At 49.3% G+C, this 141,700-nt stretch overlaps 3 protein-coding genes and 1 non-coding gene across 7 annotated transcripts; 3 read left to right on the plus strand and 1 right to left on the minus strand.

Annotated features, from left to right (window-relative positions):
• Positions 1-2,806: 2,806 nt before the first annotated feature.
• HMGCS2 (3-hydroxy-3-methylglutaryl-CoA synthase 2) lies at positions 2,807-19,631 on the plus strand. The gene is made up of 10 exons (XM_045816783.1): positions 2,807-3,007; positions 7,044-7,498; positions 10,537-10,662; positions 11,245-11,409; positions 12,780-12,945; positions 14,601-14,771; positions 15,799-15,905; positions 16,459-16,584; positions 17,430-17,541; positions 19,259-19,631. Exons 1-9 carry the CDS (start codon positions 2,904-2,906, stop codon positions 17,534-17,536), a joined length of 1,527 nt encoding a protein of 508 aa, XP_045672739.1. The 5' UTR covers positions 2,807-2,903; the 3' UTR covers positions 17,537-17,541; positions 19,259-19,631.
• Positions 19,632-23,567: 3,936 nt separating this feature from the next.
• On the minus strand, positions 23,568-57,747 carry PHGDH (phosphoglycerate dehydrogenase). The gene is made up of 12 exons (XM_045817194.1): positions 57,467-57,747; positions 49,182-49,333; positions 47,000-47,065; positions 43,378-43,432; positions 43,187-43,285; positions 31,799-31,931; positions 31,242-31,390; positions 29,613-29,765; positions 26,994-27,126; positions 25,794-25,924; positions 24,652-24,889; positions 23,568-23,859 (listed from the first exon to the last, which is right to left on the minus strand). Exons 1-12 carry the CDS (start codon positions 57,602-57,604, stop codon positions 23,705-23,707), a joined length of 1,602 nt encoding a protein of 533 aa, XP_045673150.1. The 5' UTR covers positions 57,605-57,747; the 3' UTR covers positions 23,568-23,704.
• LOC123804880 lies at positions 46,031-46,115 on the plus strand. The gene has a single exon (XR_006783230.1). It is a non-coding gene; the product is annotated as a small nucleolar RNA SNORD62 (small nucleolar RNA).
• A 44,724-nt stretch (positions 57,748-102,471) lies between the features above and the next one.
• ZNF697 (zinc finger protein 697) lies at positions 102,472-131,581 on the plus strand. 4 transcript variants are annotated; one of them, XM_045816776.1, is made up of 3 exons: positions 102,472-102,599; positions 125,208-125,488; positions 126,865-131,581. In XM_045816776.1, exons 2-3 carry the CDS (start codon positions 125,245-125,247, stop codon positions 128,259-128,261), a joined length of 1,641 nt encoding a protein of 546 aa, XP_045672732.1. In that variant the 5' UTR covers positions 102,472-102,599; positions 125,208-125,244; the 3' UTR covers positions 128,262-131,581. The 4 variants fall into 4 exon arrangements, with proteins under 4 accessions (XP_045672732.1, XP_045672729.1, XP_045672730.1 ...); XM_045816773.1 differs by lacking the exon at positions 102,472-102,599 and adding an exon at positions 116,689-118,302; XM_045816774.1 differs by lacking the exon at positions 102,472-102,599 and adding an exon at positions 116,689-117,073.
• Positions 131,582-141,700: the final 10,119 nt, after the last annotated feature.

Raw genomic sequence — 141,700 nt, forward strand, 5'->3', positions numbered from 1 at the left:
CCCTCACAGAACTCCGGATCTGAATGTCACCCCAGGTAGTAACAAAAGGCAAGACCTGCCGGAGGAGAGACGGGTTAACCAGTAACAAAATCACCCGCAGCCTTGGCTCTTCCTCTCCCACAGCAGAATCCACGTGTGGTTGTGGGGAAGAGCCTTAGCTACGGAGGGACAGCCGGGACAGCCAGGCCGTGCTGCAGGCCCACCTGGGACGTGTGGCTGTGAATGTCGACGGTGCCCTGGGCCAGCCCGACAGAGTGAGTGCGTGGCCAGGGGTGTGCAAAGGATCCTTTATGGTGCTGCACCGTGAATAATCTGAATTAAGTAAAGAGAGAAAAGAAGTCATGGGTGTGATAAATGGTGACGATGTAGAGGACTCAGTGGTGGTCCCAGTGGGAGAAAAAGGTGGGGGTGCTTTAAAAGCGAGCTGGGAAGGTAGAGGTTGTTAGAAAATGGGCTGATGCGATGAAAATGTGGGAGACGGTGTAGATACTGTGACGGTAAGGCTGAGAGTGTGAATTCGGAACAGGAGGCTAACGTCGCGCAGACAGGTCATGCAGAAGTGGGAGCATGGGCGAGAGGCCCGGTGGGGGTTGAATTACCTATGGGAACAATGATATCTCCAAGATCGCGGAGAGGGTTGATGGTAGAGAGGAAGGTAGTGACCCATGTGCTTTGATCTTCATGACGAGGGTGTGGAGCAAGACTGTTAGGTGACGGAAAGAGCGAAGGGCACAGGGTGGCCCAGACCGATTGCCTGTGCTTGAGGAGAGGGGTTTTCGAGAGGAGGGAGATGAGTGCAGACTTCTGCGTATACGTTACACTGATTCTCTCTCTGCTTTTATCCTTGGAGACTGGGAGACACCCGCAAAAGTAAATGCTATCAAGAGTAGAACTTTCGCCCTGGCTGGTATGGCTCAGTGATTGAGCGCTGGCTTGCGAACCAGAGGGTTGCTGGTTCACTTCCCAGTCAGAGCACATGCCTGGGTTGCAGGCCAGGTCCCCAGTGGGGGTGTGCAAAAGACAACCACACATTGACATTTCTTTCCCACTGTTTCTCCTTCCCTTCCCCCTATAAAAATAAATAAATAAATAATCTTAAAAAAAAGAACTTTGTAGCTGTAGATTAGTTATGTTTAAAATGCCTACTGGCAAGTCTTGCTTCTTTGGGATACCAAAATGTATTTTGTGATGTACTAAGGATACTGGTCCTGAAGTCTACCAAATATCATAGTGCATTTTAGTCTAAGTCATTATCTGGATGAAGCTATAAGGGTAGCTGTAGATGACTAGGAATTATGTCCTTTGTATTAAACCCAGATCTATGTCTGAGTATGTGGTTAATGCTGTTGTGAAAAACATTTTACCTTTTACCTTTGTCGGTTTGTAATGAGAGGATTTCCTTTTACCCTTTATAGCTCAGAGAGCACCTAATGTATCATCTCAAACACAATAAACATGCTCCTGGAGGGGAAAAAAAACACGGAAGTAATTTGTGTCAACACATAGCAAGTATCAATGCTGAGCAGAGGACTCGCCTCGTTCTGAGCACTGACCTACTTCGTACTTCGGGGATTGGTGACCGGGGGTGGCTATTGCCTGAGAGGCAAAGGGCACAGCTGCCATTTGGAAGCTGCAGTTGGAGACAGAGCATTTTCCAGAGAAAAGGTGGCAAGTAAAGGATTTTAAATGCATGACAGAAGGCACAAAAGGCTCTGTGGAAAAGCATGGGGTGCCAGAGCGAGGTGGGGGCCTGGGTGACAGAGTACAGTACAAGATGGGTAGAGGCACGAACCTGAAGGCAAAGGAATACCTAGAAGACTTGGACTTCTGGGGGCACCTGTGTTCAGGAAAACAAAGTCACCTCTGTCTCCCCTCAAACAGCAGTCACTCAGGCTCTTCTCCACACCCCCCCCCACAGGGCCGTATGGGACGGGGGTTAACTGAATGAACTAATGAATGAACACAAGACTCTCATGAAAGACCGAGGTACCAGGAGAGAAGGGCGAAGGCAGAGATTCATTGGAAGATCAGATAACAGGAACCTTTTTATTGAGAAGAGTGAAGTGGAAAGACCAGAATCTGTAGTCAAAAGACACAGGTGCGTCTGCAACCTTTCACCTACTGGGCGCAGGTGCGTCTTTGGGAAAGTCTTGTCTCCAGTCTGCTTACCTCCGGCCTCGCCTGTAAAGCTGATCTTTCCTCTGTCCCTAGGAGGCTTTGAGCTTCAAGTGACAGTCACCTCTTTGGAGCCCCTGCACTTCTATTGTCACACTGACTGCGCTCCACTTGGAAATTGTGTAGAACTGGACAAATACAACGATGACCACAAGAACAGGAGAAATAGGGCGGGCTCCATGCCCTTTCTGGTACCAGCCCTTTGCCCATCTTCCAATACTCCCAACTTCTTAAAGGGCTGCTATCATTCCTTTGGTTTTGAAAGATTCTTCTTATTATGCATTATACATTAAAATTATAAGAGCTGACTCCACAGAGAGCATTCTGGACCTCCACGTGAGAGTCACTCAGGCGAGCAGCTGGGGCCCAAGACAGGCCCAGGCGAGCTCCCCTCGGACATGTTGCCAAGAACGTCATAGCCACCAGTGGGGGCTGGACACGACTAAGGCAGCCGCGGGAGCCCGAGAAAGGAGGAACCAGAGCTGCACGTCCTGCACACGTCCAGGGGCAGGACGACTACGTACACGTCGGAGAGATGTTTCTGTTTGACTTGCCGGTGTTCTGAGCGAGACCTTTGGCCCAGTTTGGCAGCCAACTGAGCTTTGATACACTGGGGCATGACTCGGAGGGCAGGTGTCTCCGGGCTCTATAAAGACTGACTGAACACTGCCAGGCACCTCTCCCGAGGACCGTGTGTAAACTCTGGCTGTCTGCTTGCTCCTCGGAAAATGCAGCGGCTGCTGAGTCCAGCAAAGCGACTTCTACAGGTGAAGAGTGGGATGCAAAAAGCACCTGCCGAGGCTGCTAGCCTTCTCTCAGCTGCCCTCCAAAGGTAAGTCACGCTGTTCCCAGGGACCGTACGGTCACTCTTAGAGAAGTGTCATGGAACCAGTAAAAGACAGGCAGCAGACCTGCTGTAAGGAAAAACTCACTAGAATCCAAGTCACATTGGCAAGGCTTGTGCACAGCTTTAGATAAGCGCATTAACCTCTCGTGGCCTGAGCTACTTCATCTATAAGTGGACAGCCCCTCACAGCCACAGAGTTGCAGGATCTCAAACTCCAACACCTGCTGTCTGTACGTGAGGACGTCTGTCACTCCCCTGGCTGCATGAAGCCGTGGGAATATCAGTACCGGGACCCGCAGACTTCTCCTCTCCACTGCCACCCCCTCTGCCCACAGCCTCTGCTAAGACCCACCAGGTCTGTGCCAATGGCAATGTTAGTAAAACCAGCAGCTTCGGGTCACACAGCAGTTAACAAATGACTAAGGATAAAAAGTGTCTTTCTCTGCCCTCCGATTTCATGAAAGGGTAAGATGAGATCTAAAGATGTGTGTGAGTGAGTGTGTGTGTGTGTGCATGCATATGTGTGCAATCTGCTTGTGCACAGAACTGCCTGTGCTCTCCTTTCTGTGTAAACACGTCCCCAGTCTGCCCCACGCACTTGTGGTCTGCAGTGTGGACGGTAACCCAGCTACAGCTGGTCCCCCAGGGCCCCTCAGCCACCCGCTGCACGCTACAACCAGCCCTTTCCTTCCTGCCATTTCTACACAGCATTCCGTGAACGCTTGGAAAAATGGCTTTGATCTTGTGTTTTAGAGTCTTCCCTTGCCTGGCACGTAGAGAGCCTGGGCGTGTGAATAAGTGGAGTAGGTGACACTCTCCAGCCTTCCTGTTCTCCTGCAGGACGCCCCACCATCGTCCACACTCTCCCTCACCCCGTGTACTGATCAAACGTCCCAGCTCGGAATCCCCTCTGTTTTCGTGTTTGTGAGGAAGGGGATGATGTGGGTTTGCGTGTTTCGATAAGCAACATCTGGCTGCCCGCCAAGAACCGAACCTCGGTCCTCACTGACCTGCCCCTTCTTCTGGCGTTCTTGGTTGAAGCTCTGGGAATCGTCATCCACATCTCCTTTGTTGGTGTATGCACAGCTGATCCCATGCTCTGGGGTCTGAATAGGTATTCCGAATCTTCTTTGTGGGTCTTTTTTTTTCTCTATTTGTCTATCCCCTCCTAATCCAGCCTGCATCGACTCGAAAGCCATCCTCAGAGCTGGTCCCATCTCAGCACGGGATTCACTGCCCTTAAAATGAAGGGACACTTGTGCCTCCCACCTCGTGGTCCCCACCTGCTTTCCTCATGTGCCTCCTCCCTTCCTTCTCCACTCCAGGTGTCCTCACCTGTTCAGTCACCCCCACTGTGGGCACTGCCTCTTCCAGCCCCCTCCAGTTCTTCACCAGCAGGAGCTCCACTCATCTGTCAAGGTCAATCTCAAATGTCCCCTCTTCGATGAAGCCCCTCCCGAGCCTCCTCCCTGCAGGGAATCTGCTGCCTCTGAAGTCATGTGGGATGTTGCCCATCTCTCTCTCTGTCTCTCTCTCTCTCTCTGTCTCTCTCTCTGTCTCTCTCTGTCTCTCTCTCTGTCTCTCTCTGTCTCTCTCTCTGTCTCTCTCTCTGTCTCTCTGTCTCTCTCTCTCTGTCTCTCTCTGTCTCTCTCTGTCTCTCTCTCTGTCTCTCTCTCTGTCTCTCTCTCTCTCTCTCTCTCTCTCTCTCTCTCTCTCTCTCTCTCTCTCTCGGCCCGGACCACACTCTGCCTCCCGGGTGGGGGATGTGCCCCTGTGCCTGTCGCATTCCTCCCTCCGTCACAGAGGTCCTTGACCTCCTCTTTTCTTCGCCCACTCCCTTCAGCCCACAGCCCCTCCCCAGCACAGTGCCTGGCATCTAAGAGTTAATTTTGAAACACAAGGGAAGGAGATGAGAGGAAGGAAAGAACATAAAACTCATTGTTCTTGAACCAAACAACTCTGGAACAAGACCAATTTAAAAATAAATAAAGTGATTATTCCATAAAGAAAGTACAAGACGTGAAAGACACTCTTAGTTCCAGTGGCCTGGTATTTCTGGAAACCTCTACATGTTAACTTTTCTTCAAGGCTTTGGAATCCATTTCTAGAAATAGCCCCCTGTTCCGATACAAAAGTTACCAAGTGACCGATTCCTGGAACCCCTTAGATTTCTAGCTGGGAGGAGAGGGAGGGAGGCAGCTCAGAGAAGGCAGAGTGAGCCTGAGGCTGAGGGGATGGCCAGCCAAGCACAGGCAGGACCGCGTGCTGGCTGACCGTTAGCTCCTAGGTGGTGGGGAGGAAGCTCCTCCACAAATATTCGAGAGCACTGACTCCAATTATTGGGGGGCACCAAGTAGATAAGGAGGAAAACTGACCTCCGAACCCCTCTGGTCAGATGTGAGTGGACTTTTATCACTTTGCCCCACTATCTTGCGATCACAGGATCTGCTTGCCTCGCAGCAGTCCTTCCGAGTAACCGTCCTGATGGAGGAATGGCGTTATCAGAAGCCCAGCGTCCTCAGGATGACTGACAGACACATTCTGTCAGAGCTGCAGTGTCTGTAGCAAAGGGCTAAATGTACAAGTCTGTGGCGCCATCCTGTCCCTCCTCCACGGTCAGGAAGTCTGTAGCCAGACGCACTCAGGAGAGTCACACACACCGAACGGTGAAGGGACGGAACATTTCCAGCACGTGACCAGCTGGGAGGTTGCTCTGAGTGCAACGCCTCACTTGTGGGTCCCTCGATCTCACTATCTGCAGAGTGAAGGCAGAGTCCTTTCTCGTGGGGGCAGGCGGGAGGTGGGCTGGGTGAGCTCCATACTTGCAGACGGAGGGAGTTAGGGCATTAGGGGTCAGGGTCGGAGAGAGGTGGGTGGGCCCAGGAAAGAAACAGTCTCTGTCTTCTTCACTGAACCCTTCCTCGTTTTTCTCTGCCGCCACTTAGAACTGCTGTCTGCCCTCTGCATTCTCGCAGCCTGTGCTTGTTCCACTGTGTGTTTATCTGTAGAAATATCTGCCCTTCCCATTAGACTGTGCCCTCCTGGTGGGCACAGAGCAGGTCTTCCTCGCTCCTGTGCGTCGGGAACCCAGCACTGTGTAGAGTGTGCTCACTAATGTGGGGAGGGAGGCCCCATCAAAAAAAAAAAAAAAAACAGAGAGGATGAAATCACGCAGAAAACTTTTTTAGAAAGTAGAAAAGCAGTAAGTATGCTCTTGTGTAGAAAAAAAAGGAAGAAAAAGAGAAAGGGGAATGATAGGGACACATTAAAAATGAATGAATGTTTTAAAATTATGTCCTATGGGTTTTATAACATGTAGCAGAGAAACTACACGCCAGTAATAGCTCAAAGGGGTGGAGAGGACAAAGGAAGTTAAAGTAAGGTTTTGTACTGTTCAGAAAGTAGTAGAGGTATTAAGTTATAAGTCGCATATGTATATTGTAATCACTAATTTCTTTACTAAAAGAAAAAGAGGAGGTCAATACTTGCTTAATCCAGAAGAATGCAGGAAGAGAGAAATAAAAAATGAGTGAGGCCAATGGAAACAAATAGTGACATGGAAGACGTAATTCCAACTATATCAGTAACTGCAATAAATATCATTGGATTAATTACTCCAATTACAGCACCAGTATTGCCAGGTTTGTTCAAAATTTAAAAAGCCCCCACTATGTGCTGTTTAGAACAGATGCATGTAAAACACAAAAACCATAAGAGGTCAAAAGAATAGAAGAACAGGGAAGGGTATGCCAGGCAAACAGTAATCAAAAAACCAAGGCAGCTTTATTAACACCAGGAAAAGGAGACGGTGTGGTGAGAATATCACACGATAAAGAGGGACATTTAATAAGGAATAAAACGATCAATTCAAAAGAGATAGATAACAATTCTAAATTTGTATTCTTCTTATAACATAGCTTCAAAATACATTTTCAAGTTGAGCGAAACGATTGCCATGTTGCTTTTTGAGGAGACTGGCTAGCAACCATTCGTGGGATTTTGGTTCTTATTTCCACCGCAGGTTTTCTACAGTCCCTGCTGTCCCCTTGGCCAGAACGAACACTTGGCCAAAGGATGTGGGCATCCTGGCCATGGAGGTGTATTTCCCCGCCCAGTACGTGGACCAGACAGACCTGGAGAAATACAACAACGTAGAAGCCGGGAGGTACACGGTGGGCTTGGGCCAAACCCACATGGGCTTCTGCTCAGTCCAGGAGGACATCAACTCCCTGTGCCTGACGGTGGTGCAGCGGCTGATGGAGCGCACGAAGCTCCCGTGGGACTCTGTGGGCCGGCTGGAAGTGGGCACCGAGACCATCATCGACAAGTCCAAGGCTGTTAAAACGGTGCTCATGGAGCTCTTCCAGAACTCAGGCAACACTGACATCGAGGGCATAGATACCACCAATGCCTGCTACGGCGGCACTGCCTCCCTCTTCAACGCGGCCAACTGGATGGAGTCCAGCTACTGGGATGGTATGTGCAGCTAGAGGTCTTACGTAAGAAAGGAGCTGGGGTTGCGGACTGAACCCTTGCTTTTGCTTCTGTTTCCCCAGGCGGTTTCATCCAGGGAGGGAGGGAGGGACAACTTACTGACACAACCATCGTGATAATAACCGTTTAGACTTGTACAGGCTTGTTCACATAGCCATTCATTTACCTGTACCCCATCTCAGGAAGTGGGCATTATCCCTGATCTATAGAGGAGAAAGTGGAAGATCTGACACCTTATGTATCGTGTGTGGCCAGGGTAATACACCAAACCAAATCCAATGTCTTTCCCATTTCACTGCCCCTGTTTCTCTACAGCTTCTCTTTAGCGTCTGAGAGTGAGAGATTGGTAATGTCAAAAGATTTAAACAAGTTAGGTGTTAAGGTGGAGACACCCTGGTAAAAACAGGCCCGAAGAATCATAGGATAGACTAATTACACAGAATATTTCTACTCTTTCTCCCTTGTCTGATTCTTAGGAATTTGTGTTTGCATATTAACATTACCCTATACCTTACTTATGCCTTTCTCCTATTGCAAGAAAGAACCCCTGTTGTAATAGCGTGAAAGGTCCAAGGGAAACAGTTCAAGTTGAGAGTTAGAAACCTAGTTCTGTCAGTAACTGTTGACAAATCCCTTAACCTCTTTGAGCTCCATAGTTCTTACTTGCCTACTTGCTTGCAGGGCTGGTCAGAATTGAGTAACGTACGCACGCAGGTGAGGAATAACAGTGCCTAGGCAGTCAAGGCGCCCGATGTTTAACGAGGTGGAAACTGGAATTAAAGCCTTGTAAACCATAATGAACATTAATTATAAAATTAATTCTGAGGCCTTAACGTTGGCAGGGCCCTTAGGGACAATCTCACCCAATGTGCTTTACTTTAAAAAGAGGACAACAAGTGTGAACCGTGTGTCTCCGGTCGCACAGCAGAGCATTGTGATTCCACACGCCCACTCGGTGTTTCTTCAGTTGCCCCGTGTAGCTTCCCCGCCCGTCGACGCGGTGTGTTCCAGCCTCTGCATCATCAAGTCTGTCCATACAGTGCTTCTCCCACTTGGCACTTACGTGATTACCTCTCCAGCAGCCCTATTACCTTCATGGCCAGCGTGTCCAGCCAAGCGTTTCATTGGAGTGTAGAAATAAAAGGCAAGGGGCGCTCGCCAGCCTGTGAGCAGCACTCAGAGCCTAGACTGGGAACACCATCAGCTTGAAGCACAATCGCTGCAAATAAGAAAATTCTGCTGAGTGCCTGGGCATTCCCCAGGGGCAGGCTGCAAATGCATCCTTCTTGAATATGAGGCTATTGAGATGGGAATTGTCACTCTGTATAAAAACATAAAGCGTATTTAAGCTGGAGCCTAATGGCGCCTGCCAAGCCCAGATGAGGCCAGTGTTGATGAGATAGATCTCCGTTCTGACCCGGCCAGCCATCCACCTAGGGGGCCTCCAATGGGGAGGGGGGTGGACCCCTGAGAAACAGCAGGTACCAGCTCCGATGACCTGGGAGTCCTCATGCTTTTTTGTCTTTTTTAATGAAAGCAATAGAAATTTATGCTTAAAAAACATATATACAAATACAAAAGGGTGTAAAGTGAAGAAAAAGTTCCCTTTGACACCTTATTACCACTTTCCAGAATTTAACACTAACAATTTCTTCCAGATTTTTTTCTACGTACCAGCAAGGAGACACATATCTGTTCAGTTTTAGTTTTTAACGTTATACTCTAAGGTGTGCTGGAGGTTATTTTACATCACTATACATGAGGTCTGCTTTGTTATTTTAAAAGCTACATAACAGTCTATTCGTTGATATGCCAAACTTAATTAGCCCCATATTGATGGATATTTAGACTGTTACAAGTTTTTTTTGCAATTACAAATAATGTTTTAATGCCCATTGTATGAGCTTGGTTTGCTCATTGGACTGTGTCGTAGGAATGGATTTCCAGAAGGGGAATTGCAGGTCTGTCGTGTTGGTTTAAGAGTTTGATACAATGGGACCAATTGTTCTTCAAAATGCTACACTAAAGTGTATTTCTACAGTTCATGTTATCAAACTTTCTAAATAACAGTGTCATCCCTTTGTCTTTCTTTCATTAAGAGAGCTTCAGTAATTTTTATGATGTTTGTTGGCCATTTTCCTATTTCATACTTTGTCCTTTTTCATATGAGACTTTTATAAAAGAAAGAAAATGGCTTTTTGTTGAGTATCAATACTTCCCCACTTTTTTTGAGTTTGTGTCTGATAGGTTTTAATTTTTAAGTAGTTAAATTTACTGATTTTTTTCTTAATGACTTCTAAGTACACACACAAAGATGGATATAGACATAAATATATAGATATACATACTTGGAAAAAATACTTTTTTGTGGGGGATAGGGTTGTTATAGTTCTTAAAAGAAAGATCTTGAGTATCAATGAATTAAATTAGAATCCCAACTGAGTTCTTATGGTGCCATCTATTAGCCGTGCGGCTCTGGACAAGTGGCTTAAGTTCTTTGGGCCTCGATTTGTCTAGAAAAAGGGGATAATGATATCTGATTTATAGGCTTATCATGAGAATTAAATTATGCACAGATATGGCTCCCAGCACAGCACTGCCTCACTGGCTGGCGTGAGACCCGTTTGGGGGTAACTAGTGTCCAGCTAGTTTTTCAAATGTTAGTTTCCCTCCCTACCTCTTGGCCTTCTGTGGGAAGGAATTTCAGCCACAGGGTAGCTAAAGGTGATGGGTATAAACCTAAATTACATCCTAAAGTGCCGATTAGCACATTTTTTCATTGAATTCTGAGTAAATGAGCATGTTACAGCTAGAGTAATGGGACACTGAGTTTTGACTTTGTGTTTCAAATGTGCTGTGATGCGTGCGTTTCACTAGAATGTAAGCTCCATGGGGCGGGGATCTTGGGTCTTGTTCGCTAGTCTGTTTTCAGTACCTGAAACCGAGGCTCACATGTAAGGGGCCCCCAGTCGACTCGAGATTTGATGGTGAGGATAACTGTTTCTTCTTTGTCATTACAGGTCGCTATGCAATGGTGGTCTGTGGGGACATTGCAGTGTACGCCAGAGGAAATGCTCGCCCCACGGGCGGGGCCGGGGCCGTGGCAATGCTGGTTGGGCCCGAGGCTCCCCTGGTCCTTGACAGAGGTCTGTAGCAACCTGCCGGTGCACGGTGCTGAGAGACTGCGCGCAGTGCAGCCGAATGCGTAGCTCCTGGTCCTAAATCCGCATACCCACTATGCAGGGCAGAAGGCTGGATTTGAGGATACTGCTTGCTTTCAAAAGGCTGGACGGGGGACTGGGGAGCAGAGGGCAGGGAGAACAATCGGGGAGGTTTCCTCTTCTGCGCTGTCACACGTTGGGTTAGAGACGTGTGGAATTAATGGTGCAGACGCTGTCAGCATGGGCCTTAGGGAGCTAAACCGGCGATTAGAGATGAACGATGATGGTATTGGACATAAAGTAAAAGCCTTTCCTTTCAGACTTTCGGCACCTATGCCAGATTTTGTTAAGCCTATATAGGTGTGGACAGAGAAACGTCAGTCTCATTTATGTAAGCACAATAGTCTATTGAACTTCCTCTGTGCACGTGAGGGAGGTCGAGTGGGCTCAGGCTTGGGCATGCGGCAGACAGGGAGCAGGAGCCTGCGCAGTTGCTGGTCTCCCATCCCCTCTGCTCTGCGCGGGCTGCACTGCGCAGTCCCTGAATCCCGACGTGTGCCTTGCCAGGGCTTCGGGCAACCCACATGGAGAACGTCTACGATTTCTACAAACCAGACCAGTCCACGGAATACCCAATGGTGGACGGGAAGCTCTCCATCCAGTGCTACTTACGGGCCTTGGACCGATGTTACGCAGTATACCGTCAAAAAATCCAGAACCAGTGGAAGCAAGGTATGGGGCTCAGAGGGCAGAGAGTGGGGGGCTCTGTGTACATGGGGCCCAGTGTTTGTCATAAACGCTTAAGACCAGGTCTCTTCACTCCTCTGAAAATGATCTCATGAGAACTGTTTCATGACCCCTTCCTCTTGCACCCGTCCCTGGGTCTGTGCTCAAGTGTACTTGGATGTCATCCAAGTTCAAGGATGAAAGTGCCTCTAACTTGAGCTAAATAAAGAAAAAAAGTCATCTAGACCAAAGCCACCAGTGTGACAACAGTGAATGTCAGCCCCCCGGGAGGGGTCCTCTGGTCAGTCAGAGCAGCCACATCCTGCTGGGCTGAGGGTTTCCTTCCGCTGAAGGCAACAGCAAACTGACTCCTGGTGTATAGTTTGCCACCCTTTAGGTCTGGTTGATGTTGAAAAGTCTTACCTGTGTTTTCGGTATGCTATTATCAATGATTTTTCTCCAGATGGTGGTGTTACAAGTTGATTTTATTTTCACCTTCAGTTTTTAAATTTTCCTGCTTAAAAATATGTACTGCTTTCATAATCAGAAGAGAAACAAATTTTATTTTAAAAATATTGAGAAACCTATTTTTGAAATATAAAAAGAGTTTTTACCTGCTCAGCCACGCCCAGACGGGCACCCACAAAAGGCAGGTGTCGGTGAGGGAAAAGGCAAGTGCGAAAGCGCCAGAGCATGACGCTGCAGGGGTGGCGTGAGGAGCCGCTTCTTGCCCCTTTGTCTGCAGTGGGTGACGTGCCAGCTGCCACAGCCGCCCCCAGGGGTGCGGAGCCAACCCGGGCCTCCCTGCCTCAGCCCACCCGCTGTAAAGCTGCTATTGGCTAACAGCTTTCGCCTCCTCTAAATTCTTACGGCATTCTGATTTCACTCCATTTTCTCATGTGGAGTTTGAACGGTGCTGCTTCAGAGTCAGCACTAAATTGTACACTTTCTAAAGACAGAGGGTGTGTTGCTCTCCTCTTCGAAGTGAGAAAAACGGTCTGGAACATCGAGTCGGAGACTTGGAACCTGAATCCAAAGACAGCCGTTTTCAGGCTGGGTGACCTTGGACAGATAACTGAGCTCCACATTTTGTGGGCATTGTTTCCTCCTCTGGACAACAGAGAAAATAATAGAACACAAGGTTGACTTGGGGGAATCGTCTGTCATAAAGGTTGGCAACAGTAGGGAGGGAGAACATATTTATTCCCTTCCCTTCTTTCTTTATGAGTAGGGTCTTAGTGAAGTGCTTGTACCTTATGAGTGCTTGCTGGAGGCAGGACCCAGCATCCCTCTGCACAGTTAGATCTGGGAGCGAAGGTCTAAGTGGCCTATCTAACCATCATGCCACATCCTTGTTTTCGTACTTCTTCCTCCAGCTGGCATCGACCGACCTTTCACTCTCGATGATTTACAGTTCGTCATCTTCCACACGCCCTTTTGCAAGCTGACACAGAAATCCTTGGCTCGCCTGATGTTCAATGACTTCCTGTCCGCCAGTAACGACACACAGATCAGCCACTACAAGGGGCTGGAGGCCTTCAGGTGAGTCCTCTCTGTGGGGACCATAGAGGCTCATCAGCGGTGAGGAAGGAGGGGGCTTCCTCACGCCTTGAGTCTGGCCACCAGCCACTCCTGTGGGGAAAAAAACACTCCTCCAACACAATAGAAATGACACTGAGCTGGGTTATTAGGTTATTGTCTATGTAGGGTCCCCCACCTTTTATTAGGTTACCTGGGTTATTAGGTTATTGTCTATGTAGGGTCCCCCACCTTTTATCTCAGGGATACAGAGGGGCTGCCAGCACCTCTGGGTCAAGTGGCTGTGAGACGCTTCAGAGAATAAGAAGAAGGAGAGAGAGAGAGTGTGGCTCTGTCATTCAGTCAATAAACATCCCATGGACATCAGCTATGTGTCAGGAGGCATCATTCACACTCAAGGGACACAGGAACGAATGTGACTCCATGATCTCTGCCTAGAAGCTCTCACAGTCTATATGGACAGAAACACCTAGAAACAAATCATCTCAGTACAGGATAGCAACTCAGGGAGTGTCTAGTCCATTCTCACTCACCATTGACCTCATTAATGTCTGGCTTATTGCCTCAATTTACCCATCTATGAAATCAAGACAGACAGCCTAGCTCTCCCTCTGAGAGGTCAATACAGCAGGAAGAGTGGCATTTATTGATGCATTACTCCAAGGTATTTGAAAAAGAAGACTCTCCAATACAGAGAGTTCCTACTAAGAGGAGAATGTTTCCCCCTTTCTTTTTGGTATCTATTCAAGTTTTGTAATATGCTGAAACATCTGCTCTTATTACACACTACCACTACTACTACTACTAACCAAAACACTGAAATTAGCACAAACATTGCTTATGAAACCTGCTCCATGAAAAACATATTCTAATATATACTAAAGATAATAGCCTGATATCTTTAATATAAGAAAATCTTGTCGATAATTAAGTAAACGCTTCAGCAGAAAACTGAGCATAAGATATGAATAAGAAATTTCCTCAAAGAAGAAATACACACAATCATATTTTTCAATGTGCATGTGCATTATAACAAAGTTAAACAAGTTACCATGTTCTTCATGCAGCCTTTTTAAAATTTGAATACCCAGAACCAACGAGGCTGTGGGAACATGGGAGATGATGGGTGTATAAATCGATACAAGGATTTTGGGGAGCAATAGGAAATCATGAAACAAAAGGCTTAACCGTGTGCATGCCTTTTAGCTCAACAATTTCAGATGTTTAAAAGAACATGTAATTTTTCATTGTAGTGTTTTAACTGGTGAGGACAGGAATGGGCAGATGGGCCAAAGCAGGGCCAATTCCATCATGGCCCATTCTTGCAGCCTTTAAAAATAATATTATAAAAGCAATTTAATGTACAGAGGAAACCGTGAAAGAGGCACGCTAAACAGAATGCAAGCATGATTTTATTTCCCAATAAACTGTGTGAAAGTAGTGATAGATTCCACAAGAAAAACATCACTTCAGTGCTCTCTCTGAATGGCAGGAATGTTAGTGAGATTTTCTTCTTTGCGCTTTTCCGTATTTCTAAATATTCTACAATAAAAACACATGCCCAAGGGTCTTCTCTCCAGAAGCGTCTCTTTTCTCCTCGCTGCCACCCTCCCCTCCTGTGGTCACTCACCTGGCCTGTTGCTCTGGCTGCCTCACAGGGGGCTAAAGCTGGAAGACACCTACGACCACAAGGAGCTTGAAAAAGCTTTGCAAAAGGCCTCCCTGGACATGTTCAACAGGAAAACCAAGGCCTCCCTTTACTTCTCCACGCACAACGGGAACACGTACACCTCGTCCCTGTATGGGTGTCTGGCCTCACTTCTGTCCCAGTGAGTACTGCATCTGGTCTGAGGGGTCAGCCAAGTTTGGTTCCTCTGCTGGTTCAGGTTTTTTTTTCAGGAAGGAAGAGAGGAAGGGAGGGAGAGGGAGGGAGAGAGGGAAAGATGAAAGAAACTTGTGTTAAAGGTAGGTATTGGAGGTTTACCGTCAGTATTAAATAGTCATCTCCAAAGTGAAGTTCATGTATCTTCAGGGGACATGCAAGATCTACCTGATGTGGCAAGAAAATAGAAGAAATTTTGTGTATATTTTTATCTCATCCATTTAAACTGCTATACCTCATAAAATATAGTGGTTAAGAGAGTCCAGCTTTAGATCCTACAACCTAGGTTCAAATCTCTTTATCACTCATTAGCTTTGACCTTGGGAAAATACTCAACCTCTGTGTGCCTCACTTTCCCCATCCATAAAATATGTACAGCAGCAATATGTACCTTCCAGGGTCTTGATGAGGATGAGTGTTAAATGTCTAAAGCAATTAAGACTGCTGTGCTCAGCAGATGCTCAAATGTTACTTGTTTGACATTCTATTTTACAGGTTTTTGAAGAAAATACTTGTATTATAGTACATGCATACACTATAGGAGAGATATATATACACACACATACACACTGACAAAACTATTACTAATGAGGGGATGGTAAAAGAGGTGCAAGGGCTGAAGCATCACCAGTCACCATGGAGGCCTGACAGTGGCCCAGGTTCCTGTGGGCCCATCTCCACCTGGAGATGCCTTCAGAGTTCGCTGGCCTCCACTTGTTCTCGTGGGGGGGTGGAACTTTTCCTTTTCCAGCTTGAAATGTTGTTAGGTTCACTGTGTCTTGGATTTTATCTGCTCTCTTCTCGGCACATTTTTCTCCTTCTGGGCTTCTCCCCAGGGTCCAAAAGCCCCTCTCTGTTGGGAGCTCTTCCAGCTTCGAGAGGCAAACTGCATTGGGCTGATGGGTTGGTTGTTCATTAGAAGCACAGAATGTGACGCCAATGTGTTTTCTAGCTTTTGATTTGTTTCCCTGCAGGCACTCTGCCCAGGACCTGGCTGGCTCCAGGATTGGTGCCTTTTCCTATGGCTCTGGCTTGGCAGCCAGTTTCTTTTCACTTCAAGTGTCCCAGGATGCTTCTCCAGGTGGGTCTCATCTTTCTAGCAGGCACTTCTGGCAAAACGCATCTGGTAAGAGGAACGAGTTTCTGCCTCACCAGCACTGAGGCTCCCAGTGTGATTAAGAGCAAAGGAAACCCGTAAAGGGGTGTGAGCAATGGAGTGAGTGTGTCTGATTTATGCAATCGAAGCACTTCCCGGACTGCTGCTGAGAGACTAGACTGAAGAGGAGCGAAGGCAGAAATGGGAAACCAATCCAGGCAAGAGTAACGATGGCTTGGTTGCAGCTGGTTAAAGAGAAATAGTGGGTCTGAGATATCCAGTCAATAGTTGTTGATTATTTTAGCACAAATGCAACAAAAGGAACACATCTACTTCAACTAAATGAGCATGTCTGCCCTTACCTCCTGCTAGCGTCGTGTTTGCTGACCTTTTTCGTTCCTTGGCATTCTAAGCTGCACACTAATCAGAGTACTTTCCTGCAGGGTTTGCGCTCCCACAAAACCTGTGCTAGATTGGTGACTGGTAGTGGTGATAATGACAATGAAGCAGGTTTTCCAATCTTGCTTTTGCTTTCCAGGCTCCCCCCTAGAAAAGCTGGTATCTAGTATGTCAGACCTGCCAAAACGCCTTGCCTCCAGGAAGCGCATGTCTGCTGAGGAGTTCACGGCAATAATGGACCAAAGAGAACAATACTACCACAAGGGTAAGACAAAGGCAGGAAGAGAGAAGGAGAAGGCAATTTTCCCCAGATTCTGTGCCAGCAGCTGACAGTCAGGGATGCATCAGAAGCCTAGAATACGGTGAGCCGAGGTGAAGCAGTCTCTGCGATACGACTGGGAGCAGATATGTTAGGTGTCAAGGGGCAGGGACTGGGTAGGGAAGCAGATGACAGAGTTGGGAAGAGGTAGCAGGCAACACATGGCTCCTTGGTATGGACTGTGGCTAACCACCCAAAACAGGGTACTGGCCCATGTGGTCCCATGGAAGCCAGGGGTATGGTCTTGGAAAGTGCCATCTAGCTAACACTGAAAGAGCCCAGACTTTGGAGCTAGATATCCAAAGGTACACTGATCTGTGACACTCATAAGCTCTTTATCTTTGGGGAAATTACTTCTCAGTTGTCTCATTTCTAAAATCATACCAACTTTACCCTGGCTGGTGTGGTTCAGTAGATTGAGCGCTAGCATGAGAATCGAAGGGTCACTGGTTCGATTCCCAGTCAGGGCACATGCTTGGGTTGCAGGCTGCTCCTGGTTGGACGTGAGAGAGGCAATACACTGATGTGGGCAACCAACTGATGTTTCCTGTAGGGAAATGTCATAGTGCTATAATAAAGTTTCTAATAGCCAAGCCCGAAGTGCTAGATCCAAGATGACTGCCTCTGGTCCTTCTGCTGGTCCGGAGCTCTGCTGGGTGTGTAGCCGATGACCTCACGCCCCTTGCCGCACAGCCAGGAGAGCATCACCATAAGCTATAGGCGTCTCTATTTTTCCCTCCCCAGCCGCATCTAGCTTTTTTTGAGTGCTGCCTCTTCTCCTTATTCTGCAGTGGATTTCTCACCCCCTGGAGACACAAAGAACCTTTTCCCAGGCACCTGGTACCTGGAGAGAGTGGACGAGCTGTATCGCCGGAAGTACGCCCGCTGTCCGGTCTAAAGGTGGTGAGTGGAATGTTGCAGGGCTGGTGGCAAGAAACCCTTTCCTCGGAGAGGAAGGTGCAGTTCAGACAGCGTGACTACACCCGGGAAGGGGTGTGGCTCCCCAAATGACCAGAGGTGGGGAGTGCGCACTATGAGGACCGAGGAAAACGCTTAGGACTCGTGGCCCTGGAAAGCCAAAAGCACAGGGAACAAGCATATTCTTAAATCCTGAATGGAAAATAAAAAGAGTCTACTTGTTTATCTGATTGCTCATGATAGGAAGCTCCCCTAGAAGCTGGATAAAATAAAATCAGCAGCCATAAGGGGGAGCAGACTGTGATCATGAACCCACGGAACTCGTTACCCCAAAGGGGTAAGGTCAGGAGGGGCACACACCAGTGTGGTGGGGAGATTCACAGAGAAACGGGGTCTTCAGGAGAGAAGAGTTTAATGGAGGATTGAGGCCAGAGGAGGGATGGGAGAATTCTTTAAAATACTTTTTAAAGGAAAACTGAGTTTTTGGAATTAGAGTCTTGTAGTTCATGGACCCGGCTATCGGCCTTCCATTTATCTTCCGAGTTGGTAAGGTAAGCAAAAAAGTGAGAAGCAATTTCTTCTACAAACCTTACATCTCCATAAATACAGTCCCCTGCCCAAATACTTCCTCCATAGTTTTCTGGTGTTTTTCTTGTTTCGCTCCTTTGGTGGATGAAGGGGGAAGAATAGAAAGGTTTGCCAAGGGCAAGGTGTGCAGCAGGAGACCAAGAGGGGGGAGTCCACAGATAAAGGAGGTGCTGAGGTGAAGCAGGGAAACCACCGGCTGAGGGGGCCCCTCCGCTCACTCCCCGCCACGGCGGGCCTGTCGGTGCTGGGCTGTCAGACCTTTGAGGCTGGGCTGCTGAACAGCTGGGCTGGCAGGGGCCAGGCCTGCGGACGGGGGGGCTGCAGGGCCGACTGGGGGCTGCAGGGCACGCTGGGAAGGCAGGTTCAGCAAAGCAGATTCACCAGATTCTGATCTGCCACAGAGTCGTTTGTTTGCTTGCTCGTTTGTTTGAAATACAGTTCTTAAGGGAGAGTCAATGGCAAAGAGGGAGCTGTTAAATGTGTCAAGCTAGTTTAATCATCATCGAGGGAGCAGGGGAGGAAGAGAGAAGCAGGGGGGAGTGGTAGGGAGGGGGAAAGAGAAAAATCTGTGTTTTTTGAGGTGTGTTTTGGAGAAAGAGGGGGAACAAAATGTGGGATTTCAAAAAGAGAGTTTCAAGGTCCAGCTCCTTCCTCTCCTGGCCAGCAAACCTCTTAGGCAGCATGGTCCCCGTGAAGGCAAAAGCCGCAGCTCGTGGACTGGTCTCGTGACGATCACTCGCACGGGAACAAACCTGCACCAGCGAGGTGTTAGCTGAAACAGGACTTTGAGTCCCAGCAGAGCTCTGCAGAGCTCTAGCGGTCTCTGCACTGCCCAGCCTGCCTGGCCTGCTCTCCGCCCAGACAGACCGCGTACTGGGGAGTCTGCCAGCCTCCGGGCCAGGGCTCCCCAGCACTGGTCATAGGCCCTGCAGGAGTCAGGGCTCGAAGCTGGGGGTGGGGGAGGGTGGAAACCCCAGACCTCAGGACGAGTTTAGGGGAGCCCCTGCGCATAGCCCCACCTCCGCAAGAAGCAGGTATGGGGGTGGGGGTGGGGGGCTGCCATGGATGAGATTCACCATTCAATGCCCTTTTATTGTTTCTTTAAATTCTACAGCTCCGTGGAGCGGTCCCTGGGAAAAGTCCACTAGCAGAGCTTTTGCCCGAGAATCAGGTAAAGAAAAACAAACAACAGCCCACTCGGAGCTGGTACACAGATCGGATTAGACACACCAGCCCTGTAAGCCCTGGCGAGTGACAGCCACCCTCCGTGAGGCCTTCGTGCCTTTTCCTGCTGTAGTCACTGTCATGGGCTTGTGACTCTGTGGGTCAGGGGCCCTTTGTGAAAAAGAGGGCTGGGGAAAAGGCCTGGCCTTGCCCTCCAGAAATGCGGCAGATCAGTTGTCTCCAGGATCCGGATACCTTGCTTATCGTCCATTGTAGCTTTGCTTTTATTATTATTACTAAATCTCTGTGCTGTTCTGTCTTTATTCTTTCTTCCAGTTTTCTGTGAATTTATAAATTTTATACCTGGTACTAAGCTAATATAACACCATTAAAAAGACAGAGAAGTGAGGGGGAAGGAGGTGAAGGGCGTCCACTGCACGGCATGAGATGAGAACTAGACTCTGGCCCCGGCCAGCATGGCTCAATTGGCTGGACTGCCGTCCTGTAACCAAAAATTTGCGGGTTCGATTCCTGATCAGGGCAACATGCCCAGGTTTGCGTTCACTCCGTGGTCTGGGCCTGTACGGGAGGCAAACAATCGACACTTCTCTCTCGCATGGATGTTTGTCTCTCTCTCCCTTCCTGTCTCTCTAAAAAGGGATGAAAAATATGTCCCTGGGTGGAGATAAAATAAATAAACAACTAGACTTAGGGAGGCGATGACTTTGTAGTGTGTACAGATGTCGAATTATAATGCATGCTGTACACCTGAAATTTATATAATAAAGAAATAAAAGTAAAAGGGAAGAGAGGCAACCAAGCCCCAACTGTGCATAGAACAAAAATCACAAGCAAGAAAACGAAATGAGATACTCAAGAGAAAAGGAGGAACAGTTCTTCTATTTCCTGGAAACCAGAACATAGAAAAATTCACACTGGCTGCCCTGCAGAGAAGCCTGCCCCGCCCCCTGGCCCCCGGCTGGGAGGGCCCCCTCCTGACCTTGCGACTTCCCCACCACAATAGGAATGCTGAGCAAGCACCGCCCAGGCCCCCGCTCCCCATCCCCCACTCCCCATCCACTCTGTTCTCTGAGAGGCTCTGGGGCAACATGGGCGGGAAGACGCACAGCTTGGACCCCAGCTTCCCTCCCTGATCTAAAGATGCCCCACAGAGCACAGCCAGCGACAGGGGCCACAAGTGACTGCCCAGCGCTTGTAGATCAAAGCTCCTTCTCATTACCAGTGTTATCTGAACAAATAAACACAGGGCAGAGGTTAATAGGTCAACTCTGGCTCCTCCAGCCAAAAAAAAAAAAAACATTGTGGATACCTAGCGAGGAATTTCTCCATGAGAAGGTTGTTTGTACCCCTTGGGCTGTGGCACTGCTTGTTCCAAGATTCTTTTACAAAATTGCCATGGCTCGGGGAGGTGGGGGCTGAGCTGAGGAGGGGCCCAGAAGGAGGGAGAGGACGCAAAATTCTTGTCGTTTGTTTCCTTTTAAAAAGTTTCTTCAGCCTCCCTAACGAGTAAGTGCACTTTGGAGGAGAGACTGTTCCCATCAGTGGGGGGCAGGGCTGGCTGGGGGTGCCAGGGACAATGGGGCAATAGACACGGGGGAACGAGGTGCTGGGCCCGCCTACTCTGCTCTTTGCCCGAGGCTGTTCATGTCCCAACAAGCACCAGAAAATCTGAGATAAACCACAGTTGGAGCAGCTAATCCAGCATCAGCTGACTCCGTCCCAAGCTCTCCCCCAGGTGCTTGCTCAGTTCCGGCTCTAGGACACGGGCTGTGGCTGCCCCTTAGCAGCCCTTTGCTAACCCCTACTGCCTGTTCCCCCGGCAAGCTGTTTGGGAGCCCTCAGTCTCGTCGACATGCCTGGTAGGACAATACATGCCTTTCCTGAGATACTCCAAGTAGTGTCAGTGTCCACGGGAGAAAGCCCACATTCACCTGCCCTCTTGAGGTTAGAGACTTGCCTTTGTAGTTCACTGGGGGCTCTTGGTGCTGGAACTGCCCCCATCAGCCCCAGCAACTGAGACCTTCCATAGTACCTGCTGCTGGGGCCAGACCAGCCTCCGCTCAGCAGTCATTTGGACGAAGCACGGGGCTGATGTCAACAATATTTAACAATGAGGCTCTCAGGGTGCTGGCCGGTTTGAATGGATGCTGCCTGTGCCCCTGCACGCCTGCTGGGGGTCAGCTCTGGCTCAGCTCGGGGCACTCAGGATGACACTCTGGTCATTGCCACCCTGACAGAGAGGTTCCCACTGCCTTCAGTGCTCCTTCTTCACTGACTTTGACCCTGAGCCCTAGGTCTCCCTCTGGCCACTCTGGGGCCCATGTCGTTAAAACAGGCTCCTGCCAGCTCCCAACAGAGCCCTCTCCCCCCGTGTAGGGCCAACTAGGAGGGAATGATTCTCCAGTCGCCCCGTCGCCCTTTCACTCTAAGGACAGCTCCCATCATGCAGAGGAAGAACTTCCCAGTGTGGGCAAAACATCAGCCAGGGGGACGGACCCAGAGCAGGAAAGAAGAGGAAGTGATTCCTAGACTAGGACATGGAGCCACGTTACACTCATCCCAAGCCAGAGCACTTGACACGTGACGGTCAAACAGATGTGGAGAGCTGCCCACCCAGCCCGCTGACCACCACCGAGGGCCTCCAGGCATCACAGTGAGCACACACACACATTTCTAAATCTCAGCGTCCCGGGATTCTGAGGCCAGGTCCCCCTTTCCAGCATTTGCTGCCTCCATCACTGGGCTCATGAGAACCTTCTGGCTGTGGGTCTTCCACTCCAAGGTCAGGCGGTACAGAGGTGCCACAAATAGCAGAGGAGCACAGAGGAGCACAGAGCACCTCCTGTGCAGCGCTAGCTGGGTTTTTAATAATCATGCCTTTTTAAATTTGGGGGCGTTTACGTGGGCAGTCACTAAACAGGACAATGCAGTAAAATTGCCCCATGCCTGGGTGTGCCACTCACATCTAGCAAGGGACTGTGGGATGCTCATGTAATTTGGGTTTTCAGAACTGTCCTGGCCACTTTAGCACAGAATATGGTCTGTCTAGGGAGTTTTGAGGGAAGAGCCTGAGAGGCTGAAAATTGAGCTCGATGTTTCATTTCATTAATCCCTGCCTGTTTTTTCCAAGTGACCCCTCGCCAGAAGTCACGTGGTGCACGAATCTCTCTTCAATAGGAGGGGGTAGGTGATCTGAGAGTCAGGACACCCCCTCCAGACGTGGCTGACAGTCACGACCAGGTCAAGGGGAAGGCTCTTTAGTGTAAGGAGTTCCCTGTAAAAGACTGAGACCTGCTTATCTCAAAGGCACAGGTATGAAAGTACAGGCTTCACCAACTGCCTCTGTTATTCCCCTAAAACACTGCAGTGAAAAAACCAGAGGCGCTCAAAGCCAACCTTGCTGGTCTCATCCTGGCCTGTCCCCTTCTGGGTCCCCTGCAGCAAGGTGACATGCCAGTCCTGAGCTCACTGCCGACGCTAGCACAGCGGTTCCCGGTGGCCCTCCTGCCACCCTTCAGCCCATCACAGCACGGAGGAGGCCCAGGTGGAGAGTTTGCTCCTGTTCATGCCCATCGATGCCCTGTGCCAAGCTTTAAACCTGGGCCGCAGTCTCAGAGAGAAGCTGCCGGGCACGAGGTAGAGATGCATCATCCCCTACTAACGGAAAAACCTCAAAAAGTGAAACCCTTAGGATCGGGAGCTCCATTCTGTCATCTTCCTTGAAAATCATCTTTAAAAACACATCAACTGATATACTCTCCAACCCATACGGAGCTGGCTTTGTAAACTCGCTTGACCTTCTCATGCCCCACACCTTGCTCACACGGTCTTCCCTCCATGAAATCCTCTCAAACGTCTCAGAGAAACCATCTTCGGCTGGACTGCTTCCTCCCCTGGGCTCCGCAGAGGCCACGTGCCCCTGCTGTGGCGCCTCGCTTGGCGCTCCCAGCGACCTGTGCGTGCCCGGTCCCTCCGCCAAGTGCAGACTTCTGCAGGAGGCTGTGGTGCCGTGCTCCTCCAAAGCACATCACCTGTTTGTTCTGTGTGTGTCTAGTCCCCGATGGAAGGGATCTGAAACCTGGGAAGCAGGGGGAGATCCCTTCCGGGCACCTGCACCCATGCCTGCAGTTGGCCCGTCCACAGGCCCACGCCCCAGCCTCCTGCGGCCAAAGCCAGCCCGTGGCTGCCCGGGGGCGCCTTCTAGTGGCTCTTGTGAGTAATGACAACACAACAACAAGGAGACGGGTGGGCTCTTTACTAGGTGGTTATTGCTGTGCTACAGGGGTCTGATCACACAGGCCGCGTCAGCTCCAGGCACGTGCTCTCCTGCTGGTGGTCGCAAAGCCCCCGAGGCTGGGCCTGGTGAGTCCCAAAGTTAGAAGTGGAACTGGAAGGCCTCGGTCACGTGCTGCTTCCAGGCGTCCAGGCTGGGCAGCGGGGAGGAGATGCCCATGACGTGCCAGGTCTCCCCGTCTGACACCACCGAGGTCTGGTAGGACACCAGCTGCACGCCTGCCTCTGCCAGGAGCCCTGGGAAGAAAAACCCCTGGTCGGCCCTGGGCACGGGGAAGGAGAAGCGAGGGGCTGGGGGTCTCGGACTGCTGTGATCCAAGCCGCAACAGGGGTGACGGTGTCGGATGCAGAGAGCTGAGGGAAGGAACACCCTTGCAGCTTCCCTCGCTGTCCCGGAGGCTCCAGAATCCCCTGACCACGAGGCAAGGCCGGAAGGCACACACTAGTGCAACGGCCTGACCTGCAGGCTGCCCGCTTCCCCCAGACCAACAGGGAGAGAAAAGCAGGGGAAAGTTCCTCTGGGCGACTGGCAAGATGGGGAAATGAGGCCCTCTGAGGACACGCTCTGCCAGGAAGTGTGCTCTACAGCTCCCAGAAGCTGGGGCGCCAGGGCACTGGGGCAGGTGGGGATGCCCGGCAGGCTGGCTGTGGTCAGAAGGAAACCCGCCCTCCACGGCTGAGCTCCTGGGATGTGGCTCCGTGAGCAGGTCCCCGCCGTGCGCTTCACACGGTGAGCAGCCCAGTTAATGGGGGCTCTGAAGCCCAGCCCCTGCCGCGCTGCCCTGTGGCCGCGCTGCCCGGCAACCTCAGGCGAGGCACTTCCCTCTGAACTCCGTATCTGCTTCCCAGTGTCCTGGCAACCACCATGACAGACCCTCTGTCATTTGCAGATCCAGAGATGCCCCGAGGCCGGAGAGGAGCTGAAGAATGCTGAAGTCTATGGAACCCAATCCCAGGCCAGGACAACCCCTCCCCCAACCAACGACTCCTGCCTCAGGACACCGGCCAGCCCTGTGGGCCCCTCCTCACCAACCACTGTGGGCAGCAGGGCAGGGTTGGAGGGCTGAGCCCGGAACAGCAGCAGGGGCAGGCCCCTGCGGAGAGGCACTTCCGGTCTGAAGACGGCGCCGTTGAGTGCCTGCAGCACAGGTGTGGTGCCCTGCACCAAACCCACAGCCTGGTAGGGGGCACCCGCCAGGGCCACGGTCAGGAGGCACTCCCCACAGCCTTGCTCTCCTGGCGCCGCAGGGTTGTGGGAGGTGATCACCTGCAGAGAGAAGGCAGGAGACAAGAGGCAGTTGTGTCTGCAGTCTGCATTGCACCCGCCCTCCCCCTCGGTCCCATGGTGGATTTGTAGGTCAGCCTGGCCAACCTGGCCAGCAATTCAGGGCTGGGGGAGAGGGCCAATGGGCTAAGCCCTGAGCCCCTGAACAACAGGTTCCTGGGACAGTCCAGTCAGTGGCCCCCACAAGGTACAGGTAACTGCTTGGAGAAGAGGGGTAGGAGCGAGGGAGGAGGGGCTGTGAGGACCTAGCAGGTCTGCCCAGAGGGTGACCCAGTCTAGCCCCTCCTGTTCACTGCTTCCTACACACAACCAGTGGCCTGATGGGAATGCAGGGGTGGAGAGGGGGGCTATGAGAGCTCCACTTCCCACTGCTTCTGCCAGCTCCCACTGGCTGAGAAACACGGACTTTGATCTACAAAGGGAACCAGAGGGAAAGATGCCAAAGAAAAGCCACGGGGGTGGCAGAGGCTAAGAGGGTGTACTGGTTCCCGCGGAGTCTGCAAGCTAAGCAAGAAACCGGTTCTGCGGTGAACGGAGCACTGGGTGGAGTCAGAGGCTGAGCGCGCTGGGCTCACTCCCAGCCTCCGGCCAGAGGCAGCCCGGCTCCTCCGTTTCCTCGGCTGTGAAATGAGGTGCTGTCACAGCACGTACTCGCACAGCACTTTCACACGTATTAGTCACACACAGCAACGCTCGGAGTCAGGTACTATCCCCGCTTTACAGACGGAGACTTAACCTACGCCACCTCTCACGGGCACACAGTGTCAAAGGCAGGACTGCACCCAGGGCCCTGCCCACGGAGCAGGGCCGGGAGCCCGCTCTGCAGATGGAAGGGGAGGAGAACGGCAGTGCTGACGGGGTGGAGGGAGGGCGGGTGGGCACCCACATTGAGGCCAGCCTCCTTCACCAGCAGCTTGGCGTTCACCAAGTTCACGTCCGCTTGCTGGGAAGCGTCTTTCAGGAGGCCGACGATGACTGCAGGGCTTAGGCAGTTCCCGGCATTCTTCAGGGATGTTCCTGGAGACCAAAAAGATGCCCCTGTAAGGTCACTGTTTACGGAGCAACATGGGAGGGGCAGGGGCCCCCAGCACCCAGCGTTGGGTCACCAGGCCTGGCCCTGTCCAGGTCAGGACTCTGGGACACTCTCAACCCGTCTAAAAACTCCTCTCAAAATCCCCACCCAAATCCAGTGCCCTCACACACCTGTTGTGGCCTGGCCACCCTGGCATCCTCCGAAAGGACACTTGAAAAACACATTGCTCCCACCCCTTCCTGGCACTCACACCCCTGGCTGGCCTCAGGAAAGGGAGGAAGAAAGGGGTGACTGAAACAGCTGTGGTCCAGTTCCCTCTGGGGCTTTGCCCAGGACCCACAATGCTCTGGGCCTTCCCGCCCCAACTCCAGTCTCTCCCCAAGAGAGTCCGCACCCAACCCTCAATGGGGAGGGCCAGCCTCTGCAAGATTTAGGGGACTGGGCACCTCTCTGGTCTCTCAAGCACATCTGCAGAGGGCTGGACCCACCGCCAAGGTGGCTGGAGCCTGCTCAGTTGTGGATGGGCCGACAGGAGGCGCTGTTCTGTCCCCAAGCCACAGCTGAACAAATGCCCAAGGCCATCATCAGCCAGTCTGTCGTTGAGCACAGAATGTCCCCACCACCTCGCCTGGCACACCCACCCTGGCTCTCACTTCACACATGGAGGAGCCCACAGCTCAGAGATGGAAAATCACACGGCAGGCACGTGACAGGTTAAAACCAGAAGGACACCCAGGACTCCCGCCACCCATCCCACCGCGCCTCGCAGGAAACTGTCTCTATGGAGGTTTCTCTTGCACCCCAAACACGCACCCCTTTAAAATACTGCACAAACATGATTTGCGGAAATTAAGTCTATTTCCCAATGACGTTTGGTTCCCTCCTCTCCTGTCTCGACTCAGTAGCAGGTAAGTCACACCCAGGATGTGAGACATGGGGTCCCAAGACCAGGGCCACCACCGAGTCCCTCACCGTCTGATCCGCAGCAGGCAGAGCGAGCGGAGTGCAGAGCCCACGCCCCCACCCCCACCCTCTGCAGGGTCCCCAGCTCACCCTGCGTTACCACCTGGATGGTCCCCTTGGGGGACCCAGCCCAGGCTCGCATCAGTGTCCCCAGAGCCTCTGCCAGGCCAATCCAAGGCTTGGTGTGCGGAGAGAAGGCGCTGGTAAGGGCCTGGGCATTCACCTGCAGAGACAGGAGGTAGGGCTGAGGATAGCAGCGGCGGGACAGGCACACCTGTCCAAACAAGGTCCGCTGCTGGCTTTTGGCGCCTAGGGTCTAACACCTGCCATCAGCCAACAGCAGGATCACCAGTCGCTGCCACAGCTGAGGAGAGCTACAGAAAAGGGCGTCAAAGGCTAAGGTCACTCCAAATTGCCAGAAGGGGGTGGGGATTCGGGGGGCATTTCCCCCTCCTGGAACAGAGCCAGCCCCACCCCCCCCGTCACTTGGACACGGAGGGGCAGGTGTCTCTGGGTGGCGTTCCTAATATGCCTTCCTCTTTTTCACTTTCAATCTTGATTTTTTTTGTAAAAAAGGAAGTATTTACATTGTCATTCAACACTTCGACCAAATTAACACAATTTATAAAGCTGGATGGATTCATATACTTCTGACAATTCCATCATTCTTCAAACTCAGACCCCTGTGAAGCCCACCGCAGGCACTCGGGGCAGTTGAAGGAGGAGGAAGCCACATACCCTCCTACAGTGGTAAGTCGGGGGGGGGGGGGCGCCGGCCCCCTGGACCCCCCCCCCGAGGGGGGTGGGTAACAAAGCAGCTTACCCTGGGTCAACACCTCTACCCCATTCTGTGGCTCCAGAGGCTCTGGCTCCGAGTTACGCACAGGCCACTTCCGTGAGACAACTTGTGAAAAGAACCACCGAAGAGGAATTGAACTAGAAACCTTGGGTTCGGCAGAAACCGACAGGCTGCTATAAGACGTGGGGAACAGAAAACACGGATGCGTGCATTCCCGTTCTCATAACAATGTAACTAGCAGGGAATTAGAAGGCAGCGTCAGGATGTCGGAAATGACCAAGAAGACGGGGCATCGCCCCAGACTCTGCCGTGTGGGCGCCCCCCTGCTCCTCTCCAGGGGACCCAGCGAAGAGCAGCGGTGAGCTGGGAGGTGGGACAAGAGAAGGCCGGCTGCTGGGAGCAGAGCCCAAGTGTCACAGAACAGCTGGGTGGCCTGGGAGCCTGCGGCAGGTGAAGGAAGGTGTGCAACTAAGAAGCTTCTAGAAGCAGGCCCCCTACCTGGATTCTGACCTCTGTGCAGCACCCGCAGAGCCCAACTCTGGGGGTGCTCAGGGCAGGTCTGCCCAGTACAAGGAGGCTCAGTCTTTTCTAGAAGGCGAGCAGGAAGGCTCCAGGAAGCCGGGTGCCTCTGGGGTCCAGCCAAACCCTAATGTCAGTCAGTGTCCAGGGTTGGAACAGACCCGAACTGAGGAGGACACGGTGAAGAATCAGGGAGACACAGTTTCTAGATGACCAAAATATCTTTGTTTCCAAATGCCTACCCTGAGATCATCAGCTGCTTTGGGTGGAGAGTTAAATTTGCCCACTTTTAACTATTTTGACCAAGGGATTTTCACCTCTAAAGACGGGGACATTTTGTGGTTCCATGTGCTGGAGCTGGTGTTAAAGAGTCAGTCCCTTCACAAAAAAGGCCTGAAATGCCACTGCCACCTAACGACAGCGTGCCTGTCTCCCGGGGCCGCGACGCGCGGGTGGGAACCTGCCTGAGAGACGGCTGAAGGGGAGCAGCCAGGCCCACGATGGCTGCCAGAGGTCGCAGCCCCAACCTCAGCCTGGGCTCCGAACAGCGTCCCACAGGGGGTACGGGCCTGCTCAGAGGCCTCGGCTGTGCACAAGTAGTGAGAAAGCGTGCCCTGTCCTGAGGAGCCAACAGACACAGACAGGACAAGTGTCCTGGGGCAGCCACCAGCTGGCCCTGAAGGGTCCTCCTGCAGGGCAGCAGCTGGTTCCCTTACTGTCACAGGACGTGGAGGACAGGGTGGCCCTCAGGGCTAGGCTGTCCACGCAGGGCTGGAGGGGCCGAGCCAAGTCGCCTGTGTCTCTCCTGCCACAGTTTTGTCCCATCACTGAAAATCCCTGCGTGGAGGGTCAGCCAGTAGGGTCAGGGTGGCCCCGCCCCGCCCCACCCTCACTCACTCTAATCATAGAGCACTGAGTAAACTCAGGGGGGAGGAAGGGGCAGGTCGTCTGGGCAGGGCAGCCCCCACCCAGGGGCCTATGACGACACAGCAGAAGGAGTGCTCAGGGCTCCGAGGTGAGAGCGGCCACCCCCCTCACGGGGCTTTCTCCTCGAGCCACTGTGCGCCCCGCCCCCACCCCAGCCGCACTCCCTCACTCCCAGGCGCGTGGAGAACAAAGGGGCCTTTCTCTGGACGCTGGGCCCCGGGAAGAGCTGCCATCTCCACTCGGGGCTACAGTCCATCAGGAGGACCTGATGCCAGGCCTGGGGTGCAGGGGCCAGGGGCAGGCCAGCCCCAGCCACCCCACCCAGAGGCTGGCCCCAGTGGAATCCCTTACCTGCAGCTCCCAGAGCACCACACTGTGGCTCGTCCCCACTGTCCCCATCCCCATCCCCAAGACGCGAGCTCCCTCCTCGGACCACCGGCCCCTCCCCACCCGCAGATACTTACAACCCCCATCAGGGACTTCCCCTTCACCATGTCCACGAATTGGACGGCGATTTCCTCCCCGCAGCGGCTCTGGGCCTCCCTGGTGCTGGCGCCCAGGTGGGGACAGCTGATGACGTTCTCGTGGTCCACCAAGGCTCGGTCCCGCGGCGGCTCCTGCCCAGGAAGAGACACCCCTGCTTGGCTGCCATGGACTGCCCCAGGCGTGCGGGAAGTTGGGGGGCGGGGAGCAAGGCAGGAGGAATGTTGCCCCTTCCATTATTGTACTTCTATTTTGCCAGGGCGGTCACTGGACGCCATAACTGGCTTCCTCATGGACACCCCATCACAGCAAAGTTGTGGACAGAGCCGGGGACCACATCTGCATGTGCCTTTGGGCAAATCTCCGTCTCTGTGAGCCTCAGTTTCCCTGTCTACAAAGTGGGTTAGTGCCACCTACCTCATTAACAGCGTCATGGATGTAACGCTAGAGGTTCTGAAGCAGCGGTAGCTGTTGTTGTTGCTGTTCTTTCCTGAACCCTCCCTTCACTGCATCCTTATGACCCTTGCCAGCATGCTCCTTGCAGGCGCGCCACACAGTGGTTCTCACGAGGGCAGGCAGGCAGGCAGCCCGCCCGGTGCCTCCACCCCACCCTCCGGTGTCCCTACACCCTTCTGCTCACTGAGCACTAAGTATTGCCCTTGGGAATGTAACTTAGGCCTCGTCCGGCCACTCAGGCGAGGGCTCCGTGGGCTCCCACGTCACCTCGTGAGTCCCAGGGCCTGGCAGCGAGTGCTCTGTGGAGGCCGAGGAGAGCAGGGAAGGCGAGGTGCTGTGCTAGGGAGAGGGTCGGGCACACCCACTGTCAGGGACCCCACAGTCTAGCTGAGAAAGGTCACCAAGGACAAAAACCCAGTGCACTGCGCACCCCGGGCAGGGAGCAGACACCAAGCGCTGTGGGGCTCAGGGTGGGCCGGGGACTCGCCAAGGCCATTCGGCTGTTACACGTGCAGCAAACGCCCGCTGTCTCACCCAGAGACCACGCTGGATCTCTGATGTTTAAGAGAGGCCACCAGGTTCAAGTAGAAATGCACCCTTCATCACTCCCTCTGCCGTGAGGGCAGGGTGGGCGGGGAGTGGATGAGGGAGACCTAGGGGGAGCAGCCCCGCCCCCCCCCCCCCGCCCCGGCACTGGAGGACCCATCTAACCACTGTCCTGGGGCTTCCTTTCCCCCCGCCCCCCCACAACACAGAGGAAGGAAAGGAAAACCAGCGGACACTGGATGGGCCAAGCGTGGGGTTCACTTCATCAGAGACCTGAACCACGCAGGAAACCCTCTCTCTCTCTGCCCTGCATCCTCCACCTCGGAACGGACTTCCTGCTGTCTTTGAAGTTATCCACCCGGCCGCAGCTGAGCACAGACCACGGGTCCTGTTTAAAACTCCAGTTTTGCAGAGGACAACATGGCTGTCGCTGGACCAGACCCTGCAAGGGCTCCGCCAAGCACAAAGGTGTCATTTTTGACACATATATGTCCATTTCTCCCCTTTACCGCGGCCCCCGAGACCGTGACCAGAAAGGCCTTCCGTACCACCCTGAGCCCCCGGGCTCCTGCCTCTCCCCTCCCCCCACCCGCGGGCGCCAGACTTACATCCGTGAACACGTCCAGCGCGGCCCCGGCGCAATGGCCGGACTGCAGGGCCCGGAGCAGGGCGCCTTCGTCCACGATCCCTCCGCGGGCACAGTTCACCACGCGTACTCCCTTCTTGCACTGCGCGAAGGTGCCGTCGTTCAGCAGGCCTGGGAGGGAGGGGAGAGCTTGCTTGCAGCGATGGTGCCGTGAGGGTGCAGGACCCCACTGCCGGGATCCGGCTCCAGACCCCCTTCCCCGCCCAGCTGTTCCGCACAGGCCTCCGTCCCCGGGACAAGAGCCTCTCTGGTCTCAGCTCTCCCTTGTCAGGGACTCCGGGCCAGGCTCAGTTTAGAAACACGCTGGAAGTAAGTCCCTCAGCTATTGTTGCTTCCTGTGGGGCCAGCACCAGAATGGCCTGCAGTGGCCCCGGCTAGTGTCCACGGGGCACTGGTCACACACGTTGCCCCAGCTCACCCAGACACCCGAGAACTCCCTGCGGGCTCACCCCTCCCGTCTGATGCCGGGGGACCAGCGTCTGGTCTGCGGCTTTTGTGGCCAGGTAGGGCCACGCCTACCTGTGGTGGAGGGCAGGAGAGGGGTGTGCACAGTGATGAAGTCACAGAGAGGCCAGATCTCCTCCAGGGGCAGCTGCTGAACGCCGAAGGAGGCCGAGACCTCTGGCGAAATGATGGGATCGTACCCTACAGTCTGGTCAAACGTGAGAGAGGGAGTGCCATTGCTGATTACTGGTATATGTAGTATTAATCACCGCAACCGCTGCTCAAGTACCCTACACCAAGCACTACGCTAAGCCTTTGGCAGACACCAGTTTACTTCTCACAACAAGACAATGGGGTTGGTGCTACCCTCCTTTCTGCTTCAGAGCCGGAGGCAGCGGGGCTTACTCGCTGGGAGGGGGCAGGGCCAGAGCTGAAAGGGAGCTGTGTCTGCCCGCACGTTCTCAACCAGACGCAGAGCGGCTCTGTGCAGACCAGGTGGAACTCAGAAGCCCTTAGAAAGCAGGGGGGGGCCCACGTGAGGGGACGGTCACGTGGGGGACCAGGACAGGGAGGGGAGAGAGGCTGGCTGCAGCTGGAGAACCGACGGGGCCGAACACAGGCAGGGGCGCTGGCTAGTTGAACAGAGTGCGGAAGAAGGGGGTGCGGGGATGGGGGGGCGGCGAGGACTCTCATCAGGGAAGGGGGTGAAGTCCCCGTGCTGACACCAACAGGGAGACGATGGTCCCCTCTGCTGAAGGTACTTTTAGTAAGGCTTAAGATGTGGCTAGTCTTGGGTAGCATAACGTAGCGATTAACCACAGGAGGGTATAAACGACTAACAGAGATGCTTTCGACAAGGCAGGGCTGATGGGCGTGGGGAGCAAGGACATCAGAGGAAAAAAGTGAGACACTGAAGCATCATGGGTGAGGAAGAGCGCAGCAAGGACCTCGGTCTGGGGAGGGGGGCCCCCAAAGCAGAGGGGCCTCCCGGAGGCTGCAGAGAAGGAAGGAAGGTGGACTCCTGGGAGACGGGGACAGGCGGGCAACTTGGGGTGTAAGCTCCATCAACCTCCTGAAATCAGCCGAAGGTCATCGCATATAGTGATGGGGAGAAGGAAGTGAAGATGGAGGAGACAGAGCTCAGAGGAAAGAAGAAAGGACGTGCAGTGACAGGTAATAATGGCAAAGATTTAGGTAGCATTTACTGTGGGTCACGTGCACGCATCTAACTCCTACCTGGTGGGCCAGGTACTATTGTTCCCCCATTTGACAGACGAGGAAACCAAGGCAGAGACGTTAAGTGATTTGGCCAAGTCACAAGAACAGCGAGAGGCACGGCTGGGACACAAGCCGGTGCTGACTCCAGTGCCTGCACTCCCAGTGCCCACCCGCTGACCTGGAGGGGAGAGTGAGGTGGCCCGAGGCCCCACTGCGAAAACGGGGCTCGGGTGAAAACCCCTCTCCTCCATCAGAAACAGCGTGGCCGCCAGATAGGCGTCTCTGAGCAGGGGCAAGGCTAAAGGCGACCAAGGCAGCACGAGCAGCAGGGAGCATGTGCAACCAGGTGCAAAGCATCTACCTGTTACAACAGCGAAGACCTACCCAGGTGTCCACCCAGAGCTCTCTCCGTGAGCTCGGTGCCTGTCAGCAGCACTGACTGGAGGGGAAAAGGTGATGGAGCTCTAAGAATCTCAAAGGCATCAGTGTCCTCAAGAAGGCAGGCCTGCAGGACCCAAGAGACACGGGACTCGGAACCAGGAGAAGACCCGGACCTGGGCCCTTGACCCTAAGTAAAGAAGCCGGCTGGGTGGTTTCAAAGTCACCTCCTGCTCTAACTTTCAGCGGTTCAATGTTCCTTGAAAAGAAAGTTTCCTTAACCCCAAGAGGAGAATGTTCAGAGCTGGCCCAGGGTTAAACAAAAACAAACAGAAAGAACAGAAAGCAAAGTAACACTTAAACGGTGGTTATCTCTGGATGGTGGAATTCATTCTCTTCTCTTTTGTGTTTTCCTGTGCTTTTTAGCTCTTCCCTACTGATTATGAATTTCTTTTGAAATCAGAGAAATAAAGTTATATTTTAGAAAATAATGCCAAAGAAGATGGCTGTCTGGAATCCAGAGCTTCTGGGGAGGAAACTGAAAATGGTTATGGATGAGTGTAGCTTTGGGTCACGTTTTCCTTGTGGAAGAAGGGAAGCCACGTGGGCCCCCGCCCAGCCACCGGCAGAGCTTTTGGGGAAGGAGGTGGCCTCCTGGTGCCCTGTGGGACCACCAGCTGGTGACCACCACAGGTGCACGGCCGACCCCTCAGTGAGAAGCTCACTTCTTGTGGGGAGAGTGGACTGTCCAGGCAGGAGAGAGGAGTCTGCACATATTCTCACAAGTCTCCGTTGTCCTCGGGCTCAGAGGCTGGCTGGAACAATGGCCCCTTCATCTCTAAACCAGATGTAGTTTTTCATGTTGAAAGGGGAGAAGACCCACCGACAGAGATCACAAAGCCAAGCCTGAGGGAGCAGGTTCACACAGCTCTCAGAAGGCAAGAAGCTGGGAGGGGAGGCTGCCTGGAGGAAGGGACTCAGGCAGAGGCTGGCCCAGTGCCCCTGCCCAGCTCGCCTGGGGCTGAGGGGAGGGGGATGGGGACAGGAGGAGATTAGCACCCCCACCCCCTCAGCCCTGACTCTGCTTTTTCTCAGGCAGAGACTGACAGTTTCTGCTTCGCCTGCACACACACTGCAGGGAGAGGACTGGAAAGAAAACCCATTCTTCTTTCTAGCTGGAGACGCCCAGGGCAGACAGGAGCTGAGCTCACCTAAGACCTGGGGACCTTATACCCAGAGACTGTGTGTGTGTGTGTGTTGGGGGGGGGGCAGGAAGGTGATACCAGGCTCAAAGAACAGTGCCTCAGTGGGGGCCTGCTGTGTCCTGGAAAGGGTCAGATGTCCGAATGTGCAAAAGTTGGGGCAATTTTGGATACATTATTCCAGAGGAGCCTTGGGGAGATGCATAGAGAACCCCCCACCTCGCCCTGGCTGGTGCGGCTCAGTGGGCTGAGTGCCAGCCTGTGAACCAAGGGTCGCTGTTTGGATTCCCAGTCAGGGCACATGCCTGGGTTGCAGGCCAGATCCCCAGTAGGGGGCACACAAGAGGCAACCACACATTGATGTTTCTCTCCCTCTATTTCTCCCTCCCTTCTCGGCTCTCTAAAAATAAATAATAAAGTAAAATCTTTAAAAAAAAACCCCAAAACTCCCCACCTTAATCGCAGCCCCCGGACAGACCCCCTGAGGTTGGAGGAACAGAAGAGCTCCTGCTTCTCTTCTTTTTTAATTTACCATATTTCTCAGACCATAAGACACTCCTAGGTTTTAGAGGAAAATAGGAAAAAAAAAATTAAACAAAATGTGCTAAAATATTTAATAACATAAATAGTATAACATTTCACCAATGTAAATGTAAACAACTCAACAGCACCATTAACAACCATTACTCCTCCAAAATGGGGGGAGGGGTGCATCTTATAGCCTGAAAAATACGGTATTTATTTTTAAAGAGACAGGAAGGGAGGAACAAAGAGAGAGAGAGAAACACTGGTAAGTTGCCTCTAGCACGCCCCCAGCTGGGGACCTGGCCCACAACCCAGCCATGTGCCCGGACCAGGAATCAAACTGGGTTCACAGCCCAGTGCTCAACCCGCTGAGCCACACCGGCCAGGGCAAGAACCCCAGCTTTTCAAGTGGAACTCTAAGGGGACCTCCTAGCGGGCCTCACAAAGGCAGCCCCGGGGGCAGATCCTGCCGGCCCCAGGCCCCGGGTCTACCCAGGATGGAGGAGGGCAAAGGCTCCAATAGCCACACCCACTCTCTACCCTGCAGCCAACTTTTCTGGCTTAGCCTTGGAACTCTCCCCCCACCACGAAATCTTAAACAGTAGCCAGCCCAATGGTAAAATCAGATTAATTCAAAGCTGCAGAGGTGCTGGCCCAGCGCCCTGCCAACCCCTCAATCCCCTCCCATGTCCCTAAGGCACCGTTCTCAGGCCTGAGGCTCTGGGAAGAATTTGCAAACCGCTGCTCTGGGGCGGCAGGAATTCCAGCTACCGCAGTGAGACAGGAGAGCTTCTGTCGCAGAAGGGACTCCAGGCAGGGACTGCGTCACTCACACGGGTCTGGAACGAAGACCACGGTGACAAGGCCAACACACCAGATCAGAGGTCAGGAGACCCAGAGTCTGAGCCGGACTCCACCACTGACTAGTCTGATTTTCTTGAGCATGTCATGTAACCTTCCTGGGCCTCAGTTTCCTTATCTGCAACTGGGATAATAATATTAACTCCACAGGGTCGCTGGAGCACAGTATCAGACACAGCAGCCCTCAGTACACATTAGCTGGACGCAAAAGCATCAGTGACAACTGGTGCCTCAAGTTCAATGTCCGTTCCTCTGGGCTAAGTCAAATTCACCACAACACTGGCCACAAAGCAACTTTAGATGCTGGTTTGCTCCTCACAGAAAACCATGAAAACAAGGGCCAGACTCAGCTCTTGGCTGACTTGGGTCTTGTAACACATTCTAGAGGACAGACTGAGGCGGGAGATGGCACAGGAAGAACTCTGAGGCTGCTGTTACTGGCCTGTGTCTTGTGTCCTGGTTGCCAGGAAACGGCTGTATCACTCAGGTAGAATGGATGGTACACCAAGGCAGCGAGGAGGAGGGAGACCTGTCTCACCCACTAACTCAGCAGGCCCGAGCCTGGTCCGGTGATGTCGCCAGGTGTTCCGACATCACAGGAAACACCATGTTAGCACGGGAGGAGGGCGGTCCTTGAAATTCTATGTATCGTTCCCACTGTCTGGGAAGGAAGCCTTGAAACTGTGCTTTCATCCCAAGGCCTGGAATGTGGGAGAGGGTCCCCGGTGCCCAAGGAAGCAGCGCAGAAAACAGCTTTGGTTCATTGCCTGCCTCTGGTCACTGTTTTACAAGGGAGTTCCTAATGCTTACAGAGAGAGCCCATAAATAACTTTGGGTAACTGCCCCAACTCTAATTAACTGCTTCCTGTCACGTATCTGTTTTACAAGATGAACAAATGGGGTCTGGAGCAAGATAAGGATTTGGGCTGACAGACCCCCACACATACCTACATTTGGGTAGTCATGTCCCGCAGGAAAGCGGGCACCCCCTTTACCCATCGATCAACACGTAACTTCTTCACCCATCCCGCCAACTACATAGCCCTCGGAACAAAGGACCCGACACTCTTGCCACCTCTGCCTTGCTTTGTCCTGAACCTGAGCTCCTCTCCCCTCACCTCGGCGAGGCCCACCCTCCTTCCTGAGAATGTGTCCCCAGTGAACCCTGCTTAAGCGCTAACACTCTTGCAGATCTGTTATTCTGTACTGCGTCGGCCAGAAGAGCCAGGGTTTCCCTGTAACATAAATGGTGCCGGAACCCGGGATCCTGACTCGGGTCCCACCCGTGTCTCCTCCCGTTAACAATACCAGCGTGACTGAGTTACATCTCCAAAGTTAACGCCTGTGATTCTCAAACTTTTGAGAAAAGGCTTTAAGAAAATGTTACAGAGTAAGACCCGGACGACTGAGACCGTCAGCAGGCTGCCAGCTGCCAGAATTATCCTGAAACCCACATCTGCACCGCGTGGCCTCGAGCACGTCAGCAGCGGCTCTACGGCGACTGGACGAGGCTCCTCCTAGGCCCGCACCTGTTGGGAAGGGCAGTGTAGGTGGGCTCTCCCCCCTCAGCCACAACACGCGCGGGCGCGCGCACGTGCTCACGCACACCAGGTGGTAGCAGGAAGACACCTGGCCAAGCTCCCACCATCAGAGTTCAGGTCTAGGACCTCCTTCCCTACGTGACCAGAGAGTCACAAAGAAAGGCGGGGAAAGGGGACAGTGCATCCCTAACCTCTGAGCAAGACAGTCTTTCCCTGCAACTCCTGTGACAGGAAGGGGTGCGACGTTAGCCATTCATTAACAGCCTCGTTAGTGATTAACAGCCTGGGTGACAGATCAGGGCACGAGACAAGACCCCTGGTGCCAGCGAGAGAAGGGGATGATAAAAATAACCTTCCCGTGCTTTGCAGTTCTGCCCGAGCCGGCCCGGCCAGAACGACTCCGGGTGTCCCCTGCGCCTCCTGGTCTCCTCCAGTCTCCAGTTCCGGTGTTCTCCCGAGTTACCAAACCAGAGCCCTCAACGCCTTTACATCACCTCCCGGGACAGCACAGTGACCGCACTGCCCAGGACTACTTCACAGGGTGGCGGATGTCCAGACGTATCAGGGCGTATCCCTTCTGCCAGTGCAATGCTCACGCCCCCTCTTCAGCCAGCGGCTAGCCAGTCTCGTGTGTGCACCTGCAGTGACGGGAGGGACTCCCTCTCTCCCGAGACCACCCACGCCACTCGGGGCCAGCTCTGTCTGCAGCTCTGTCCCCCACCCTGCCTTGCACCTGTTGGTCTGCCCAGGAGCATGATTCTTCCACATGGTTGCCCTTTAGCTATTTGAAGGGCCTCCCTTGTGACTCTCAAGTCTTGTCTGGGCTCAGTGACCCCAGTACCTTCAACCCTTCCTTAGGAAGTACAGCCCTGAGACCCTCACCATCTCCTCTGTCCCCAGAGCTATCAGTCTCGCAGAGCACTGGGCCTTGACTGCTCACAGTGCTCGCAGAAAGTCTGGCCAGTCGAGACCGTGAGGAATGTCACCTCCCTTGCTCTGGAAGGCATACTTCTTTTAATGTTGCCAAAAGTCACATCACATTTTTCTATCGGCCACGCCACTGTTAGCCACACCACACTCTTATCGATCAAAGGCCTCCTCCCCTAGAAAAGCTTTTTATAAACATCTCTACACTCCAACACGTGTCTAGTTGTTTGGGGCCCGTATGTAGGACACTGATATGTATTCTAGCTAAATTTTCCACTCAGGTGCCATTCTAGCTTTCCTATGTCTTTATGGGCATGAGTCTGCATGCTTAAGTGCTAACTACCTCTCTCGAGTCCCCAGCACCCACACAGGACATGTTATCCAGGCTACGGACGAGAAGGGCGGGTGAGGCGGAACCCTGCACCGCCCCCTGCACAACGTCCCTCCAGGCTGGAAAGGACCCACCCTGCGACCAGCCACTAACCCCTCAGCACCAAGCCCAGTCTCCCCAGGGGCATCACAAAAGACCCGAAGAAGGTCTTGCCAAAGTCCATGTTTACAGACACTCTAAATATCCATCTCTAAGGGAATGGCCCAGTTAAAAAAAGCCATTTACCCACAGAACAGAATTCCACACGACAGCTTAAAAATGTGGTATATCCACGCGCACTTCTCTCTCTGGAGAATGTACCCATCCTGTAAAAACAAATGGGACAACGTCTGAGACGGCACAGGCCAAACTGGCGTTACCTGAAGACGCTGGAGTTGGGATGGCTGACCAAGGAGATCCTGTCTATACACACTTTAATGTTTATGACAGTGCCTTCACTTACTACATGATTAAAATACAATTTTAATTAGCCCAGGAATGTGACGTCTAGGAACTGCCGATCTACCAGTAACACACCAGTCTCCAAAGAGTCCGGCAGCCCTGACTGGTGTGGCTCAGTTGGCTGGGTGTCATGCCACAAGGCAAAAGGTCGCTGGTTCGATTCCAGGCTCAGGCACGTGGCTGGGTTGTGGGTTCAGACCCCAGTCGGAGCCCAAGGCACGTGCCGGAGGGAATTGATCCGTGTTTCTCTCTCACATCAGTGTTTTTTTCCCTCTCTTTCTCCCTCTCTTCCCTTCTCTCTAAAAATAAATAAAATCTCCAAAGACAGAACAAGGCCAGTTTAAAGTAACTTGCGTTTTTCTTCTCAGAGAAAAACAGCAAACGGCAGAAGGCGCTGGTGCTGCGGGAGGCAGCACGCAAGGCCAAGGCCACGGAGCTCACGGACGCAAGGCCAAGGACAAGGAGTGGGTCCACGTGACCAAGATGAGCTGCCCGGTCAAGGGCATGAGGATCAAGTCCCTGGAGGAGATCTCTTTTCGCTGCCCCTCAGAATCTGAGCTCATCAACTTTTTCCTGGGGGCCACCCTCAAGGACAAGATTTTGAAGATTATGCCCATGCAAAAGCAGACCTGCTTTGGCCAGAGGACCCAGTTCAAGGCATTTGTTGCCATTGGGGACCACAATGGGCACGCTGGTCTGCGCATTAAGTGCTCAAAGGCAGTAGCCATTGCCACCCACACAGCCATCATCCCGGGCAAGCTCTCTATTGTCTCAGTGCAGCGAGGCCGCAGGGAGAACAAGATCGGGAAGCTCCACAATGTTTCTTTCGAGCTGCTGCTGTGGCTCTTGCTGCTGCGCCTCATCCTCACCCCAGGGGGCACTGGTATGGAAACAGAGAAATCTGATCAGATTACTGCGGAGGAGACGGGAGGGGCTGTAGCATGAGGTGGCCCAAGGAAATAATAAACAGTCTAGGACTGGATTGGCTGAGAAGCTGAATGCCTCCATTGTGCCCAGAGCTATGGGACAGATTTAAATAGAAGGAAGGCAGAGACTGGCTCTCTTCCTATTCCTCGGAGATTCCTGGATGGTCATGCTGCAGCCACCAGTGTTTTCCGAAGGACGGTATTTCAAATCGGAGAAGGGATTCTAGGCACAGCTGGGGATTGGTCTGGCCTGTCAGAAGGTGCAAGGGTTATTTTTCCTTGGGTGTCCTAGAGGGGACAGGCTCTGAGGCAGAAGCCTGCCATTCTTCCAAGATTGTGTAGCTTTTGAATCTTGTATTGTTTCAGTTTGCAAACTAACCTTACAGAAATAAGATAATTAAAAACTAACAGGGGAAATGACAGGAGAACTCAAGAGTTAAAGATTTTAGCCTTAATTGATAGGCTTAAGTGATTAAAGCTGGAACTCAAGAGCTAAAGATAGGCTTTAGTTGATAGGCTTAAGTGACTAACTGAGTGTTGAAAGTTGTTAATCCAAAATTGGGAAGCTTTTGAATAAAGACTCCTTTCCCGTATCACCAAACCTCTGCCTCTGGAATTTTGCCTGGGGGCGCGGCGGGTAGCAGGACCCCACCCGCTGTGGGAAGACAGTATCATCTCAGCCCCTGTGCCCCAGAAGGAGCCGGCAATGGCCTGTACTGGTTGCTGCTACACCTCAGCCGGGCACTGCACTGCCACCCTGGGCAACTCGGCCAAGGCCACCTCTGCTGCCATCTCCAAGTCATGCAGCTGTCTCACCCGGGGCCTCTGGAGAGACTGTGTTCACCAGGTCTCCCATCAGGAGCTCAGTGACCATCCTGTAAAGACCCGCCCCAGAGTTTCTGTGCAGAGGACTCCGGCTCCAGCTCTGGCCACCATGTAATTTTACAGTTTACTAAATAGGTGAATAAAATATCTTGTGTTTAGCAAACACTGAGCATTGTTTCTTATCTGGAAGCTGATACACCATCTCTTTTACAATTCATTCAAGAATCTTCCTTCCTTGCCCTCGAGGAAAGCTTGCTCTCCACGAGGGGCCCCTCAAACATCAACCAAAACTTGCAGGTCAATAATCTCTCTGCCCTGAGACAAAAATCCATCTGGACCCAAACCGTGGTAGGGAGCTCCATCCAAGTGAGCGGCTGAACGTGAGGAGAGGCCCCCTGAGTTACCCCAGAGCGACCCGGGCCAGGGAGCTCTTGAGGGCTTGGAGTGGGGGAGACCGCATCCAAGGCATGTTTCAGGGGTTTACAACAGCATGTCTCAAAAGCGGGGCAGCCTAGGGTAACCCCCTAGACACAGCTTGACAGAACCCCGAAAGGGAGGCAGCCACACCAAACGTGGGCATATCGTGCAGGATGTGCCCGGGAACACAGATTAACATTGACGAGCAGGGTCTAGCCATCTCTCTGAGTCAAACACAAGTCTGGGGGTGGCAGCCACTTCCACTGCTGATGCTCAAGGTCCTCCCTCCCCCGGGGCCCCCCAGAAGCAGCTCCCGCAGGAGTGGAGCAACCAGGTGTTGCCAGATGAACAGACAGCTGACAGATCACATCCATTACTGAGGACATGAGGTGAGGCCTTCTGTCTGGGTTAAGTCACTGCCAAGGTCTGAAGTCCTGGACAACAGACGTCCCTGAATTAAAGGAATCCGATGTGCTACGGCACCAGGCGCGGGGAGTGACAGTACCAGTAACAGAACGGCTGTTGGGCCTGGAACTCGTTCCCTCCAAAGCTACTGCATCAGCAATGAAACCCGGGCCCACCTGTTTGGCAACGTGTACTCTTGAGTTTACCTGACCCCTGACCCCTGCTCTTAGATGACCAGAACACCCTGTGAGCTAAACTTTTGCCTTGATCCCTCGAAAAAAAGGCAGGAGGAGAAAGTGCCCTTTGTGGGGACTGGGGACGGCCCCAGGCCTCCCCGGCACAGAAGGAGGTGGGGCTGGTGTGTTTGCAGGATCAGTGGGTGCTGCTGGGCTACATCCTCGGCTCTCAGAGATTTAGGAAGTGTCATCCACTCGCCATGAGCCCTTAGGAAAAACGTAAGCTCCAGAGGCCAATATAAAATTAAGGGTTCATCCATAAGGTGCCTCTAACTCTGGGTGGCAGGGACAGACAGAAAGGGAGGGAGCAAGGGAGAAATGGGAAATTCTGTAACAGCGTTATATAATTTTCTAGATCTGATTTTCAAAGCTCTTTTCTTTAATGTTTAACTACAGTGTCCCTGGTGGCAATTTGAACCCACACCCCCCTCACAGCCACTGTAAACAGGGAGAGGCCCGCCTGCGGCCCCCCAGGCGCCTGTCACTGTGGCTGACACCGCCACCCCTGCGAATCCCTCTCCCTCTCTCGTCTGCGTGTCCTCCTCCCTCGCCATGTCCCCGGGGGTGGCACTGCTATGGATAACAACCCTCCCTCAACCAGAAGCCTCCCAGGACAGGATAAGACAGGGCCCTATGGGGGCGCAGAGGTCAGAGATGACTTCCGAGAAACGTATGGGGTCTTCCAGCCACCGCTGGCTCTGCACTCATATCAGCGCACAGACAAGCGCCTGGCGATCTCTTCTGCAGTGTGGAGGGGGGCCAGAGGGACGGAATCGCTCTGCTCTAAGGCTATCGAATTGTTTGTGTTTTCTGAATTATCACAGGTGACAGACACAGCCAAGAAGGAGGCCCTCACGGCAGGGGAGGAAAGGCTGGCAGGATCGGACCCCTCTCTGCTCTGCTGGGACTCAGGCCCGTTCCTCTCCCAGCCCAGGGCTGAGGCACCTCCACCAAGTACTTCTCAATTTTGCAGATTCTGAGTTCAAGAGTCCACACAGCAGGAAACCCTCCCTCCTTCCCTGGCTTTACCGCCTGTTTGAGTCAGGGTTCTAAAGGTGGGGGTGGCGGGGGTGGGGCGGGGAGGTCAGACCCTTCAGACAAAGCCTCCAGCTTCTCTCAAACAAAGCTGCCTCTTCCAAGCTTCCTACGGGAAGCCCACCGACCCCTTACCTTCATCCCAAAGGACTGCATCCGGGTGGCCACCTCTCTGCCAATTCTGCCCAGGCCAAGAATTCCCAGGGTCTTTCCATTCAGCTCGGTTCCCATGAACTACAGCCAAACAGGCAAAGAAGCCAAAGTCAGCATCAGGAGTGAGCCTCAGGCGCTGAGCTGGGGGCGGGGAGGCAAGGCCGGCTGCTCACCTTCTTCCGCTCCCATTTGCCATTCTTCATGGAAGCCGTCGCCTGGGGAATCTGCCTGCAAGGGTAGACACAGGTTCGGCCAGCCCACGCAGACCCCCGCCAGCTCAGGAAGGAGGCGTGACGTGCCGTGTGCACAGCCACCACCTCTGCCTGGGTCTGGGGGCCTCGGGTTCAGAAACACGGAGGGTCGAGGTGGCGCAGCAGAGCGGAACCCTTACAAACTTGACTTGGAGTCTGGGGTCTGGGGATCTGGAATCTGGGCACATAACAGCAACAGCCAATCCTCCAGGGTTTGTAGGGACAACAAAATGTGGTGTCACAGAACTCTGATGGCCTCAAGTGCTCCAGAAATTCAAGGATTTTCATTTTCCTAGTCCCTCCTGGGCAACAACCTACATCTATTGTATCAGGGACAACTGGTTATTTATTCTTCTCAAGGAGTTTCTTAAGCCCCAAGGCCTCAGGCTAGATTTCAATGGGTGGGTGTGACAGTCCAGACACCCCGAACTTCTACCCCACCTCCAGTCCCGCCCTGCACGCACACTCACACCCAGGCCACACCCCACACAGCCTCTCCCCTTCTGCTGGTTAACCTGCAGGTCTGCGGCTCCTAGTGGTTTCTAGAGGAGACAAAGGGAGTAAGGTCAAAGTTAGAGGCCACAGGGTAAGATGTCACAAGGGACAAGGTCATTCAAGCTTCTCTGGAAACGAAAAAGGAAGAGATGAGAAACAATGTTTGGAATATCTCCTCTATTTTAGACACTCTTATAAGGAAACGTTTGTACACGCATTAGCTTTTTTTAACACTCAACGGCGTAATGCGCGGCACTGGGGGTTAAACACCTCACCCAGCACCACCCAACTGGAGTCAGCCGAACTGGTTCAAAGCCAAGGGAGATCCCAGCAGGTAGCCTCCGAAGTATTTAAATGCACGCTTTCCTGCCGGCCACAAAATTCAGTGGTGTGTGGTGTGTGTGCACGCACAAAAAGGGGATTCCAAGATATTGTTCCTGTGTTTTCTTCACTGACTTTTTATTAAAAAAAAAAAAAAAAATTCTGCCCTGGCTGGTGTGGCTCAGTGGATTGCGTGCCAGTCTGTGAACCAAAGGGTCACCAGTTCAATTCCCAGTCAGGGCACATGCCTGGTTGTGGGCCAGGTTCCCCGGTAGGGGGCAGGTGTGAGGGAATCGCACACTGATGTTTCTCTCCCTCATTTCCCTCTCTAAAAATATATAAATAAGATATTTTAAAAAGAGAAGTTTAAAACAAATTCCTTCATGTCTACATGTTATTGTGACTTGCCCCCGAGGGTAGAGCTGCTCTCCGGTGATGAGAGCCCCATGGACTTGTGGGTAACTTCGGTCAAACAAGCTTCAGGGGGAGAAGCTCCATCTCCCTGCCCTTGCCCCTCCTGCCTCATTTCAGGACAGTAATTACAGAGAGTGACTTGCGTTGAAGAAGCGCTCTCTTGTCAGCGAAGCCATCCTGACAAACGCCTCATCTGGCATGACGGAGCCCACACCCCTCCACCTGCCTCGTCTCCATTCCCTCACCTCCTGCTCTCTGCCCACCTGACGGCACAGTGCTGTCTAAGATGCACCACGGACCACGAGAGATCCCCAGACCCTCCCTCTAGCTGCCGTCCCCAGCTGGTCATAGGGCCAGGTCAGGTCCTCACCAGGCCAGACTCGGGGACCAAGAAGTGGGCGAGGGGCCTCCCGAGGGGCCTGACTTACAAGAGGAGGAGGTAGAGCAGGCAAAATGGGGAAACCTGCATTTGTTGCGTTCTCCTGTCTTTCTACGTCGCTGTTCTTCTCCGGCACCTGAGGAGCCCCTGTCATCTGTTCAAAGTGCCCCTCTCCAGGGCCCCTGTACCCACAGGGCCCAGCGCTCTTGACCCGCCTGTTCACAGCTCCCATTCCCGCGTGTTACTGCCCTGCCGGGACAGCAGTCTGATTAAACATACAAGGTATGCGAGCCGGCAATTCCTTCTTAATGGGTACTTATTTCCTAGTTTTGAGGCATCTTTGATGGGTGAGGTCAAGGATGAGGGACTGGGCCGGGGTGCCCCCTTTAAATCATTCCATTTTCCCGACTCCTGGACAGGGGAAAAATGATCCCTGCTTCCCAAGCCTTTCTTTCCACCTCCAGGGGGAAAAAAAGTGAGAGAATGAATTAGAGAGAAAGGAGATCCTTCCCTCCCTCCTCCCCCACACAAACAAACAAACAAAACAAGAAAACTCAAAAACCAGCAATGAATTTAACAGCACAGGTGACACCTGGGCTCAGGCCTCCCCACTTGTCTGGGGGGCAGTTCCATGCAGCCCACAGGGTCTGGAAGATCCAGACAGCCGGCTCAGCGACCCTTCCAGGCTGGGTCCCTTCTGCTGTGGCAGCTGTCCCTGTGCCTCTTTCTCCAACCTCCTCCCCTCTTCACTGGCCAGTGAACACCAGTGAGTACATAAGAGGACTTATTGCAGGTAGAAATCTCGGGGAGAGTGAGACACCGGGGAGCCCCTCTGGGTCCTCCCCAGCAGGAGGGAGAGCAGTCTTGGGAGAGGGAAAGAGTAACATCTCGGCCCCAGAAGATTTCAGGCCTGAGCAGAGAAGCAAGGAGCCCCGGCTGCCTGGCTGCTGGTTTAAGGATCCAAGGTCTCAGAGATTCAATTCCAGTAGAGCCTCTGACCCTCCCCTGTGGACTCAGCGCCAGGGAGATGAAAAGGAAAGTGCCCCAGAGATCAAGGAAAAAGAATCCAAGGTTCTGCCAAGGGACCTAGGGCAGCTCCCTCCCCTTACCTGGCTCCACGCCCTTCCCCTTGGTCACAGAAATGCCTGTTCAACATAGTCATGTTACTGCCCAACACGTGTGAGTCCATCACACATATTGTGTGTGCATCCAAAGGGTCCTAGGCTGTCCCCTCTACTCAAGAGGCCCCCACCCCCAGAATTCTGGCGAAAAAAGCAAAAGATTTAACCATTTGTGTTCCCTGGTGTTAGGAGCCCACAAGGAGGCACAGGGATCTGAGGGCAGCTTTTTATTCTACTCTATTACAACACAGCTCTGTGAGGACGGTGACAGAGAGGTTAGGCCCTGTCACCAGGCCAGGGACAAGGCTCAGCTGAGGCATCCAGACAGCTTCTTGGAATGAATTAACACTGGAGCTTAATCCTAAAGAGTGAGCAGTTCCCCAGGCAAAGACGAAGACCTTGGGGAAGGTGCTCCAGGCAGCAGGAACGGCATCTGCAAGGCTCCGAGGATACAAGGAGATGTGTGGAAACCGACCGCCAGGACCGGCACAGAGGAGGGATGTGGAGGGTGGGAAGTGAGAAAGGAGAAATGAGAGATCGTGCACAATTCCTCTCTCCACGACCCTGCCCTGGGCGATGAGCGGCAGCCCAATAGCTACTCCTGCCCATTTGCAAGCGCTCAGAACCGACCTTGGTGCTCCAGAGCCAGTGCACTGAGTATTCGGCAGACAACTGAGAGCCTTGAAGGCTCTGGGCACTCTGCACGTCATGAAACCAAAGTGTTCCTAAGGTTCTGTGGGTCACTCTGCCTGGGGAATCATACTAACTGACATACCAGAGGGACTGGCTCTGCTGTGAGAAGTCAGCCACTTACCTGGCCAGACACAGGATCATCCCACAGGTGAGCTCCGCGGCACTGAGACTGTTCCCGTTGGGGGTGCTGAGGAGCCAAGGGGAGAGGGGACATCAGCGGGCCCAGACCCAGCACTCCCACCCCCGGCCCAGCAGGAAGCCTGAGGACCCGCTGTGCTTCCTCTCCTGCTTCGCAGCCCACCCACCCTCGATGCGAACCCCACACCACCGCCCCTGGCTTCACTGGTGTGGCGCTGCTGCACCCCGGGGTGGGGAGGAAACGCTGGCTCTATGTTCCCACGCGGAGGGACCCCCAGTAGAGAAACACACCTGGTCTCTCCACCGAAACTGACTTCTTGGAGGCACGGAAGTGTCTCCTCGACTGGGAAAGGTGTGTGTGGCCCAGACCTTGTCTGTCTCCTCTCATTTCAGAATCTACCTGCCTGCAGGACGCACAGATCCGCCGCGGCTCCGAGGCAGCCATCGGCCAGGCTCTGTGCTCACGACGGGCGATGCGTCCATCAGACGCAGAGGTCAGCCCTTGCCCAGAGACCTCCACAAAGGTGCCCACCCTGGCTTTTATTAGTAACAAAGTGAACAGTTTTATCTCCACCTGTGGGGCTTCTCCTCCCATCCTTCAGCCAGTTCTAAGGTGAGAAAGCTCCCTTACACCTTTACACTCAGAGCAATGCTGACTCGGCCCATGTTACGGAAAGGAGAAGAGATGGCAGCCTGTGCAACTATTTTTCTTTTTCCAGGCCTTTTTTGGTTTTGGGAGAGTTTATTAATGTACATGTGCACCCTCCTTCTTCCCCTGGGTCTTTTCTTCTCTGGAAATGAAGGTTACAAGGAGAGAAAAGGTCCAGAGATTCCTTATTTTAAAAAAGATCAACACGAAGGGATTCTCAGACATCCTGGTGGCTGCGCTTGGTTGGGGGTGGTCTGGCACCTAAGACGGGAAGACGATGGCCACAAAGAGGACACTGAAGTCGATCAACTCAAGGCTCCAGCTTTTGCTATGAAAGGTGGGAAGTACGTGCTGGGGTACAAGTAGCCTCTGAGAAGGACCAGAAGTCCTCGCCAACAGCTGCGTGGCCTGAGAAGGACTGACGTGGAGGACTGACGTGGAGGACTGGGCCACGCTGGCCGAGACTGGTGCCCAGTGCCGTCCACGATGGCACTGAATCCGGCACGGCTGTGGGGAGCACCAGAGCACGCACACTGGTGGCGTCATTGACCCAGGTGACCCTGGTATCATTAGAGGCATGTCAGGTCAGACCGGTGAGAAGTAAATCATGCAAAATCTTTCTTTAATAAAACTGGTTTTTTGACTTGGTTAAAAAAAAAAAGGGATTCTCAAAGCCCGTCTTTGCAGCAGACCCTGGCTCCCCGTTCCCCAGCCAACAGGCCCGACGGGCTGCTGCCCCTGGGGCCAGGGCCGGAATGTTGCAGGGGCTGCTGGTTAACATTCCTACTGCTGGATATTGCCCTCAGCCAGGTGACAGGCCAACTCAGCCCTACCCTACAGGGGGGTGGAGGAAAGGACTGGAGGACTATGAGGTTCCCAAGGGAAGAAAAAAGGACTCTAAGGGACAGAGGAGTGGACTGGGGATCGTCTTGCCTCACCGGGAGCCAGAAAGGAGTGTCTCTTTGCACTGGCGTGCTGACAATGACGTTTCCCCTGAATTTCTGCAAAAACAGCTCCAGCGGGGACACTTTTCCTATTGGCCCTGGGGCGTGAAAGAGAAACTGTGCTCTTGGCTCCAGTGGGTGCAGGGAAGTGAGGAAGATGAAGAGTGCAGAGTCACCCTAGTAGCAAAGGCTGTGCATTTGCATTTGTTTAGAGTAGGAGCCAAGCTAACAATATCTGGCTCCAGACAGAACAAGGGAGGAGGAGGGGCAGAGCTGCTTCAGAGGAGACAGACCAATTCACTAACTTTCCTCGGCCTCCTGAACCAGGCGGCCTCCTGAACCAGGCGACAGACTACAAACAACTGTAGGGTGGGTTTGTGAGGCACTGAGTTTACAAAGAGAGCCTCAAGGTCAAACCCTTGGGCGCCACTAAGCTGGAAGCACTGACCACCCTAGACCAGGCCTCCTCCTCCTGGAAGCCCTCCGACTCCAACCCGGCTTTCTCCAAAGTAAGGTTTCTCCTCCCTCCTTGAGGACTGTCTCCACACCCTCCCCCGGCCTCCACGACTCACTTCATGACCAGGACGCCCTTCCTCGTTGCGGCCTCCAGATCCACGTTGTCCACGCCCGTGCCGGCCCGACCCACCACCTGGAGCTTCTCGGCTGCGTTGATGACATCAGCGGTCACCTTGGTGGCCGAGCGGACAATGAGGCCTTCGCAGTCCTGCGGCAGAAGGAGAAACACCTGGGTGCACAGAGCTGGTCTGAAGACCTCCTAGAGCTTCTCCGCCCCAAGTGGGGGCTGCCACACGCTGGTGGACTCAGAATGTTCTCGAGGAAAGGGAAGCAAGGGCACCCATGTACTGTTCACACACCCGAGAGGCTCCACTAGTCAGGTCTGGGTTCGAACCCAAGCCCCATCCCTTAGGAGCTAAGAATCTGAGCTTCAGCCTCCGAAACTGTGGGGGAAGAGGCAATGGGACAGGACAGGCACAGCGCCTGGCACCACAGCGGGCCCCGGCCCAGGGACGCCACTCCTGCATGGGCCCTGAGCAACGACAGGAGGGGGGGCCGAATCCCACTCTGGAAGCCCCCGTGCTGGAACATGGAAGGCACTCCGTGAGTGTTCTGGTTGGCTGAATGAGAAGGTGAAGTGCGTAAAGGGCAAAATGGTTGAAAGCAAAGCATTTCCTAAAATAGAGACCAAAGTAAGGGGAAAGGGGAGAACAATGAAACTGGTCCACAATTGCTCAGAAATCCAGGCAGCATTAGATTAAAAATAATGCATATGTGGAAAAAAAAAGGATTCTAGTCATCACAGCCACTTACTTTACTTGGGCTTAGCTAGACCCCAAGACTGTCTTCAGAGGCTCATCCAGACCACCCCAGGGCACCTTCCCACACTAAGGATATTGTTGCTGAAACACCCAATGAGCACCCCTAAGAAACACCCCAAGAGCACACATCTGCCCCAAACTGGCTGTCCCAGGTGGGTGAGGAAGCAGCAAGAGTCGTCGCACGAGCAGCAGGCTGGGAGTCGAGTGGGGAGTCTGGGTTCTAGACGGAGGCCAGCCACGTCACCCCTAGTCTGGTCTCCACCTGCACGAGGGTTGGAGCAGATGGCCCCTTGAGTCCCTCCCACATCTGACCTGACTCCCATGAGTAAAGTCTCTGGATTTTCCTCAGTGAAGCTGTGGCCTGGATCCCACGAAACTTTCTTTCCTCCCTTTGAGGCCTGTCCGGAAAAAGTCCGGCCATTGTTAATGTAACCAGAGTGGTGTGCATGACCTCGATGTAACCTGGCAGCCCAGGAGGGTGGACTGGAATGCCCATGCGTGAACAATGATGACCTCACTGTACTAGCGGGTGGGGGCGGTAGGTGCCCTTGAGTGAGGATGTGTACTGTGTGACCGTCGCATTCAAAATGACTGAGAGACTACAGCAATGAACCTGCATCAGACTTTGCATTAAGCTTGAACAATCCTCTGTGGAAACTACTGGGGTGATTCAGAAGGCTGCAGCTATGGGCAACTGGTGACTGGCAGCTTCATCACAACAAGGTGCCTGCTCATGCCTCATGTCTCCTGCAGAGTTTTTGGTGAAACATCAAATCACCCAAGTGACTCAGCCCCCTCACAGCCCAGATTTGGGGCCCTGTGGCTTCTGACTTTTCCCCAAACTAAAATCACCTTTGAAGGGGAAGAAATTTGAGACCATTGATAAGATTCAGCAAAATATAACAGGGCACATGATGGCAATTAGAACTGTGTGAGGTCTCACGGTGTCTACTGTGAGGGGACTGAGGTGTCAGTGTCCCATGTACAATGTTTCTTTTATCTTGTATCTTCAATAATGTGTCTGTTCTTCATATCACATGGCCGGACAGCTTCTGGACAGACCTCGATCTGGCATCATGCTAGGTCCTGTCAACACGAGGTGAACTCACAGCTCCGCCCTCGAGCTCACGGTGGCACACACAGGAGAGCTCCCCATCGCACGTGAGTGGTGTGATCTCCCTGTGTCCAAGGCAAGGAGAGCTTAGAGGAAGCAGACAGCAGCCACCGTGTCCGGGCTGCCGGCCAACACCAGGTACTCTGAATACCTCCCTAGTTGAACATCAGCCAATGCCCGGGCAGAAAGGGGACACTGCTGTCTGTCCCACATTCAAGTCCACTGCACTTGGCTCCAAAGGAAAGGATCCCCCTGCCTGGCCGAATACTGCCAGTTTTTCAAGACACAATCAATTTCCCTTCCATGAAAGCTTTGAAAAAAAGCCTGGACCCCCTCACTGCACCTCCTCTATTTTCTTATCATCTGTTTCACATCTAGACGTCCTCTCTCTGACCGCAGTTTGCTTTCCTCCTCTGTATTTTAGGTCTCTAAGGCACTTTAATAGGTGACACTCAGTAAAACACTCCGCTGAAAAAATGAATCCCATGATCAGAGAGGCCCATGGCAGCCTAACCTCACCATTCTCCCCACCCCCACCGTCCTTCCCAAATATCTGAACTGGTCACATGATTGAAAACCCAGCCTCAGAAATCCCATCTCCAGACTAGGTAAAGAAGAGGATTAAGATCTCTATATACGTGAACACTCAAGAGATTTCTGAAAAGGGAGAACAAGCTGGGAGAGAGAGAAAAAAGTTCAGAAACTGCCAAATCAATGAACAAAACTCAACAGGCACTGGACAAACAGACCCACGTACGTGCGGGAACTTAGGAAACAAAGGTGGGCTTCAAACTCATGGGTGAAGGAAGATCTGTACAATAATGGCACCAGGAAAAGGTGATGAACAAGATATTTAATTGCTACCTCGCTACAGATTTTTTTAAATGTAGATGAATTAAAGAACTTGTTAAAATACAAGCATTACAAGAAAATGCAAGGGGACACATTTATGATCTCGGGACGGGACAGTTTCACAAGCGAGGCACAAGTGCCAGAAATCACCGAAGAAAATACGCACAAATTTGATTGCATGTGAAATTTGAACTTCCGTACAGAAAAGACCCCATACACAGAGTTAAAGCCAAGCTTGCAGGGGAGAAACTCCTCGGAACGTGTGTGACAGAACAAACATTCATCCTCCAAAATAATCAAGACTTCCTACACATCAATTTCTTACATGAAACAAAACACAGTTAAAAAAAAAAGAAGCAAAGCTGTAGTAAGTAGGCACTGTATAGAAGAACTAACAAAGTGGCCAGTAATTTATAAAAAACTTGTAAACACTAGATATCAAAGAAATGTGAATTTTAAACTGTTGTATCTTTGTAGTTACGTGGGGTTGTCAAGCACAGCAGAGGGAATGTACAGGGCGGGCACACGCAGGTTCACAGTTGTGAGTACGAGAAGCAGAATTCATTCTTGTACTATTAAGTATTAATTAGTGTATTATCTTCCAGGCAAACAACTGTAAACCTATGTCTGCCCCACCCTCTAGTCAGTAATACTGTACTAACTCTGAGTGGTGCCAGGCGGGCACTAGAATTACCAGGGGGATCACTCGGTAAATTATTTAAATGTCTGATCACTATGCTGTATGCCGGACACTAATGTAAAATAATATTGAATATCAACTGTAATTGAGTAAAGCAAAAAAAAAAAAAGAAGCTAACTTAATGGTAGTTTAACATACCCTTTTTAGTTGACCTCGTTTTCACATCAGAGTATTACCATGTTTGCCATTTTCTCATGAACCAGTGATACACACAGAATTCTTAAATTACTTTCAGATTATTAAGATGTTCCTTGCTACACATCTCTGTGAACTGATTTTTAAAATCAAATCAAATTGGGAAACTTCCTAATTCGCCACAGGATGGTAGTAAGGCGAAGTCGTGTATTAGGTTCAGATGATCAAAACATGGTGCTTTATCTTACTGTTTATTTTTATGTTTTTATCCTCACCAGTGACCTTTTATGTTCACCAGTCAGTGCTCCATGTGGTAATTTCAGGTATCACATTGGCAAAAAGAAAGTTGATAATACTCAGTGTTGGTGCAAAGGTAGGGAAGTAGGCGTGTAAATTACATCACCTCCTTGGAGGGCAATTTTGCAGCCCGGGAGCACACTTTTAAGGCTTATTCCTTTACCACCAGCAAGGGCACCTTAGGTACCTGGCAACACAGAGGAAACAGAACCTCCTGTGAAGTGGTCAGCCCAGCACCAGGGGTCAGAGTTCAACTAACAAGAAGTGGACAGGGACCACCCAAAGAGTCGCAATCTTATTACCACTTTGCCTCTTCATTTTCTGGGCCCACATCTCAGGCCCAGTCCTGCTCTGCACATGCTAGTCCAATCACCCCCCAGTCACCCCCAAGGGTCTGGCCTCCTTGAATTCTCTCTCCAAAGCTGCCACCACCCTCCCCACACCTTGGGCGTCTGCCTCTCACAGAACAGAACAGGGGGGCTGTGGGGGAGGACAAAGGCTCCCCAGCCATCCACCCCATTCTTGTAGGCCCTGCCGACAAGTTCAGGACGAGCACTTGTTTTTCTTCAATCAGCCCAGCCTCTCTCTATGGAAGGATCTCCCTTAGGGAGATTTACCTGCAGCCTCTCTCTACTTTTCCCAAGGGGTAGTACCCCTCAAACCAGCTTTCTTCGGAGCCAGGAAGTCTGAAAAGGCTCCATTCAACCCAGTACGGATGTGCACTCAGGGCTTGCCTGAACCAAGAGGACAATCTGCCCTTCGAGACTCCCATTCAGCAAACCCTGGGCCCACCCCTGTTGGCCTGCGTTCACTAGCTTCCAAGGCCTCTTCCACCCTCCACAACCACAGCTGCGTTCAACTGCATCATCAGCTGCTTCAATCAGCACGTATTTAATGAGAGACGATGTGCCCACCTATCTCCTGCTCATCCCACAACGCACTGGGCACTGGGCACTCTCGGGCACCATCCTCTCCTCAGGCCGCATGTCATCCCTCCCAAGCTTTGGCTCCATGCAGCCTGCTCCTCTCCTCTCCTCCTGCAGAAAACTACAGCCTTTTGCAAATCCTCTGTAATGGGATTCATCCTCAGTTTGCTGTGATTCTACCTTTTCTCCCCAGCATCCCCAAGGTCCTCTTTGGCACTCCCAGGGTGGAGTACACCTCTCTCGCCACTGTTCTCTGCTCTTTACGTGCGTTATCAGTGTTAGGAGCATCTGCTGGCGCTGGCGCAGGCGCACCTCCTCCCAGGCCCCATCCCCAACCCCATCCCCCAGCTGCCTCCGCGCTGGAGAACAGCAGGCCCCTGTTCTGCTGGAGTGATGGCTGCTCCGCACAAACTGCCAACTCAGCAGTGGAAACCCATTCACGTTCCCCAAGTTCATACATACTTTCTTTCCCAACAAGGACAGGCTTGGCCTTGGGGGTTGATGCTAGCCTAGCATTGCTCATGCCTCTGGTTTAAATCATGCAAGAAGCCCAAGAGAATTCCCAGGTCAGTTCCGGAGCCACAGAGGATGCAGGTAGGCACTGTTCTGTACAACAGGAGTGATCCCAGTTAAGTTGGGGACGATTTAACTTTTGCAAACTAAATCCTGGTGTACCATCTGGAAATCCCTATTTTAAAGGAGCCTTTCAAAAGACCCTTGCATGGAAATTTATTCCCTTCTTTATCTTTCTTAAAATTCTGAGATAAAGGTGTCGATGTGCTTCCCTAAGTTATTACCAGCATGCAGTCTAACTGGATTCTGACCAGCACTGCTATTTAAAGGGACAGGAGAAAACATGGCAACACATCACATACAGTGAAGTTATTATTTCATGAAACTCTAGTGTGTGCATGTACACATATGTGTGTGTATACTGAGTTGTGATGTAAAGTGAATTTCGGATAGTGGGTCCCGGTCAAAGTTTAAAAGCCACTGGTCTGTGCTAAGAGTTAAATGTTCCTTGCATATTTAAGACGTGGCACCTGCAGACAGAGGAGGAGTACAGTCTGTCTTGTGAGTTCCAAACAAGATGCTTTAGCTTGCCAAATCAGTGTTTTCTAAACATTTTGAATTAAGACCCACAGTTAAGAAACACAAGATTAAATTGTGATTTTAAACTCACATACCCCACACCCCCCCCAACTACACACATAATTGAAACAAATTTCATGACATAAGATTAGCCCTAGTATCTCCACTGCTCTCTGATATTTCTTACTTTGTTGTTTTTTTTTTAAATGCTAATCATGACCCATTAAACCGACTTCATTACCCAGTAATGGACTAGCTGTGACTTGCTTCAAGTCTGAAAAGGACCGTCCCGGGGTAAGTGAGAGAGAGCAAGCCGTGCCTGCCCAGAATACCAAGTGGGAGCGAGACCACGCCTGGTTCAGGCCACGTGCTGGAGCTTCCTTCAGTGTTAACAAAGATTTAAATGGGGGGCGGAAGGCGGGGGGGAAGGGGAGGGCCACTAACGCAGAGGCCTCTGCGTGCAGAATAAAATGGCACAGAGCAGAGAGGGACCCTCCCGTGGGCTGCCAAGGAGACTAACCAGCTCTCCCAACTGAATGCTTTACAGAAACAGACAGGATGGCTGGGCACTCGCTCCCACACAGCCCAAGGATGCCTGGCAGTCTAGCCAAGAAAACACCCCTTCTGTCCTGCAAGTTCGCAGGGCCCTAACAAAGGCCTCCGGACTGCAGCTCCACACTCCCAGCATCCACCTGGCCGAACTCCCAACTTCACCGAAGCCTCCACTTCTGCGGAGGCCTCCTGTTCTTTCCAATTCTGTACTTACCCCTCCCCGGTTCTTCTCAATGCCGAATTTACCCTCCGTAGTCCATCTCCCCCACCCCCAGTCCCCGTAAGATCTCAAACTTCCGTAAGTAAGCTACAAAGCCGCCAAGGGAAGGCCACTCTCCCACTCCAGTGATCTGGTGGAGGTCGTTGATACCATCCATTCAGAAGAGAAGGTGAAGAATGTTAGGTGCTCTTTCTCATCTAGACCTACCCTGCTCCTTACTTAGGTCAGAACCTGGGCCCTCGCCCCCCACCCCGCCCGGGCTGATCGCCCCTTCTCTCCGCTTTTTCAGCGGGCAGACCAAGCAGAGGCTGAGCTGCTGCTGCCTGGTCTCATTTTCCACTCATCTGGTCAATCGTCTCAATCGCCGTTTGGCCAGGCTCCCTGACTCGCCTACAAGCTTCCCAAAGGCAAAGACCGGCCAGACACTTCTCTGAGTGGAGGACAGGGTGGATATGGGGCTGGGGAGCAGGGCGGGGGGAGGCGGGGTGCGGGGAAGAGCCCCTGGAGAAACACAGCAGCAGACACAACGGCAGAGAAAGCTGCACAGACAGTGCTGAGGACCATGCGGTAGCGGAGCTGCCTCTTTAGGGGGAGCGAAGGGTGGAAGGGGCGGAACCATCTTGAGACTGGTTGAGGCTGGGGGGTGGGGGGTAGACACCCAGGTGCTGGGAGTATAGAAGTGCAAGAGCTGGAGTGAAGAGTTCACAAATCAAGTGACATTCACTGGATGAAGCCTCCAAATCTCACAGGGCCATTACAACCAAGGTAGATTAAGACTGGAAGGGCTGAGCTAATTCCATATCACGACAGAGATACGTTCCTTAGAAAGATTTGCTAAGAAACAGTATATCAATTTCCTGGAGGCGCCTGGGATGGATTCTAGTTCAGTCTTGTCATTCCTGACCAGAGATGAGGCCAAGGAGAGGCCATCTGCCAGGGCCACGTGCGGAGACCAAGCCTGGACCTCCGCGGCAGCGGTGGCGGCCGCGTGGGCGGCCCGGAAAACTCGGGCGCCCCCAGCCCGCGCGTTTCCTACGAGCTACCAGGAGGCGGAGGGGCGGTGAAAACTCGCAGCAGTCTTGCGTCAGACGAAAAGCGGGTACGTTTACTGCCTTTTCTGCAGCTTCTCCAGCTGCCACGAGACAGGCTGGGACTCGGCCAGCGCTGCCCCCACCCCCCACCCCCTGGGAAGTCAGGACTCCGCAGGGCGAGCCAGGGCTTAGTCCGGGTAGAATCGCGGGCCCCTGCGCCGGAAGCCACTTTGGCGCGCCTCCCCCAGTGCCCCCGTGCGCGGGGCCCAGCTGCCAGGGCCACTGCGCACCGAGGCGCTGGGGAGCCGCGCTGGCATCCAGCGGGTAGCCTGCAGGATCCGCTGGAGCAGCCTACACATCCCACTGCTCGCGGTGGCAAGCCAACATGAAAAGCGCGGTTGCAAACTCAACGGAAAGTTTACATCCTGCAGCTCGCTGCCGTTGTTCCTCCCTCCGTCTCCCCCTCCCCCAACCCCCAAATCAGGAGGCCCCAGGACCAACTGATACCCGGGACGGTGTGTGGGGGTGGGGCGCGCTGGCCGGACCGCAGCTGCCAGCCTGCCTCCGCGGAGGATGCTTGTCGTCTTCCCTCTCGCCTTACCTGCAGCTCGGCAATTAGCTCCTCTTTGCTCATGTTCTGCTTTTCCACCACCTGCAGCCCTCCATCTTGCAGGATCTTCCGGCAGCAGGGGTCCAGGCTATCACTGATGAGCACTTTCCGTAGATTTGCAAAGGCCATTACTGGAGCCAGCCTCAGAATCGACCGCTCTCCCAGCGCAGAAACACCTAAACCCAGAAGATACTGTCGCGACCGCCCGGGCTAGAGTAACTGGGCGGGACTCACGATCTCCCGCTCCCCCTTTATCTCCCCCTTCTGTTCCTACCGTCTCCTTTTGATTGGACAGAAATGCTCCAACTCGCGATGGCTCCGCCTTCTCCTCGAGGTTCTCAGCCTTCAGTTCCCCTCCCATTTTATTATTCCCCCGGCATTGAATTTCTCAATCTCAGCCAAAACCCTTGCCTGCACCTGGTGAGCGTATAGAAGCACGTTTTACGCTGACTGGCTGATTTATATCTGAAATGAACCGAGAAAGATTCCTTCTCACTGTGAGAGCAATGTTTCATCTTCACCTCTTTCCTCCTAAGGACTCATTCATGAATTTCTGAATAGCGTTTATAGAACACGCGCCCATTATGTGCAAGGCACTGTGCTGGGTGTTGAAGAGGGCTGGAACATTAAAGAGACATAGCCCCTTTCCTCCGGTGGCCAAACATCTGAGAGCACTAAGGACACAGACACGGAAGGTTAAATAAAAAGCAATAGGAAACTGTTTCTAAGAACTCACAAAGCAGCAATTAATTCCAACTGCATGATGCAATAAGAATCCGGAGTTTAAAAAACGCAAGGACCCGATAAATTTAGATAAAATGTTTATTCAAGTTCGTTATTCTCCTCCTCCTCCACTTTCTCTTGGATAATAAAAATGAAGAAAAGGAAAATCATGTGTGCTGACGAAGGAGGCACTTCCCAGCTCTTGACTTTCTGTCTAAACTCCACAACGAGCATGCTCTCCCATGCCCCATATTATAGAAGTATTGGAGAATTCCATTTTTGGATTATTTCTCTTTTTCATAATGTATTTCAATTATAATGGACATACAGTATTATGTCAGTTTCAGGTGTACAACATAATGATTCAACATTTATGTATTGCACCTTGCAAAGTGATCACCACGATAAGTCTAGTAACCATCTGTCACCCTAATTATTATGTTTTTGATTCTATTTCCTATGCTGTACATTACATCCTGATATCTTGTTTTATAACTGTAAGTTTGTACTTCTTAATCCCCTTCCCCTTTTCTACCCCTCCTCTCTGGGGACCATGAATTTGTTCAGTCTGGGGTTATGTAAGGCCCTCTAGGATGAGAAGCAGAATCGGGGGAGCTCTCGAACGTCTGGCCCAGTTAGCTGCCATGGGCCGTTGTTCTGCACCATTCAAACTCAGGTGCAGATCCTTACCCTAGAGCAGTACGCCACATCGATACTATAAAGGAATAAAAGTTTTGGACTGCCAGTTCCTAGGCACAAATCAGATTCTCGACCAAAGGCTCGCCATGGGAAAGAAGATCATTTGTTATCCTGTTTACTTGTTTGATGATTTCTTGTTCCCGCATCCCAGCACCCAGGAGTATTCCACTTCCCTTCCTCTCAGGAGGTGGCCAGCAGCCCTGGGCGTGCTGGGGACACACAGTGGAACCAGAGCTGGAGGCCAAGGAAGGGACTTGGGAAGCACCCATTTCTGTTACTACTTTCCTTCAACCCCTCCCACAACTCACCTCCTGCTTCCATTCAAGGTGGAGTCTAAACCCAGCTCTCTCTAAGGTGTAACTTAACCCCTTTACCCTAAGTCAGACGTCTTGAATACTATTGAAGTCACATCCCAGCGCTTCCATGCCTGTCATCTGGGCATTATTTTTTTTCTTTTTAAAATGTATTTATTTTTAGAGACAGGGGAAGGGAGGGAGAAAGAGAGAGAAACATGGATGTGTAAGAGATACATCAGTCCGGTTGCCTCTCACACTCTCCCAAACTGGGGACCTGGCCTGCAACCCAGGCGTGTACCCTGAACCGGTGACCCTTTGGTTCACAGGCCGGCACTCAATCCACTGAGCCACACCAGCCAGGACTGTTTCTTTATTATTTATGCCACAGGATGAAGGACACTTCTAAACCCATTAAGAAAAATAGTTAACAGATAAGAGTCAACTTCCAGGTGGAAAGGAGGGCGTGTGATAATTTTTACCATCAATAAGTCAGAAATGTTCTCAAATTTCTGTGGCATTGTCTTCAAGCTATTTCACGGTGCCTTGTATAACCTATAAGTGAACAGTTCGTGTCCTGTTCCCCCGCCCCACTGAATCAGAGATACAGCTTTGTAACCCTTTAATAGTGCCCAGCACGGTGGTTTCCACGTTGTGGAGATTCAGAAGAGATTTCATTCACAAATCAATGTACTGAACGTGTATTATGTGCCAGGTACTATGTCTTAATACTGGGGATGTAGTGAAGCATGAGACACATATCTTTCTTCAGAAAGAAAGAAAAACAACATTTAACGTATAGCATTAGAACTATAAGGACGGATGTGCTGAAGTGCTTTGGGAGGAAGGAGGAGAGCCCCCCACCCCCCCACACCCCTACCCCAGCACAGCTTAGGGGCACCAGGCAGGCTCCTTCTGGCAAAGCTGCCTCTGAGCTGCCACTTGGGTGCTCCTGGAAGACAGCCACTGAGAGGCTAGAGGATGTGGAGATAAGTAACACTTAATCTGCCTTCAAACTGCTCTTCAAATTGCCTGGCCTTGAGAGCTGAAGAGGAAATAGCCAAGTGGAGAAGAAGTGACATTTACGAAGGCCCAGAAATGTAAAGAATTGCAAAGTAGATGCCAAGGGGAGCAGATGAGACTGCAGAGGGGCCAGGGGCTTCCCTTGAAGGGCCTGGCCCTGAGAGGGAGTTTAAACTTGACTCTAAACTTGGATCAGAGGTGCTGAGTAAGTTTTTAGAAGTGATAGGATTAAATTGGCTGGCTGAGCTGAGCCCTGATATTGCTAATGTAGATTGAATCCCTCCCCGCACATAAACCCCCAACAATCACCTCTATTTCCGACACCTATTGCAAGGTGAGGGTTTTACTTTTATAATCGAGGGTTGGAGCAGGGGGGATATTCTCCCTGTCCCTGTGTTGTTGTCTCCTTCCATAAAACAGGACGTTTGGCCCCCTTGGAAGTGTTAGGAACATAGTCCTTTTTTCTCCAGACTCCTCACTCCTTCCCCTCCCCCGGCTCCAGCCCCTTGGGAACTGTTCCGATGAGTGAGTTTGGGGGAAAGGTCCCCGTAGGAGCCCAGGCCAGCCTCTTCTTGGCTCTCTTTTGGAGCAGGAAGCCCACAAACAATACGCACACTCCTGCTTCCAGGAGTGTGGTGACCCCACCGGGGCAGGCCAGCTGCTCGCCCCATAGAGGAGACGGTTAGTGGGGGAGGGAGGAGCATGAGAAGCAGGAATCTCATCCAAACCCACATCGAGAGGAACAAAACAGATCTCGAGAGGTAGATGAATTGTTATCTGTAGAATAGGCACATGCGGATTTGAATCCCAGCTTCTCAAGTTACTAATAACGTGACCTTGGGCAAATCACATTGGCTGTCAAGACATAGTTTTCTTTTCTAATATGGGACTAATAGTAGGACAGTGCTGACTTCGTATGGCAGTCGTGAGGATGATGAAATCAGGCAAAGCGCACCGGTGAGGGCTGTCTGTAGTTGCTTGGCTTTCCCTCGCCCCTTCGTTTGTTCAGTCAGTCCGTCCGGCAGGCAACACACGTGCATCGAGAGCTGGTCATCGCCGGGCACCGCTCGGGGTGCTGGGAAAGCAGCCTTGGACCAGAAAAGACGGTCGGTGACAGAAAGTGACTGTCACCAATCCCGGTTGGTGACAGAATATACCTAAATAAATGGAAAGTGGAACAAGGTAATCTCAGGGTGTGGTAAGTATAATGAAGAATATAAAACAAAGTGATGTAATGGAGGATGGGGGCAGGGAAGTGAATTTTAGACTTTATCACCAGGGAAAACCTTCCCAAGAAGAAGATTACTTGTGTTGAGGCCGAAACAAGGAGCCAGTTTTGTAAAAACACTAAAGCAAGAGAATTCTAGGCAAAGGGAAAAGCAGAACAGGTCTGGCACTTTCAAGGACCTTGCCCACGAATATTTCTGTAACACCTTCTATGTTCCAGGCACAGGTCAGGCCCCGGGATGAAGATGCTGAACAAGTCACAGGAGGTCCCTGGGTTGGCAGCGCCAGTGTCGCTCCTCCAAGACAAGGGGTTTAGATTTTATTCTAAGGAGGTTGGGAAACCACTGAGGGGCCAAGGAGGGGCAAGTATTACCGAAGTTTTAAAATGATCACTTTACATTAACACACAAAGCTCCTTTCACAGTTTGTTTTTATTATCGCTATGATAAAGATGACAATGATAATGATGAGCAGAGTTGGGTCTCTTGTTTGGCACCTGAAGCAACTCAGTGAGGTACACTCTGGACCTGACAAGGCAGCTCTGAGTGTGCAACTAATACAAACCAATGAGCCCTGCCTGGTGCAGCTCAGTGGATTGGGTGTCGTTCTGCAAATGGAAAGGTGGTCGGTTCAAATCCAGATTAGAGCACAAGCCTGGGTTGGGGTTTCAGTCCCCAGTCAGGGTGCTTACGAGAGGCAACTGATTGATGTTTTTCTCCCTCTCTTTCTCCCTCCCTTTCTCTCTCTCCAAAAATAAATAAATAAAATCTTTTTAAAAACCAGTGAATAATGGATAAAGTTAACCACCTAAGAAAATAACCTGTCCTGAGGGAAGGTAAATGCCTGATGAAGGAGTTTGGGGCACCAGCAGATCAAATTAAGGGGAGCAGAATATTGTTTTCATCCAAATGCATTGAATGTCAAAAATAAAAATAATTGATATAATCGATTGTATTCTGATTTCTCTGCAGGAAGAATATATTAATAGAAAGGCTGGGCTGCATGTTCAAGAAGTCGATCCAGGCGAGCCCTGGCTTTCACGCAGCGCTGTTCCGGCAGAAAGGGAGGAAGACAGCGCAGGTGAAGGACAGACAGGTCATTGGCAAGTTGTGCTTTGATGTGGTGCAGGGAGAATTCACCAGATTTTACCATGTCTGTGCCAAACATACCCCTTCGGGTTGTGCAACTCCCTTCCATTGCCATTCTTCTCGGGAATTTACTTCCAGAAACTCTGATACCCGGGAGGGGCTGCCGGGTGGACCTGTTCTCTCCAGGCCTCGTCCTCTTTGAGTCCTAGGGCAGAAGGAGACACAGGCAGAAGTGGGAAGGCTGTTTCTGAAGGGCCCCTGTCCACAGGGACATGCCGTCCAGCGACACGGGGAGAGGGGAGTGAATATCGATGTCACCAACACTAGACAGGCAATGCCTCCTGGTCATGAAGGGAGCACTGAGGTCTGTACCCTGGGCTCCTGTGAGTGAGGCTGATGGTAGACTCTGAAACTCGGATCCACACCAGGACCCTGATAAAATTGCACTGTGAACTTACCGACCTGGGAATGGTGCCTGGGCTACTGTCTTGGGAGTCCGGTCTTCAGAGAGCTTCCCTCTGCGATCTCCAGCTAGCTCTCCTCACCTTACCTTCAGCTGCAATATCTCAAGAGCTGTGGAAGTCCTGAACTCTGTAAGAATCTGACAAAAGCTACAAGCCCTCTCAGCTCCACTGTGCGGTTTTGGGGGTTCATGCACCTCCTGAAGCCTATTCATGGGTCTCCTAGGATCCATGAACCCCTTGTTAGAAACCCATATTTACATGGATCGGTATAGCAACAAAACACAAAATAGCCACAATAATAATACAAAGGTTACTGAACATTTTTAAGTGCTAGATAAGTATAATTTGGTAAATCCTGTGATACCAGGGAGGGGCTGGTACCACAACTTTATGGGGTAGGTAGCACTATTATTCTCCTTTTACAAATGACCTATCTGAGACACGTGGTTATATTTATCCCAGCGTCACAATTTAGAGGAATAAAATGATTTACCAAAGGTTACCTGACAAGAGGTGGTAAATGTAGGATCAGAGCATTTCTTTAAATGTCTAGTTAAACTTCTAATTGTGCTGCCCTTGAATCTTTCAAAATGAACTTGAAGGTCCTTCCATGGATAAAATAACACATTTAACTCAGAAACAACAGAAAAGGCCTGAGTGTTATAACTATTGATGACAGGCAGAGATGAGGGGTTCTATTGCCCAAGAATCTGTCTAATGTTGACATTTACTAAGAAATGTGAGTCTTGGTGCGGTAGGCAGAATAATGTCCCCCAACAATGTGCACCCCTAAGGGCCCTGAACCTGTGAATACATCACCTTACACGACCAGCAAAAGGGCTTTGCAGTGTGATGATGTTCAGACGTTGGAGATGGGGAGATGACCCGGGGGCTGGGAGGGGTGGTCACCAGAGCCCCTGGAAGGAGGACGCAGGGGTCGGAGCGGGAGAGAAGGCCACGTGACGATGAAGTGGGGAGTGGAGTGATGTGCTTTGAAAACGGAGGAAGGGCCCGCAAGCCAGGAACGCAGGTGGCCTCTAGCTACTGGGAAAGGCAAGAAGACGGATCTCCCCCAGAGCCTCCAGAAGGACACCTGGGCTTCCCAGCCCCGTGACACTGGCCTCGGATTTCTGAACTCCGGAGCTCAAAGGGGATAAACGTGTGTTGGCTTCAGCTGCCATATTGTGACACTTTGGTATTACAGTGACAGAAATTTAATATACTTGGAAACCATGCAAAATAGAAAGAACAAAATTTTATCCAGGACAGAGAGATTGAGTAGCAGTGGAACAGAAAACTGTAAGGGACAGGAACGGTAGAAAGAACAGGAATGGACCCACTCCCCACCTTGCCTCTAATTAACCATGGAGTTTACATTAAAACAAACAAACAAAACCCTGGGTAGTCCTGGTTAAGAACTGTTAAAAAAAAATTAACTGAGTTAATTTGAAGATCTAATTGGCTCTGTTAAGTGATTCACGAATAGGGCAGCATCCCATTTAACCGTTAGGAGCATGTGTGGAGAAACTATACAAACGGAAGGTTTTTATAGGAAGAAGAGCGAGGCAAGGAGGCTGTTAACAAAAGAAAAGAAAGGATCATTTTTAGACCAGGACATCTTTGGGGGGAAGAGACCAGGGAAGGGTTTTTGTGAAGCAGCTTGCTTTTCTTCCGTGGGGAACAGAGAAGGCCCACGTGACTCATGGTCTCACTGGTGCTTGACCAGAGAATTCCAGACTGGTCGATTAAAATTTTGTTTCTGCAAGAAACTGAAACAGCAGTTAGGTCAGATATTAAATCTAGGCTTGGTACCATGGGCTTTGTCACAGGTGATGCTATTTTGGGCCTGTGGTTTTCTCTATGACAGTGCCAACTGAAAAAAAATCAACTAGCTGTTTCACCACCAAAAAGAATGTATTCAGAAAAAAATAAACGTTTGCAGCCCAATGCATGCAGATATGGCGAGCCGTGTGCATGCTCTGCCTGCGTGCCAAGACGGAGTGTATTGACAGAAGGGAAAAGGAAGTTAAGGGAAGGGGAATTTAGAACCATAGACCTTTATTGCAAACATAGAGTTCTTCCGGTAGGGTTCTCACATGTACAGTTTGTGCCATTACACAGAGTTCAAGAACTTCCACAAGCCCTAGCTCCTCCCACAAGGCCTCCCAACTGATTGTTTGCTTGAAGTCCCCCTCGCCTTTATCAATAAATAGCCTAAAGTGAGAGACAGGATAGATGGGACCAGAAATTGCTCCCACCGTCTCCTCCCTGCTTACTCCTCAAGCATCTCTTTCCTGGAGTGATGATTGATTACGGATGCCTGAGAGATGAGAGACGGAAAGTGAGGGCTGATAAGCTGCCCACCCCCAACCGCTTCAAAGGGCTGGATTTTGAGCCAGGGAGCGTGGCACTATAGGCAAAATATTAAAGAGGCACTTGAGGGAGGTGACCCTGGGTCACAAGGATTGCTGTCCCAGCGCACTCAGGGGGTAGAGGCACGGGGTGAGAGGGATGCGTTGTCCTTACTCCTCATTCATTCTTTCCATAGACACTAGATCATTGAGCAACTGTGATGTGCCGGGAGGTGCTGGGGTCCCGATTTCAGGGAGTCTACTGCTAGTGGAGGGAACAAGACTTAATCAAATAAGCACACATGAGGGTATAACTGAAACTAGCACAATTGTTATAGAGAATTGGTTCTTTGAGATTCTTGAATGAGAACTTAATCAAGACCCGGGGGCTGGGGGAGGAAGGGGAGCAAGAAGGATTCTCTGAGGGAGTGAAGCTCCAGAGGGTATCTGAAGAAAGAATAGATGTGAACTTGGCCCTTAGAGCCTCTCAGGGGAGAGAGACTGAATGAAAAGGGAAAGAATGCTCCACACAGGAAACAGCGAGTGCAGATCCTTCAGGGGTGTTGGCGGGTAGAGGGGACAGCATGGCCTGTTGATGAAGCTGAGTGAAGAAGGCCACCCACGAGCACCGTTCTAGTGCCTGCAGGGCCTTTGGCGGCATCACTGGCAGGGACTGTGTTGGCATCACGGTGAGCACCAGCAGAGCCGCAGGAGGGAGGCAAAAGCATGCAGCCATGTGGGCAAGTGGGGCAAGAGCCAAGGATTCAGCCTTTCACTGTTAATGTCATGTAAGAACATGGAAGGTAGGTCTAAATAAAAGGATCTTCTGTGGCTTGAGGTGCAGTCCCCTGACACACCTTTGAAGACTGAAGCACGATGATCCATGCCTGGGGGAGGTGGAGCCGGGTCTCTCCATGCCACCTGGGTCTTGGGCAGGACTGAGCGGGGAGAGGACCCTGGCGCTGTCGCTCCTTCGTGATTGCCATGTACACAGGAAGTGGAACTCAGGACAAAATGGGCATCTCTAGAAAGACACCAGACAGAACGTTTCAACCCATTTCATCTCCCCTCATTACCAAAACAAATCAGAGAGACCTGTAGAAGACAGGGGTCCTTTCCTACAAAAGCCTTAGCTCGAGCTGCTATAACAAAATACCATAGACTGGGTGCTGGAAGTCCAAGATCACGGTGCCGGCATGCCGAGTTTTTGGTGAGGGCCTCCTTCCTGGTTTGCAAATGGTTTCTTGCTGGTCCTCATATGGCAGAGAGAGAGAGAGAGAGAGAGAGAGAGAGAGAGAGGGAGGGAGCGAGGGAGAGAGAGAGAGAGAGAGGGAACTCTCTGGTCCCTTCATCCCCTTCTAAGGATACCAAACTTATCATGGGGGCTGCATCTCCATGGCCTCACTAAAACCTAATCAATCCCCTCCAAAGGTCCAGTCTCCAAATACCATCACTCTGAGGATTAGGGCTTCAACATATAAATTTGGGGGCAACATAAACATCTGGTTTGTGGCACTCTCCAAAATTTTAACATTCCTCCCCCACCCCCTGCCAACAAACATATAGGTTCCAAGATCAGGCTTCCTCAACATACATGAAACCCGACTCCATACTTCCATAGCCCAGGGCACAGGGGATTTCAGAATACAAATGCATGTGAATGAAATGAGTTACAAATTCAAAGTCTCTGTTTGCTCAGTTTGTGCTGGCTGTACTTTATTGCATTAATCTTTCTTTTTTCCAGGCTCTTCTAATTTGATTGCTTTTCCAGGCAGCAAACTCCTCACTCCTGATCCTGACCCTGGAATTGTGTGCTCCCTTCTTAGGTCACCTTCTCCCACTCTCAGGGCAGCGCCGCCCTCACCTCAAGCCCCCGTGTCCTCGAAGGGGTGATGTCCTCTTCCACCCGGGCTCTGGGGTAGAACCAGTAACTCTTGGCAGGAACATATAACATGATATTTTAGGACAGTCTGGAATAATCCCTTGGATAATTTACTCTTATCTAGGCTCGCTCTTCTGTATTGGACCCTAAGCTCTGTCTTGTGTCATGACGAGTGAGGAGGCTTGGAGCAAAAACGGGTTGCTGTCTACAATCCTGGTGTCGACTCTAGATCCGTCTTATAAAAGCTCTGATTAATTCATTCTCACTAGTGAGCAAATGACTGATACAATCTTAATATAACTTTCTTTCACAGTTATCTGTATACACCTTTCATCTATTTAAATAAGATCTTTTATTTACGTGGGAGTTGTATAGCTCATCATACGATGATGACCCAGTAAAGTAGAACAGACTGATATCATCAATACCATTTCAAAGATGAGAGAAACTGAGGCTCAGAGAAGCTACATGGGACATCTGCTTTTGGCCAAGATAAAGTAATAGGGTCTGGGTTTACTCTTGTATCTCAAACAATGGACAAAGTACATGAAACAATGGTTTTCAGTACAAGGACGTCAGAACAACAGACAGTGATATCTGAGAGATAAGAAACAAATGAGGTAAGTGCTGTGATCGCCCCAGCTCAGGGTCTGAAGAGAGTTCAGAGGTCACAGGGCAGAGAGGGGGAAGCTAGGTGGAGGAGCTCAGCGGTGTCCTTGAATTAAGGAGACGAATGTACTGTTATTATTATCAATATTAGTAATTATTGTGTTTTGCTGCGTGTAATGCTCACTTTTTGCCCAGTTATGAGGGAAAAATAAGGATGTACATTATACATGGGTAGTACTAATCCCGTATCTATATAAATGTTTTTAATTTATTTATGTTTATGCATTAAAAGTGTAACTCTGAAAAGCAATAACAATATCCATCTGCAAAATAATGCCCTGGAATACAATAATTGGTTTAATGTATAAATAAAATATTGAATTAAAAAATTAAAATGAAAGATATTTTTCCTGAAAGTTTGGGCTAAAAACATGGGTGTGCATTATACACAGGAGTCCATGATACATGGCAAAAATATGGCACCCAGAACACAGAATGGACCCAATGTTTGGTGGCTGGCTCAGAGGAAAGCTAGATCATCGAGGAACAACATTTCGAAACAGCTGCAGGGAATGGCTGGGACTGGGTAGGGTAGTCAGTAAAGAACAGTGAGCCTTCCCAGAGGGTTGTAAGCACAGATGCGGAGGCAGCCCTGTGCCAGGGAGGGTGGCGGAGGTGACGGAGGAGGAGGAGCCTGGTCTGGCTATGGCAGACGTTTCTCGTTCAGGGAGAAAGGAAATAAAGTGTAGAAAAGCAGGTTATGGAAAAACCTTTTATGTCATGAAGACATTTTTAATTTAGATTGACACAGAACCTGGGCTGTTAATAACGGGAAAAAAGACAAGTTAACTGGTAAATTCTCAAATAAAAACCATGATTGTATCTTTGTTAGTAACTTGTTCCAACTAGGTATACAGCCAGTTGTTAGAAGATATAATATATGCAGATCAGCAATATGGTTCTGTATTCCCAAGGAGGTACAGAGAGACTCGCTGGGAATTACATAGACAAATAAAGTATAAATTGGCAATCCAATAACCAGAAGCTGTCCCAATGGCCCCATATTGAGTTAAAGGCCTGAGCTGATAGACATTCAGTTTGGCTACATGATCTGTGAGAAATACCCATCCTCTATGGAGCTCATTGTCCTCATCTAAAAAAACAGAGTCGGTATGAACATGCCTTGAAAAAATGGATGTGAAAATGACGGAACATGTATCTTAATTTGTTATTGCTGCCCAGTGGTGAGAAAAAAGGTGCTGTTGTTCTGGAGATGATTTAAGAGTACCCACTTGACCCCCAAAAAGCAAGTGTGTTCAAAGATGACCACTTCTTTTCTGCTATGCTGTAACCATTTTCACTGGACTCCTTTTTCTTGTAACCGTTTTATTTACTGATCTTTCCTCTGCTCCAGTGTCTCTTCCTGCTTCGCCCATCTGTTCAAAACTATCAAAGGTACCTCAAAGACAAGTCAAACATACAAAAAGACTTGAAGCTCTGCTGTGAATCTTCAAGTATTTGTTTATGCATTTGTTTATTCACATTATGGTCCCATTTAAATATGCCAGGAGCTATGTAAAAAAGAAAAAGTCTCCATCCTTAAGGAGCTTACAGTGTGTGGGTCACACAGGCAGGTAGATCAGCAAAACTATTACAAAACAGAGTGAAGAGTGCTCGGATGAGGGTGTTCTCAGAGGCTCTGTTAGAAACGAGATTGGCTGAAGATATGGAAGCAACTCAAGTGCCCATAAATAGGCAATTAGATGAAAAAGCTGTGGCACGTACCTGTAAGGGAATATTACTCAGCCGTAAAAAGAACAGAATCTTACCATTTGCACAGCATGGATGGACCTAGAAAGTATTACACTAAGTGAAATAAGCCAGACAGAGAAAGACAAAATGCCGTATGACTTCACTTATATGTGGAATCTAATGAACAAAATAAACAAACAAACAAAATAGAAACAGACTCATACATATAGAAAACAGACTGATGGATGCCAAAGGGGAGGAATTTGGGGGGGACTGGGCGAAAAAGATGAAGGGATTAAGAAGTACAGATTGGTAGCTACAAAATAGTCACAGGGATGTAAAGTACATCATAGGAAACAGTCAATAATGTTGTAATAACTATGTTTGGTGCCACGTGGGTACTTGAAATACCGGGGTAACACCTTATAAAATATATGACTGTCTAACCACTATGCTGTACACCTGAAACTAATACAAAATGATGTTGAATGTAAACTGTAACTGAAATATAAAATTTTAAAAAGAAGAAATTGATTGACTGGTAGAGCTGCAAGGCTGGCCTGATGAAACTCCTAACGCTGAGGACATGAGCTGAATACTGAGAGACCACTGGCGCGATCTGGGAAGTAAGTCATACTCTGTGCAGAGGGCATGGGAGGCCTGGAAGCATCCATGCAAGAGAAACTATGACGTAGGAAGGCGAAGGCAGGTCGGTAAGATCGGAGTATAGGATGTGAGGGGGGACTGGCGAGTAATGACACAGGAGAATGGACACTGGCCAGGTCAGGGAGGACCGTGCAATCAGAGGAGTGTGCACGTCATTGACAAAGAGATAGCAAAGCTTTGAAGGGCCAGAGTGTTGATCAGATGGTAGGGTTTTATCTGGAATGTGTAAGAGATTCTGGGTGTGGATGTGTTGACAGCATTCAATTACAAAACACTGTGAACACTTAGATTGCTTCTATATCTTGGCTATTGTGATAATGCTGCCATGAACATAGAGAAGCATATATCTTCTCTAATTAGTGTTTCACATTTTTTCAGATAAATACCAACAAGTGGAATTACTGAGTCATATTGTAGTTCTATTTTTTAAAAGATTTTATTTATTTAATTTTAGAGAGAAGGGAAGGGAGGAAGAGAGGGAGAGAAACGTTAATATGTTGTTGCCTCTCGAGCGCCCCCAACTGGGAAGCTGGCCTGCAACCCAAGCATGTGCCCTGACTGGGAATCAAACCAGCGACCTTTTGGTTTGCAGGCCTGCACTCAATCCACTGAGCTGCACCAGCCAGGGCTAGAATAGATCTTTACAAAATAAAATACACAAATAGTCAATAAGCACATGAAAAGATGCTCAGCATCACTACTTGTTAGGACCATGCAAATGAAAAGCAAGGTTCTACTACACATCTACTAGAATGGTTAAAATAAAAAACACTGACAATTCCTAGTATAGATGAGGATGTGGAACAACTAGGGCTCTCAGACATTACTGGTAAGAATGCACGATGGTCCGGGCATTTTAGGAAACTATGGTAATATCAAGTTTAAGCGTACATTTGGAAATGGCACTTAATAGCTGTGAGGACTAGTTCCTGAGGACTCAAGGACTAGTTAGGAGGACCGGAATTAAAGTTAGAGGACTGCCCTGACAGGGATGGCTCGGTTGGTTGGGCGCCCTACCACAAGGCGAAAGGCCACTGGCTCGATTCCTGAGTTGCAGGTTCAGTCTGCAACTGGGGTACATACGAGAGGCAGACGATGGATGTTTCTCTCTCACATGGATGTTTCTCTCTCACAGCGATGTTTCTCTCCCTCTCTTTCTTCCTCCAGTCTCCTCTCTGTATAAATACATCTAAATAAATAAATAAATAAAATCTTTTAAAGAATAAAATAAAATTTCTGCAGAATGAGAGGAGAGAATCAGAGAAATGTGATCTGAATGTCGTTAGTGTGACCTGACGTTCACCCCGGGCTGGTCTAGCCTGTGGGCATGAGGTTTGTCTTGTGTATTTGTGCCTGTGAGTGTGTGTGTTTTTCCTGCACCTCTGTCGAAGAAGTAGACAAACCTATGAGTAAAGTGTGAAACAGAACACATCAATTAAAACCTAAATGGTAGTATTGTAGATCATTTTTCTTTTGTTTTGATTCTGTTCAGTGTATTATTATCTTCTCAGAACCCAATGTGTTACACAATGCAATCCTCCAATTGTCCTTCAATTTCTCAATAATTGATTCTCTCTTAGTCTCACAGTAAAAACATTAGAAGAACAGAAAGAATAAGGCAGCAAGATCTTCTCTGACCAGGGTATATTCTAAAACAAACATACTTCTACTATAAAGGATATTTTGGAGTTAAATTTTTTTCCTAATTTTAACTTTCTGCTTCCTGTCTATCAACTCTGAGCAAGTTTGCCATTCTCTCGGATCTGATCATGGCCCTTTTTATAGGAAGAAATCGGAGGCAGCAAACAAAGAGAACATTCCCTGAGCCAGCAGTGGGGAGGTGAGTCAGCAAAGCTTGCAATTTATTGCCTGGCATATCCAGTCTGTCCTGAAGCCCCGGCTCACCAGTGACTTACTCTGATGAATGACAAACGTGAGTCTCAGAGCTTAAAATGGATTAAAGGCTCTCCTGACACCTGGAGGTCCCAGGTGTTTTCCAATCCTATCTAATCTTAGAAAGGAATTCATTCATTCATTCATTGATTCATTGGGTATTTATTTACTTATTCATCCATCCCCTGTTTACAGGCTTGGCCTTGGGTTAGATGTTGGTGATGAACTATCCCATTAAGCAAATATTCTCGAGAGAACAGATATACGGAAATTAGGTATCGAAACTATTTCCTATTAATGATGTGTGTTGTGAAGCACAGTCGAGAGAAATGCTCACTTTTCTCTAGGAGAAGAGAGGGGAGACCGGTCTGCCTGCCACAGGGCTCGCCAGCTTTCTGAGCCCGATATCGCTCGCTGCCCACCCCTGACTGCTAAGCTGATGCTTCATATTGAAGATCTGTTTGTGGCAGCATCCATGTTCCAGTGCTTATATTTAGTAGGGGAAGTTAAGCCGCTGTAAGAAAGGCTCCAACACACAGTACTTAAAACCACTGAAGTTCATATTTCTCACCCATAACGACCTACGGGGTGCAGTCCCAGTTGGTTGGCGTCTCTCCACAGTGAGGTCACTCGGGGACTCATGTTCCTCCTACCTTGTGGCCGTGCCATCTCCTCTGGTGCTTTTTCTGTTGTCATCATCAAAGTTGCTTTCATTGCAAGAACTTACCCTTCTTTTCCAAACAATATCCAAAAGTTTCCTATACAAGAGTGCTTGTCCTTGTACACTTGTAAAGTATGTGTTAGAAAAGAAGAGTAGAAACACAGTAAAAGTGTGAATTCTCTTTTACAGGTGATTTGAGGTTTTGGAGGGAGCTTAGAGACTGTGGCAATTTTATGTGTCAGCTTGGAGGATGTTTCTGGAGGAGATTATCATCTAAATGGGTGAACTCTGAGTAAGCAGATTGCCCTCCCTCGTGTGGGTGGGCTTCATTCAATCCGGTGAAGGCCTGAATAGAACAAAAAGACCAGCCCCCCCCTCCCCCCCGAGCAGCAGGGAGTCCTCCCGCAGACGCAGACGGCCTTCGGACTCCATCTGCACCATCGCCCCTCCTGTCTCCAGCCTGCGGGCCCACCCTATAGATTTTGGATGAAACATAATTGCATGAAACAATTCCTCATCAGAAACCTCTTTTGATATGCATGTATACACATCCTATTAATTTTGGCTTTTTGGAGAACCCTGTCTAATATAGAACTCAGTGCTACTATTCTGTTCAACGACATGGTCTTTATTTATTTATTTTGTTAAATGACTCTCTCTTTAACACAGAGATATTGAATCAGAATCCTTTTTTTGTTGACCTCCTTTTTCTTCATTTTATTCTTTCTTTCTTTCCCCACTTTCCTCTTTTTCTGAGGAAATTCCTATTTCACCTATATTTGGTGCTCACTCTTTCCAAACTTCTTAAAACCTAGACACAGTCCTGGCTGGCGTAGCTCAGTGGATTGGGCATGGGCTGCGAACCAAAGCATCGCAGGTTCGATTCCCAGTCAGGGCACATGCCTGGGTTGCAGACCACGGCCCCCAGCAACCACACATTGATGTTTCTCTCTCTCTCTCTTTCTGCCTCCCTTCCCTCTCTAAAAATAAATAAATAAAATCTTTAAAAAAACCCTAGACACAAAGTGAGTACTAAACACCTTTGCTTTATGTGAGGTGCTTGATTCAGCAGATACTCCCTGAACCCTCACGCGGTGAGGGACCTCTACCGTGAACAGGGAATACAAACAAGAATTGAACATGGTTCTTGACCTTGAGAACCTCAAATTAACTGGCATTAAATAATATTTGAATAAACCATGTGTTTCTTTTTTATGTCCTTAAAATTTGGCAAGTTCGAGGGGACTGCCTTGTGTGAGACAGCATTTAATTCCATTACCTTATGAATTTTACCAGACAGTTGCTTCTCCCTGTCAAAGTATTGACGCTTATTCTTCATTCGTAAGCAGGCACTTTGGATTCCAGAAACCAAGACCCAAATACATTAGGGTCAATCTCAACAGGCTCTTGGAGCACTGTGGTCGTCTCCTCATGCCACCCCCATTCTGTCATCATTATGGACCATTTCTTCAGCACCTCCTTGCCCAAGAGATTTCACTTGAGATTCTGGATTCCTGCTGAGGTGTCTAGAGTCATAGAATGTTTTCAGTTGCTTTATTTATATGCCAACATGTTCAGTGTTTATTATGTGCCAGGCATTGTTATAAACACTTTTGTATACATGTATTCATTCATTATTCGTAAGAACACCACGAAATGGGTTATCTTCCATGATATGAGCTGATATTACCCTCTCTATGAGGAATAGAGAAATCTTAAAACATGCCAGTGTCGTGCAGCTCACCTGATGACACAGTTGAGATTTGAACTCAGAGTCTGGTTCCAAAGTTCATACTTACAACCACACACTGCTATTTTTCTCCTGGTGTCTCGAAAACAAATACATAAATAGAATGAAGAAAATACCCCTAGACTACCTGCCTCTGGCCTGGGGTATGTTCAGTGCCGACTTTCCACCCTGATGGCCATGCAGTATGCCAAGAAGCATGGGCACGCAGTGACATTTATGTTGGTTCCTGCCAGGCTCTCTAACCCTCGAGAGCCCCCAAACCCCCTAGTAGACGTATTTGGTCCCTGCTTGCAAGTCCAGCTCCATCTCTGACTCAGAGTTGGATTGACACCCAGGAGGAATATAAGGAATTCCAGAGCCAAAGCTCTTTGAGTCAGAATCAGGTCAGTCTCACTGCTAGTCCTGCTGGGAGCTTATTCTTTCATTTGTGGAGTGTGCCCTTATTTCAAATACACCACTTCCTACTGCAACATTAGTGACTGGATGGCTGTTTCATTCCCTGTAGCTCATTTCTTACTTTGACCCCTGGTTAAGAACTCTAGTTCTTGTATTGCTTCTTCCAATCCTAGCGATTAAGGCCCTGGCCCTGACCCTCAGTTCCCTGGCGAGGCCCCTGATGCTACTACCTGATATCTTGCCAGGCGTTCCTGGGGCTCTGCAATGCCTACCTGCCTAGTTGTTTAGATGCTGCGACTCCCTGAACATCCTCATGTTACCCGCTACTGAAGTCTAGCCTAACCCGGACAATGGTTAGGGCTGGGGGTCTTAGCCTTCTCCCAGTTAGCCCAACATGAGTGCTGTCAGAACCTCAGTTCTGACCCTAAACTCAACCCTAATCAAAGTGAAGGGAGAGAGATAAGGATAGTTGGAGGAGACCCAACCCAAGCAAAAGTTAGAGGTGGGAATGGTTGGTGGACTGATACGATGTTATTAGGCCTTCATGGCACAGGGAAGCTTGCATGGCACCCTGGCCCTGAGGTCCTAAAGGAGCATAAGAAAGGCCTTGGAATCTTGGTTCAGTTCTGCTGAGAGGTGTGATGCACTGAAGGAGAGTTTGTGGTCTACAGGCCAAGTTCAAATCCAATTAGATTTACAGGTTCTGTGCAGTTGCCTTGCCCCTCATGTATGTAGCGGGGGTTCTTAAGCTAGAGTCCATGTATTCCTCGGGGTCTCTGTGCAGGCTTTGGGAACTGGCATGCCTACGAGTGTTTTTCTTGAGAGAAGGCTCCATTGCCAAGATCAGGGTCTCATATGGGCTTGTGACTGACAACCCCAGAAATTTTCCCACAACTATCAGCAAGGCTGAGTTAGAGGATCAGACATTTTTCATCGACTCTTTCTTCCCACACTGAGTTTTCTAGAACTTTGAAGTCATGAATAAAGTGAAGATACGTGTTTTGATTATGACAAATAATTACATATACATGTACCTACAAAATTAATATATGTTTATATTCAACCTTGCTCTTTTAAAAGACCAACTGGCAAGTGATTCAAAACTTTAGCATGGTGGCGCTTGATTAAAATTAGTTTAATATGTTTTAACAGTTGGGAAGCCTTCTTTTTTTATGCTTTTTTAATTTTTATTTTTAAAAATATTGTATTGATTATGCTATTACAGTTGTCCCATTTTTTCTCCCCTTTATTCCCCTTTGCCCTGTACTCCCCCTCCCACCATGATTCCCCCACCTTAGTTTATGTCCGTGGATCATACATATAAGTTCTTTGGCTTCTTCATTTCTCAAACTATTCTTAACCTCCCCCTGTCTATTTTCTACCTACAATTTATGATTCTTATTCCCTGTACCTTTTCTCCCTCTCTCCCTCCTCCCCCTCCCTGATGAAAACCCTCCATGTGATCTTCATTTCTGTGAATCTGTTCCTGTTCTAGTTGTTCGCTTAGTTTGCTTTTGTTTTTGTTTTAGGTTCAGTTGTTAGGTAGTTGTTGGTAGTTATTGTCATTTTACTGCTCATATTTTTGATCTTCTTTTTCTTAGATAAGCCCCTTTAACACTTCATATAATAAGGGCTTGGTGATGATGAACTCCTTCAACTTGACCTTATCTGGGAAGCACTTTATCTACCCTTCCATTCTAAATGATAGCTTTGCTGGATAGAGCAATTTTGGATGTAGGTCCTTGCCTTTCACGACTTTGAATACTTCTTTCCAGCCCCTTCTTGCCTGCAAGATTTCTTTTGAGAAATCAGCCAACAGTCTTATGTGAACTCCTTTGTAGGTAACCGTCTCCTTTTCTCTTGTTGCTTTTAAGATTCTCTCCTTATCTTTAATCTTGGCTAATGTAATTATGATGCGCCTTGGTGTGTTCCTACCTGGGTCCAACTTCTTTGGGACTCTCTGAGCTTCCTGGACTTCCTGGAAGTCCGTTTCCTTTGCCAGACTGGGGCAGTTCTCCTTCATTATTTTTTCAAATAAGTTTTTCATTTCTTAGTCTCTTCATTTCTTCATCTCTTCTCCTGGCACCCCTACAATTTGGATGTTGGAATGTTTAGAGTTGCCCCGGAGGTTCCTAAGCCTCTCCTCATTTTTGAATTCTTGTTTCTTCATTCTGTTCCGATTGAAAGTTTATATCTTCCTTCTGCTCCAAATTGTTCATCTGAGGCCTGGTTTCCTTCCCTTCACTGTTGGTTTCCTGTACATTTTCCTTTATTTCACTTTTCATAGCCTTTGCTTTTTCCTCTATTTTGTGACCATACTCAACCAACTCTGTGAGCATCCTGATTACCAGTGCTTTGAACTGTGCAGCTGATAGATTGGCTATCCTCTTCATTGCTTAGTTGTATTTTTTCTGGAGCTTTGATCTGTTCTTTCATTTGGGCCATATTTTGTGTCTCAGTGCCAAAATTAGTTTAATTAGTTTGATAGCATCATAGGCTTCTAAGTAAATGAAGAGAGAAAGTTTATAAAGGACCTGTCCCTGGGGAAAGAATGCAGAGGCTTGATCTAGTTCACATGCATGGAACACAAGTTGTTTTGTGCGTCTGCAGCAGAAAGAAGCGCAGGAGACAGCTGTATTTTGGTGTGGTGGTACTGGGGGCGTCTGGACAGGGGGCTGCTCTGGAAGATATTTGACCTAAAGAAAAACATCTTGGTCTTTTTCCTAAAAAGAAGCTGATTGTCCTGAAAATTAAAGAAAGAACACTGCTGATCTTCTGGTTCACACTGAGCTAGGATTATCACTTGACCTCATTTAGAAACTAGCCATGCATGCATGTGGGCAGAGGTCAGAAGAGTGGAAAGAAGTGTAGAGATCCTCTTATTGGTGGATGGCTAACTGTTGGCCGTAAACCCATGTGTTTTTGGCTTGTTAAGTGTTTCAGAAGTAATCCAAACCAATATTTGAAAATTCACATGATAATCAAGATGTGCATTTCTCCTGAGAAGTCTGAAGACATTGCAACACTGGTCTGAGTATCCACTGGGCCGCTCATTGGCAGCTGTTCCCATGGAAAGGGGAAGCTGTTGCTATTCCCCTAAGGCCTTCTCTGAAGGCTGGGAGTTGTGTGATTGGAGAATTAAGAGGGGCAGAGCTGCAATGACAGGGACGAGTTACATTCTGTATCAGAGCATTTAGGCCTCTCATGGGCTGACAGCCATGCGGTGCACAAGTCCACTCTCTCAGCAGTCGCCTCCGAAGCCCCAGGAGAATTCTATGGGCTTCCTGTGTTCCTCCCTCTGGGAGCCTCTTGGGGTCTCAGAAGGTCTTTGGCCTGGAGGCGGTTTTGTTCCTTAGTTCCAGGCATTGCCCTCGCCCTTCACGACCCTGATAATAGGATTAGGATTCCTGGTTTTCAACTCCCTCTCCCAACACCAGTTCAGATTTGACTCCAATACCCACTCCCAGTTTTTAATGGGTCAATATTTATTGTTTCGACAATTTCTGGTTGTCTATAATCTATCAACTGCACAAAGTGCTAAAGAATCGAAAACAAGATACAATTGTACCAGAAAGAGAACTTAAAAGGTAAACAGTGGGGAAGATGTGACCCAATCTGACTGGGTAATAAAATTCTGTCCACTGGTCCACCAGATGGCGCTCAAGAGATTCCAGTTTAACAAAACAATTACATGGGGATGGGGATGGGGAGGGGTGGGTGTGGGTGGGGGGAATTTACCCCGGGGAAGAACATGTAGCATTATGACTCCTATTTTACATGCACTTTGATGTTCTGTCTAGCTTCTAACTGTTACATTCCCCAACCCCAGGACTCTGGGTGTGATGTTTGAGGGAGGAACACCCATTCCCACAGCATCCCTGCCTAGCCAACACTCGCTGTGAGATTAAGAAAGAACTGGCCATCGGTGGGGGGAGCTCTCGGGGAATATCTTTCTTTTGGACTGAGGGCTGATTCTGACCTGAATTCAATGCCCAGCTCGGCGTCCTTAGGGACAAGGCCACCTTTCTCGTCTCATACCTGCTCTGATCTTGCCTTCTCCCTGTCTGCTCATATGCTGCATAATTTGATTAAATCAGTTGATTTTTTAATGTGCCATCTCTTCCAACTGTTTGTCGTTTTACAAAACATTTTCTCTGTATGACTATAATAAGCTCATTAAAAGTAATGCAAACAGAAATTAATGACTTCCAACTCTTGGGGATGCTGTGAAGAGTTTGACATAGCCCTCACTGGTGTGGCTCGGAGGATTGGGTATTGCCCTGAGGACCAAAAGGTCACCAGGTTTGATTTCCGGTCAGGGCACATGTCTCGTTTGTGGGTTAGGTCCTTGGCTGGTGTCTCTTGCAAGGGGCAACCTAGCTTTGTTTCTCTCTCACACATCGGTATTTATCGCCCTCTCTTTGTCCCACCCTTCCCTCTCTCAAAAAATAAATAAGTAAAATGTCTTTTAAAAGAGAGAAATAAAAGAGTTTGGCATATGTGCATCTAGAACAAGTTCTCTTAACCTCCACACTGCGGGTATTTGGGGCGGGAAAATTCTTCGGATGACTGCCCAGTGCATTGGAGGGTGTTGGGCAGCATCCCTGCCTTCAGCCACTAGATGTCAGTAGTAGCCACCATTACCACACACCCCTACCCCGCCCCACCTCACCGCGCCAACCCCCATCACCACCACTCAGTGTGACAACGAAAATATATTCCAAGACATTGACAAACGACTTCACACTGTTCATGCTTTCCTGCAATGTGATTCTTTTTCTTTCTTTCTTTTTAATCTTAATAACACTCCTTGGTCATTTTTCCATTTCAAAACATCAATCTATTACATTTTTTATTGTTTCACAATTTCTTTAACTTGATATCTTTTATTGATGATCATTTGGGTCATTTTAAAATTTTCTGACTAATATTAAATGTATCTGGGTGAAAAAAAAACACACATTATTTAAAACCCAAATTATCTGTAGCCATTTCTTCCTTTTAAGGAGAGAGGAAAGGCATATTTCATATCAAACGGAAAACAAACATCTATACCGCTTCCCTTTTATTTTATGGGTAAAAGAGGAAAAGGCTGAGATGTGAAAACTTCTACCCATTTCTGTGTTGCCAGAGCTTGAGGCCAAATTAACGGGCCTGCGACTAGTCTAGCCTGTTACGGAAGCTTTCTCCCTGCACAGAGATGCTCAGGACTGACCCCGTGGGAAGCAAAGCTGCTCTGCCTCTCGAGTTACGTGGCCTTGCCCGGGGGCCGTGGAGCACAGTTCTGCCGTATGCCTGGGAGGCAGACCTGGGATTCCTGGCCCCCAGCAGCAATGACCACCTCACTGTCGTAACTCCAGCATTTCTTCAAAACCCCAGCGTGCCCTTGGACACCGGGCCCAGACGCCTCTGGGTGGCCTCCCTTTCCCCATCTCCTGCCCACTGCTGCCAGAGCGCTGACCAACAAGGCAGCACAACCAGGTGAGAATGTCAAGAACTGTCATAGGGAGAGAGGTCTGGTTAAAGCCAATTTACACAATGTTTATCCCTGAGCCCTCGGAGGAGTTGGTCGGCTGTTCCTGCTGCCCCACTGTGTGCCACACACATACGGGCTGAGGCCTCTGGAACATTTTCTTACACGTGTATTTGTTCGCATACCTGTGTTTTCCTTAGCAATCTAATGACTGTAAACATGTCTGGGCCCTGACCGGTGTGGCTCAGTTGGTTGGGCATCGTCTCGCAAAGCGAAAGGTCTCTGGGTGGATTCCCAGTCAGGGCACAGGCCTAGGTTGAAGGTTCGGTCCCTGGTCAGGGCACAGACAAGAGGCAGCCGATCGATGGTTCTCTCTCACATCAATGTTTCTTTCCCTCTTATTCTCCCTCTCTTCCCATCTCGCTCCAAAAAAATAGGAAAAAATTGTTTGTGTCCACTGTACCTGGCATATAGCACTTGGAACTAAGTAGAAACTCAATAAACATTGTAGCATGAAAGCATCTATGAATAAAGGGACATGGTCCAGAAAAAAGTCAGATGTGGCGGCCTGGAAGGGTCTAGAACCTTTAAGTAGCTACATCAGTGGAGGGGGCCACTGGAAACATGGCCAGCAGAAAGGTCTGCGAGGGAGAACAGGGTCCAGGCAAATGGCAGGTGTCAGCCCAGAGAAATGACTGGCACCATGAAGGCTCAGCAAAGAGCACAGGTGTCTCCAGAGTTCCCGGGCGCCTGAGAGCAGGCCCTGGTCAGGGAGTCACGTATGGAGCTGACAGTGGGGGGGCCTGGCGGCAGGGGGCGGTGCCCTACCATTCCCAGCTCCGGGCAGGTGCTGACTGAATATTTTGAGCGAATCAATAGTCACTGCCCTGCAGAGGTTTGTACTCTGGGTGGGGAACGAGGCTATCATACGCAGTCTGTGAAATCGGGAGCTGTTACGAGGCAGTTTCTCAGAGAACCAGCCGACTGTGTCTTTAGTTCTCTCCTTGCAGCCAAACCCAAAGCTTCCTACGAGGCTTTATGGCACCTACATGATTTTGAGGAAACTACGAATAATAACATAATTCTTCGCAGTCAACAGACTCTGAAAACCTTTTCCCTGTTTCATTTCGTGTACTTCCTCATTAACATGGTCATTTTTTTTCTTACACTTTTTTAGTGTGCTAGTTACTAGCACGGGGAGAATGAAGCCTATTTTGCACAAATGCATACATCTGGTTGCAGTTTCAAAAATATAAAAACATTATTTCTACGTGACTTGCCCTCTTAATCTTTTCAATGCTCTACTACACCCACCCAAGTAGGCCCACACTTGGGAAACAGCTAAGTCCACGATGAATGGAGAAGCAGAGATCATTCTGCAGAATTGAACTCTCTAGGCCAAAAGTGTTAACAAACAAAGGAAATGAATCACACACATTCTACATACTGAGCTCTAGAACAGGAATTCGTGAAAGCCCCGTGCCACCCCAGATTTATTTTATTGTCTGCGATTCGGTCCGAACAGATTCCTCCATGTGAACTAACACAGCAGCCACTGGAGAAACGTGGTCTTATGGGAAAGCAGTCTCCCCTTTCAAGGTCAATGACAAGGAAGGCCTTGCAGTGCTCACACTCAGACTGGATGCAGGGCTCCTGCACTGATCTTCTCTGTTCTGGGCTGTGTGGACTGAATGGAAGGTCCACGTGTCATGCTACAGCCAGACATCGGAAGAGAAGGGTGCATTCTAGAAGGAAGGGTCTAAGCATTAAGCTTTATTTAATGTCCTATTTAAGAAACGGCTAAAGAGGGAAAGGAAAACTTCTTGTATGGCCACCCGTACATCTGCCTTTTGGTTTTATTTTGTTTTGTTTTACAAATATATTCAACTCCCTCAAAAAGAAGGATCCAAATAGTGAGGACTCCGCTTGGCCAAATTCAAGGATAATCTTAGTAATTAGGCACACTTCAGGGACTCCGTCAGATCTAAAAATAAAACTGAAAGTTTTATGTATGTTTCACACCTACCAGACACAAACTGGGAGAAAATAGCATTGCAAAGGATATAAAGCAACTAGAACTTTCAAATATTGCTTGGTATTTGCACGACCACTTTGGGAAAGGGTCTCGGCCACTTCCCAAGCCTCCCAAGCTGAGCATGCGTTTACCCCATGACGAGCAAGCCCCTCGGAGGTGTACACCCAGCAGGAGCTCATCATGAAGTTACCAGAACACGCGCAGTAGTAAGTCCACAGCAGCAGCCTTCATAAGAGCCACAAACTAAAATCAGCACAAACGCCTAATTGAAGTCAAATAGATAAATACATGGTGGTATTTTCATCATGGAATCCTACACAGCAACGGCAATGAATAAACCACAACCTCATGTAAGGGTAACAGGGACAAACCTCATAAACGTAATGTTGAGTGAAAGAAGGCAGACAAAAGAATGATGTGCGTTTCCATTTATAGAAAGTTCAATCAAGAACCGACAAAACTAATGTGCCGTGTTATGTGTCAGGATGTGGCGCGATAGTGAGAAGCTAGGAAAAGTCCTGGGCAAGTGGAGAAGGGAAGCCGAGACAAGAAAATTAAACAGGGCCAAACAGTTGCAACAACTTACAGCGGGCCAGTGAACTGTAAGACCTTATCTTCCAGAACCAAGGACACTTGAGAGCAAACGGCTCATCCCTCTCCTCCCCAACCAGAGAAGACAAATCTTAAATCCCCCTGGTCTGGGAAACGGAGAACAGAGGCCCAATTAATGTCATTTGTGCCAGCTAAACCCAAGGACAGATGAAGTCAAGGGAACAAATAACAAAAATTTGATAAGGGCCAGAGAGACCCAAGATAAAAGTAAAACAGTATGGCAGACTGAGTAATAATCCTGAACTCCCTTATTCAGTCATTTTGATACATCAGCATGTTAAAAACGTAACTAGAAAACTGATGAATATCCTACTGGAACTCTCCCTTAAGACACTCACTCACAAAAACAAACAAACAAACAAACAAACAAGTCCCTCAAAACAAAGGCTATCAGTGCGGGCTTGCTCCAGAACACACCTGTGCCCCTTCTCAGGCACCACCTTGTATTTCCTCCTAAACTCCAGGGGTCCGGGGAGCAACAGGTGAGCAGGCCACAGCAGCTCACCCCAGGCTCACCCTTGACCCTATCTCCAAGGCCCACCTTTTCTCTGACTCCCCAGTGAGCTGAACGCAGCTCAGCCGTGGCTCACTTCTGTCACCGTGACCTTCACTTCCCAGGGAGCTAACAGCAGCCCTGCCTTAGCTCACTTCGTTCCTACAGCGTTCCCAGGGAGCCGAAGCACAGCACCGTCTAGGCTCTCTGCTGTTGTTTCTTCTACCCCAAGTCCTTCTTTTCAACGTATTTGCAAAATCACCTGGACTCACGTTGTGAACTCTTTCCTACGAGAAGCCAAGAACCCACCTGCCGTAGGCTGACCTGAGGCAGAGCCCCCAAGGGCAGTGGTTTTCCTGGGGGCGGGGTGGGGGCAGGGGTGACAGGAAAGGGGCAAGAGGTGGGCTTCTGGGATGGTAATACACCTATTTCTTAATCTGGGCATGCAAGTATATTCTCCTTGGGAAACTTAATTGTGCTGTACACCTGTGATTAGTGTACTTTGCTGTAAGCACGTGTACTTCCATAGAAAGTTGACTGTAAAAAGAAGTTTGATGTTAATGACAGCCTGCATGTCCTCAGCTTTACTAGGCCGTTTTTTGTACTTGTAGCCCAGGGTCACTTACAATAATCATCTAAATCTTGATCTTCATGTCCACAGCTGCTGGCTGGCAGGAAAGCTCTTATTTTGTGTGTTCATTTCTCCAACTACAGGGTCTGGCAGAAGTAACACCTGCTTGCGTGTGGTTGGCAGGGTGATGATATGGGTGTAACAATTCATAGTTTTAATTTGAACATTGCACCTAAAATGTCATAGGGTGGGCTTGAGTGTGATGTTGTTATGTTACAGAATTACACGCTTATGATTTTGTAAAAAAAGAGGTGTTATTTGTGCTGGACCCTGTATTTCTGAGAACTTCCAGAAATATATAACTTTAGTGGAATCACTAGTGTTTGGTGGCTCTTTCCCTGAGATTTTCGGGAGCTGGACCACCACCTTATATATAATCAGAGCCACTGCTGACCCTTTCCTCTGTTGTCCACTGTCGCCTGGATCATCTCTGGGTCCTGATCTGGCCACCCTGCCCTTCTCTGAATGCCCGAGTCTCTCCCAGTGCCCGTGCCCCCTCTCTCTGTGCCGCATGAGCCCTGACAGATACCACTGCGACATTTCTACCACAGCCCTACCCTGCCAGGGTCCACCGGCGCCCTGGGAATGATGAGGGACTGTTTGAGTGAAGGTGGTAGGGATAACTATTCTACATTATTCCTGAAACAGCTGCTCCTTCTAAGTCCAGGTGCTACTGCTTAGTTGGTCTCACCTTGGACAGAGTCCCCCCTATTCCTGGTCTTTTGGTCTCCAGGGGCTGGTTGACCGTCCCTACTGTCCTGCCTCCCTCAGGATTCTCCAGTTCACCAAACAGCCTGTACATTTCTGAACCCCAGTTACAGACAAGGTTCGAGGTCTATCCAACCAGCATACTCTGATCAAGTCATCCCGCTCTGCCCAGGGTTCTCCCAGTTTCAGCACCGAGAGTCCCAGGTCCCGAAATCCTCCTCAGTCCTGGTCAAATGGAGATGATCGGTCACCGGCCCGCACCTGCCTGCTGAGCCCCAGAATGGCCCCCCGTGACACAGCTGGACATGTGTTCCATTCCCTGCAAATCTTCCATGGTGGCTGGGAAGCTAACTGCCCAGAGCACACCCAGGACCTTTAGGGGAGAGTGTTACTTATAAACATGCAAGACTATTGGTTAGGCCTTGACGAGAAAATTGAGATAGGTCAGCCTACGGCATGTAGGTTCTTGACTTCGAGTAGGAAAGAGTTCACAACACGAGTCCAGGTGATTTTGCAAATATGTTTAAAAGAAGGACTTGGGTAGAAGAAAAAAGTCTTTGATCCATAAGCAGTTGACGAGTCTGACCTGAATATGGCAGGTCTGATTCTGCCTGCCGAGCTGTGACATGTCCAGCCAATTCTTGGTGAGCCTGGAGCTGGACAGTCCGCTGGCCTTCCAGACTAGCTCATTTGCATAAAGGTGAGCCTCTCGGGGGAGTGAGGCGGATGTCAGGATTATTCCAGATCATCACCAAAAAGAGGCATGTGGATGCTGGCCATGCATAGTCCGAACATCCTGGCCATTCATCAGGAGAGGCCTGGGGCCCAGGTGGAAGGCTTGATTCTTTATAATGAGTGTCAACCAGGGAGAGAAAATTCTCATTCCAGTGGCCTGCAGGACGACGGAAACAAGAGGTTGAGTTGGCTACAGTGCACTCAGTTGGAAGCCTCATTGCCCTTAGACAAAGCTGGAGAATAATAAAATATCCACTGACCTGACCTATTGCCCTCAGATAATGCACTGTGAGCAGTGTTGATTTTAGGCTGAAGAACAACGTACTCCTCACCAAATAACAACAGCAAAAAAAAAAAAAAGAAAGAAAGAAGGAAAGAAAGAAAGAAAAAGCCCTCCCGTGCCCCCTAATCATAAAACACTGCTACATTAAATGTTCAGTGAAGGAACACTCCTGTGCTGAAAGTAGATTTTAGGGCAAGGGAAAGACAAACAATGATGGATAGCATTGAGAACATTTTTCCTATGAGCTTTTCCTAAGGAAATGCCACTGTGGTCCACAGACCGTTGGTAAAACCTTCGTGGTGGGGAGCCGGTGAGCGCTGGGAGGAGGAGCGCTGCTCCCAGGAGCCGGCAGGACTCCTCAGGGCTTGAGCTCAGCTGGCTTCACACCCGCCTGTTTTCTTCAGTTCAGCTTGTCCCACCACAGTCTTGATTTTGCTCTTCTCTGCCTTGCAGATCCTCTAATTCAAACAGTTCAGAGAGGAATCGGATGTTCATTTATTGAGATTTTATTGCATAGAAGAAGAGCTGCTTTCTCCTTTAGCATGGCCCTGTTTACTTCCCATCCTCATGTTTCTTGTTTGTTCCCGGGCGACTACCACAGGGCTCCAAGGGGGCTGCGTGTGCGCTCCGCCGTGCAGGGACTGGATCCTGGAGTCAAAACCTCACTCAGCAACCAAGGAAATGACTCACAGGTAAGCGGGCGGGGGGCGGGGGCAGGGGGGGGCGGGGGCGGGGGGCGGGGGGCGGGCGGGGGGCGGGGGGCGGGGTTGGCGAGCTGGCGGCAAGTGAGTGTCCTGTGACTCCAAATGCCAGATTTGGTAAAGACCGACTGCAAAGGCTACTTTACCTCGAGTGTATCAAACTCAATCAGAACTCTTTTGGCCCTGGCCGGGTAGCGCAGTTGGTTAGAACGTCATCCTGATGGGCCAAGGTTGTGGGTTTGATCCCCAGTCAGGGCACATACAGGAGTCCACCAATGAAAACATCAATAAGTGGAACAACCAATCCGTGTTTCTCTCTCTCAATTTAAAAAAGGAACTCTTTTCCAGTGGGAGAGGTTTCAGTGACATGGGCTGACAATTTCTTACTGTTGTTCAGTTTATTATGGTGTTGGCAGCAGGGAAAACTGTGGGGTGGGCAAAGTCTCCCACTGTCGGTAAGCCTTCCACCCGGTGTCCCCACCACCCACACCTCTCCTGCTCACACTGTCTCCTGCTCACACTTACTCTCTCTGTTCATCTCAGGAAGTGTGACCTTGACCAACACTTCTTTTTCAATACACTCAGGAGCAAAGTTATTCCACAACACACAAGGCAGCTGTTGATCAAATGAGGTCACGTGTGAGGGGGCTAGTGAAGAACAGACTGCTTGCAAGGAACATTCATCTTGGTGAATCCTAGTTACAATAACGAAAGAGGGAATTCAACCGAGTTCTGTAAATCTCCATTAGGGGGCGCCCTTTCGTTCTGAATTCCCAATGCAGTGCCACTCCAAAGTCAGCAGGTGGAGCTCCAGAGCTTTTTTCCTTTGCTTTAAGTGGCAAGGAAAGGGAGGACCTTCTTTCCAAAGCCTTTGCCCTCTCAGCCTAGAAATCAGGAGGAGTCTCCTTTCTTTACGCCTTTAGCAAATAATACCTTAAGAAATGTATAGTTTTGAAGACTATTCTTATGGGACAACAGTATGGTCAGCATGGCAAGAAAAAAGTAATCAAGTATACACACATATGCATCACCTACATCAGAGTGTGGTGGGGGGAGTACAAGCCCCTTGAGCGGCAAAAGGAATCGGTAGAAGTGGGAATGATTATTTTGGGTGTCCAACCTGTCGGTGTCTCTGGGCCACACTGGAAGAAGAAGAGTTGTCTTGGGCCACACGTTAAATACATTGCAACAGGTGATCACAAAAAAATCTCATAATGTTTTAAGTAAATTATGACTTTATGTTGGGCTGCATTCACAGCCACGCTGGGCTGCATGCAGCCCACGGGCCACAGGTTTGACTCCCTTGATTAAGGTCTACTTTTAGTGCTCAGGTGTTTTACAAATATTCCTTCTCTCTATAACAAGGGTTAACCAACTGTGGCCCAAAGGTTGGATTCAGTGGACTGTTCTTATTCTGAAATATTTATAATCTGGCTCACAACAGGAAAGGTTTGCTGATCCTGACCTACAACCATACGAGATGAGAATTACTCACACTTGACTGATGAAGAAACCAAAACTCACAGAAATGAAGTAACTAGTCAAAGTCGCAAGCCTAGTGCGTTCCAGAGCTAGCCTTTGATTCAAAGTCCGCCTTCTTTCCAAAGCCCCTGCCCTTTTGGCTGTTCCTGTTGAACAGCTTCCCCAGCTCACTGAGTGCCTGCACAGACCTGGTGTTTCACACCGTGGTGCTCATCTATTATAACGAATCTGAGCTACTCTGCGTTGTTTTCCAGGATCTGCACAATGTAATCTCAGCTCACTTTTCGACCTTGCTCTTCCTCGTCCCCTACAGAGCCCAGCTAGTGTCAACCTGGTGCCTTCACCGTTCCCAAGCACACCCTCTCCTCCTTGCTCCAGGCCTCAGTTCCACGACTTCCAAATAAATAAGCTTCCCCACTCTTCATGCAGATCCTGCCCGGTCCTCCAGGCCTCCTGCTTTGACCCACCCCAGGAAGTGATCTCTCCCTCCTCCAGCACTTGGAGCGGCTCTTCCTGTTCAGTTAGCACTTGTCCTATGCTGCCTTGGATTACCTTTTGGATACCCACGTTTTATCTTCTAAAGGAGAATGAACATTTCCTGAAAGTGAGGGCTGCGTGCACTCGTCTGTCCACACCCTGGTAGACTGGGTCATTCCCAGGGGTCTGTGTCAGGTGGGTGGGTTTCATGTTTGAGCATTCTTGCATAGAAACAAACCCTGTTCACCCTGCCATGCAGCTCAGCATGTAAGTGATAGCCCCATACTATCATCTGGATGTGGGATGTGAGACGTGATAAAATGAAGAAAACTGAGACACCTTTATTTTTTAAATCTACAACGACAGTATTAATTTCCCTTCGGGTGCCTTTCCTAACACAGCACAGTGATTAGCTGCATGAGACATGGAGTCAGACCCGTGGAGTTGAAACCTGACTGTTGCTTACTGGCTGTGTGGCCCGGGGAAAGTCCCCGAGCCACTCTGAGCTCCAGTGCCTCATGCTCACCAGAGAAAGGAGGGATGCCTGTTGCGGTGTTAGGAGGAGTCTGTGAGGAGATACGTCGAATGCTCTTATCACAGTCTCTGGCAGATAGGACGTGCATAATAATGACCAGCCATTATTCTTCCAAAGCCTTGTCCCTCAGTGGGCCCCAAATCTAAACATTTAAGACCGACTGGACGCTGCCCACCTACTGCTGACATGCACCATCCTTCCCGACCATGTCATCAAACTCATAACGAAGTAGCCCACCGCCACCAGAGGGGTTAGCAAGAAAGTAAATGATGAGATCCACTGAACTCTGGCCCAGTTTTTAGTATGATCCTTGGAAACACCTGGGTTTTTTTTTTCTGGCGATCAGGAGGTTTGATCCCTGGCTCCTGGTTAAAACTGCATTCTTTGTAGCCGTCTGAATTCTTAAAATAGTTACTCTCCTGGATCCTGTGCCTTCAAAACCCTTCACATAATCTTCATCTCTAGAGATCCCAGCCTGGGACAAGCCCTAGTTCTGATTTCCCAGCATCTTCACATGCAGCAGATGTAGCTACGGGCGTAATCCCAATTAACCTTCACCTCCCACCTGTTCCCGCACTCCGCCCTCCCCCTCCCAAGAAGAGTATTGACATAACTTTTCCATTTATTTTTAATGAATACACAGGTTGACTAGTTCCTTTTTCAGTTGACCTTTTGAAGCTGTTAAACTGGTTTCTTTATATCAACAGCCAAAGCAAACGACCCTGAATAAAATCTCACAGGGAAAAAAAATGTGTCCTATTTTCTCTGCAGGGTTACACATAGACCATGTTTTAGGCAGGAGAGCATGCTGGTACCATCTAAGCACCGAAGACACCGCCGTACGGGGACAGAGTGTCCCTTTGCGTGAGCCTGGATGGAGGCGCGCACGTCACGGGCCGGTGAGGGCAATCTCTGTGAATACGTGTTCATGAATCCGGTAGCTACTGAGGAGTCCGTTGTTGACGGATGAAGTGTCTCTGGAAGCAGGCAGAAGACACAGAAGCTCATACCGTGCATGCTGGAGTAGGGGGTGGAAACAAAGTTAGTGACATAAGAGTTGATGTCATTGAAGCCAAAAACCAAGTGCACCTGGAGTATTAGAGGACCAAGGGCAGTCTGCTTCGGGGAGCAGGGCCAGGAAGAGGCTTAGATAGTTGATGGAGGAAGAGAGCCCGCAGGGCCCAGACACAAAAGGGCCAGCCAAGACTTGACCTCCACGTTGGGGAAACATGGATTCCAGATCTGCTCTGAGTCCTGTGTGCATGGGCTGCTGAGTAGTTCCTGTGAGTTCCCGAGAAGAGAAAGTGGGGGGCGACAGTTTTCCAGGAGTTTGTGAGTCTCCGCTGTGCACAAGGGAACGAGGACCCTGGGGGGTGGGGGGAGGGTGCACGCAACAACCGGAGATTCCCGCCCGGAGAAGCTCCATGTGTAGTGGGGGAGACAGAACCAGCGGTCTGCACCAGACACCAGCAAACCGGTGAAAAGAGTATAAAATAAAACGTCAGCGCTTTGTGGCGCCGTCTACCAGCACGCTAGGCATTCACAGAGGTGGGGGAATATGACCGTGAAAGAAGCAGAGAATTTAGAGTTAAATGAAAACAACGGTAGAGTGAACAAACGGAGCCTCAGCCAGTGAATCGGGATCTCATGGAGCAGAACCCAGACTCTGGCTAATTTGCTGTCACTTTGAATTCATACTCTTTAACAGGGAGTAGTAGGGAAAATCGATAGTTATTTCCATTAACAAAAATAAAATTTCTCTTTATGCTCCAATCAAATATTTATTATATGCATAATTATAACAGAGTGTTTTACTTGCTTATTTGGAGCTGTCTTTTGTCCTGCAGCTTTTCCGGAACTCACAACGGGAAGCATCAGCCGCTCACACTCACCGAGGACAGAGATGACTTACTTGGATATATAGTCACTCAGCCTCATTCCAAATACACTTTCTAGAAAAGAATATTTTCCTTAAATCACTGGAAGGGTAGTAAGACCACCAGTGTTATGCAAAGAGTGACTTTTACTTTCTATCTAAACACTTGATTGGTAAATTTCTTAATAACAAGACATATAATCTATAATATGAATATATTTTCAACTTTACTTTCAATTATTTATTTATTGGCTCTCATACCAATAAAACATATACTGCACTTCTCATTTTTGTTCTTCCTTTAGATGACTTCATGGGGGGGTGTATTAAAGGGATCAAAAGTTATCTTTTTAAGAATCTCTTATTCCCTGTGCTATGTTTGGTCTCAGAATTCAGCTTCCAGCACCAGCTTTTCTTAGGATTGAGATAGGACTCTGTGATACCCAGAGGCGAGTATCTGTACATCACGGAAAATCTCAGCTGGGACAATGGGCCGCTCTGGGCGTGTTTTACATTTCTGCCCAAGCACACTTCCTTCTCGAACGGGAACAGAACCAGGGCATGCTCCTCACTTGTGTCCGAGGGTGTTGGTAGCGACCTGAGTTAAATGGTGTGGAATCTCTGGTGAATTCCTGGGATGTTTTAGGCCTCGCGGGCTGACGCCTGGGGCAGCTGTCCCTGCCCTTCTGACTTGGACCTTGCAGCCCTGCCCAGGTCGCTGAGACTCCCACACTGGGCTTCCTCATCCGCCTGGGGGTATTGTTACCTACAGAGTCTACGTCACAGGGCAGGGGTTCAAATTCATTTCCAGCAGGGGCCACATCAGCCTCGAGGTTGCCTTCAAAGGGCCGAATGTAATTTTAGGACTGGATAAATGTAACTACTCCCTAACAGTTAAGCGAGAGCTTGGTGCTGCTGCTGGGTAGAAACAAGGTGCTAGGCTGGATAAAACCAGGTGGAGGGCTGGATTTAGCCCTCGGGCCTTGTGTTTGCTACCTGTGCCCTAGGGCCACTTGAAGCTCAGATGAGATAATGAAATGTAAAGGTGTTTGTGAAAACATCTGGACAAAGTAGGCTGGAGAGGGGGAGAATGTTAATTGGCAAAGAAGTGCCCCGGGGGAATCCCAATTTACAGCACCGTTTAACTGCTCCTGAGACACTTCTTTGCACCCACAGTTCAGAAACGATGAGGGACCAGGGCGTTTTGGGACAGAGCAGTGGCCCGGATGTGTGTGACTCTAGGTCCAGTTTCCAACACCATGTTGCATCGAGATGTACGAGTTTGGGTAAATCACTTGACCTCTCCAGTTTCTTCATCTGTAAAATGGGACAATACTTGTATATGCTGCAAGTATTGCAAAAGTCAACGAAGGGAAACCTCACTAAAACGGAGTTGGGAGGCCACAAAGGGGAGTTCTCGCACAGTACCTCTGCATGTCAACGACAGGAAGAATTGTCAGTGACAGACACCCCCCCACCCCTGCAGACGGAAGGTCACCAGGAAAGACTCATCAGTTACAGTCCTCAACAGGAAGAGATGGACATTGCACCTCTAACAAGAAATCGACCACCCCAGCAGCTCAGCCAATGAGACACTGCCATCTGCCTGACCTCTCACTTCTCTCCGGTGGACTTCCAAAACGACCCCTCCCAACTTCCTCCTTCTCTCCCTAAAACAATGTTCCTCCCTTTGTAGGACTTGCCTATGGCTTTTGCTGTAGCCTGCTGTCCCAAATTAGGGGGCTTTGCTGCTCCTTCATAAGCCCATTTTGCTAACAGAATAACCACCATTTATTTTTCAGGTCCAGAGTATGAAAACCATGCTTGTAGACTTTCTAAGAGATTTAGGATTTACTGAAATATGCATAGTACAAACATATTTGCCCTCTGGTGTCATATGAGGCCTGACATTTATAGTAGGTGCTCAATCCATACATGTTGATTATAAGCAAGACACTTCAATCAGTAGTAACTGCTTTATGGGGTAGTTGTACATTTGAATGCAAATTTACTCCTTTTGACAAAGATGGTTAAGTGTGTAACTCCATACAATTAGTAAGAAATACTTTTCTAAGACTTAACCTAAATGAGTCCACGGATCCAAAAACATTCTGATTTTCGTTTGAAGGGGAAAGGTCATCATGCCTTGAAAGGATGTAATATGTACACTCAGGATTTGCTGGAATTTAGTCCCACTGCCTTGTCTATGTGGCGTCTTCCAGCACTAAAACGTTAAGATCTCAAAGAGCCGAGTTCTACTCCCCCCACCCTCACCCCCCCGTCCTGGCCTCATTTTGGCCTCTCAGCACCACGTTGTGTCCAGGCTCAGGGGCTTCCTTGGTGCATAAGATTCCTTCAAGCCCAAACTACCTCCTTCCTGTCCTCTGTCACCTGGCTAGCTCCTGCTCCTCCTTCCAGGCTCAGCTTGAACATGGCTCTTAGGAAATGTTTTCTATGACTGGGTTAGGTGCCAGCAGCACCCTGCATATTTTTCCAATGCGACATGTCTGCACCGTGTCATTTACCACACTGGATTGTCATTAGACCGCCCAGGTGAAGCGGGCAAATGCACGGACCCTGGAGCTGTACCACTGGGGCTCCAGCTCCGCTAGCAGGGCTGCCCGCTGCGACTTGCCTCGCAGGGGTGCAGAGTCTCCAATGATGAAGGGCCCGTCTATGGGAGCTTGTAGAGTAAGTGTAGGCATATCGTCTTATGTCATGTCTGTTGATTCCGATATTATTAAGTGTGATCCATTGGCCAACTGGTGCCCATCAGCTCCTTGAGAGTAGGAACCGCATTTAATCCACCACTCTATCCTAGCACTGAAAACGTGCTGTGAATATTGATTGAATAAATGGATTTCTTTTCTGCTTCATTGAAACCTTATTGGGGAACCCTCTAGTTTGACTGGAGATGATAAACCTAGGGATGAAGCCACAATGTGAGTAGGTGGAGGGTATGAGTCACCTCTGCTGGATGCTAAAGCGATCTGATTCAGAACAGGATTACATTTTGGTAGCACCACAGAACAGCGGTGACGTGGTAAATTACAGGGAAACCAGCATGCCGATGAAAATGGTAATTGATGCTGTGGAGTGTACGCACCGTCAAAGAAAACAAAGCAGCTCAGCCCCCTTCCCTCATTCGACCAGTAAGGACTGAGTCATTTTCTTTTCGGCCTGTCTGCCAGTATAGATCCTTCCTTTTCCAGTCTGTGTCCCACTCCCCCAGTGCTGTGTGCACTGTGCACACCCGTTAGCAGGGCTCACAGTGTCATTCAGGACCTGGGCCCATGCCTTCTCCTCTCGCCTCAGCCACTGTCCTTCGGAGCAAGCATCCCACCCCACCCCCACCCCTACAGCATCTGGGGTCTGTGCTCGCACGTGACATGCTCAGCTCCAATTCTTCACGACTTAGCTCTGGTGTCGCCACTGGGAAAGCACGCTCTGACAATCCCAGCTTCTTCTGTGCCCTGACTGCTTGCTGTGCAAACTCAGTCACAGTGTTACCTCTGCACGTGGTTATCATTCTCCTGCCAGACTGGGATCAGGGTCTGCGTCTTCCCTGTAGGTGTCCCTAGCACCAAGCACTGTGCACAGCAGAGAGCAGGCGCGCACTAACACCGCAAGTGTCCAACTATGCGTGAATGGTGGATAGATGAAGGGAAGGATGGGGGAAGGGATAGATGAGTGAATGGATGGATGGGACTTCCTGGCTCTCCCCCTCACACTCACTCTGAATGTTCTTGTTCTTTCTTCCGGCCTCATGGATTTATATTTAGCCTCTGAGGCCCACTTTTGAACAATCTGGGGTAAATGTAGCTTCTCAGAGTCTTATTTTATTTGTGAAATAAAGGTTACTTATGAATATTAAATAGATGGTTCCTGGTTTATCATAAGTTCCATGTAGATGATCATCTGCAAACAACAGTTTTGTATTTTCATTTGGAATGTTTTATACCTTTGATTTCTTCCCGGGCTGGGATGGCACAGATTTCCAAGTTGAAGAGGAGCCGTGATACTGGGCATCCTCACCTGCTTCTAATCTTAGAGAGAGGACACCTGAAGTTTCTGCATTAGTCAGATACGGATTTACTCAAAAGCTTGTGTGTTACCTCCTGTTGAGTTGGCTCCAGCTCCCGGCGATCCTGTGAATGAGTGCTGTCTACAACGTCCGGTGGACTCGTGCCTACGGCTTCCTTGGAGGAGTCGATCCGTCTCATATCTGGCTCCCTCTTTGAGTGAACTACCTATTTTTCTAGACTTTGGAGTACAGCGTTGAGTGAAATGTATACCTTGGCTTATATTATGTAATTTTTCCTATGATTCATAAATTATTTTCCCCTTCCCCTCATCCTTACGGGGTAAGAAGTTCCAGGTTATACGAAGCCCAGCAAGGACACAGAGCCTCATGCTAGGGCCAGGGGTATCGTTTGTGGAGGCAGGCGGTTTTAGAGCCAGTGCTCAGCTAACCCCAAAGAAAAATCCCCTTCCCTCCCTCTGCTGCCTTTGATCAGATGGGAAATACTCTCATTTTCCCCTTCCCCAAATGCTCCTCTAGGGGTTATGACATAAAACATCTGAATACATTATACTTGAATGAAATAGTTACTTTCACATTGCTGATGGAAAAAAAGAAAATGGAGTCAGCAGTGCTAAGAGAGCCATGTGACACAAAGTGGGGAGGCCGTCGGGGAAGGTGCCGTGCACATCTCGTGTCTCGGTTCTCAGAACTGCTGTTGAACTGCCAACCTGTTGCCCAGCTCAGGATGCGGAGCCATAATCGTCCTGGGACAGCTGCCATGTGGACATATACGGACTTCCTTGTGGTTTTCACTTCCCTCCTTTGCATATTGGAACTAACCAATGCCTGTTAACCCGGCCAGCAATCCTTATTTGCATGAAAGTATTATACCCTTGTGTTTTTTGCCTTTATGAACCCTGTCTTTCTTTGTTCTCTCCCAGAGCACAGTGTGGGTTGCTGCTGTCTGAATCTCTGTCTCTTGGATTGCAATCCTTTGCTCAAATAAATGCTTTTTATTGTTTATCACAGCCCGAACCTTTTCTCTGGTTAACATGGCACTATACTTTCATAAAAAGTTTACTTTTTAAAAAGTGTATCCAAGGGAAGTTGCCCACAAGTTAGCATGATGCTCCTCCTTTAAAAATGTCCCTTTATTAAATGTATTCAACAGCCATCTTTTGAATTCCTGCTGTAAAAGCTGAGTACTGTGCTAGACTCTTGGGACAAAACCATGAATAAAACAGACATAGACCCCACTCTGGGGAAGTTCCATGCTGGTTGCAGGAGAGAAACAAAACACAGGAAAACAAAGGGTGAAGTGTTCCAAATGTGAAGAAAACCAAAGAGGAGCAGAGAAGGGGAGGCTGCTTGAGAGAGAGCAGCCAGAGAAGGTCTCTCTCTAGAGGAAGCGACAAAGGAGCTACTACTCTCTGAGAGGCTGAGGCTGGAGTTCCAGCGTCTTTTCCTCTAGGCGGTGGAGGAGGGAAGTCTCTGAAGTGGGAGCACAAGCTTTGAGACTTAAAGGAAGAAGCCAAATGCCACCAGAAAACAAAACAAAACATAGCACCCAAAAGACTAAGCTTTACCTTACCTCAGCAATTTTCAACCTTTTTTATTTCATGGCACACATAAACTAATTGCTAAAATTCTGCCACACACCAAAAAACATGTTATATTTTTTGCTGATCTCATGAAAAATAGGTATAATTTTGATCCATTTATACCAGATGGCTATTGTTGTGCTGGCTATTGTTATTATTTTATTTGACAATCTAAGGGAAAAGAGGTCAGTGCCCCTAACAAAATAGTCAGCTGTTGCATGTTTTAAAAATTCTTGGGGCACACCGGTTGAAAATCGCTGCCTTACTTACTAATAAATGAAACAAGCTACACGGTAACTTTCAGGGTTGGAAAACTTTTTAAGCAAAAGAGCCAATACAAGGGTGAAAGTCACGGCCGAGTCCTCTCACAGGTCAAGCATGCGCCGATCAAGGTGTTCAGTGTTGTTTCCATCCCGGAAGGTGCAGTTTGTCACACACAATCATAACCCGTCTGGATAAGGGAATTAGGGCGCTGGCGCTGGAAACAATCGGGGGTCCGTGGAGGAAAGGGACTCTTCCCTGACAGCGTTGTCCAGGTGGGTCCGTCTCCGCCTCGTTCTCCTGCCGTCTCCGTCGGGGATCTTCACCAGGAGAAACACTGCAAAACACACGGAATCTCTCAGTTTAGTTGGGACTACTTCTGTTGAAATAGGCAGAAATCCAAGTCAAGCAAACACGTCAAAAGAGACAGAATTGTGGTGGTGGGAGACTTAATTGTTCACATAACTGAAAAGTGTGGGAATATATCAGACATGGCTGAACTGAAGACCTCTATTTCCTGTTTCTTCTCTCTGCTCTTCTCTTCTCTGTTTTAATTCCACCTTTAGCCTGCACCACCCGCACCTTCAGATGTGTGTTGTCTTTCCAAAGAACAAGTGCAACAGAGAAAATGAGCTTCTCTGGCCTCAGCTTCTGCGCAGTACACCCGCCCTGGGACAGACCACAGGTCTGGGCATCATGGTGGCAGCGCTGGTAGGGGAGAGGCCGGGGTCACGGACCTAGCCCCGGAGCTGGAGGAGGAAGAGGTGGGAGGAGAGGGAAGGATGGCAGCCTCTTCCAGACAGGACTCAAGTTTCAGGGGAGGGTTCCTCAGAAGCTAAGTCAGGTGTTGTTCCAAGAAATGGGAATACATGCTGAGCCATTACATCAAGAACGGCCTTGAATGGCAGCCCGCCCACTTCCATACACCATTTTAAACATGTCCCCACTTAAAAGCATGCAATTATTCTCCACATGTGTGAAAATGCATTCACTCAAACTCCAAAGAGAAAGAGCCGTACTTTGTGTCTAGCTCCTAGGCCAGGGCGTGAAATGATGTTCCCTCCCCCTTTCTGACAGCGATGACTGAACTACACATGCGACCGCTCCCCACACAGGCAGTGTAAAGACTGCGGAGGGAAACAAGGGTAACTCCTGCCTGACAGCAACGGAAAGGGTAAATGACAAGCAGGGAGACTGTCCCCTGGGATGGGTTCAATTCTGCTAATAAGAAATAACCAGAATTACCTGCTCCTTGGGAAATCGAGTTCTTTGGCCAGTTTAGCTATTTCCACTTTAACGCACAAGACAAAGATGCTTATGGACTATTTCCCTGCATGACCACAACTGCATTGGGAACTGGGGAGGGTTGCCCTCTGGGGACTGACCTGCTGTGCTCATCCACTTGCTAGTGCAGTTCAAATGTGTGAAGTTCATTGACGCTCTAGAAGCCTGGCCAGGGGCTTTCTGCCTCGTAAGGAAAGGCCTTAGGGCGGCCATCTAGACCTCTGCCTGGGACACGAGAAACAGTCATCTGGGGTTGAGGAGGACTAAATGGGCTGGCCTCTCGAGGCAGAGCTGTGTCCTGGTGAACAGCTCTTTCAATTAGGGTGACCTGTTTTAGAGCCATCCATCGGGTGTAATTATTAATAACACCCCAGTCACTCAAAATTGTCCCATGCTGGATGATAAATTATGTGTCCACCCTACTTAAAATGGGGTTAATTCTTCCCTTCCTCAGGCAGGGAAGACACAGCAGGAGTTTGATGCGACCCTAGTCTTTCCAGTATCTGTTTTCCACCCACGAGCCTTTGCTGTCACCCTCTGCAAAGGGCAGAGATGTTCACTTTTCCAACCTGGCATGGCCCAGTATACCTGACTCTGGACCGTTTGGCTTTGTCGGCTACAGGCAGAAGGAACACCTCCGAGACGTGCTGTTGTTTCTTCCTCTGCTCTTCTCCACAGGCCTATTTCAACACCAGCAGGTCTCTTTCTTGAGAACATTCATGAAAACTACAAGTAGCCCAAACCTTCTGAAATCCTGACATTCACCAATCAAGGTTTCTAAAATGCCACTCTGGAAAGGCTGGGGTCTGAGGCTCCTTTCCTTCTCACACACCCTCCCTTAACTCAGGAACTGCACAGTTAGGGACATGCACGGAAATGCCCCATGCCAGCTGGACAGAATGCTTTGGGAAGCCAGAGACAGAATTCAAAATAGCTTCAGCCCAAAGGGAATGTTTTTGGCTCAAGCAACTAAAAGTCTGGTGGCATTCGGCTTCTGGGATGATCAAACAATATCGTAGGGGTTTGCTTGTGTGTATGTTTCCTCTCCTCTCTCTCTCTCTCTCTCTCTCTCTCTCACACACACACACACACACACACACACACTTTTTCTGAGCGCTGCTTCCTCTAGGCGCTTATCCTTAGTACAGCAATGGAATCGCTTCATTAACAGGCCTTGATCACGTGCCCACTACTGAAATGGAGGTAGAGACAAGCTCTGCCCCTCCCTAAATCACAAGGACACAGGGTGGGAAGGGGGTTGTTTCCCCCAAAGACATTGTTACCAAAAAACGGGAGATGGAGGCTTGCTAAGGTAAGAAAAACAACAGATGTCCTGCTTATACTTGCAAGCTTAAACAATGTAGGCAAATCTAGCCAGGGCTGTTCCCCTTCTGATTTCCTTTGTCCCCCAAAGTATTTTGTATATAGTTTCATATTCATTTTTAGTAAAACAAATTTTACATTAGAATAGTTTTTGAATGCAAATGTGAGGACACTGATTCGAAAAAAGGACATAAAAGCTTAGTTACAGGAGATGATTCTTCCAAACATTAAACGTACAATGTTATAATCATTAAAACAACACTCCATGAAATATAGGAATATTAATAGGGCATATTTTTTAAATCCTGGAATATATCTAAGTGTACATAAAATTGATTTTATTGTTATTATTGTTTTCAATGATCAACTCCCCTTTGAAAAGGTAAGGATGAGAAGAGTTATCTGTTTTACCTTGAAATGAAGAAAAAAGAAGAGGGCAAAATACTTGCTTGATTTAAAAATAAAATACTGCCCAAACCCCCAGGCTCACAACTTGAGACTTTCCCGAAGCTGCTGTGCACCTTTGGAACCTGTTGGAAAAGGCTCCATCCTCCCACCCCGGGGGAGGGGGGTGCCTCCTTGTCTCCTCTTGACTGTTTTTCCATTACCTTCCCTCAGGACACGAAGGATGGGGAGGGTGCGTGAGGAGGGAGAAAGGAATTCATTTCTGTCTGTGCTCAGACTGGCTCTCTCAGCTGGGAGGGTGCAGCTTGTTAATTCCAATTTCAACATCTTCAACACTGATGTGTAGCAGGAATTAGTTAATTCAGCAAGTATTTGCTGAATGCCTGATATCTTATCCTTTCTTTCTCCCCTGTCTTCACTCCCTGCCACTCTCCCAGACCTTTCTTTTCCCACGGGCATTTAAACATCCCCAAGGAGCTCTCATCGTAAAAACTAAACAAGTAAGAACCATATGGAACGCCCGCCCTCAGAGCTACCTTCCTTTCTTCCCAGCTGCCACCCCTTCACAACCAAATGTTACCCTAAGTTCCCTTTGTGAGATGTGCATTTTCTCACCTCCGGGCCCCTCCTCTGGCCACTCCGGTGCCACTCCTGCCGTCACTGGGACGAGAGAGTTAAGGGACAGGGCATCACTTTCTGGGAGCACAAGCCTCTGCATGTGCCTTCGTCACAGCACGTAACATACTGTGTAGTGACTGTGATGCCAAGTGGCATGTGAGCTTCTGGAGGGCAACACATGGCTCATAGTTACTCCACGAAACCTCACTGTCGAGTGTTATCATGTACCTACCCCAGGCATGACTAGCATGGAGTAAGTGGGAAATAAATCGTTGTTGATGCAACTAATTGTCCTAGTTTGGAGACAACAGGGAAGGGACAGGTCTGTGTGTCCTGGGCTGAAGTTAGAAAAGGACTGGGTACTGTGTCGGAAGCAAGACAAACAATCCCTTCATCGAGGGCACATTCACAAGGGAAAATGCTGCTGGCAAGTGTATCATCTTTGCGAATCGAACACTAGAAGAGGTTGCTAGATTTGCCAAGGATGACCGATTCTTTTTTATTTTTAGTTTTAGTTTTTTGAGGGATAGAGGGCAGTTTTGCTAGAATGCTGCTAGGCTGCAAACCTTTGAGGAGCAGTAGTTGGGAGGGAAAATGCAGGGATCACAAAACAAAGAACCCAGGCGGACAGTCCACGGCGACCTGCGATAGGAACTTCGGGGAGGCAGGTGCTCGAATCTAAGACGTGCCTCTCATCAGCTCCGCGCCCTAAATGAACCCACCCCATTTTCTCCCTGTGGTTAAGGATCTCTGGAGAATGGGAACTACGGCAGAAAAGTGGATATAATTCTGTCAAATGTAAGTTAAATCCCTCACTCCAACGTTCTAATTCGTGTGCACTTACTTGAAACGGGAGAGGCCAAGTGGGTGTGATGGGTCATTATGACCTCCTGTCTCTTCAGATGCGTTTTAGAGGATTCTAGAACCTCGTTTCCCAGCTCCTTGTGAGAGAACACAGCTTCTAGTCATTTAGTCTCCATGTGGTCCTCCCTTGATTTTCCCACGAGGGGCCTGGGTAGGCAGTTCCATAATTAGACAGGAATTTGTGGGGGATGTTAGCGACTCTTGATAGGCTGGAGGTGGAGCGCCTCTCTCGCAGCCAACGTCTGCCTTCCCTACCCAGCGCCCCCCCCCGCCCCCCGCAGACGCGCTTACAGTGGCCGTGGCGTCGGTGTGGTAGGACCCGGGGAGCCGAATCCTGAAGGTGAATGAGGGCGAGAGAAGCAGCAAGTCCATCACGTTCCTAACTCAGTAGCACAGGGTTTTGTTTCTCTGGGTGTGTTTTTTTTAAACGTGTCTTATTGTTCATTCATGTAATTTGTTTTCAATCTCTTAATTTAATTACTTTTCTTGAAAAGATGTCTGGGACGTGGCCAGCCTCGGAGGGGGGAATGTCACCAGGTCAGGATCTGGAAACAATCAGCCCTTATGGTTTTAAGGATAAAGTGCCAAGATCTTAAGGAACCTGAATTCCTAGTGAGCGGTCAAGTTCTTTAATCCGCCCCCGGCAGGATTCCGGCAGTTAAAAAAAAAAAAAAAAAGGAACAAGATAATCTATTTTAAAAACAAGTCAACCCAAAGTGAACCCACCCCAAACTTCTCCTTTCTAAAAAGGCCTTTCCCCCGCAGGGTCTTCCCGCACCGGGGGCAGCTCGGCGGCCGGCCCCCGTGAGGGGACCGCCGTCTGTGCGCAGAGCGCGAGCGCCGGCTTGGCGACCGCATCCCCGCGAGCAGCGGGGCTGGGCCCGGGGTGCCACTCCCCACTTCACCGGAGCGCTTAGGGACGCGGGGAGCCCCCTCTCCCCCAGTCCCGGTGTCCCTTTCTGGTGTACCAGTTGTCGTGGCGGCAGGAAGTCCCCGGGAACTACAAATCGAGGCATGCTGGGAACATTCCCCCGCTCCTCCCAGGAAATGTCCTTTGTCCAGCCCCACAGGAAGCCCCAGTGAGGAGTCAGCCGGGCAGCCAGCCAGTCTGCAGGCGAGCCAGCGGCCGCTGCAGCTGCCACCGCCGCAGCACTAGGGCGGCCGCGCCGCGGGGCTCGGGCCGGGCGCTGCGTGCCCTCGCTTCTGGCTGCCCCGCTGCCGCGCAGGTAGGAGCGTGCCTGCGGCTGGGCTCCCGCGTCCTCGGGAGATGGGGCCGATCTGGACCCGATGCGACAGCTGTGGGGATGGGTGTGCTCCCGGAGTGGGTGGCGGACCAGCTGGGTGAAGTTGTGCCTCGGAGACCGGACCGCTGTCGGCTTCCTCGGGGCGCAAGGGGTGCTCTCATGACCCCCAAACCCGGGATGAGCTTCCGCGGGGGGTCCGTGGCGAGGGGCGGGGAGGAGGAGGCTGAGATGCGAGGGAGGGGGCAGCGCTACGAGAGGGAGTCGGACCGTCCCGCCGACCACCGAAGGGGGCATCCGAGACCCTCGGAACAACGAAGCCCAGGGAGGAGCTTGGGAGGCGAGGAGAAGGTGAAGGGCTTTGTGTGCAGCTGCCGACCGGGACCGACTGCGCTCCCATCGCCTCGTTCGTCCGCGCCCCCGGCCCCACTCGGGGCTGAGGGGGTGGGGATGGGGGACTCCGAGGAGGGGCCGCGCGTCCTCTTGGGTCCTTGTGAAATGTGTTCTCCCTTTTCCCCTCCGCTCCATTCTAGCCCGGCTTAGATCAGCGGCTTGGGCTGCCATCAGACTGTCGAATGGCACAGTAAGGATGGGTGGTGGTGGGGTGGGGGGAAGATGGGCAACAGCTCGCCGCCCTGGAGGGGTGGCCGTTTAGTCCTCCCGGAGCCAGAAGTCCCTGTCTGCCGGTGGGTGGGTGAGTGGTGGGGCGAGGCTGATGCCTTCACCCAGGGAGAATGCCGAAGCTCGGGACTGAGCGCAGAGGCGTGGGGTGAAGCGCGGGTTGGGAGGGGAGGGCGATAAGAGGCTGAGCCGGGAGCGGCGGCCACAGGGCGCGGAGTGTTCCTCACGGCCAGCGTTCAGAATCCGATTACCGCTTCCTCTGGGACGCCACTCGATTTTCCTTTTCTCCTAACTGCCCTGCCCCACCTCCCGTAGTGAATCACCCCTCCCCTGGCTACACCCTTGAGCTTTAGGCTGGGCTCGATTTGGTGATGTAGCCTCGCCCTAATAGCGGGCCTATTTGTCCTTTTACCTGCAAGGGCGGCACGAATACCTTGCATTCCATTTGGCATTATCCTCCTCCGGTGGGACAGTGTGTGGTAAAGGCGGTCGGATAATGGTTAGCAAGTTAATGGTCTTCGAGGAGCTGTGATGGATGAGCCGGCAACTGTGAGCAGATCCAAGTGTCCCTGCTGTAACTCCACTCACTCGCCTAAGGGGCCTCGGGGTCTCCCTTCTCCCTTCCCCTATGGTTTTACTGCTCTACCCAAGTGTTCACCTCCGTTTCTTAACGAGCAAGCATATGAGTATTTTATTGTGGAATACATGTTGAGAGCCAAATGAACCTTCAACACAGCCCCCTCAGTGGGGACACGGGAGTACCCAGGGCTCATGGTGAGATGGTAGGGCACAGACCTCTAACCCTGTAGCAATGGCTTGTGGGGGCAACAGACACTTTCCACAAGCTTCTCTAGGGGAGATGAAGCATCTGAAGTGAGGTGAGTGGAGTGGGGGAAATGGAGCGAGGGCATTGGAATCGTGAAATAAAGTGGAAAGGCGCTGACGTCAGGACGTGATTTCTAGTTGGAACCTACTCTCTCTCTCTCTCCCTCTCCCCCGCCCCTGTGTTGGAGGTAGAGGTGGTAGTTGGTGGGAATTCGATGTCAGAAGTTCAGCTGGGCCCCAAAGACGAGATGGCACCAGAGTGAACCAAACTCCTAAATGGGAAGTCAGGCTACCCTTTAGTTACAGAGAGGAAAACTTAGATAGCCTTCAAAACTGACTGGGATTAAAGGGGTGAGTGCAAATGAATGACACTGAAGAACCAGTTGCTACAGCTGAACTGGAGTGGCGAGGTGACCTCGCTGGGGGCTGTGTGACTCGGGCTAATGGCTTTGCACACGTCTTCCTGTCCCCCCAAAGCTCTCTGGGCTTCCTTAGAATCTACATGCTTAATTTCTAGTGTCCTGTTAAGGAAAGGACAAAGGGTAAAAGTTGGAGAAAGATGATAAATTAAGGTACTACCTGCTGATGTAGGGTGCGGGGTGGGGGGGGGAAGCTGCAGTGAACTAAGTTCTGGAGCCTGAACCCAACGTTAATGCCATTTTCTTTGCAGCTAAGACCCTGCCCCACCCCCAAGTTTCTTAGTGCCCACACTGTATTGTTAAATGTAACCAGCAAAGGTAACTCCTGTGTTTGGCATTCACAACTCTTCACAATTCAGTGCCCACCTACCTCTATCCTCCATGGGCCCCTGGCCACCCCATGTTACCTGCCCATTCTTTTTTTTTTTAATGTTTTAAAGATTTTATTTACTTATTTTCAGAGAGGGAAGGGAGGGAGTTGGAGAGAGAGAGAGAAACATCAATGTGCAGTTGCTGGGGGTCGTGGCCTGCAACCCAGGCATGTACCCTGACTGGGAATTGAACCTGCAACACTTTGGTTCGCAGCCCGAGCTCAATCCACTGAGCTACACCAGCCAGGGCTTACCTGCCCATTCTTGCAGCAGACAGCTCCCATCCCCAGATGTGACAGACGTTCTTCCACCCGTGTGTCTCCGTCATGAACTCCATGCATGTTGGGCATCCCTGCACTGTCTCTGATTATTTTCTCCAAATCTGAGCCCAGCTGATGGAACACCCTTGTAGAAGTCTTCCAAGACCTCCCGGTCAGAATTACTGCCACCGTCCTGGCACTCGTATCCTATGGATGACACACATCTTTGGGTTGCCTTGTGACAGGTGCTTATCTTTCTCCCCTTCAACCTAAACCCCTGGAGGGCAGTGACTTTCTCTGCCATGTGCTATAAACCCAGCAAGTGCACAGAGGACATTTACGTAGAAAACACCGAGTGAATGAAGGAATGACTGAGTGAAAAAAATGGAAGGAATGCATACAACTTACTTGATTCCTTCCTTCTCTGTAAAGTCTTTCTTGTAGACCTGTGAGAATTTGTAGCAATTGCAGGTCTAAAGCACCTGGTGCATGACAGACTGGAGCTTTTCCTTCTGCTTCTGGGTGCAGAGACCCTGAAAGGGTCTATCAGGGTGCCTGGTGCAAAGACATTCATTAGAAGTTTCTTGAGTTTTTCTTGGCCAGTCTAAAATGTCAAACTCTGTAAGCAGGGTGTAAGATGGATTAACCCCAAGTGGATAATCAGTGAATGACTCTTGTCATGATCTTGGGCCAAGGAAGTGACACCTCTCAATTGTGAAGGTGCCATGTGCTTTCCAGAAAGCAGCGCCACAGAGGCTGTCCTGCTATTTGGAACTAAGCCACCGGCACCCACCACGTTGCTTCCTTACTGCCCCCAGCGATCTGCCAAGATTAAAATGCAGCACATAGAAATGCGAGACAGATAAGACTCCAGAACTTTTCCCCGAGGCATCGAAATTTGCCACCCCTCCAACTGGGCAATTTTTCATGCTTCCTTTTTATGCGATGACAACAGTTACTATTTCTTGAACCACTATTGAATTAGACAATTTACATGCATTGCCTCAGTCTGGTGATTTACATGTCATTATCTCCACTCTCCAAATGAAACTGAGGCTCAGAAGGGAGTTGAGAAACTTGTTTGGAGTCCCAGATTTTGAGCTGAAGGCTGTGGTGCAGGACTGTTGGCGCCCATGCCTGTTCAGAGTGGGTGTCTCTGTGCGATTCTTGGGGGGAAACTGCCAGACCCCTTTCTTTCTTCCTGAGGTCCTCCACATTCCAGATTTCCTACCAGGAATGCAGCTGGGCTTCTAAGTTCCTCAGTGGATCTCTTTCTGAGAGGAACATGTTTTTCATAAATTTGTTGTTTTTATGCCCTTAAATGACAATGACCATCAGTTGGGAAGATCAGGTTCAGAATCCCTAATAAGATCTCTGAGCACAGAACTGTTTGCCTGGAATTCTTTTGCATGTTCTCCCAGCCGATCTGAATTGTTTTTTCCTCCCTCCAGACCGAGTCCTATCCCTTCTAGGTTGCCTTTCTTGACACTCCATGCCACACTTGGCCTCTGCCCTAATCTTTTGCATTATCTCAAATACCTAAGCTATGAAAGTCAACTTGAATACACCCCACATGGTGCTGGAATATTTGCATATCCCCTGCACGTGGCAGGAACTCTGTCCAGAGAACAAGTCGACATACGATGGGGTTGCAAGAACTGTGAGTTGATGGTGAATTGGTAACAACTAAATAAATGCAGAAACGTAGGCAGGAAACATTTGTGCATCGACAGTTTGCAGGAGAGGGATCAGAGGGGTCATTTTCTTAGTTAATTTTGATCTTTTCCCCGTGACTGCCAAGACAGGGAAGCACCTTCTGAAAATGTGCCAGAGCAGATGTGTGTGTCGTTGAGGTTCATGGGCTTGGCTCAGTCAGCACTCGGTGATGATGATGTTTCTTTGATGTTGGGGGACGGGTGGGTCTGTTGCTTTAGTCTCTTCCCCCTTGCTGTCATGCCCATCTTCTACCGTATCTTCTAGAAAGCGCTTTGTTTCACACCTGAGAAATTGCTTACCTCTGCAGATATTTAGGAAAAAAAAAACATGGAAAGAAAAGAAAGAAAAAGGGAAGGCTGGAGCGAGGAAGGAAGATACTTAATTCATTCTGGTGTTCCGCCATTCCCACCCCCTGCCTCCACCCACCCCCAGAGGAGCATGATGTGCCTGGCGCATGGGTCGGGTCTTCACTGCATCATGTCTTCGTGGGGATGGTGAAAAGAGCAGTGGCCTCCTTTTTGGGTAGAAAGGCGTTTTTAGTCACCACAAGACTGAACCGACCTCCTGACACTGACTAAACCTTCTCTTCCCCTGATTTCAAGGCCTCACTTTGGAAGGCTTGGTGTATACATGCAGTTTGCCGTGGGTTGTCATCAAGCACCTTAGCCATTTTAAAGGAGTATCGGACAGTTCTGGGGATCCTACATTTGTGCAAGTCACGCACCCTGTGTCTGCAGACTAGCAAGCTGTTCCGACCAGGTGTGTGGGAGGGCGGCGTGCGACTCTGCAAGCTCCCCTTCCTGCAGAGGGTAAAACCTGAATCCCTGCTGCTGGCTCTAATTTGCTAAAATGTGTGCAGTTAAGGGAATGGGGACCATTTCTCTGCAGAGGGTTTTAGATTTATATTGCCTTCTGGGAACTTTCTCAGGATCTTACCATAAGTCAGAAAACTGGAACCATGTCTCCTGGCTGTTACTAAGCAATGCGTGCTGTGGGCTCAGGGTCTCAGTGCTGCGTCCACTCGTGTGGTTGGCTCTCTGGTACTTGGGGACATTTAGGCTTTAGAAAGAACACATTTCCCATTGTTGACCCCCACACACCTAGGAACCTTTGTGAATTCCAAAGAATCAACTTTTTTCCCCATTAAAAAATAATAATCCCTCAGGCAGGCATTGGCAGTGATTTCTGGTAGCAGTAGGTGGCTTTGAAAGCAATGAATTTTTAAGATGATGTCATTAGAAAGGAAGCTTCACAAGGTGGAATCCGGAGTAGCAAGTGGGTGGCACATGGTAAGTGTTCCATTCATGTTTATGGAGTGAATAAATGTGTTGTATTTTAAAGTATTTCATTTTGATTCCCTCCTAATATGATGGCACTGCCAATTTTTTATAGTGAGGTATATGCTTATGTGTTACATACACTGGGGAAGTTACATATATGTAATTTAGATATATTTAAATAGGCTTTCTTTTATCCTCACCTGAGGACATGCCCATTGATTGAAGAAAGAGGAGAAGGGAGGGAAGGAGAGAGGGAGAGAAACGTTGATAGGTTGACTCTCATCCATGCTCCAACCGGGGACTGAACCCAAAACCCAGGCATGTGCCCTGACCAGGAATTGAACCTATGACCTTTTGGTTTATGGGATGATGCTCCAACTGAGCCACACCAGCCAGGCTAAATAAACTTCATTGTCAGAGCCGTTTTAGATTCATAGCAATACTGAGCAGCAAGTCCAGAGTTCCAGGGTGGCCCCCACCCCGCACATGCATGGCCTCCCCCGCTATCCGCATCCTTCACCGGAGTGCCGTGTGTGTTTGTCCACATCGACAAACTCGCATTGACGTGTCTTATCACCCACATTCATGGTGTAGCACTTGCTGTTGGTGGTGTCCATTCTGTGAGTTTTGACAAATGTGTAATGACACATGTCCACCACGGTGGCATCCTACGGAATAGTTTCACGGCCCTAAAGGTCCTCTGCGCTCCGCCTATTCACCCCTCTCCCCTCAACCCCTGATTTTTTTTAACCATCTCCATAGTTTCACCTTTTCTAGAATGTCATATAGTTGGAATCATACAGTACATAGCCTTTCCAGATTGTCTTCTTTCACTTAGTGAAATACATTTCATTTTTTCTTTTTTTTTTTAAGATTGTATTTATTTATTTTTTTAGAGAGGGAAGGGAGGGAGATAGAGAGAGAGAAACATCAGTGTGTGGTTGCTGGGGGTCATGGCCTGCAACCAAGGCATGTACCCTGACTGGGAATCGAACCTGTGACACTTTGGTTTGCAGCCCGCGCTCAATCCACTGAGCTATGCCAGCCAGGGCGAAATACATTTCATTTTCAACATACGTTTTCATGGCTTGATAGCTCATTTCTTATTAGCTCTGGAGAACGTCCCATTGCACCACAGCTTGTCAGTGCTTCTGTGGAAGGACATCTTGGTTGCTTCCACGTTTTGGTGCTTGCAAGTAAAGCTGCTATAAAGTCCCACGGGCAGGTTTTTGTGTGGTGGACATAAGTTTTCAAGTCATTGGTGTACATACCACGGAGTGAGGCTGCTGGGTGGTGCGGTAAGAGTGTGCTTACGTTTGTAAGAGACCGCCGAGCTGTCATCTGAAGTCCCTGTTGCTCCCCGTCCTCACCAGCACTTGGTGGTGTCAGTGTTCTGGAATTTTGCTGTCCTGGTAACTGTGTACTATCTCGTTGGTTTAATGAGCAGTTCCCTGATGCTAGGTGATGTTCAGCATCTTCTCATATGCTTGTTTGCTATCTATATAGCTTTGGTGAGATACCAGTTTCACTCTTTTGCCCACTTTTAAATTAGATTGTTCATTTTCTTAACTGTTAAGTTTAAGAATTCTTTGTGTATTTTGGGTAATAGTCCTTTATTAGTTAGATCTTTTGCAGATATTTTCTCCCAGTCTGTGGCTTGTCTTCTCATTCTCTTAATATATCAGTATTTTTGCATCTGCGAACTTTACCTATATTTTTCTTTGGGAGGAGTGTACATGTGTCAGATCCATTTTAATATTAAACCAGGTTACCCCCAAAATGAAAAACCAAAGTGTGACATAGACTTGAAGAAATATTCCCCAACCTTTTAAAAAAAATAAGTAAATGTCAGTTGAATTTAACCAGGCTGCAGCCACATCCTGAGCTAGCTTAGATGCAGTTACTACAGAAAATGTTTCTGTTTCCCTGCCCCCAGAACAGGTGCTCTTGTGCGGAGTGACGGAGTAGGTAGCTTGGAAAATACCTTGGTCACCTACTTCCTATATATCCTATAGCCTTTGTACAGACTTCTTTAAGAGCCTGTGTTTGTCTCATAGCTTAATTCTGGACTCAGAAAAGGGGTTTCTAGGCTGATGATTGTAAGGTGAGAACAGAAAGTAAGGAATGCCTGAATTCCCCATCCTAGTAAGAAAAACAAAAGAAAACCCCAAACCCTTGAACACTGAGAATAACCTTTGGTCTGAATAGACATTTTTACTGTTAAATACACATTTTCCTTATTTTCAGTTGTGCTCCCTCTGGTACCTCCCTCCTCTCCTGCCCCTCCAAGCAACCTCTCGCTTAGTGTCACTACTTTGTAAAGGCTGAATGGTGGTCTTTTTTTCATTCATTGTTTAGTTTCTGTGAGTTCTAGTCTGGTCGTTCCTGCAGGAGTGGGAGAGAAGCAGTTGTCCTGTTTGAGTGAGGACAGTCTAGCAGCGTTTCCCACCACGGAGGCGAGCACACCCTGTGCCCCGCTGCTCTGTGCACAGCTGACCCGGGCTGGAAAGCTGGGAGCGGAGGGGGCCTTGCACAAGACTCTTTGATGCAAACAAGGGCTGTTTCCATCAGATGTCCCGGGCTGACATTTGGCCAAGGACACAGGATTCTTTTCCGAGAAGGTCCTAACTTCTGAAGCTAATCACCGCTCTGTATCACGTCTGTCTGCTCAGCAGCGTAATTAAGTGGGCTGGGCCCCTGGTGCTGACGGGTTATTGCATCCAGTTGGGAGAGCCAGTTGTTTCCATGGCTCTGCCTTACCTGATGTGATCCTGGCCAGGTCGCTAGGTTTCCTGGTTTGGTTCTTACTTTTGAGACTGAGAGACAGAAATAATTACACCTCATTGTATCCATTTCCATAAACATTGGAGGGCCGAGCATGTCGGGGAGCCACCCAAGGGGAGCGGACCGTCTGTTCCCACCCAGAGCTTATGTTTGGGAGGTGTTACGAAGTGAGAGCCAGCAAACAATGAATGAGATGCAAATTCTTTTATTTAATCCTCACCTGAGGAGATGTTTTCTTTATTGATTTTTAGAGAGAGAAACATCGTTGTGTGAGGGAGAAACGTCCGTTGGTTGCCTCTTGGACATGCCCCCCATTGGGGCGGAACCTGCAACCCGGGCATGTGCCCTGACCGGGAATCAAACCGGTAACCTTTTGCTTTGTGGACAATGCCCAGCCAACTGAGTCGCATGGTGAGGGCACCATGGTTATATTTTAAAAACTGATACTAGGCAGAATATGATAAGGAAAAGTCCCTGAAAGTCATACAAAGTGACATCATAATAATTCTTTCTGAGCAGTTAACAATAATCTTACAAAGTAGACACAGTTTCCCCCCATTTTATAGATGAAAAAACCAAGGCTCAGAGAGGTTGAGCAACTTTTCCAAGGTTGCACAGCAAGAGACTGAGTCCCCGGAGGTGGTCTGGCTCCCTCAACCACTGCAGGTTAGGGAGAGACTGCTTCCTCCTGATCCTGGCGGGCAGGATGGCAGGAGAAGAATGACATCTGAGCTGCCTTCGGGGGTGGAGAGCAACCCTTTTGGCTGGAGTCAGCAGAGAAAGGTCAGGGAGAAGAAGGAAGGAAGGGAGAAGAAGGAAGAGAGCCTTGAGGACTCGGAGTGTGTGCTTCTCTGGAGACGGCTGGCCGAGACAACCGGGTTTCTGAGCGGGAGCGGAAATGCAGCGACGGCTGTGCTCTGAGACTGAGCCGGCGGTGAGTGAGTGACACGGGGGTGCACGGAGCTGGTAAGAGTGTCTACTGCCGTGATCCTGGCAACGGCCAAAAGAGGAGAGAAGTGAAAGGACGTTCTTGGCTACTGATCTGACTGAAAGCAGTGAGGAGAGGTCAGAGTTGCCTCCAGGGTTTCGAGCCTGATGAGTAAGAACAGAGAGGCCTGAACAGAAATGGGCACAGACTGGAGAAGCCGATTTGTAGCACAGATGTGGGATGTTTTCTAATGTGACCAAGGCTCGATACGTTACAAATGGAAATTCATTTAGTCTTTACAACGATCTTTCAAGGTGGCTTGTTTTCCCCATTGTGTGGAGGAGGAAACTAAGATGGAAGGAAACAGGAGAAAGGACTGTCTTGGGGGCTTACAGTGTGTAAGTGGCAAACTGGTGGAAACCGGGTCTGTTGATGAGGCAGCATGTGCTGCCCCCTGACCCCCTGCCGTCAGCTGCCTCCTGTCCTGCGCTCCACGTGACACGCAGGGCAGCACTTTAGGACTGGAAGGGGCTCTTAGGTTCTTCAGTTGCAGTGACGGGTGCGTGATTAGACGCCGTGGAGTGCAGGTGAGAGGTTCTGACGTCTCTGGACAGAGGAGGGGTTTATTGAAAACTAGGGGAAGGGGCCAAATGGTTGAAAGGGGGGAGAAGGGGAAGAAAAAGTAAACAGGGACTTTGAAGGCTGACCCGTTTGGGGAGATCAGAAGAGGAGACAGGCTGGTGAGTGAAACATGAGAATTACTAAGACAGAGCAGTACTCTGGATACAAAGGAAGGAGAAAATTCCCAAGGGGCGTGCCTCCATGGGGTTTCCACAGTCATTTACTGAAGCCCAGTGTATATGCCAAGCATTTGACAGTGTTGTTGGGGAGATCAAAGAAGACGCCCCCAAGTTTGGAAGACTGAAAATTACAGCTGATGCTGATGTGAGCCTGACTCACTGAAGTTGACCATTCATACCATCTGCTGAGACGGCTCACACCCGGGAAGCCTGCACGGTTCACGGGAACACGAATGTGTGTGGTGATGGTGTTAGAATTCAGCAGGGCTCACTGACACTGGTCCCTCTTTTCCCCAGCGGCCTGTAAGACTCCTTTGGCCCAAAAAGGGCACTGCAGAGGGAAACGCAATACAGTTTGATCATTGGTTTGGGGCATTTAAAAAAATGATACTGCAGAAGAAAGGGTTTCTGCTTTTAATGAGAGTTTCAGGGTTGATTGGAAAAAACTCTTTAAAAAATCCTTTTAAAGTGGCATAACCAGAACTAATTGCTCAGTTTGATGTTTCATAGGCTTTCTCTCCTCCCCCTTTCTCTCTCTCTCTCGATGACTTTTCTTTCAAATGCTGTACCAAGGACTTGGAATTATTAAATATTTACCATAACACTCCATTAAGCCTAGGCTAATTCAAATAGCTGTTTTTTTCCCCTTAGCTAATGAAATGTCTGTTTTCTCTAAGACAAACAGTAGATAATCCAAAGCCTCTTAAATCAGAAACCAATTCAGAAGATCACAGGAAGTTGAGTTTAAAGAACATTTTCTACATAAACTTTTAGAGGAAAATAATTAAAATTACAATAGGAAAAAAAATTAGCAGGCACCTGGGGGAGAACAAGAAGAATGGGAAGGAAGAAGGTAGAACCAGTGAAATGCTGTTGGTTATAACCAGAGCAGTCGACTCATACATGTGGCAGAGCGGGCTGGGAGGGTCTGGTGCCGGAATGACTGAACTTGGAAGGAATCAGATGACCCGAAGGCTGGTCCCAATCTGGCCACCCACTCCTACCTTTGTGAATTTACATAAGGCATTTCTCTAGTCCTTGTGGTCTTTATCTGTAAAATAAGGGATCTGGTCAAGAAATGTTCGACAAAAACAAAAAGTGAAATTCTCTCATTGTTGTGGGTGTAGCCTCTTCGGTGAAATGGAGCTTGTCGTGGGCCTGCCACGTGGCCCACTTTTGCGTTGCCTCCCCCACAAGGGACAGGCAGCAATGAAGACGCGAGGAAAAAGAGGCAACAGAAAAGAGGACAAATCTGTGAAACCGTCTGTAGCAATGGGCCACGCTGGTGAGCATGGCTGGTGCACCTCCTACTCGCCATGAAACAGGACCTAGCTCCTTATATTGCAGCTGTGTGTCACTCCCAGCATCCTCCTCTTCTTCTGGGCATTTCCGGGTCATTATTTGTAGGCAGGACGGCTTTGCTAACACTTTGAGGATTTGTTAGGAATGAGCAGGTGACTTTGGCCAGATTTTGATTTTTTCCCTTTGAGGAGGGAAGGATTAACTAACAGCGTTTTGTGTCCTCAGTAGGTTAGGGCTTGATTAATGTGCTTTGACTCACTGCCCAAGTAAGCAGCTGATGGAGCCATAAACCTGGGATCACACTTGTCTAAATTAGCTACATCCCCGAGAGGCAGTGTGTTAGAGGCTTGAAGAGCAACTTAACTCCCTCTTAGTGCACCTGCCACATAGCAAACGATTAGGAAACGAAAAGCTGGCGAACTAATGATGCCGGGAGGGCCCGATCGCCAGTGTGAATGTTTTAGCCAAGGACTGTAGGCTCTGTTGGGTTGAGGAGAAAGGGGATTGGAACAAAAGTTGAGATGTCAGGGATTTAGGCTCTTGTCTGCCCTTAGCCTGCCCGGGCCGCTGTTGCCTGACTCATCTGTAAAACAGTGCTGCTGGATGAGACCGGCCGACGGGATCGGGCAGCGTGCGTTTGCTCCACCGTCTCCTGTTGAAATGTACCGATCTTGTGCTGCTGCCCGGCTTGGGGTTTCCAGTCAGTGTCTCACTTCTTCCCCAGCCCAGCGAAAGGTTCATGGCAGATAGTGGTGAAATTGCTCTTACCCCCCTCCTGTGAAATCCCTCTGGATGACTTCTGAAATGCTGTGATCAGGGATGTATCGTGAGTCCTCTGCGATAAGAGGGTTTTTGTTTGGTTTTTGTGCAAGGAATCTGTTCAGAGGCCAAGGGAAAGCTATGGGCCTTCTCATCAGACACATTCACTTAAGGTTTCAGGGAGTTCCTGGACTCTGAAGGCTCTTCGGCTAAGAACCCACACCTTTGGGAAATTCTGTTATTCTATTTACAAGCTGGCATAGGACTGCCGCTCTCCCCAGGAAATGCTAGGAACTGGGTGTAAAGCACATAAGGAACACAAACAGCCTGAACTTGACTTGGGAATTATGGTGTTCAAGCTGTCCATGAGCCCTGGATGCTACAACTTTCCTCTTGAGACATACGGGCCACTTCCTGGATGGCAGCTGTGTCCTGTGACTGGTTCTGTGCATCATAGACTTACCCTGCACCGTTGGCTAAGGTGGAAAATATCTGTGAGCTCTCGGTTTCCGACGTAAAGTGGGAATATGATATCTTCAAGCTGATCTCTTTGTAATGCAGTGAGTCAAGTTGTATGGCATCCTCTGAGTTTCTCTGACAGGGACACCGGCTAAATTTAAAAGTTCTCAGTTTGGGCTAGTCAAGTAACTGTTCCTGCCCGGGTTTATCTCGTCGAGATCACAGGTTGAAAAGTCAGTGGTATATTATTTTCCTTTTTACTCACACCTTTACATTTTTCACCCCCTTAGAAGATCATTCTGGGGATGACCCGTTCTCTGTGTACTTCATCTGTTGGCCAGCCCCATCTTGCGTCGGTTTGACTTTCCTGGGGATACGGCACCCCTCCCCCAGAGCCGGCAGGGCCAGGCCCTGCGGCCAAGTTTATTTCCTCTCCGTCTCGAGTGTGGTTGCTGAACGAAGGGTGGACATAAAGAAGCACTGGCTGGGCAGCACCCTTCTCTGAGTTCTTTGGAAATATAAAAGGAGAGGGAAGTGGAAACAGGGTTCTGATTCTACTTTGGATACAACAGCTATTCTTCTGTCTCATAGAAATAAGTTTAAGAAAAGACTCAAAAGCACCAGACTGGAGTTTCTTTAGCCCCTTTATCCTGTTGCCTCTCCCCAGCTCCCATGGGCTCTAGGTCCACCATTCAGCATTGAGATCACTTCTGATTTGGCACAATTAGTAAAAGCGGGCTGACCCGTTTGTGGAAGTCGCTGACATTTTATTATAGTCTGCTCAGAATTTAAGTGAGTATAATCAACCTTAAATTTCAGGAAAAAAGTAACTTGCTATGTTTTCCATTAAAATTTTTATTAGTGAATTTTCTAGCCAGTACGAAAGGAGATAGCGTAGTGAATTAAGCCGTGTGTGCCATCCCCCCAGCCTCAGCAGGGCCCGGTGTGTAACCGTCTTGTTTCGTCGGCATCCCGGCCCCATTCCGTTTCGTCCTCGAACTCTCGACGCCGTTTCAAATGAAGCAAATCCAGAAGTACCTTTTCACCTGTGAATACTTCATTATGTACCCCTTAAAGATATAAGCACTCTTTGTAAACTTAACCCCAAGACCAACACCTTAAAAAATGAATGATTCCTTACTATCAAATACCAGTCTTCACCATTCCCCAGTCTCCTCATAATTTATTTTTGTAGTTCATCTGAACTCGGATTCAGAGAAGACCTATGCCCTGAGGTTAGTTGACACATCTCAAGTTTTTTTTACTTCATAGGTTTTCCTCCTTTCTGTCTTGCCATTTTTGTCATCATTGAAGAAACTGGATCACGTGTCTCCTAGACTTTGCTGTGTTCTGAGTTTTGCTGATAATGTTATTTTTTAAAGAAATAAAACTAGGGCAAGTATTTTTTAAAAAGATGTTTTGCAGTGTCTGTAAATGTTTTACTTTATGCTGCAGACAATCTGGCTGTGGAGCTTAAATTTTAACTGGGCAGGAAAACTGAAGTATCAGGTGATGTCCCTGCATTTTTATTCCTGCTTTCTCTTCGTTGGAAGACACCCTGGCAGGTCCTGCACAGGGGTGTCACTTTCCCACTGCTGAAATGAACTGGGCAGGAACACGCCGGCCGTTCTTCGTCCACAACGCCAGTTATTTTGGGCAGAGAATTACAAGAGCAGTTTTCCCCGTCGAATTGGCAGTGGCAGACTGGGGCAATTGAATGTACGCCCGAAACTGTTTGGTCCAAACACTCCTCTCTCCCTGTTTGTGGTGGTGAACAATCTCTGGAGGACGGTTCATTCCAGTGGAAATATGATCGCAGAATTATCTGGGTTGGAAAAGACTTCCTGAGGTCACGTGGCCCCATCTGGTAACCCTGACACACGGGATTCCAGCATCGGTTCTCTCGGAACGAAGCTGCTGGTGAACGGCTCCCAGGTCCTGCATCCACACCCTGTGTATTCTCAGTCTGTTTCCTCTTGTCCTTCGTGAAATGGATTGTTAAATGGCGTTCCGTTCTGCTGTGGAGGTGTGCGCCTCCACACAAACACGTCTGTGCAGATCTTTAATTAAGATTGATTTCGATTCTTTCCTGCTTGCCTTCTGCAGAGACCCCATTCAACAATCTGATAAAGACTTTCATGAAAGATAAGATGTTTAATGTGTACCTTTTGATATATGATGGGATTATCATGGACCGTATTTTTTAGCTACAGTGTGTGCGATGATTAATTGGACGCATCAGTTTGGCTGGGCCAGTCAGTACGCTGATATTTGGTCAGACGTTATTCTGTGTGTATCTGTGGCAGAGTTGTTGGACTAGATTAATATTTAAATTGAGGGATTTTGAGTAAAGCAGGATGCCCTCTATAGTGGTGGGTGGGCTTCCCCCAGTGCACTGAATGCTGAATAGAACAAAAAGGCTGCTTCCCCTGAGCACAGAGCAATTCTCCAGCAGGCCTTCTGGCTGGAACGGTAGCGTCGGCTCTGATTCCGCCGTCTGCTGGGCCACCCCGCAGATTTTGATTTGCCAGTCTCCATAATCACACAAGTTAATTATTCTTTTTTTTTAAAAGATTTTATTTATTTATTTTTAGAGGGAAAGGGAGGGAGAGAGAGAGAGAGAGAGAGAGACATCAATGTGCGGTTGCTGGGGGTTCTGGCCTGAAATCCAGGAATGTACCCTGGCTGGGAATCGAACCTGGGACATTTTGGTTCCCAGCCCACGCTCAATCCACTGAGCTACGCCAGCCAGGGCTACAAGTTAATTATTCTTATAATAACTTTCTACGTACACCAACTATTGGTTCCATTTCTCTGGAGAACCCTCAACAAATAGCGTGAACAAAAACAAACAAGTATGTGGCCCAGATTCCTCTGGCTGGCTGTTTCTGCAGTGGTGTTTGATTTTAAAGGAATTGAAAGATCATTGGAGTGGCCATCAGAAAAATGAGATTCTGGCTACAACTCTTCTAGCAAACTGCCTGTCAGTCTCTTGACCTGGTTGCTCTCCCGCTCTGAGCCTCAGTTTCCTGTCTGAAGGGGGAGTCTCTGATTCCATGAAATGCAAACGTTGAGCTTTTGAACATGCTGAGGGAGTATCTAAAGATCATTCTTCCGAGACCTGCCCGGTGATAGATAAAGGAAGAAGCCGAGGGTGTATACAGGTAGTGGTGGTGCTCTGAGGCCGGGGCGGGGTGGGATTGGCTGGGTGGGGGGCGGGGGGGGGGTAGATGGGAATCAGGAACACGGGGATTCTCTGTGCATCGGGTGGAATGTCCTAATCAGTGAAGTGTAAAATGTGGATGAGTGAATGCCTGCATGAAAACCTTCAGGGGTGTCCAGCCTTTTGGCCTCTGGGCCACACTGGAAGAAGAAGAGTTGTTTTGGGCCACACATTAAATACATTGCACGATGTTATTACAAAAAAACTCATGATGTTTTAACTCAATTTAAAATTGTGTGTTGGGCCACATTCACAGCCATCCAGGCCTGCGTGCGCCCCGCAGGCCGCAGGCCGGACACCCTGCTAGCCTTGCGCCTTCTCACCTGAGGGCAGATGGTCTAACTTGAGAGGTTCTTAGACTCTTCCCTGCGTTGCGACAAATCTTACTTTGTGCGGGAGGAGTGGGGTGGTGGCGAAGGCTTGCTTGGCAGCTGTGACAAGCCAAGGCCCTATGGCCACACCGAGGGGCTCCAGCCCAACCAACAGACAGGAAATGCCCGACCCCAAGGACACTGAGCTATTCTTGACCACTGAGATTAGAGGCGCCTCAGACTAGCTCTGGCCAATGGGGTCGGAAGCTGATTTCTCAGTTGCCTTCCTTTTGATCCTTTGTCTTTTTTCCACTTGGGCTTTCCTCCCCAGGTGAAAACGTAGTAACTGCGAGGAGGGGACCACATCATTTTAGCTGCTTCTGTCTGGCAAGTGGTTATTCCTTAGCTGCAAAAAATCTTTTCACTTTCTCTGTCTGAAATTCACGTTCACCTCACGCAGCCGTCTGCTACTTGAGGTGACGGCTGGGTTGGACAGTGTGGGTGCAGGACTGAGGAGGTGAGCTGTCCCCTGGGATGCAGACACCTTCTCCTCTCACCTAGAGGCGAGGTGGCTTTCTTTGCCCTCAGGGCTCTTTCTGGTCAGAGTGGGGCCGGAGGACCCTGATGGCCTTATGCCCTGAGAGGCAGGTTGACTGTTTACCCATTTGGTGCTGAAGACTGACCAATGATTAACCCCCTGGAATCCCTGGTTAGCCCCTGGTTGTGGTCATGAGTTCAGCCTTTGGAATCACAGACTGAAATTGTTTTCCAGTCGTCTACCCAGTGCGGCGGCCCGGCCTGGCCTCCGCTATAGAAACCCTCCCTTGGGAGAACGTGGTGCACAGGGGGCGTGGGAAGTAAGCAGGCAGCCTGGGCCTGCGGCAGCGGGCGGGTGTGGGGGGGAGGTAAGGCGGGACCAGCAAGGGGACAGGGGAACAGGAAAGGAGCTGCAGCCCAAGGAGGCGGAGAGGGAGCTGCTCCAGGCCAGCCGTCTGACCGCTTCCTTCCCCTGACATGAAAGCCCCACCACAGGCCTGGCTGGAGGCCACCTGGCAGTGGCCTTGGCAAATGACTCCCCTGCACCTCCTCCGCACCTCCGGGGCTGGAGGGGAAGAGGGTAGGGGGTGGGTGGGAGAGGTTTTCACTCAGGGCACAGGCTCCCTCCTCTCACAGCTCCTCAGGCAGGTCTGCCAGGTGGTTGCTCCTGTCCTCCTCCTGTGAGGTGCCCTGCCCCTTCCGCCCCGAGGAGCCGGAGGAATAGGAAATGGGGTGGCAGGGAGCCCAGAAATGCCGGTGTGAGTCCTGACTGTATCTGGGAACTGTGTCACCTGGAGCTCACCTTGCAGAGCCTCAGTTTTCTTCACATGTAAAACGGGGTGGGTGACCCTCACTGAATTATCGGAGGCACATGAGAGACACCTGCTCTAGTCCTGGGTCAGCTGCCCTGGTTGTTCAAGTGGGCGACTGGCCGCAGCAGCACCCCAGTCGGAAGGTAGCGTGACAGTGTGGGATCCCGTACCACCAGGAAACCCAGCCGGTGGTTTCTCTTTTAGGAAGGTGGGGGAGAGGTGTGTGCTCTCTGCCCCAACCCCTTTGCAGAAAATGAGATCAAATCCATATCCATGAAGTGATGGGGGCTCTTGCTGTTGGGAAGGCCCAGACTTTTCAGGGAACCTTAGAGAGGCCATTGGGAGAATGCGCCACCAAACTCCCGGTTACACCCCAGTACCCACTCTGCTGCTGGCTTCGCTTCCTCTCCCCCACCCCTTTCCCTCCCCGTCCTTCTTTCCCTCACGCCTTATCGCGTTTACTTCCACTCTGTAGCAGGATCTTCAAATTGATCTGATCAGTCTTTCAAATGGGGTCGAGTTGTCTAGAATGCACTTAAGCATTTTCCTAGTGGCTTTACAGGGTAATAAACATTACCTTTTTTTTTTTCTTTGAGTTGGGGACTGTGGGGTGGGAGGAAGGGACATGAAAATATTGCAAGTTCTGAAAGCTAGGATTTGAGCAGTCTTGGCAGAGCTGGCTGATCCTACCCCAAAATGACCTGCATCCAAGGGAAAGGTTTGGCGGCAGTGGTGGTGGTGGTGGTGGTGGGTGTTTGGGGAGCTAACAGCGTGCTGCTGAGTAAGTGCCGCTGAGTGAGTGAGCCGCTGCTGACAGTGGTCTCCCTGGATGAACTGACCTGCCTGTCCTCTGACAAACCAGAAGAGGACCCAGATACACTCGGACCCAACCTCCTCACTGAGCAGAGGAAGCTCAGAGGGGACGGATTCAAAGTCACGCAGCACAGTGGCTGTGCTGGCCTAAACCCAGGGCCATCGTCTATGGCCACTAATTCAGAGGTTGATGCAGAATTAATCTTGTCTACCTGACTGCTCCCACCATGACCCCTGTTGTTTTTCCCCTTACACTTCTGTCCCTTCTGACTGGGGAGAAGAGCTCCCTTGCGGAGGGTAAAAGTTGGGTTTGTTGAACCATCCACCTCATTAAGCTGTAGGTGTATACTTCCTGTGTACAGGAGGGGTTATCAGCATGTCCAAGCCATATGGAGCTGAGCCTGTTTTCCTTCACCCCAGTGCCCCGAGAAGCTAGCCTCTGCCTGGCCCTTGTGTCCACAAGGTGGGTTACTCATTAATAGAGTCTTTGGCAGCCAGGCCAGAGGAAGCTCTGCTTGTACTGGCCAAAGGCCATGCTTGGTGAATATAGCTGTGACCCTCAGTTTAGGAGAGGGGTGTGTGTGTGTGTGTGTGTGTGTGTGATTTCTTAAATCAAGAGGTTGGCTTAAGTTTCATAACTACCAATTACCATGTCTCCACTACCTGCCGGCTGCTTTTACAGCAATCTTATGTGGTTGGTGGCAGCATACTTGTCTGTATGGGTGCCGACTCTGAGGTTTAGCAAGGCTCAGCAACTTGCACAGAGGGAAGTAGCTGGCGGAGAGCAGAGGATTTGAACCAAGCCAGTCTAGCCACAAGGCCGTCACAAGGCCCTGCCGCCCACTCATTATCCAACCCTGGCCTTGCTTAGGAAAACATGTTGCTAGTTTTTATTTTGAGAATGAATGGGAGAGGAGTTGGGACAAAATGTGCTTAGCTATCTGTTGACTGGCAGGCACAGTGTCTAGATAACGTTTCTGAAATTAAGTCATCTAAACTGAGGTCATCCTGTCTCGTCCTTGTCTTCCTTTTTGTTGCTTGTAGAAGAATCGTAGGTTTTCCTTTCATGCGTTTTGTCAGGCTAAAACGTTGGCTGATTTACAATACATCTTTATTGAAGAATACATAGATGTTCACAAAAACGGGAAAGCCGCCCCGAACAGCACACCATCTTCTGGGCAAGAATGCGGGCGCTGGAGCACCGGGGTCTGTCTGGGTCCCTGCCCTGCTACTTAAGATTGGGTGACCTTGAGCTACCCACGAACCTTCTGTGCCTGTTTCCTCATCTCTGAAATTGAAAAAATATCCCGCCTCTTTGGGGAATTGTTAAGATGAAATGATGCAAAGCTCCTAGAAGTGACCAAGAGATGTTTGATGAACATTTTAATCATCTGCTGGTTTTCCTCTCTGAGTCTGTGTGTACACGTACAAATACATATGCTAGTGTGCATATACTAATAAACTCAGTGAGACTAATTTTAAACCAACCAGTTTCCATCTCATACTACATGGTGACTGCCTTTCCTTACTTCTACGTAGCCTTGTTCGTTACCTGACAGCTGCCCAGAACCCGGAGGTGAAATGGTGTGAGTGGAACTGACTCTGCATTGTGGGGTGTACAGATTTCCAGTCTTGCACGGATGTAATGCATTTGAGAATAAATTTGAGTGGAGGTTGTACAAGGGGTGTCTCTCTGGTGACAGGAACTTCCCCTTCTTTTCAGAGCAAACCTGACGCTGCCTGTCCCGGCGTGAGTGAGGCCATAGATGGGCTCCCTTTGGGAGCTCGGACCCTCCCCCGTCCCAAGTGTGGCAGCACCATGAACTTGAATGTGCCCGCCCTAAGTGGGAGACTCAGATTCTTCCTTTCTCCCTGCTGGCCCTTTAAATCCAGAAAAACCATGTTTCTTTATTTAGTATCTCTGGTATGAATTATGTCTCAGTTCCCAAGAAAGCATAAATCAGAAAGTCCTCTCACTCTGTTTCTGCATCTGAAGTACTTTCTAAGAAGGTGCTCTTACCCTCTCGAACGGGCTTAGAGCTGAACCTGAAGATTCCCTGTTTCCCAGGGTGGACCCCGAAGCCCCGCCAGGCAGGACAGAGAGCTGCAGCCACTTCAGTTCCATTCTGGGCCCCTTATCTGCCATTTTGGTTGTGTGAGTTTCTGGTGAGACACGTATTTGACTCCTTTACTGATGTAAAGTTCTTCTTGCTGGTCTTAGATGGGCAGAAACCATTAATTAGGCCCCCCTTAGCTTTTCCCCCACCCCTCTGCTGCTTTTAGCCACTAGCAAACCAACAGGTCTTAAAACATGTTTGAAAACCTCACTCTTCTCCCTCCACCCCTCACCTTTGGGTGTATCATAAATGCAGACTCAGGGAATGCACGGGGCAAGAGCGTGATGGGTAGAAGTGGTTTGGGGTTAATAGTCCTTTGTGGGATAGAACTCATAAAAGGTTTATGACTTTAATGGGGTTTTCTAGAGCCTAATCCTGAGTGTTTGAAGCCTGGCTTTTTTTTTTTTTTTAATCTATGTGTGGTTACTTCTCATACGCCCCCTACTGGGGATGTAGCCTGCAACCCAGGCATGTGCCCTGACTGGGAATTGAACCGTCAACCCTTTGTTTTGCAAGCCAGCATTCAATCCATTGAGCCACACCAGCCAGGGCAGAAGCCTGGCATTTTAAACAGAAGGTATTCTAAAGGAACTCCGCTGCATCCCAGGACACTGTTGACTGACTATTTTCCTGTGCTGTTTAAGAGAAGGGCTTGGGTTTTCCCTCTGATCTAGGGAGTGGGGCATCTCTGAGAAAGGATATACAATGCTCTTTAGGGTGATAAGTCAGCCAAAATTAGGGTGGTGCCGGTGTGTCTTTGAGGTACACTGGAATGGTATCAGGACTTAAAAAGAAAAAGAATGTGTGTACTCCTCATTAAAATGAGAAATCACATGTTTATTCCACATGTGTAAAACGCAGGAGGATCCATTCCTCTCCACAATATTTCCCCTCTGACCTGCACCCATGAGGAGGGTTGGGAAGCATTGTCCACCTTGCACTGAGGAAGATGCTGGAACAGTGAGACTTTCGTGGCCTTTCCTTGGGCCCCAGAGTGAGGCTGGCCCAGCCAGAATGGCTCCTGCCCTCCACTGTGAGTCTCTGGAGAGCTGGGGCTGCCTCGGGGAGGTCCCCAGTGGAGGCAGGAAAAGCTCCCGGCTAAGGAAGGGGTGTCTTGCTTAGCCATGTTCTTGTAAGTTCTGTGTGGGGGCTGCTGAGGCAGAGAGCTGGACACTTCTAAGTCTTAATCCAAGATCCTTGACCTATAAACTGCTCCACTGCTGTGAGCCAAGCTGTGGGAGTGATGGATGGCAGACGCAAATTATTTTTGGCTCCATCGCTCAGCTCAGTCTTGGCAGGGGGCCCTTTAAATTTGAAATGTAAACTGACGTCTACAAAAGATTTAGGAATCTGAGGTCATTTTCTCCCTACAGTTCCCATGTCGGCCCGTTCTGTAGAGGGGTCACCGATGACGCCAGGCGTGTGCTTTGTTAAGGGCTCTCGACAACTAAAGTATACGTGTTATAAGGCGAACTACGTAATGGGACGGCTTCTAATAGAGAGGGTTCCTGCATCCCTTCCATCCACCTCCCACAGACCTATGAAAGCTTGGTCCTCATCACAAAGCCCGGCTGGTTCTGCTGCTGGTGACATGGTCTTAGATCAGCAGTTCGTATGCCATTGCTTCTGTCATCCTTGTGTCCTGAGTGTGCTTTTTCTCTGACTCCTTATGGTCCCACTTATCGTTAGCTAGAATCCTCACAAGATTGTCGTGGACTTGAGGATGGCAAGGCCCCCTCCCACCCCGGCTTTACTGAGGTGTAATTGGTCAATACAAATTGTGCAGACTTAAAGGCAAGCTTTAATAAGAGTAGGGAACGTGTGGAACTTTGAGGCAGCGGAATCGGTTTGAACCCCACTGTACTGCTTACATGTCAGCCTTGGGCTAGTGGGTCTTCTTTTTCAGCATCACTTTCTCAGCTGTAACATGGGGATACCATTGTTACCCCTTGGTTAAAGCTACAAAGCCACGTCAATAGAATCATTCACTAAACAGGTGGAAACAGATCAGAGTGTGGTCCAGCCAGAGTTGGCCTATAGCCTCAGGTTGACCCCCCTGTTCCTCTGGCACCCAGACCAGCCTCCTTTGCGCTCAGAAGTATTAACCTTAAAACATGAGGGGGAGCAGAGATTTACCATCTGAATCTTGGAACTCTACATTTTATTGGACTATGCCTCCGGAATTCAAAGGTGGACATGGTGAGGGAATAAGGCCAATCTGACGTGACCTTTATCTGTGTGTTTTGTCTGGAGCAGGGATTCCGGGTCACCTCCCTTGCCCCGTTCCTCTCGGATGGAACAAGAAGACAAACAGGGCGTGTGTGAAGGCCTGGATTCAGAAGACACAGGGATGGGCTCCGATTTTGAGAACTCTGAGGACAGGGAAGGGGACCCAGAAGAGAGAGAAATGGGTTCTCGTGCACAGGATGCGGACAGGAGAGGCGGCCACCCAGAGCAGGAAATGGGCCCCGACCCACAGGGTGAAGCTCCGAGAGAGGACTCCGAGGAGCGGGAACTGGTGCCTGACATGTGTGCAGGTGAGGAGACGGGGAGTTTCCAGGGAAGTCACCCCACTTACTTTTTTCTAGCTCCTCCACAGTTGCCACTGGGGCAGCATTCTTGTGAGGGAGCTCTCCAGAGGAGACTAGTGAGCTGAACCTGTACCATCTTAAGCCTGAGAAACACCCTTTTCTTCCATCCAGTGTGAGGTGGGCTGTTCTGGTAAACGGGTGAACAGAGTGCTTACTGGCATAGCATTTTACACTACACGGAACACTGCAATAGATCAATACTTGGAACAGCACAGGAGGCAGCACAGATGATATCAGAACCTACCTTATTGGGCTATTGGGAGAGTTAGGTGAATGGCTGCACGTAAAGGCTTACGAGGCACAATACCGAGCAAAGTATTCAGATGTTTACAATTATTGTTTTCATCTTTTGGCAGATAAGCAGACTCAGTGGTGAGAGACCAGTCCAGGTTCATGTGACTAATTCTGGGTGCCCAACGGCTCTTGCTATTCCTGACCTGGGAACAGTGCATGCTGGGACCCCATCCGTGTTCAGTGCTGTCTTGGGCTTTCCGTACTTTACCCTGCTCTGTGCATGCCTCGGGGACAGAAATGAGCTGAAACACCTTACACCCTGGACTGGGAGATTACATTCTTCACCCTGTAACTAACCCATCCCGGGCCCCAGCCATGCACACAAGCACGTGCTTTTTTATTTCCAGGGCCTTTCTGCAAGGCCCTCTGCTTGGGCATAAGCAGCCAGAGACAGATGTGTGTGCTGGATCAGCCTCTTAAGCTGGGCTCACTAGCTCCAGGCCCCGTGCTCACATCTTCCTCGCCCTTCTTACATAGTAAGGCTCTGAAGCTGGGGCTGTGTTTGGTGTATTGTTCCACCTTAAGCTATTACAGAATGACCAGTCACAGATTTAAAAATCAGTCTGGGGCCTGGGTAGGCCAGGTGGTCTTTTCTTGTGGTTGACTTGGAGTGGTCTTACCTTTTGAGGCCAGGCCCCTGAAAGTCATGGGTCACTCTTACAGTGAGCACAGCTCTTCCGAGGTCCCACCTAGTCCGGACTTGACCACTTCAAGCAGACTGTCAAGCCTTCAGGTGGCTCTAATGCATGAAGCCTTGGGGAAAGTGGATGGGGCCCCGGGCCCAGAGGCAGCTACCAAGAACTGGTGAGCCCAGGGAGCAGGTGCTTGACCTTTGTCCAGGTTTCAGAGCATACTCTCTTTTAAGCCTTTCTTCCCCAGGAGACACCAGGTGGAATCTCAGGGATCTTGGAGAGTGAGGTTGAGAGTACCCCGGGGAGGGGATTAATTACACCGTGGCCCACACTTCTCGGGTTTACTTTTTGACCTCCAGGTATAGTCACTCCCATTGTCACCTTTTGCTGTTGCAGAGGGGCTGCTGAGTGAGGAAGAAGGGGTTGCTCTCTGCGAGGAAGAGAATGACCGGTCTGGTGTAGCTGAAGTGGCTGTGTTCCCAGGACTGTCTGTGTCCGAGAGCATATCCCGGAGTCCCCAGGAAGAGGAGGAGGAGAGCGCCTTCGAAAACCGGCTGGAGGAGGAAGAGGAGCAGCCACCCCGGCCCGTGCTCCCCTGGAGGCGGCACCTCTCCCTGGGAAGTCGGCACCGAGGTGACAAGCCGGCCCACCGCCGCTTCCGACGTCTCCACCACCCTATGGCAATGGACCTCGGGGAGCTGGACAGCCTGATGGCTAGCATCATGGATTCGCCCACCATCTGCCCCGACTGTGGAGAGAGCTTCAGCCCGGGTGCCGCCTTCCTGCAGCACCAGCGCATCCACAGCCTGGCAGAGGCAGCCGCAGCAGCCAGCCTGGAACCCTTTGGCCTGACGGGCGAGTGCGGCGCGGTGGTGGGCGTGGCCGGGGGCTTCGGGGCGGGGCCTGCGCTGGCCCGGCCCCCGCGCGAGAAGCCTTTCCGCTGCGGAGAGTGCGGCAAGGGCTTCAGCCGCAACACCTACCTGACCAACCACTTGCGCTTGCACACGGGTGAGCGGCCCAACCTGTGTGCCGACTGTGGCAAGAGCTTCAGCTGGCGTGCGGACCTGCTCAAGCACCGGCGGCTGCACACCGGCGAGAAGCCCTACCCGTGCCCCGAGTGCGGCGAGGCCTTCAGCCTCAGCTCGCACCTGCTGAGCCACCGGCGCGCGCACGCCGCGGCCAGCGGTGCGGGACCCGCTGCGCTGCGGCCGTTCGCCTGCGGCGAGTGCGGCAAGGGCTTCGTGCGCCGCTCGCACCTCGCCAACCACCAGCGCATCCACACGGGCGAGAAGCCGCACGGCTGCGGCGAGTGTGGCAAGCGCTTTAGCTGGCGCTCGGACCTGGTGAAGCACCAGCGCGTGCACACAGGCGAGAAGCCCTACATGTGCTCTGAGTGTGGCGAGACCTTCAGCGTCAGCTCGCATCTCTTCACGCACAAGCGCACGCACTCGGGCGAGCGGCCCTACGTGTGCCGGGAGTGTGGCAAAGGCTTCGGCCGCAACTCGCACCTGGTCAACCACCTGCGCGTGCACACCGGCGAGAAGCCCTTTCGCTGTAGTCAGTGCGAGAAGCGCTTCAGTGACTTCTCCACGCTGACGCAGCACCAGCGCACGCACACGGGCGAGAAACCCTACACGTGCATCGAGTGTGGCAAGAGCTTCATCCAGAGCTCGCACCTGATCCGCCACCGCCGCATCCACACCGGCAACAAGCCGCACAAGTGCGCGGGCTGTGGCAAGGGCTTCCGCTACAAAACACACCTCGCGCAGCACCAGAAACTTCACCTGTGCTAGGGCTGGGCCTGAGGGAGGCTGATCTTCTTGGGAGCATTTGGGGCCCAGATGTCCTGGGGACAGACCCTACAGAAAGAAATGGGAAGGGGCGGGAGGGACAATCTGAGAGCGACTGGGAACCTATTGGTGTTAGGGAGTCCTGAAAGGGAGGGTTGATTAAGAGGCGTTCTTTGGGGTATTACATTTTTGCCTGCCTCCTCCCCAACGAAGAAATGTTTGGGAGATGTGCTTGAGCATGCTGACTTCTCAAACACGCTGTAGGAGCAGAGTGGGCACTTTGAGGACCTTGAAGAAGGGGAGTTAGGCGGCAGGGGCAGGAATAGGATGGCGGGAATAGAGTGGGTTGGGCTGTGATGGCCTGTGGGAATCAGGGGAGAGGGCGTGGTTAGAGTGAGGGTTACAGGGTACAATGAAAAGCCAGTGTGGATAATTCTATCCTGGTCCCGCCAGGTGTTCAGCCACCGTTTGCCCTGTCCTCCCTCCTCACCCCTCCAACATCAGCTCTAGTCCTACGAAAAGTAGAGGAACCTAGCCAGTCCTGTAAGGGATGATATAGTGTATGCTCTTCATTTCTCTGAGCCACAGTTAGCTGCTATTTTGAGGTGTCCAGGGGATACTGGGCAGAAAAGCTACACACCCTCATTTCAAAGGTAAAACTCAGAGATTCATTCACAACTGGTTGTCAGATCTAGGATGCCCTGGCCCCACCCCTGGCTCATTGCTACGTCCTCTGAAATGTTCTAGCTTCATGCTGGGGCAAGGTGGTCCGTGTGAGTTAGCAGACCCTGGCCCCCGGTGTCAGGTGTGTGCTGGGCTCCATGTTTCCTTCAGGTCTCACTTGTGATCTTTTATGTGCAGGGAAATGGAACAATCCCAGCTCTGTGTGACTTTCCCTTCCCCAGGTCAGCTGGATCCTCATTTCAGGTGAACCCCAGACCGTCAACAGTTGACACAGTGACCTGCTACAAAGGTCAGCCAGCTCAAGAGTTTTGCTGGCCTTATGTGAGAAACACAGGGAAGTGGAGTTCGCATGCTGGGGTACAAGTCTCCTTGGTCTCATTTGCCTTTGTGTTGTGTCTTGCACCCCTCCTCCTCCATAGCATGGGGGAAATCATGGAAGCCCCACCTCCACCCCTATTGATTTGGGCTCTGGTCTGAGTAGAAACTTGTTTTTCCTACACAGGGAGGCACGGTAGAAAGCTCCAGGCTTTATACAAGAAGGGCACAAGCAGGGAGAGGTGTACATGCAGAATTGCCAAATAGCACAAGCAATGAATGTTTTCTGGTTCTGGAAATGCCAAACTAGCACTTTTATATTTGTAAAGTGCTTTATGCTTTTTAACGATTGTTAGTTGTTTCTCACATCTTTGTGAGGCAGATCAGTATTATGACCCTTGTCTTAGGGAAGGCCTGGGGACAGGAGTGCTGAATGCTGTTCTGAGGAGAGGCTGCGATGGCGTGGGTAGGTGTGGTCTCACCTTTTGTGCTCTCCAGCTCGGCTGCTAGGATGACTTACCTGTTGTGATTTATATAATAAACCAAGGACACTGAAAATTTGTATGCTTGATGGAAATTTTAAGGCTAGTCTAGAAGGGCCAAAGATGTCCTTGTTGACAAAGCTGGTCTTTGTCACATAGTTAGGGTGTCCTAGGTATGTTACATTTCTATTAGGTGGCTGTAGTTAGACGACTCTTGTGTGTAGATTTCAGTTACCTGTGCTGAAATCCCTCACCTGGGCGAGCCTTTAGACGTTAGAGTTGTGGAAAGCAGCCTGTTTTATTCACTAGTGATTGTTACCCTGTGCTTTTCATGGAAGCATCTTCATAAACTGTTGGGCACATGTGAAGGGAAAAAAGACAACTACAAGATTGTTTTTACAATTTAGCAAATTTTATGGGGATGCCAGTAATTTATACTTGATCCGCTGTAGTCTAGCAAAGGACCTCTTTGGGGGCTGTAGGAAAGCATGTTTTTGTCATTATAAAAAACACTTTAAAAATCCTGAAAATTGTGGGCTTGTATAATGCTTGTTAATCTTGCCCTCTTAATCAGACTATTGTTATTCAGAAATGCAAATAGATTTTCAAAATAGAGGTAGTTTTGGAAGACACTAATTTTTTTTTAATTTTCTTTTAGTTGAGAGTAATGAGCAAAGCAAGTGTCCATTCTTTATTCTGAATTTTATAGTCTGAATACGAAGTGTATGAGACTCACGTGAAAATAATATAGCCCTTTTGTAGGTAATCTTATTCCTTTGGGTTTTTTTTTTCCATGCACATCTACCTCTTCCAGCTGTTTTAAGTTCTTTCAAGTCTGTGCCTATGAAATGTCATTGAACTTTTGATTCTTCATGGGTTGACCATCCACTTGATGGATTAGTTGGCCTTTTGCTGCCATGGTTCGACTATTGCACAGTCTCATCTGCATCAAGTACATTACATATTAGCAGCTTTTGAGAAAGGGTTCAACAGGGAGGGGAGACTGAAGCAATGGAAAGTAATTTAGAGGTAGTGGAAATCTCTGGAGTTCATTGACCTCTCTGGATCTTCCTGTTAGGGTGGATCAGAGTCAGCTTCTACTTCAGTATCCCCTCCCTGAGCAAACCTCTGTGCGGAAGGAAACAGACCAACCATCCACACCCGCCCTTACGGTGCATCTAAAATGTGATTCCATTTTTCTCACAATTCTTCAGGGAACATATCTGCGTTTCTTGTATTTAGTTTTAGGATAGTATTTCTCAAGCAATCCCTGTTAACTGTGGTTCACCCTTACAATGTTCATCTGAAGACTCCTACCAACCCATTCATGAAGGTGGAGACAAGTGCATCATTTGTTTCCTGGGAGTTTGGTCAAGTGCAGGCTGCCCTTTCCTGAGCAAAATCTGGAGCAGATTAAATAGGTTCGGTGGCTTGCTTAACTCTTGAGCTCCCAGTGGGGAGGAGAAGATGACAAGTTAACCCCTTGAGCCATGTGGTCTCTTCGAGATCAAGAGGCTGTACATATGTGAAAAAGTACAAATTAGGGACCTGTGTTCATAGACAATCTGAACTGTGTTTCTGAAATTTGTGCACACTTTCCTTCACTGTAATGTTATTTTACAGCTGTTTGTTAAAATAGTGAATAATTTAATGACCCTGAAAGTAACAGGTTTTGTGTGTGTGTGTGTGTGTGTGTGTGTGTGTGTGTGTGTGTGTGCTTGTGTATGTGAGATTTGCCTTATTTTCAGGTTGTTTTATTTAATGATGGTTCCCTGGACAGCATTCTGGTGTTCAAGCAAACCAATATGGAATATTTGTCATTAAATCCTTATCTGTCTTTTACCATGTCATTCGTTATTCTTTATTTGTCACCCGTTAAATGTTAGTTCAATCTATTGAAGCCGTGTTCACAAATGCAAATAGATATTCAAAATACAGATAGTGTGCCCTGGCTGGTATGGGTCAGTGGATTGAGTGCCAACCTGCAAACCGAAGGGTCACCGGTTTGATTCCCAGTCAGGACACATGTCTGGGTTGTGGGCCAGATGCCCAATAGGGGGTGTGCAAGAGGCAACCACACATTGATGTTTCTTTCTTTTTTCCTCCATTCCCCTCTGTCAAAAAATAAATAAAATGTTTAAAATATATATATATATATATATATATATATATATATATATAGACAGATAGATAGATAGATAGATAGTCTGTTAGAACATGGGTCAGCAAAGCACCAAATCCAGCCTGCCTCTTTTTGTAAATTAAAATTGTATTACAAGACAAACCCATATGGCTTTGATTGCACATTGTCTGCAGCTGCTTTTGGACCACAGTGACAGGGCTGAGTAGTTGGGACAGGGGGTCTGTGGCCCACAATCCTTGTGATCTGGTTCTTTACAGAGAAAGTTGCTGACTCCTGTGTTAAAATGTTCAGGTGGATGAGGTCATCCTGGGAATGGCTGATAACCTAATAATCTTCCCATTCTAACCAATAACTCCGTGCAGCACTTCTGTACTGATGCTGCTCTGAGATGTTGGGAGTGTGTTAATGTCATACCATTGGTATCGATTTCCAAAGATCTGTGTGTGTTCCTTGTAAGAATCAATTGTGTGAAATTTCGGCTGTGGGTAGGAGAAGGTACTTACAGAGAGAGGGAAGCAGTGTTAGGTCTCATCTCTAATCTATTAAAAAATGTATTCCTGCATCACATAACAAAGTATTTTCTTTCCCCCAGTTCTCAGAAATGTAATGGCTACTGGTAATACTGACTGCAACATACCAGCTATACTGGCTTTTGCTCGAAATACCTTTTGCCAGTCTCCACCCAACTTCGTAGAAACAATGAGACAGCAGTTTGCAAGGAAGGGATTAATGAGAAATAGAAAAGAGAAAGAGTGAAAAACACCTTATTTTCTTCTAATGACCACAACTGCCTCCTTGTGTGAATGTCCTCGAGCCCCTTCCGTGCTGAGCAGGGCCAGCGAGGGCAGGGTCCAGGCCCTGGTCCCGGTCCTGGTCCTGCGAGGAGGCGGCAGCCCTGTGATCACACTGTTCCTTCCCGAGCCTGACCCTTCCAGCCTGAAGCACCCACCAGCCTAGCTTCTGGGCCCTGGGAAAACCACAGGTGTGTCCTGGGACGATGATGTGGCACCAAGTACTTGCTCAGTGCCCCGTGGGGACAGCAGTGCACCCGGTCTGGCCACGCCGTGAAGGGATGCTCAGCCTGCCTGCTGTCAGAGCAGGCCTGTCCAGTTCCAGTTTGAGCTGTATCTGGTCAGCTTGGAATTCTTGGGCCTTGGTAGTTTCATACAGGAGTTTTCTTAACCTTAACTGCACTGTAGAATTACATGGAGAGCTTTAAAAACAGGCAGAAACAAACTATTCAGAGATTGATTAATTGGTGTGGGGTGAAGTCCAATTACGTGTAATTTTATAAGTGTTTCCTAAGCAACCAATGGACAACCGGATTGAAGAGTCTGTAGGACCAGTTAGATACCTTCTTTCTCAGGGAGTACGGTAAGTAAAACTCATAAGCCTCAAGTCCTCTCATCTGCTAAGGGCGTTGTCAGAGGCAGTAGGCTTTGCTGCCTATCTACTCTTGGTAGGCCTGCCTTCCACACACGCTTTCTCCAAAACAGTTAAAGACAAAATAGTAAGGTCAAGAGAAAACACCTGTCTTTGAAATTCATCGGATAGGGCCAGATAGCCATTGCAGGCAGCTGCTGGGACTCCACCAATCATAGACTGCCTTCCTTCCTCCCTCCCTCCTTCCCCTCCATCCTATTGGTTGTACTGCTTAGTGGTTCGACAATCATATACTTTACATAGTATTCCAGCACCCCACTGGCACCACACATAGCTAACACAGTGTTATTGACTGTACTTCCTTACTTCCCCATGGCTATTTTGTAACTATCAATTCGTGCGCCTTAGTGCCTTCACCTCTTCACCCAGGGCTCCAGCCCCAATCCGCTCTGGCAGCCACCAGTTCTCTTTCTGTATCTCTTAGTCTGTTTCTGCATTTGCTGTCTCTGTGCACTGAATGGAGCAAAATTCCGAGCCTTACTCCCTAAGAGCAGCCGCTCTTAGCAATGGAGTTTCCTAAATTTTGCTCCTCGGGGGAAAGGGGAGGGGTGCATCCATCAGGTCTCCAGTTTGAATGAACTATCGCCCGTTGGGCTCTTGTTTCTCAGGCAGATCCCCAAGTGTCTGCAGATCACAATTCCCTGCCTGTGTTTTCGAGGTCACTTCTAACCCGAAGCACATTCCAATGGCTTTCCATTTCCAACTGACCCACTGAGATCCAGGCCCCTAGGGGTCTATAGTCAGTCCCCTCTGTGTCCATCCAGTGACCTGCCTCAACACAGAAGCTGGGAGGCTCAGGTTGGGGAATCAGAGGTGAGTGGCGAAGTTTTTCATGAACCAAGCAGCCTTGTGCTTAGGAAGGTTGACAAACACATCAGTGTACATGCAGTATCAAGCTGGCATTCCCACGCATGGGTGGAGGGGTTTCATCCTGAATGAAGGGACTGACGGCCCCAGGCCTCTCCAGTTACCGGAAAGTGGGGATTCCGTGGAAGCAGTTCTTTTATTCACAGGAGGTTCTCCCCTGAGATCTCTTCCCCGGTCCATGAGGGCTGGGTGAGTCTTCTGCAGGGGTGTTCCCATAATATCCTATGTGTGTTTCCTGCGTACAGACGGCTTCCCCTCGAGGCCGTGGTTCATAGGAGGAGAGACCCCAAGAAAGAAGCCCATTCATAACCGTGCTGAGTGTGCATGGGCCGGGGTAGCACTAGATGCTGGGGCTCCAGGGGTGGGGGCGGGGGAGCTCACATGTTCTGTAGGAATTATTTTGCAAACTGTGAGTGTGCCTTTGGGGAATTGGTCCCTGGTGGGGTGAAGGGTGGGGGGATAGGAGGACTTTCTTAATAAATCTTCAAGCATTACCTCTGGGCAAAATGGTACCTTCACAAAGTCTCAGGATGAAGAAGAGGACGTGTGAACTGTAAGTTGGGGTCACTGCAGGTGTGATTCAGGCTGTGTCCACTTTACCTGGCTTGGCTGGCTGGGGGGAAGGTGTGTGACTTCGGAAAGGCTCATGAAGCTAAGGGGCTGCTAAGGGATCTGGCTAGATGTTTCTTTTGTTAGGTCTACTGTAGGAAGTGTCTGAGTCAAACTGAAACTCGGCAGACGAAGACCGTCCCCAGACTTCAGCTGAAGCAGCACTCCTGCTCTCTGGGTTGAAGTTAATGGGCATTGCAGGAGTCATGGACATGACTTCACCGCCAGAGGCTGCTGGACCGAGGGGGTCACTGTCCAATGTTGCTGCAGCCACATGTGCAGACTTGATCTTGGCCTCCTCTGTCCAGTGGAAAGATGCAGGTGTGAGGTCTGGGGAGGCTAAACAAAATAACAAATGTGAAGGTTCCTGGAAGATTCAGTGCAGAGGAAGAACGGAGGAACCAGCCCAGCTGCCCCTTGGTGGGGGTGCTGTTCTGGGGAGACTGCAGGGCAGAGCCTTGGTGTTCACTGGCCACGGTCTTGAGCAAGGCTCAGATTTCTCTGCTTCCTAGTCAGGAGGCACTATCTCCAGGGACTCTCCCCACTCTAACGCCTAGTGGTTGTCAAAGAGCTTAAAGCCCATTTGGTAAACATCTGTAGCTTAATGAAAGAATGACGTGAGAACTTGTCTAAATCCACATAAGTTTGCGGCTCTCATGGGATGTCAGAGGCAGGAGGAAACCGATATCTGGTGGGGCCCTATTTGGTCCCTGGACTTGATCCTCTACAGCTAGAGGGGCATTGTGTCCCTTTACCGATGAGGTCCAGGTGCCCAGAGAGCTGGGAAGGGTTAGGAAACCACATTCGAAGCTTTGACTTCACACCAACAAACCAATCCTCAAGGGGAGGGCTGTCCACAGGGCTGCTGCAGAAATGTGGAGGCACCAGAGGATATGCAACTGACTCACAGCTGCCCAGTGTCCCTGGGAGCAGAACGGAGAAATGGGCCACAGCCTTCATTCAGCAGATAAGGAAACAGACCCAGGAAAGGAAAGGGATTTGCCTGACTCTGACGGCAAAATGAAAAGAAAACCCATTTCCATTCTTCGTGCAGGATGTTGCTTCCAGGAGCTGAGGTTAGGGAATCGGAACTATACGGTCTTCACAGAAGGCGCAGACAGCTGGAGTGCTGGTTAAGCCTTCCCTGTGCCCTCTTTCCAACGTTCCCTCTCAGCCTTTTTTCCTCCTTAACAGCTGTGATGATAGGGCGGCCTCCTGGCTCGGTGCCCCCTTGGCCTCCAGGGGGCTGTGCCTTACCCCGCCCCCTTTCTCAGCACTGAGCTCTCAGGCCAAGCTCCGGTGGGTGTGGAGCCCAACTTCATCTTTCTTAGGAGACAATCATACATGGACAACCTTCACTCCACTCCCCCAAATCTTGTTTTTTTTCCTGGTTCTTTAAGAACATCGCCTTCCTTCCTCCCTTCAGTCCATGTGTTGACTGAGTGTTCATTCATTCCGAGCCAGATGTGGGGATACAGCAGCACACAGGTGGTCAGTACAGGGTCCCTGTGGTGCCCTCCTGGAGCCCACAGTCGAGCTGAGGAGGCAGGTTAATAAGCAGCCACCCTGGACTGTGACAGGTGCATTGCAGGGGCAGCCTTCTCCCCTCCCTGGAAGGTGGGAGGCTTCCTGCGGGAGGCACAGCCTGAAGCACCAAGAGTGAAGGGTGTCAAGGGAACGGAATTGGTTGCGGACAGGAGCAGGCGTGGTCGAAGCTTCATAACCACTCCGCCACAAGTGAAGTGATAACAGAAAGTTCATGATTTCATTGAGCCCACTTCCTCATTTTCTAATGTTGTTACAGTCATGATTGTTATTACATTTTCAGTTAAATATATATATATTTATATATATAAATATATATATGTATATATGTGTATGTATATACACATATGTATATGTATATATATGTATATGTATATGTATATGATTGTTATTACATTTTCAGTTAAATATATATTTATATATATAAATATATATATGTATATATGTGTATGTATATACACATATGTGTATATATATATATATATATATATATATATATGAGCAAAAATGGACAATTTAATGTGGCACAACCCACCACTGATCTTCTGAGAATGGTTGTTGTTAAGGTCATTAAGGAATTTTATACAAAGCATTTGGCCATAATTGAAACCCATTAAATTTGCTAGACTCTACAACATCTAAAAGTGACTTTCGGTTTCTCAGTTCAACCGATGTTGTCTACCATCTCCTACAAGGCAGAGGCAATTGCTTCCTCTTGGAGAAGCGATTTTATCAATGGGAATGAAAGCATCAAGATATCATGTTGCTTTAACATTGACCGAGAACAAATGACTCAGGTTTAAAAAGAAGGGAAGTGAAAACCTTACTGTAATTAATATTTCAAAGAACCATCAAAATATCAGAACAAAAAAGAACTTAGAACTTCACCCTTGGAATAGAGTTAATAGGTCACTCTAGCCAGTTATACTTCTAAATGTATGCTCCAACTAATCTTTAATTTGTCAATGTTTACAAAATCAATAGTAATAATAATAATAAAATTCTCATGAAGAAAACAGTATTTATTAGCTCTATTAACTCTAGACCTATTAACTCTATTCCAAGGGTGAAGTTCTAAGTTCTTTTTTGTTCTGATATTTTGATGGTTCTTTGAAATATTAATTACGGTAAGGTTTTCACTTCCCTTCTTTTTAAACCTGAGTCATTTAGTTTCAGTCAATGTTAAAGCAACATGATATCTTGATGCTTTCATTCCCGTTGATAAAATCGCTTCTCCAAGAGGAAGCAATTGTCTCTGCCTTGTAGGAGATGGTAGACAGCATCGGTTGAACTGAGAAACCGAAAGTCACTCTTAGATGTTGTGGAGTCTGGCAAATTTATTAGAAATCCTGAGCCTGACAACACCGACAGCTTCCTTACAATCTATGATGCTGTATCATTCAGAGATTCTTTAGTTTTTTACCTCAATCTATTATTTTAAAACATGGTTAAGCAGATCTATGGAGTCACTGAAGACAATTAATGTAACTAGTACACAGGTGCCCATTAATTTGACAAATCATCTTTTCGGTAACTCTTACAAAGACGTCATCAGTCCCTTCTCGGAGTCCGTTGTGTCTACACGTCGTGGGTGCAGGAGGGGGACTGGGGTGTAATCAGGAACTTGAAGTCACTCATCTGAGATGTGAAATTACATGTGTTACTGATGTAACAGGTAAAATAGACATGTGGTTCTTAACATCTTAATACTCTATTTTTTTAAATCCTCACCAGAGGACATTTTGTCATTGCTTTTTTTCTTTAGAAAGAGAGAGGAAGGGAGAGAGAAGCATCGATTGGTTGCCTCCCACAAGTGCTTGGACCTGTGATTGTAGGTGCCTAGACCAGGGGTGGAACCTGGAACCTAGGTAGGTGCCCTGACTGGAATTGAACCTGCAACCTTTCAGTTACCAGATGCTCCAACCAACTGAGCCACATCGGTGAGGGCAACACCTTAACATTCTTAACAAAAAAGCCCTAATCCTGCCGGTTGTTATTATTACAGAGTTTATAGCTGCCTTCCTAACTCCTCCTTAGCATATTTTGAAAATACATGTTGATTGCTGTTTACTGTTTTTATAAAGTTTACTGAAATTAGTTTATAAGATCTAGAAAAGCCCTAGTGGGCATTACTTTCCTCAAAATGGATGTAAGAAATGTAAATTCTGTAACAGCATTATTTATCCTGGTTCAGTTCTTATGGGTTGCCTTGTTCATTTCATGATGCAATTAATAAAAACATTTTCTTCTTTAAAAAATAAAAAATTACACACGCTACACAGACTTTATTAATCAATTCACCAGATATGAAATAAACACTATTTATAAGCCAGAAACTTGTTTACTTATTGGTGACTTGCAAATGAACACTGCAGGCCAAGGCCCTGCGTTTATAGACATTTCATTCTAGAATCCTTATATGGGTCTTAAATCAACTGACGTCATTTAACTGTAAATGTTTGTAAGAGAGTAGGTCAGGATATAATCACAAATAATGATTATAGTAGTAGCACTAATAACTAAAATTCGTTGAGTATCTGCATAGTGATAGGCACTGAGCTAAATAAACACTGCACTGTTTTATCTCATTTAAATCTAAAAGACCCTGCCCTGACTGGTGTGGCTCAGATGGTTGGGCATGGTCCCACAAGGTGAAAGGTCAGGCATTTGATTCCCCATCAGGTCCCTGGTCGGGTGCATAGCAGAAGAAAGCAATCAATGTTTCTGTCTCACATTCGTACTTCTCTCCCTACTTTCTCTCTCCCTTCCCCTCTCTCTAAAAGTAAATTAAATCTTATCATTCTAAAAGACCCATTATTTACATAGCACAGGAAGGGAAGGGAAGGGGAACATAAAAATTTAAATTAGATTATGTCTCTTAGTAAGGAGATTATCAATAAATGAATATGAAGTAGAATTTGTTTTGTGATACTGAAGTATTAAAAGGCATTTAGTACACTAATACAATATTGCATAAGCACATTTTAGTTTATACACATACATAGGCATCACTGTAAATTACAAATTAAGGGTCGTAGAGAAATAAAGGCAATGAGGAAATGTTTATTAAAATGAGGAGCCTGTGGAAGAAAAAGAATTATATGCAAATATCTGAAGGTTAGAAATGTTGAAAAGGCAATTGTCTTGCTCTAGGTTGTCACAGAGGAAAGAATTGTGCTAACTGATAGAAAATAAATTACATGTAAATGATTTTGAACAAATAGTTCCATTAGAAAGTAGAAGTCATCCCTTTTCTTATATTATCTACCTGTTTATAATAGCTATAGTCAAAACCACATTAGTAAAAGATAGACATTATATTAACAGCTACATAGGAGTAGCTCATTTCCCTCATATCCCTATAATCATATTACTTATATTAATAAAGGACTGTTAGCCCTGACTGGTATGGCTCAGTGGATTGGGTTGTGGCCTGCAAACCAAGGGGTTGCTGGTTTGATTCCCAGTCAGGGCACATGCCTGGGTTCTGGGCCAGGTCCCTTGAATGGAGCACATGAGAGGCAACCACACATTGATGTTTCTCTCCCTCCCTTCCCTTCCCCTCTCTCTAAAAATAAATGAATAAAATATTTTAAAAAAAAGGACTTTTAGTTTTCTGAAACTTATACCCAAACATTTTTTCTTACTATATCTATGCCAAATTAGCATTGGATGGGTAGTAAATTCCATTTTTAAATTAATCATCCAATTCTGTTCATAGTATCATTTCAACACACATACCCAGAGAAAGCCGTCTAAAGAGTTGTGTAGTAAATACGCTAAATAAAACCTGAAAAGATCCCGCCAGTTCAAAAGTAGGTAGTGTTCCAGTCCCATGACTCCTTATATCTTTGCCAGTCATGAATTTCTCCATTTGAGAATGACAAAAAAGGCAACAGAGCTGGGTATGCAAAAATACAAAGCAAAGCACTGAAGGGAAAATAAAACTAGAGTTCTTTAAGTTAAGAAAAAAGGGGGTAGGGGAATATGTGTACACTACCAAAAAATGATAACTAAAAAAAGAATGATTCTACATGCAACTTTAAATGTAAAAAGTGTTAAAAATATAAAAAAGAAAATAAACCATGATTGAGTAACAATGAAAGAAAGTAGTTCAACATTTATCTAATCTATACAAATTTCTATCCCTGAATCTTATCAATGTATAAACTACTCAATATTTAGGGGAAAAGTTAAGAATGCTTCATTCCAGGGCCAATTTTGTAATATATACATATTAGGGAAAAGTAATGCATGTTTTAATATAGGAAAATATTAGTGAGATTTATTTTTATTCCTTTAATTATCAACATTATTTCTGTTTCATAAGCCTAGGTATTTTATAGTTTGTGATACAGAATACTGGCATGAACAAACTTGCTGTAAATGAATGTATTTCAAGGAGTAACACATTTTGTAAAATGCTTTGGGAACACTCGCTATCCAACTCACTTTCCACTGTGGCGATGTACTACCCAGTGAAATCAGTACATAACCTTAATCAGAATGCCAATGCATGAGTATGCACGTGGAAAACACTGGGAGTCCGGAGGAAAAAAAACTGCCAAGCACTTCAAGGAAAAATAAAGAAGCAGCAAAAATTATGAATCTTATGAATAACAAGGATGGTAACTAAAAAAAAATGCACAGCGTGCACGAAAAGACAAAAGAGAATACTTGAAAGCAACAACAGTAGTGAGCACAAGGCTGAACTCCGGAAGGAACTGTCAGTGGTAGCAAGGGAGATTAGTGAGTGCACTGGACTTGAGTATGAGGAAAAAGAGATTATGGGGTGAGGGGAGATGTAAAATCACATTAAACAGTAAAAATAAAATGTTCTTTAATAGAATAAAAGTAAAAAAATATGATTTAACTAAAATAATGTTAAATTTACACCATTCTTCTACTTGAAGACCATGCCTGATCACACATGAGTATCATTTATATGACCTCCATTGCACGGATGGGCAAATGGACCTGTTCCCAAGGCACAAGGCAGTTCTCAAGTTTGTACAGCACTCCTTACTTAAAAGTACTTCTCATGTAAAAACACTTATGTAAAATTGTTTTACAAACCATGTAAATCCTGACCACTGCTGTATCAGTGATATTGTATGAACACAGCAAGAGACAAAGGTTTGTAAATATTATTTATTTTAATGAAATTCTATCACAATGCTTGATGTGGTTTGTCATAAATGCAAATGAATTTCACATAATCTTGCGTATATGTATTCTCCTATTTTAACAAAGAAACATGAAAAACAATACTTATGAATAAGAATTAAGCCCGGAAGGACCTGTACTAATTTAGCCAAAGTGTTGGAAGTAGGTTATTTACAATTAAAAATAAT

This window comes from Phyllostomus hastatus, unplaced genomic scaffold (assembly GCF_019186645.2).
Source record: "Phyllostomus hastatus isolate PE091 unplaced genomic scaffold, TTU_PhHast_1.1 phas_scaffold_216, whole genome shotgun sequence".
NCBI lineage: Eukaryota > Metazoa > Chordata > Mammalia > Chiroptera > Phyllostomidae > Phyllostomus > Phyllostomus hastatus.

What these genes read in the sequence shown, in the direction of transcription:
- HMGCS2 (XM_045816783.1), top strand. Translation starts at nt 2,904, where the DNA reads ATGCAGCGGCTGCTGAGTCCAGCAAAGCGACTTCTACAGGTGAAGAGT. An exon ending in CTCTCAGCTGCCCTCCAAAG is followed by an intron (nt 3,008 to 7,043) that starts GTAAGTCACGCT and finishes TTTCCACCGCAG; the next exon opens with GTTTTCTACAGTCCCTGCTG. An exon ending in AGAACAATACTACCACAAGG is followed by an intron (nt 16,585 to 17,429) that starts GTAAGACAAAGG and finishes CTTATTCTGCAG; the next exon opens with TGGATTTCTCACCCCCTGGA.
- PHGDH (XM_045817194.1), bottom strand. Translation starts at nt 57,604, where the DNA reads ATGGCCTTTGCAAATCTACGGAAAGTGCTCATCAGTGATAGCCTGGAC. An exon ending in CATCCAGGTGGTAACGCAGG is followed by an intron (nt 25,925 to 26,993) that starts GTGAGCTGGGGA and finishes TTTGGTCTCCAG; the next exon opens with GAACATCCCTGAAGAATGCC. An exon ending in TGAAGGAGGCTGGCCTCAAT is followed by an intron (nt 24,890 to 25,793) that starts GTGGGTGCCCAC and finishes TTCTCTCTGCAG; the next exon opens with GTGATCACCTCCCACAACCC.
- ZNF697 (XM_045816772.1), top strand. Translation starts at nt 121,224, where the DNA reads ATGGAGCTGAGCCTGTTTTCCTTCACCCCAGTGCCCCGAGAAGCTAGC. An exon ending in CTGGCCCTTGTGTCCACAAG is followed by an intron (nt 121,298 to 125,207) that starts GTGGGTTACTCA and finishes TGTCTGGAGCAG; the next exon opens with GGATTCCGGGTCACCTCCCT. An exon ending in GGTGCCTGACATGTGTGCAG is followed by an intron (nt 125,489 to 126,864) that starts GTGAGGAGACGG and finishes TTGCTGTTGCAG; the next exon opens with AGGGGCTGCTGAGTGAGGAA.